The sequence below is a fragment of the Balearica regulorum genome, chromosome 2 (genome assembly GCF_011004875.1).
Source record: "Balearica regulorum gibbericeps isolate bBalReg1 chromosome 2, bBalReg1.pri, whole genome shotgun sequence".
Lineage (NCBI taxonomy): Eukaryota > Metazoa > Chordata > Aves > Gruiformes > Gruidae > Balearica > Balearica regulorum.
In genome coordinates, this window is record NC_046185.1 from 145,038,180 (window position 1) to 145,182,358 (window position 144,179).

The window sequence follows — 144,179 nt, forward strand, 5'->3', positions numbered from 1 at the left end:
GTTTGTTTTCCTGCATGATGATCATCCTAGAGTCATACTGTTACACATGAAAATAAAATTTTAAAAATGAATAATTCTGAATGTGAAATTCAGCCCTTCTGGCAATAGCATACGCTCTGCAATCACAGTTAAACTGCAATAAATTATCTTTTGTTGGGTTTTTTTTCCCTGAGATGTGTTCAACTCAAAACCTGACATTTCTAAACCCACAGTCCCTTTTCATCATCTTAAGAGGGGCAATAAACAAGTTCGATTAAAACCAAACTGAAAACAATACATCATGATTCAAGGAAAAGATTTTATTTTAGGGCTAACAAGTTGATAATAAATAAAGGAATATAATAATGTAATAACAGATGTTCTCATGCACTTAACACATACAATAACGCTGGCTTACACTGCTGTTTGGACAAATTGAGAAGAGGTATTTGGCAATATTGTAAGTTTGAACAGTTTAAAGATTAGAGAACAAGAAATTCTTTCTGCTGTTTTTTACATTTCTTTTATACAAATTCAAATAAATATTAATACATCTATTTTTCCTCAGTTTTTTCACTTTTAACATGCCCAATAACTAAGCCACAGTAATATACAACTGCTGAGAAAGAGTATTTATGAATTATACTTATTAATATTCCTAAAAATGTATCATATTTATGTCACATTGTGCAAGCTCTTTAGGTAAAATTAGATTTTAGGAAAAACTGCAGAAAATTTAAACTCATTAAAACATATCCAGTGCAAAGGCCAGTCTAGTCCACACATTATGGTACTGTAATGTAAGCCAATATAATTTAAATAATAAAACATGCCTATATGATTCAGAGAAAGCTGAATATGTTTTATGTTTTAAAGATCTGACATCTAATATGCAGATTCTGCAATATCAGACATTTTTCAAATCTTCATGAGATGGCAAAATAATGTTAAGACTTTATAAGTAGGTTTTGGTGTTTGTTTGTTTTTTTTTTTTTAGGATAACTCACATTAACAGTACTACAGTGGCCAAAAAAGACAAACTATTATAATAGAAATCAATCTGATTAAAAAATTAAATAGTCCAATTAACACTGAAAAAGTGTTTGTAATCATTATTTACAATTCATCAATGATACCAGTGTATAACTCCACACAGTCAAAGCATACCACTTTCCAAGCAAATACCAATTCCTGTATCCCCATTCAAGCATTCGACAGCAGGATGTCGCTTACGCGCAACACATCAGTTTAAAGAAGGAGATCGATCTGTGCTCCAGAGTAATTCTATATATGGCCATTTGGTTTGCAAGCAGCGTTTTACAGGAGTGTCGTCCGTCTGTAGCATTGGTTCTTCAAAACCCATAACGACTGCTGTGCCTTCTACATACATGACCTGTCAAAATAAATCCAATTATGTCAGCCTATGTTTGTTTCAAAACTCTAAGATGAGATTATTATTTTCACTGGCTTAGGAGAGGACTTGTTATGATACTGGTTTTTTTTTATTAACTACAAAAATAAAATCCATTAAGTTTTTTTATATATATATATTTAAATAAAATGAGGTATGAAATTTTAAAAACCTAATCTCTGAGACTCGAATGCCTGAAAATCCTGATCAGGCCATACTCATTTGACTGTTTACATCAATAGACAGGAAAGGTCAAAAGTGGGAAAAAAAAAAATCTAGGAAATGCAATGCAAAAACTCTGTGACAATAGATCTTCTACTACTGTCGCAGTTGCAAAATTTGATGTTGTTATTTTATAAGGGCAATGTTCCTTAGACTTAACTTTATGGAATTAATTTTCCATAAAATAGAACTTCTGTTGCAAATCAGCTCTATTCATAAAACGATACTTAAAATGCTACAGGCAGAATCCTCTGAAAATAAGAATGTTTAAATTTTCTTGATTATGTATATATATGTTCAATAGTAAAGACAAATGCATCTTTGAAAGCTTTTCCCTACATTTTGGGGTATGAAACTGCTGGAGACTTCACAGGGGTGATTTTAAGGACTTAACTCCAAGCTATTCAGGAGACTGAGTATATAGATTTTCTCAAAAAGTCTTCTTACTTGAAGTCATTTTTGTTCCCTGTGTCTATCAATGCCTTACCCTCTTCTAACCTAAATGCTAACTCAGGCACTAACTCAGAAGCAGTCATGGTGTGTCATGTATACCCCTCCTCCCATGAAAGCTGAAAATGAAACAGGTCGGTTTTGTCCCCCATTAAGTGGTTCCAAGAAATACAGGTTTTTGATGCAAGTCTCGACTACTAAAATACTCCACAAAAAATCCAAACATCTCAATTTAGATGTAGGGTTACTTATAGAAGTTGCAGTTTGTCTGTGTTACATCTCCATTGTCCTTTACAGTTCAGAACCCACTTCCCATGGATAAGCATGAGAAATGTCTATTTCAAATGCATAGCTTAAGAGATGTGGTCTAGCCAAACACCACACTACACTAGCTAAAATATGATCGGGAGCACAAAGCAGTTTCCAATTCCCAGTACACCATTGTTTCAAGTTCAAAGTATTTTGCCTGTAACTATAGTCAGTTTTGCATACTGATTGTTATTAGGGCTAGATTTATGTTTTTTAAATCTTACCTTTTCATTATAGTTGGATTGCTTCAGTCCATTGTAATGGTAAACAGTGAATGACTCTGAAACCCTGGAGTCCTAGTAGAAAGAAGACAGTTAATTTCCTGTGACGTACACATTGTGCCTTGCCAGTCTCTTCTCTTTACAACTAACCAGATGCATTTAAACCAGGAAGACTTGAGGAAAATGTAAAAAAGTACTATTTCTTTTAGGTGACATCATCTTGAAGATTTTGTTCATTTTACCTTTCTCATCAAAAATTAAAAAAAGATGTCGGTAAATTGATGGGTAATGCCTCCAAGAGCAAGCCATGATTTTCTGCGTTCATCTGGACACTTTCAGCTACAACTTCAGCACTGACCATGTAGAAACGGTCCTAACTTTTAAAGTCAGACACCTTACATAGTAGCCACATTCATGTGTATTAATGACTGTTTGGATGCTATGAAGTTAAATATTCACTAAGGACCAGATCTAATCTCCAACCCTCCATTTGAGAGCTAAAAAGTAATGTATGCCCATGCCTGCCTGCCTGCATGCTGACTGTGAAGACACCTGTTCAGGTGAGGCCCAACAGCAGATGTACTGCAGTTGTCAACCTTTATCATTCCAGGTGTTTAAATGCTTTAGTCCTAAAGGACTGAAAAGCTTTGCATTTCAGTGAATCGGGAAACCCAAATCAGGTGTAATATCATCTCTTTTATGCCTACTGGACCAGGCTCCCAACAAAAGCCTATCCCTTTTTTAAGGACATGGAGGTAGACTGGAATGAGAAAAAATCTGCTCAGGTTACAGTACAACCATCAGATTACAAAAAGCCCTCATTCATTTTTCCCTTCTTAAATGACTCAAACCCCTTATCTCTGTATGGGTCTCTCACAGCAACCCAGGCTATTCAGTGCAGGGAGCATGCTGAAAAGGAAGGTATGCAGTAACTCTACTGACAGAAGTTGCTTCAGAGACATAAATAAAATCAGGCTTTGCTGGGAAGGAAAGAGGATGCTTATACTTTTCCCTGAGGAAGGTACGCTCACCCTGAAGGAAAAGAAGTGCGGCTTTCCAGTTCCTGTCCCATGGATGTTAACAATTTTGTGCAGTAATTGTTGCAAAAAAAAAAAAAAAAAAAGGGGGGGGGGTTCAGGGGAATTCAGGAATGCCCCTCTCCAGGTGACTACCCTAAGCACTAGAGAGTCAGGCTTGCTCTCTCAGGCTGAATGATCTTTGAATATTTTTCTTCTAAGTCAACAGCTTTGAAAAGGAAAGCTGAGATCCCTTCCTGCTTTTGAGGTGGAATTTAGTACTTTCTAGGAGAGTAAGAATGGAGGTTTGAATATTCTCAGCAAAGAAGGAATTGAATCTGGATCTCCTGAGCAATAGCTACCTGTTCAAATATTGTATAAAGGGGAACATCAACAATTCCAACCATTACTGGCATCTGCTATTTCCTCACAGTATTTTAAAGACAGACATTCATCTTCATTTCTGCAGAATTTCACTTTCAGAAAGAATTCGGAACGAGGTGTCAGTATGAGTAAGGGCTTCTGCTATCTGATCCACAGGGCCAGATAGATTGGACAACATATCCGTGCCCTGATACTGAATGAATCCTAGTCCAAAATGTGCTGATTGTTCAGACTGTACCCTTAAGGCAGTAACGCTTCCCATGTTTTGTACCGGAGCCAGCAAAGGTTCAACAGCACAGACAAAACCAAGCAGTGAGGAATCACGTGCAGCAGGGAATTAGTACTTGACAGGCAGGTGTTGACTTGGGGGCTCCAACTTGACAGCAGGGAAAGAGTTCCTCCAGCAGCTCTCTACGTGACTAAGGCATGGATGTGGCCATGATTCTGCTATGCTCCCTTCTCCAGCTCCACCTGTGATGCCCTTCAGCCAGTGATGCCCTTCAGCAACAGGCAACAGAAGCAGCAGGCCCATACGATGGCTGTTTTCTCTTCCACCTACCTACGGCCCACGGTACTGGACAGTTTAGGCACAGACAATTATGGAGGATGTCCTTTGGCTTTCCGAACTTCGTTCTAAGCATCTGGGGCCCAAAATTAAGCACTGAAGTCTTCTAGATTTGCAAGTGTAATATAATTGCAAGAAATAATATTAAACTATGTTCAATGGTAAAGATATTTCCACTTCTGGATATACAAATGAAAGGAAGAAGAAACAGTTGGCAAATATGCAATGCAGATGTAATCCTGCAAATCTGGAGAAAATGAACACTCTAACTCCTTTTTCCTCTAGATGATGAATCATCTCTTAATGATGTATTCAGTCCCTACCATCTTTGGCAGCACAGTTCTAGTGTCTTCAGAATGACCAGATTGTTTCACTGTACAAAATACTACACCCCAACAGGGCTGCACAACCCATAACAGAGAGTCTTGCTGAAGGAATTTTAAAAATATTAGTTTCACATTTCCTTGGTTGTAAAAATTAAGCCATATAGTTTCAATGACATGTTAAGCCACAAAAGCTGCCAAAGAAGTAACTGCTCTCAGCCCTTCTCTTGCCTGACCAGCCTATCTTTCTGTCACTGGGGAAACCTTCTTTCTTTTGCCCATACAAGCTTTTGCACGGCCATGGAACAAGCCTCCATACACCTGCAAGAGAGCTCTCATGTGGACCAGTTCCCTGTTTTGGTTTCCCAAGTATCTGTTTAAAGAGGTTCCTGGTTGCAGGAGGGAGGCAGCATGAGGGCAGGAAAACATGACTCAGAGCAAAGGGAGAAGAGGGGAGCAGTGCTAGGTTAAGACTTGCCTCTCAGTGGTGGCGCTATCTTAATGAATATATGGAATAGATTGAGAGTTTGAAAATAATTTTCCATTACCCTGGCAGATACTGACTTCCACATATACTAAATTGTCAAAAATTTTACATTATTAGAGATATACATAAAAATAGTTTTATATGTGTTTGTAACCTTGTCCCATTTGCTAGCAATTACAGCAGACATTTGTAATATTGATAAAAACAGTATGGACATTTATTCTCAGAAAAACCAAACTCAGAGGAAGTTTCTGAGTAGGGAACCAGTTCAATTTCATATGCAAAATGATTATGTATTTCCTGAAGTTAATTTTAGAACTTGTCACTACACTGGAGTTTCCTTTGAGTGTAAGGCTGAGAAAATTATGGACACCTTACACAAAAAAGAAGTCTACAGTTTGTTGTGTAATACAAGAAGTTATTTGCTGGTTAGCTGTGTCAAATGAACGCACTACTTATTATTGAAAATAGCTCTGTGATATTGATGGAAGTGTTTAATGAATCTCACAGACAAGCAGAATAGACAATGCTCTACAGCAATAAAGCTATATTGATTACCTGCTCAGGGAAAAATTCTTGCAGAAAGGGACCCAGTAAAATGATGCCCAGTCCTTCTGGGTCTAATTTGGTCTTCATGAGGTTTACACTATGACAAAAACATTGAATATAAAAGTATGAGTATGACATTTTTATTCTTGCATGACTGTGCTACCACAGTACTGGCTGCCAAGTATAGCAATACTATTCTATTTTTAATCGTAAGTGACAACTGCACCAGAATGGCATGTAAGTTGCCAAAACACAGTTATTTTTAAATAAAAGTCATCTGTTATTTTAAATTAAATAAGTGATAATTCTGAAAGACCACCATATTTGGTAAAATAATTTGAAACTCATATAATCTAAAACTAGCCCAAAAGGCATTTTGCTGTCTTGTAAGCAGTCTTGAACCTAGACACATAAACCAGCCATCTTTTAAATACAGCTCCATAACTGTCAAACAACCTGTTTTTAACAGAGATTTGAAAAGCCTCCAAGATTTTCTAAGTACACTGAAATAAAATTAACAGATACATTTCTTGTTTACATCATGTACTTGATATATAAAAAGCCAAAAACAATAAATAATGAAAATATTAACAATAGTAATCTGAAAGCCTTACTGCATGAATATGGTATAATTTCAGGTCACTACAAATGAATGTTAATTATAACTTGATATTTCTATTTAAGCAATATATTTCTACAGGCATCAGATCGCTTAAACTTTTATTTGCATCTACCTATCCTTTTGCCTAAGTTACAAGTAGTACAGTATGCAAGAACATCCTCACTGGGTCAAAACAACAGAGCGTCTTGCCCAGTATCCTGTTTTTTGACACTGGTCAGTAGTGGATGCTTACGGCAGAGTACAACAGGGCAAACATACAGTGATATCCATAGTTTAACCTCCCCATTTCCAGCAGTCTGCTGCTCAAAGATATCTTCAGTGAGTGGCAGTATCTAAACCTCAAAGACTTACAGTTTTTCTTCCCATGCATGTGCCTAATTGGCTTTGAACTCATATACACCCCTGGTGTTTAATGAACTCCACTCAAAAAATTAAAATTTAACTATGGATTCTGGGAATAAGTATCTCCTCCTGGTTTGAACCTGTCACCTGATAATTCATTTTGATGACACCTCATTTTGGTATTGTGAGAAGCAATTAACAATCATTCCCTATTTATTATGAAACTCCTGATTTTAGAAACCTCTCTTACATGCCAGTGGTTGTCTTTTCCAGGTTGAACACTCCTAAACTAGTTCTTCCTTGTACTAATGCTGTTCTATACCTTCAATTAGCCTTATTGCCTTCCTGATACTTTTCTACAATGTTCTTTTTTAAGATGGAGTGAAACATCATGCATTTATACAATGGCCTAATTCCTAGAAATCCCACTCCGTGTGTCTGTCTATCACTGAGTATCAGTTTAAATCGAAGATCTCTTTCCTGAATGGTAGTATCTAGTTCACAGCCCAAATACGTTTATGTAAAATCAGGATTTTTTTATCCCACATGCAATCAATCTACACTTAACTGTATTGTGACTTTTCTGTTCACTATCTTCCAATAACTTCTGCTGCTCTTCCACATCATTTTTTAATATCTCAAATACTTCTGTATCAGTGGCAAACTGTCATATTAATCCCTACCTTCAAATCCTCATCAGTGCCATGACAAACTTCACAGACCTAATACAAATTACTATAAAATTCCTCTAATGAACTCCTTCCATTGAGAAAAAAAAATGAAAATTTTATCCTTTGATCAATTATTTATCTACAAGAAAACCTTCCTTCTTATCCTATGTTCACATACGAAACATTTACAGTGAATTTTCCCCAGACTGGCCTTCAAATCCTTTTCTAAGTACTGTTGCTCATTTGTCACCTTCTCATTCTGCTACTGTCTGGTACCAGGACAGTTAACAGTGGTATGTAACCTAAAATAGTTCAGCAATTTCATTCTGATGTTTCTTCACAATTTTGGTTTTTTTACTTACATTGACATTTCAGACTCTTAGTTACTCTGACCACCCATAAAAAGGCTTAAGTGTGGAAATCTCCCTGTCGTCTTCCCCAGTGAATACAAATATTTCCTACTGACTTTGAATACTTTTTAATATCGGGGATCATCTATCAGAACTTTTATCTAACTATCAGAACTATTTACATTTAACGTTCCATAAATGTAGAATCGTCCGTCCTTTTTTCATGTAGGCACTATCTTTTCCTTTCATAAGACACAGTCTTAGCTTCTCATAACTGCCTCTTTTACCACCTATGCCTTTAACCACCTTGGGCTCTTTTGTCAGGGGCCGTGGGCAGAAAGTGTCCTTCTAAGCTCTTTTTGATTACTGTTGCATATAAGCATTTTATCCTCTTGGCTACCACTTACGTGTCTTCATTTTTACATAGCTTCCTTTCTTGTTCCTAACATAGTACTAGTAGTAAATTATTTGGCTTCTTTTTGTTTCTGCCTCAATACACACAGAAAATGTCATGCAAATCTTAAGAGAGTGGCTCTGTTAAGGCCCTTGGAAGAGGAATTTTAAAATTCATAAAACTGAAGGTGATGTCCTATAAACTATGTTAATTTAATATGTAAAAGGAATTTTCATTAGTCAAGTGAATCTAGCACTGAGGATTTGCAAGATACTGGACTCTAATCCTTCTATTGCTCATTCTTACTGCTCTCAAAGTACAAAATCTAAGATATTTCAGTAGCTGTCTGAAACTTGCTCAAATTCTTGAAATGCTATAACAGAGTTCTAAGAATATCGTTTTTGTAAACAGAACCAAGGCAGGTTTAAGTAAAGATAATTTTGAAAATGCATTTAAAATTATGTAATAAAATTAAAGCAAGCTATATGCTCACTAATGAAATACAAGAACTGTTTAAAAATGCAGAGCCATAGTAAGTTTTTAAGTATGGGCAGTGTACAAAATAAAATCAATTAAGCAGGAGGGGAGATTTAATAAAATTTGATTGCTGTATGTTTCAATTGAGGCTTTTTCATTCAGCAAATAGCTAACACCGTTCTGTGTTGCTGATATTACAACAAAGCTACCAAAACAAGTGTGCCTACGTGCTTCAGTCGCCTCAGTGCGAAGTCTGGCATCCTAACTGAAGAAGTGATGAATGTTGGGGTGATGACACTGATGGCCTTTGTACTGCTATGGCTGACAAGTGTGTGGGGACAAAAGCCTCCAGCACTGGTCAAATAGACAGGATAAAATCCCTGAAACGAGCGAAACCTAGATTGACAGATGTACTCAAATCGGTGCTCTAAAGAGTATCAGATGTTTTTTAGAAACAAACGGACAAAATAAACAAGAGAGCTGGGTTCTCAGATGTATTTACTAAAAGACTAGAAAATTTTACTAAAATCACATGCAATGGCATTCAGGACTGGAATGGCTAATGCACCTTGTTAATGCACATCTTCTCTACAAAGTTTTTACCCCTCTATGATTCTTAAACTTCTAAGCAGGTCTGGCCATTATTCATCTTGAGATTCTGAGAAGCTTAAAGCCTTGGATTAGATGATCACAAAGAATTTCCATTTAGTTCTTGAACTAAAAAATGTTAATAGTACACTTGGAAGCAATGTCTTTAAATTTACTTAAAAACAAACAAACAAACTGTCCTGGCTTTGTCTGGAAACAAGCAAATAATAAAAAAAAAACAAAACAGAAAAGGCTGTATGGAATTTGAAACGTGTTATTTATACTTAATTAAATACATTAAATTAGACAGGACATCCACATTAAATAGACAGGACATCTAGAACCAAAACAGAGTAGGTCCTCAAGACAGTACTATTAGACGATGTTTTTACTGAAGAGGAGATGTTTCAAGACTGAATATTCCATGGTTTGATCAGGGCTTTTCAATATAGCAAGCCTTCTGACTGGCTCTTCGATGTGCTATGCACAATAAAATAGGCCAGGGCTATGCCACAAACACCCTGAAGGCCAAACAGCCAAATGGAAAAACTGTTAATGCAGAAAGAGGATTTTTGCAGATTTATTAAGGCAGCAGAACAAAAAGGCCAAACGAAAGCTTCTCAGTCCTATTAAACTAAGGCTTTTTTCTTTTCCTCCCTTTAAAAAAAAATCTTTTGTAGATTTCACAACTTACTGACATAATATGAATGCTAGCTTTTTTGTCTTGTATTTTCTTTGGTTTTAGTTTCCTGGGTGTCTTTTTATTTCAATTTTCACTCCTATTCTCCACAGAGAACAGCTCAGTAAACCTTGTTGTACTTTGTAACATTTGAAAGGACAGAAAATGGCATCAATCAAATTTCAGATGGCTGCGGTAAGGAAACTTGCAGTCTCCACAGCCATTCCACAGGAACAGCTGATTTAGACCCCAATAAACTAGACCATATGCTTAGGAAAGAGCAGAACCATCTTTTGGAGATGTAAAAAAAGTTCAAGCACATTGCTCTCCTTTCTGGGTTAAGCATTTAGTGGCAAAACACGGTAAGCTTTGACACCGAAGGTTAACTGCTGCCACTGAATATCAGTCCTGTCTGTCCACATAAGATCTAAAGTAAACTTTTTCATTTGATAGTCTTAACTCTTATGCTAGGAATCAAGGTGTCATTTATGGAGAGAAATAACAGTTATAAACACTACAAGGTACTGAGTGTTGGTGGAAACAAAAGTGTAACTGAAGCAGTTTCAGCTTCGAACTCTGTAGATAGATCCAGTGGTAACGCAATGCTAATCTGCCTCTCAATACCTTGATTGTTTGGCTCTTTTGTCACAGTTTCACCCTCGTTAACATACAGAAATATATTCATGACTATCTCCTCAATATATAGTAATGCAGTAGGTTTGAGGGGTTTTTTGGGGGGCTTCTAGTTATCACTACCAAAGTTAGAGACATTTTAATTTGAATTCCTCCCATTTAATTCAAAGCTGTCTTAAACACTTCAAAATAACATTCTGTGCCCAGAATGCAAGGTAGAAAAAATCCAGGAAAAAATTCTAAATCATATGTGGTTAATTGAATCCAGAAAAAACCCTAAATTATAATTAATATGTGGTTAATTGATACTTCTATAGTATTTAAATTTTATTATACTCACTATTCAGGATCTGAAACAAGGTCCAAAGCCTTCATTACATCTTCTAGCAGAGTGTCAGGTATAAAACCATTATCTGAAGAAGCAGCAAAACTTCTCATTAGGAAAAGAAACAAAATGCTCTCCAGGAGTACAAATTTTACTCAAAAATACAAATACTACATATCTTTATCTCTAAAATTTGCAAACAAATGGTGGGGTTCTAGAAGGAACATAGTTTTCAAACACTGCTCCCTGACTTTTAAAAAAAAAAAAAAAAAAAAAAAGAGGAGTGCAGTACAGAAACTGTGGGTTTATCATTCATACACTTAGAAGCTTAATACTTGTTGAGAATTCAATTTCTTTATAGCAATCTCCACTAGATATCTTGGGATAATAACTGTACATTTTTCCTTTTTGATTAGTTAAAATGATACCCGAATGTTAGACATCCTCTGTTTTCCAAAACATAGGAAATTTTTCTATGTATGCCACATACATTCAAGAACAAAATTTCATGAAGAATGCAATCATAGCGGATCAGTTATTTTATGAAAATGTAATACAAGAGAAATCAAATTATATTTAAGCTTAATGTTATTAACAAACAACATTACAAGGTTAAAAAGCTTCTGCTCTAAGAACTCTACTTCCTATCACACAACGTTGGACTCAACTTCCTTTACTACAGAATGCTCAGAAAATGTCTTCATGTCAGTTGTAGATTGACTACTCTATTGAAAATGTCTTAAGTAGTAAGTATTTCATTCCTCTCTTAATCAGCTCAGGTAGAAACAGCATATTGCCTGGCTATGGAAAGGACAACGGATTTGAAACTGCAGTATTTGGAACAAATTTTAGAAAATAATGGTCCTATTTTTGAAGAGATACTCTACACAATGCAGTATTCATTACTATTTGGATTTTGTCTCTACTGAATGAGTACTTTTCCATTAAAAAATCTTATTTCAGCAGGAAGTACAGGCCTTACCCTCAGGGTCATATGTCTGGAAAACCCTTCTGGCTTGTTCTGAAGGTGCTTCGGGAGCAACAAGGGCCATATCCTTAGAGGGAAAAAAAGAAAAAAAAAGGAAGAAAAAAAAAAGGAAAAGAAAGAAAAAAGAAACAAAGAAAAAAGAGAAAACTTTCAGAATATTCTTCATTCAGATACAGATGACTAAGGAAAAATTTAGCCATACAACACAGGTTTGGACCTTAAATAAATAAAAATTTAAATACAACAGAAGAAAAATTAAGGTAATCTGGCAATATTGCCGATAGCGACATAAAAAAAAATAATCAAGAAATATGTTAAAGATTACTCCACAAACTTCTGGACAAATTTTATGTAAGTCTTTTCATGCAGATGTTGCAGCACAAAAGCTAATTGGAGACTACATGTATTATGTGGAGATTCATAGCATCATTCTTTGTATGTGAAAACACACATACATGTACCAGTGAAATTTATTGTGTACCATGCATGCATTGAAACATATACAAATTATTTAGATAGAAAGCTGCAAGAGAATATTTTGAAGTCCATTTCATAGAGTAGCAGAACACAAGTTCGTTAGCTGCATGAAAAATATGATTTCAATAGTAGTTACTGTAATGCTTTTATTTATCTGTGACTTTTTAAATCTTAAACACAGTCACACTTTCCAAAACATATGCGGAGGCACATATCTATCTCCTACTGTAAAACCAGCAAAGAGCATAGCCCTCTGGTTTTATGTCAAAAAAAGTGAAATTGAGAAGCTGTTAAGGAGAAACGAAAGGTAGCACAAAGGGTAAGAAATGCACCTATTGAAGATGCCCTTTAGTTTAAAAAGATACAAAGACTTGATGTTCAAACAGAACATGAAACTCCAGAACACAGCTCCAAAATCTGCTCACTAGGAGTACTTAAAATCCTACAGCTCCTCTTGCAAATTTATGATCACCTATGTTGGTTTTCACATAGAAAGGAAAATGAAAAACTTGTTCAGAGGGAAACACTGCATTTGACAATATCACCTTTTTAGTTTTTCTTCCTGTCAAAGTGAAAATGTGATGTTACCTGCTATGCTATGAACAGTAAGCACAAACCCCAGAAATAGCACCATTGACAAACGCAGCAGGAATCTGAGTCTAGACGCAATGCAAATTTGCAGCAAAAAGCAGCTCCCCAACACGCTAAATCACTACTGTAGATGGGGATCTGGTGAATGACGTCTGCTGGAATTCTCCTAGTTCCTGAGACGTGATAGACTTATCAGGACTGAACTACAACTACTTGTGGCTCCAGCCTGCCGCCTCTCTTGCAGCACAAGTGCCACCTTTCACTGGGACTGGACTACAGAGCCCATCTTCAGGTGAGAAGCAGGCCAGCCTGCAGATAAACTCCCCTACTACGTGACTTCTCCATTATCCTGTACCTGAGAGCTCCAAGTGACAAAGCCAACAGAAGAAACTAATTTGTCCCTTTGTCCTTCTGGTCTCTTCTAGGGAGAACAACTTGTAAATCCCTTGCTTAATATACTGGAAATAGCCTAGATTTTTATATTAATTCAGTATCATAATAATGTAATTTTAAGGATCCATAAATAGACTGATTTTGAACAAAAAACATTATTTAATGAAAAATATTCTAGTGATTTTATAAATGAATAACTAGAACACTTACAGAAAATCAAGACTTTAACAGTGTAACTTCATGTTTATGTATGATCTAAACTTTTTAAAAGTACTTTGCAGATAAAGAGACCGTACTGCTTTAAAAACATCTACAGGTCAACACAATTAGTTTCATGATGCCAAACAATGTATGAAGTTGTGCAGTTGTTGAGTATATACTCTGTTATAATGGGTAATGCTTATGTGATTATATAAGGCACATACACACACTGTAAAATTTGAGAGTATGTGACCAACTCTTAAATAATTTGGAATACTCTAGAATTGGAAAAGTTTCATTTTGGGGGGGGGTCAGTATTACAACACATGCTAAGCAGGAGTAGATTTCACTATCACTGAATTACAGTAAAATATTGCAATTAGTTCTCGATTTAAAATACATGACGTCATAGTATATACAGCTTATTAACAAAATGATCAGTGATTTCAATATTCAAGATTTAACTCTAGAGAGGGGATGTTTTTATGGTAGGTTCTTATTAATGAATTAGCAGCTTATGGAACCAGTGTAACAAGGGAGAACTCTTAAAATTTGCATCGTATGGAAGGATATAACAAAACTAACTTCCAATTGCACAGACATATTAGTTTAAATGCAAATTACATAGTTCTACTTTGGTTTACGAGTATGCAGTTCTTTCAATAAAATCTTGATGCAATCCAAGAATAAAAACTATAATTTGTGTTGCACTCCCTCCCCACAAATTATATTTTTAACGTAGTACTTTCCAGTTTCATGTGACGCAAACCAAAATTTTAAAAATAAGTCTCCTGTAACTACCAACAAGGTGGTTTTTTTTTGATAGTCCAATTGCAAATAATGTGTATTTCTGTTGGTATTTTCATTTTCCAGGTCCTTAGTTATTTCAGTGCATGTGTATATGGGAAGAACTTAGGGACTAAGTCACTGAATGCATTACTCAATACTGAAAATTGTCCACATTTTTCAACTGAACTTTTAAATACAGTAAGGCCTGCCAATTATTACATAGTTACACTTTTTATTCATGAAATGTGATTTACTCATGCTCTAAAGCAAGTAATTTCAGGAGGAAACTTAGAAAATTATCTGCCCTGGAGAGATGACCAAAAAAACCACCCCTCATCTTCAAAATAATTCTAACTTTTCACTGATACTGTTGTCCTATAAATAGTTAAAAATTGTAAGATTTTAATCCTGTCTGTACAAATCCCATGCATCCTCTAACTTAGCACGTCATTCATTTCCAGTATCCAGAAAACTTTAAAAGTTCAACTAGTCCATATATTTGTATCTAGGGAAAAAAAAAGTAACATACCTCCTTCAGGCAGCAAAGCTGAAAACGTGACAAACATCTAACAAAAACATACTTCAGCTGCCCAAACTGGCATTTCATCATATGTGCCAAAATGTATCCCCCACCCCAGCCTTACAAATTGTATTTTGATGTATCCCATGCATTGAAAACTCCTTATAAGGGAATCCCATCAACAGTTAATTATAATAATTATTTCCAATACTAAGTACAACATGTCCCAAAAATGATGTTTCACCCGTTGGCTCTTGTGATACACAAACAAGTCATGTTATATTACTTTGAAAGGTTTTTCTCATCAGTAGTACCAGTTATTTTAAGATCCCATGTTTACCCTCAGAGGCAAAAAATACTCTTCATAATGAAAACATTCCGTAAGTTTTCATTCTACGAATCAAAAGCAGAACATAATGGCTAAGCTACACTGATACCCTGGCTACGAATTTTTACAAAGATCCCACCCTGAAAGACCAGTTGCCCTTGCAAATGAAATCTGTTCACATGTGGACTACTTTACAGTTCTACACTACTCCTGTTGAGTGATACACGGAAGAATTACGTACTGTAGTACTAACTTCCTTCTTAAAAATTTGTCTAAAGACAATACAGAAACACTGATAATTTATCAACTATTTAACTTGCCATAATTTACTCAGATCTGCAAGAATGAAGAGTATTTAATACACTCTTGTATTACAGAGAAAAGCGTGTATTTTTCCATGCTATAATCAGTGGCTTTCATGCCAACAGCTTCTCCAAAATGGTTTCCTAAGAAAACAAGGTTGATGAGATCTCTGAAACCAATTCCTATGTCTCTCGCTGACTTCTAAATCCATCGCCCAATTTCAATTTTATTTGAAATAAAAGGGAATGGAGTCTCACGACTGGTATTTGAAACTGGAAGCCAGGCACGGAGGAACCGTACAGGCTTGTGTGCCCACTGAGAGGGAGGCCAGAACCCTGCTGTGAATCGCTGTGTGACTTGTGACTGCACACCTGGCTCTTGTTGGGTGGACCACCGCAAGAGACAAGCGGTGGGTTACTACAGCAGGTATTTGCATGCGTGGGAGAGTGAAAAGAGTAAAAAAACATTTAAGAAAGGGTCTAGGAGACAAGCTGCTGGAAGACAGGCTTCAGATGGTCTACTCTTACATAACAGGCTTTGACTTAGAAGCACTTTGATATGTAGTTTTAAATCAATATGACATGAAGTAGTTGTACTGTTTCACTAACTACTCAGAGGACAAACCTTAGATTTCTTCAAATAACGTCACTTTATTAAGGTTCACATCAGTCTTGGGGGCTTCAGAGATGGTTAAACATTTGGTGAAGGTACAGACAGTTCTGACAGATGTTGGGCTGGGAGGTGGCAGGAAGAGAAGAAACCAGAAATCCAAAAATCATTTGGTAAAAGCATAGGTCCAATAAAGAGTAATGGGCTGACTCAGTGTATACTTTAGCTTATCTATTTACTCAACTGAAGTGGCTATTCGAAAATAATTGCAGTTGATGTGGAACAGATTGCCAGGTAAACCAAGATGAAATTTTGATCCACCTAGGAGGGTGGAAAAGAGTCTATTACACATTCTTATCATTTATGCTGGAGAGGAACATAAGTCCCCATCCAATGACAGCCATCCATAAAACAGTGTTGTGAAGATTTTTGAGTCTGAAGGGATCAGATAGTTTAATCACTGTTCCTGGTCCAGATGTGATGGTGGCAACTCTGGTCAACTTACTGAGGTCCTGAGTACAAAACTGCCTCAACCATGTCAAAACCACTGTTGCCCTGTTCTGTTTTACTCTGAGTGGGACTCAAGGGACAAGTTAAACTGGGTGAAACACAACATCTGTCTGTTCAACTATGGATGCCATGAGAAACACAACTAAGAAAGAAGTGGCAGTTTTTAACAGTATGGGAAGTAAAAAGATAAAACTCATTAATCCTGTGAGACTACCCAAGCAATACCTGATGCATGGTGTACAGGCAAAATATCATTCATTTAATCTCACTGTAGAGTTGGTTCAAAAGGCAATTTAATTTAAAATGTCAGTAAGGTTCTTTTGGAGATTATCTTTTGAAAGAGAAAAGACACTTCATACAATCCTACTGATGTACTATGTAACTGTACCATCATCATTTGGATGCACAGGTCTTTCATACATGACCCGAATGCATTTTCAAACTGGATAGTGCTCTAAAATAAGATGTGAAGCTTCAGTTCCTCCTGTGGCTGTCATCCATTTGCAATGAATCTCCAGGTATGTATGAACTCTATTCAATGTCAGTACCCTGTAGGACAGAGACACACAGGAGGTTTCTTCTTCAAATGGTAAAGGGATCCTGCTACCAAAGCCAGAACTGATGAAATACTCTTTACAGCCTGAGAAAAACCAACCCACTTAATTGAGGGAAAATAGACTGCATGCAGCTTTATTTGGAGGCAAGGAGCAGAAGTGTCACAAGTAGCACCACCTATACAAATGAGGTTATGTGTCCTAAAGTTGTCAGATACTGTTTTATTTGCAGAGACCAAAGAATAAATTTTAACATAGACTGGTATCAGTTCACAAGTAGGAAAGCTAACATCAGTACAAAAGTAAAAATAGGTTCAAAGTCTTGCAGTGATATAAAGTTTAGTTGTTGATTCTCATTGAGATTGAGATGATTAAACAGAACCTGGGCATTGTTTGAAATTAAATAACAGCTTTCTTGTAGGTCCTCCTAGGAGCCAATTATCAAATCACGGAAAGAGGAGAGTCCTTCAGATCTGAAATGGGAGGCCGTTATTACCATCATACAAAGAACTGAACAGCTATGGAAAGGCCACAGATGTTGTTTCCTCTTAGGCACCACTACATAGATGCTGAGATTGCTGAGGTTACTGGTTCTAAAAATACTCACCAACATATGATCTACTGCCAATGTAAGCAAACTGTTGTGAAGGGTCCTTGAAAAGGGACAGATGGAGAATTACACTGTGGCAACAAAGCAAAGCAAATCCTAGAGCCCTCACCTGTGAAGTCCATACTAAAGCATTTGATGTTACTTGACATAAACGGAGTTTGAAAGACTACCAGTTCTGCTCTGAACAGAGAGATGGCCAATGAAGACTAGTTCAAGACTCCCATGTGTGCTCAAAGACATCATCTGCACCAACAGTCTGGAAGGGCCACAGCCCATAGTTGTTGCAGTGATGGAACTATCCTCTACACATTGCTTACAATGCTCTTCTTGTGCTGGCTGGTGGAATATGAGATTCCTCTGTGGCATATTATCTTCTATGGGAGAAGGCATTAAAAAATGCCAAATAACTGGAAAATACCCACAGAACACTTGAAGGAGTAAAAATTTTCCCTCTTGAGAGCTGTACATGGAAGAAGTGAAGGAAAGGTCCTCAACTTAGCTGTCCACTATGAAAAAAGAGCTCTGCAGCCATGACTGTTTCCCCTTCAGAATGGCAGGTATCAAAGATCATATACTGTATCCTCCTCAGCCTTAATGAGGGGCTTTGCGTCTACCTGGGATTCAGAAGAAGCCAAAAGAAAATCCTTTCCTTGAATCAGAGAGGGAAAAGACACAAAAGGAAGCATGCCACCCCCAAGGTAGCACAGTTCTTATCACGGGTCAGAAAATAAAATACAGGTCTTGCAATTCAGAACGGCAAAAAATGACACAGTTTATCTGAAAGTGTTCATCAAGGGGTAGAGGTGGTGGTGGAAGAGAAACATTCATGGTAAGCAATTTCTTTCAACAAGGTGGTTGAAAGGAAGCAAACCGTCTCTAGTTGCAGTCTGCCTTGTGAGTAAGAGTGAAAGGATTGCATTTACTCTACAGTACCTGCAGTACCTTGCTGGTACTGCAAATGGAAGAGAGTTCTCAATAGGGCAGAATGAAAAGCTACACATGGACTACTTATTCAAATCCTTTTTCACCTTCACCCATACTACCCAGACAGAAAAGGGAGCCTACGTGATCCAAGGGTGAGGTGAGGCTGTGGAAGAAAAGCAAACACAAACCAAAGAGCAAGAATTAATAACAGAGAAATCTACAGTGAGCACCCTGTCAGCCTGTCCATCTGGAAAGCAGGGCTTTTAACATGCACTCAACTAAGTTATGGAAACCACAATATATGCTCCATTCCTGTGGATGGTTTTATGAGAGCCAACAACAAAAAAAAAAAAGCTACAGCATTGCAGTTTTTAAAAAATAAGAGAAACTATAGTGAATACATGTTTAACAGTTACATTGCCACGAATGGTGGTGGTTTAGTTCAAAAGATTACAAGGCGGCAACAATTCACTTGTTGACATGTAAAAAAATAGGAGCTTCTTCACCACATTCCCTGCTTTGAAGGGCAGATTACAAGAGATTACTGCAAAACAATAAAGATTAGGTATATAGTCTTTTTTTTTAATTCAGTTACTAACTTCTTTGGCTCATCATCACAGAACAAAGTCTATGTTTCGAAAGCAAAAATATATTACTGGAATTACAGACCAGGGGTCAGCAAATTTGAGTTTACTGGAACTCTTCTCTAATTACTAGATTATATATTACCCTCCAGTCACAAATTTAATCTGAAAGGGCAGATCTTCACCTTTTGTCTGCCATATTCAGACATCTGGTTTTTTTTGGAGGACAGAATACGGTGCTGTACAAATGCCAAACTTTATTCCTAAGAGGAACCAAACTGGAAGTGGGCAAATTCCATGGTTTGTGACTTCCAAAAACTTCACAATATAATTCACTCAAGATGAATGGTAGCTTCTATTATCATGTAACTTTTTTTTTTTTTACTTAAAAAAATAATCTTTATTAAATACTATTTCTATATCTAATACTATTTCAGTCTATAGACATGAAGTGTTTGCCATACAACCCATGGTGAGCATTAACATACAAACTAACTCTATTTGGCAATTGCAGTAAGGAGGTGGGAAATGAACAAGTATGACAGGAACATTTGATAGCAGAGTTTGAAGTCAGTGAAGATGTACTGCAGAAATTCAGATCTTCCTAAATACAGTTCTCACAGTACTGGAAGCTGCACTTAATGTTGGAAAGCAGCTTCAAGTGTTCAGTTTCCCACTTAAAGCATATAATTCTCCCTTGGGATGATGAAAACCCTCTGGTTTGCTTCAATCCAGAATGATGAAACGTTTTTGAAAATGGACCAGATTATTTTATAACTCAAATATGACAAAAATGTTTCTAAAGGACAACTGTTAGCCTGGTTAATTATTCTAACAGTAATGTCTTATGGTTTTACATGTGAAATGTATGAGCTCTATGAAGTAATTAAGCAAACAATATATTAATAACGCCATGTAGTCCACTGTTACTTTGTACTGTTCAGTAGTATTTTAGGGAATCTTTATACACGTGCTGATATATGGGAAAAATACTAAATATTCACAAACTTTACACATTTTCACATAGTATAAAACCAGTGTCGCCTTTTATATTCATATATGAATTGGGTATTTCAGGTAGCTCATTCCAGTAGTAGCAGAATAGAGCAATCAGCTTCTATGAAAAACAGTATGTTTATTCCTTCAATTAACACAAAACTTACGATGCTTTTCTCCTTAAAGCTGTGTTATACAGTAATGCCTATCTCACCTCACACCAATTACATACATAGTTTTCTTAACTATGCACAGGCAATCACTGAACTTTTCTCCTAAGTACATCCACACTGTTTCAGTATTTCCACACCAAAGTGTCTTCAACTTATTCAAGTCTTAGACTGGCAACTTTGGCACCCCTCTATGACACAAAGCAGTACAGGTATAAATGGATATGCATATAAAGATTCCCTAAACTATCAACCAGTAGACCAAAATGGCATTGGACTCCCTATAACACAAATAAAAATGAGAAAACACATATTAACATATTTCATACCATTCTTATGTAAAACAAACCACTAGTGGAAAAAATGCACTTAAATATTGAAATGAAGTTACTTGTTACTTCATTTTTAGAAATAAAAATATTACTTAGATAGCTAATCAAATGTGATTTCTGATGTTATATAAGGGGAGAAATAATAGAAAATGAAGATAATATCTAAATATCACTAAATGTGCTTCACCTCTGCTAGGAAGAGTTAAAAGCTTCCTCCACCATAAACAGCCTCCTTCCTCCCCCATTTTTTTGTATTTTTTTCCTCCTTCCACATTTAGACTTTCAATTCATTCACTCACATATCCTAACCTGAAAGTAGAGCTGCCTTATCAGAAGAGGTCAAAGATTTTATTCTGTACACAATGAAGCTGCTATCAGTATGAAAGGAGACAATAAAGGGATGAAAACTTCACTTTTGAATGCTTCTCAAAAAGTGAACAGAAATGGATTGCTAAGGGTATTTGTGATGTACTCGTACAGGATGAGATCAGATGTTGTATACGGATACACTGTTCCCAGGGATTCAACACCTGTCACATACATTCACAGGTTCTGTGGATCAAACAACAGCTAAAACCCAAACTGATTTCAGCCAGGTTCCTGCCATTTATAAAATCACCTAAAGTATCCTGGAAACATACAGATTCTACACACAAGTTTAGTCTGTCATGTTCACACACTTATTAGGCTGTTGGGGAGTTTTGCAAAAAGCAGAATTGGGCACAGAGTTTCAGAACAAGACTACAACCGTTACTGTTTTAAAGAATAATTTTATTACTGAAGCATATATTGTCAGTCTCGTTTAGTGTTTCTAGTTCCCTGCATCTATCCCAGTAGGGTTTGGGAACATGGGAATAAAGCAGGCTGAACAGAGAATAAAAAAGTGTTATCTTCCACTACCCAAGGATACATGGTGCCCTGCTCAGAAAGAACATCTGGTCTTCAGACATTTTTGGGGAAAAAAATGCAGAGAGACAGAAAATGGCCACAAAATAATTTCCTTGTTGTTTAGCTCAAGAAAACTTCACTTTAAAATATCTTTAATAGGCATTCAATAATGATATCTGAAACTCTCTATTTCATAAGCTCTGTAATACATTTATGACTTCAGGATATTTTTCTTTTTCAGGAAAAAAAAAATCCTAGAGGGAAGAAAGAATCTGAGGAATCAATGTAGAATGTGTATTTATAACAAGCTAGCACAGATTAACAGCCATTTATATAGATCCATTTTCTCAAACAGAAGACACGATGGGCATACCATCGGTTCATACACCAACTCTGGAACTGCTGTTCAGTCACGTAGTGAATACTAGATTTCAAATTGTAAGTCTCACTGAAAAATGGGTAAAATAATACTCCCAGTATCATTATCTGGTAAACAATTCTGCAGTTAGTAGGCTGAAATTAGAAGATAAAATAAAAAGGAAGGTGGCTTGTAGAGCACAGAATCGATGGTGCGAGCCTGGCACTATCACAGTTTATGATTTTTATCTATTACCTCACATAAGGATATACAGAATATGGGGAGGAGTTGTTCATTCTACTTACCTGTTGTGTCTCTTCATTGTGATACTACAAGCATACTAAATTCCATATTTTGGAAGACAGTAGGTTACATTTTGGGACTTGTAAAAAAATATCTGTGTGGAAATGACTCAATAAAATTTCTCTTTTAAAATTGCATTTCTGGAATGATTCCATGGAGATAATCCTTGACTATGAATATAATATTTGCTGTCCTAAATTGGTTTATTTACTGACCTGTATAGGTTTAGAAACTTTGACAGTCATGTATATATACTTGTTGAAAAAGCACGGGAACTAAACTCAGCTTTTTTTTTCCCCCTCCACGTGCCGAGGCTGCATCTTATGACTAGAACAGCATCTTTTACCTCTGCCTTATCTCTTTCTTAAATACATCGTCATGCCAAAGCCTGATGTGAACACTGGAGCATACCATTGCATTTATATACTTACTGGAAAGGAGTATTCTACTGCATGAAACTAACAGCCTCCTTTCCATTCTTCGCTTGCTGTCAGATTAACTATTAAGAAAGCTAATATTTACTTTCTAATTGTTTGCATACTATTCAATGACTTGTAAACCAGCAGGAAATGAAAGCGCACTAAATTTATCAAAGCCAAAGCTTTTGGGCTAAGACTTTAGAAGGTCTATAAGGGAATGACAGAGAAGTTTATGCCTCTCCCCTCCATCCCCTCACAAATACTGAAAGAACTACAAATTGATTAGGGTGTAATAATACCTGGTCCACTATCAAGAGTGCTCCAATAAAAAAGATAGTATTATTATTTTGGGGAAATATGAAAAATATCCAAATACATGCAGAAAGCTGCAGTGTAAAATCATTTTGAACACTAAAGACCCAAGGTATAAACACCCAAATGAGAACAGGGCTTCTGAAGCGGAGTTGTATTTTTCAGGCCAAGATCGACTGTGAGCTAAATATTAACGTATATGCAACATGGAAGCCATTAGACACCAGAAGGATTCTAAGTTGTGCTGTATAATATTCAGTAGCAATGATGCAACAGAAGGGAGGAGTCTGTAAATCAATTATGCAAAGACACTTATATAAACGGTACTTAATTTCAGAACATTACCAGCAGACTGGAATAGCTGCAAACATAACATGTGCCAAATGCAGAATCAAGACAGCAACTGGCAAATGTTAATGTACCAAGTGAGGTGGATATGCTTTGTGACCAGCAGGAGGAAAAAAAGACCAAAACCCACCAAACTAATGCAACATATGAGAGCACATTATATTAAAAAAGGTGTGCTTAAAAAACCTTCAGGTCAGTACTCATTGGATGGCTGTATCCCAATGCATTGCTACCTGAGCAATAGCATAAACAATACTTCACTATTTAACATAGCTGAAAACAGAACTAAAGTGATAATTTTGGCAGAATTGAGTAGCACTTCTACATGGAAAGGCCACGGCACCTAACTAGTGGAAGAAGCAAATGATGGAGGAAAAAGCCATCGGCATTTTGGTTTTTACTCGATTTGGAATTAGGAGTAATTTTTTTTAATGCAACATGTTTCTGTAAATATCAACTTGATTGATATTTAAAAACTGCAATACTATTTAAAACTATATCAATTTATTCACCATATTTTAATAATGAGCCAGGATGCCTATTCCTCCAAATTTGAAAAACATAATATCTACCCGTCATGTGATGACTCAGGCCCAATGTCTTCGCTATTGTATCAAATATAGCTGGAACCAACATTGGTTTCACACCTAAAAAGGATACAGAATGACACAGTGATGTTCTCAGCCTTTGTTTCTATGCAGTATGTTGACTTTCAGAATTTATTTGATATAGTGACTTATAAATTATAAAATTGCATTTAACAACGTCTTCGATGAACTTACTATTTGCAAGCCACTCTGCATATACTACCAAAAAGAAAGAAAAAACTAAAATGCATTTCTTTAAAAATCAGCCTTTCATTTGATAGGCTAATATACATACAAAGTAGGTGTTGCTCGTACCCTCCCTTCCTGAAACAGAAGGCTATAAATCCTTCTTGATGCTAATAAGTACTCTGATGTGGTAGGACCCAACCCATTACCTTCCAGTCCCCAATTTCAGTTTACATATGAAAGTCATTCATTGTAATATGAAGAAAAGGAAAAAATACTCCTTAGGACTGCTCTGCTTACAAATGGACAGTAAATGAACCACCATTTCTGTACTGCTTTGTGCATTTTTCACTACAGGTGCTTTACACATTCACCACTATGATCTATTCCACTAAAAATATAGCTAGCTAACTTTCAGAAACAATGTATCATTTAAATTATAGTCAAAATACTGTTTCATGGAGATGACTGCACATTAGTCTCTTCCACAGCCTACTGCTAATCTTTAAAAATCAAGACAAAAATGTTCCTTAACCAACTGAAATGCAAACTCAGCAAACGAAAAGTAAACAGAGCGTATGCTTTGAAAGGAACTAGGAAGTTGGAAAACTGAATAGATGACCACTGGAATCACTTTACTTTCCTAGTTGTATTTAAAATAGGCTTAAAATGATTAAGGAACACAATTTTTCTAAAAATGGTTAACGTGCCATTCATGGTCAATACTTAAGCATATGTACTTTGTAAGTTTTCCAATTCAGAAGTGCTCCTACAAAACATTAAATTGAGAGCTCAGCAGTTCATAGGAAATTCTTTCAGTTTTCCTTTATGGCTCTAGAAAAGGTTCTTTTCATTGTGCTGGCTTTCCTTCCTTCCTTCTTTCATCCCTCCTTCTTTCCTTCATTTCAAAGGGCATCTCATGCAACAAGTAGTGGTATTTTATTTTGAATTTTACATCTAAATTTTGCTGGCTCAAGAGTTCCTATTGGAACTGCCAGAACTACCCCTCTGCCCCATTTTACAAGTTTTCATCTAGGCTCGGAAACAGCGCACAAGCAGTCAGGACAAAGTTATTCTCTTATCTACCTCAGCACAAACCAGTATCAAAATGTGTAATGTTTCAGGAGAAAGAATTCAGTGACACAAAAATTGGAACAACTCAAACATAAAACACATGGAAAGTGATATCATCGAAGCAGCCCTACTCTCAACTACTTCATATATAAAAACTGAACCTCCCCCTCTGAAAGAAAACAGATGGATGAGAAGTCTTTTCCCAAAAGGAAGTAATTTGTTTATTTGCTTAGGGGCATATACAATTACATTTTATGGTCTGCATCAGCCAACCATGAACAATGTCCTTAAATGATCATTGTGAAAGCTTTATATAATAAGATGAATGTTAAAAATTTTCTAAAACTTTAAAGAACATATAAATATGATTAAATGTCTGAAATTAGTCAGAGAATTGGGGTAAACACAGTCAATACAATTCTTTAGGGATGGTATACCCCAAATAATAGGTTAGATTAACAGAGTCTTCTGTCTCTCAGTTCAATGACCACTACATTACAATTTCTATGTCTCAACTATACGAACAAATAATGCAAAACCTCATGACTGAGTTACCTCTTTATGATCTGCGTAGTACTACTCATTATTATGGGATGCACAGTTATCCTAAGTTAAAGCATAAATATAATTTATTTGGATATACATAGGTTACTTTTGTAGAGATCAGAGTTGTTAACACATACTAGTAACGGCTGAATTTTTACACAAGCATCTTTTCTTTCATGGCCACTGACATTCTCTGTTGGTGTTCTGAGATTAAATACGGTACCCAATAACACTCCCCCTTTTTCAGTTCCGGTAAACACCAATGACCCAAATTCAGGATCTCCTATAGCAGTGTCAGTGTTTGCTCAGGTGTCCCTCTGTTGAACTTTGATCAAAAAGATTGTTTAGGAAGAGAAGTGAATGTTCTTTCTTCTGAGACACAACACTATCAAGGATGCTGAAGAAAGGCCCTGAGAATATGCAGAACAGGTTACAGTGATCAAAGTTAGAAAAATAAAAAAATGTAATGCGAAACCATAAGTACAGTCCTAACACAGCAAAACAGGCACACTTTCCTTGAAAAGCAGTAATTTGTAACTTATTCAGATGTCTCAGCCAGGAGTTTCCTCTGCTTATCTGATTCTTCAAGTCTAGATATGCTACAATGCTGTAACTGAAAATGAATAGTTGACTCTATTGTGGCCTGTGTGCTCCAACACCTGGGAACAGACTAAGAGAATTTCTGAAAAACTTAAACAGCTCCAAAGCATCCCCACGGACAGTTTCAATCACCTGAAATCATCAGACAGACACTCATTCCATCCTGTCTGTTCACTTTTGAAGAATTCTGATTTCAAACCTCCAGGCCATGTGAGTTTGCATGGCAGCAGATAGTATTTAGAAAGCAGCTATTAACCCACTGTTGTTCTGACTATTGTTTGCACTGAAACATTTTCTTGTTCTATTTCATGTAACATTTCAACCTGTTGATATTTTATAGAGCGCCTTCCACCCTCTGACATTCCTAAAAGTTCTGAATAATCTCAGCTTGCCATAACTTCCTATGTGATGAGTATCATAAAAATAACCAAGAACCATACAGCATTCAACCCAGAGCATTGCAGCCTTACCCCTACATTAAGGAATTTAGAGTTGCCCCACTTCTCATGCTCTCTTTTCCCTACAATAAATAACTAATTAAAAAAAAGACTACAACTTTAAAGTTGATTTTTAGAGGACACTTACAATACTCTCTATTTACATTAGCACCATCTGATTGAGCATGCAGGGATACTTAAGCATGTCAGATGAAAGCTTCCTTGTTTATTTTTGCTGGACTGAAGCCATTTGAAAGTTTTCTTACTGAAAGGAAGGGAGGGCAGGGAGAGGCAGAAATGATGGCTGCTCGGATTTAGTTGCCTATGAAGAACCTACATACTCACTTCTTCAGGGAAAATCTACCTTGTTGCAAATGCAGAGTTCATGACCACTAGGAGTAATGGCCACCCTTATTTTTTCAGTAAATGTTAAATTTGGATTGCTGAGCATCAAGCAACTTTCTGGCCTTACACACACAGTGGTAATTGAAAGAAAGAAAATATGCTGGTACTAATTACAGTTCCTTGCTAACATTTGCCCCTCTTCCCAACTATTCACACAAGTTTTTTCAGCTCTATTATGATACACATAATTATCAGAGTTCTGAAGACCTAACTACTCAGGTGATACAAATGTTTGTATCTCCTTTCCAACGTCATTACATACTCATCTGCAGAATAAGCTGTAGTATTTTTGCTCAATACAGTGTACCTTAGAAATTAAAATATTGAAGATGTGAGGTGAAGCTTCATTTCAGATGTTACCAGATTCTATTTTCTTTCATTTAGAAAGAACACTTCCACTAAAGTGGGTGATAGTGGATCAAAACATTGTGATGAGTATTCTTGTGTTTCTATGTTTTGTATCGGACATTAACCACTGCATTTCAACTTGTGTCTGCATGGTTGCCTCCGAAATATCTAACTGTAAATAACTGGCTGGCAACAGGTCAGCTAAGTCCCAGGAAGAAAACCTACTGATATGCTCTTCAATAAAATGTGCTTCAATCAAAATTGCTGTTTTAAGGAAGAAATTATTTCTGAAGTAATTTCTTTCTACCACCAATTTCTTGTAGTAAAATGAGGCTAATAATATTTCGGTACATACCAAATGAGTTTTGACAATCAAGATGTGGAGATGAAGACCTTGTAGATAGAATAATATCTCTATTATTTCAGTAATGGGGGAAGCTGCTGACCCACTGGTAGACTTTCATTAAAACTAGGAATTGACTCAGCTGTCACTGTTCAAGGCTATTTGATGCAGAAGCAGTTACAAGAGAACTTAAGCCCAGTAACACACTTTAGTTCATTTTTTTAGTTTTCACTTTAAGCTGTGTGATCTTTACCCCAAAGATGCTGTCCTGCATTTTGCTCATTTATTAAAATCCACTGAAAATGTAGAAGTTTTAAAATGGCAGCTATGGACAGATTCATTTATTTTAGAAAGTATGACTAAAAAACATTTCTCTGAAAGTCACAGCTACAGCAGAATGGTCCACATTTAGAGTAATGCAAATATATTCTGGCAGACAGCAACAGATGTGTACAGTATTTAATTTAAAATGTTCTGAGATAGAAAAGAAGGTGGATGATCTTCCATTCCACAGTTAAGAAGACAATGTTTATTGCTGTACTCCACATCAAATGTAAAAATCTGAGTGGAGCAACTGAGTACTAAAGAACAGCAGCCAACTATCTTTGAGTAGGGTGGTATGCAGAATTTGAGTAAAATCCTTTGCTTGTTGAACCTTCATGCTGAAGAAAAGTCCCCGAGAGAGCAATGAAGATTCTGTCCCGTTCCCTAATTTCCCCACACTACTTGTCCATAGTGACACTAACCTAGGAAGGCTGCTTTTTCTAGGTTTCTAGGCCCAATTACTCAGCTAATGACAAAAATGGCTACTATTCAGCTTAATAATTGTCTAATGTTCTTCTAGTTAAACATAAGGGTTTAGGCTCTTGTAAATCATATGCAGCTTGAAAGAACCAAAGCTGTATTTGTTTTTTTCAAACTTAATCTGCACTGCTTTTGGCTCCACACTCCACTTTCATCTTTCCATTCTGAAGATTTCTTTCTCATGTAATCAAACTCATCACCAAGTTAGAAGTTATATTCTCAGTATCAAGCACCATCTAGACAACTACACACACTACTTTAACAACTTGCTGACTAACCATTGGCAATGAATTCAAGTTTCTTCCTGTAGTTTTTGGCACATAGCTTCAACTGATAAAATAATGGATTGCTCACACAATTCATATTTCAACTGTAGCTGACATCTCTGCTCCACCTGAAATCCTCACTAACCCTTACTCTAGAAAGGGTGAGGTCTGACATGCAAAGCACATATTCAAGGACTCTTGGAACTTTTACACACCTTCAGCTCCTACTTCTTTTCATCAAAAAAAAAAAAAAAAAATCTGGGAAATTCTTTGCCAAGCCCATGTTGCTTCCTGTGCCTGCCTTTTAGCTCCTATGACATTAATCACAAGCTGAAGCTTTCCACAGCCTAAGTAGAGTTCAGTGAAGAAAGAGGAACCAAGCTGTATTGGAGGCACCAGATATTGATGCTAGATGTTACTTTAAACCCAGTGCACAGCCCTCAATCCTAAAAGAAAGAGCATTAGAAATGGATTTCTACCTGAAAATGGTCACTGTAGACACAAGATATTAGAAGGTGTAACAACATTCTGGACAGGTATATCTGACTTATATTGTCAGATGTATGTAACAGAGTAATTATGTGTATTTGCATCAGACTGCTATCTATACGACAAGGTACTGACTTCCATGGTATAATTCAGAAAAATTGTGGATAAAATTTTGAAATTGAAGTAAAAAAAACTTTTCCAGGAAAGACTGTTTGGGGAGACAGTAAGGCAGAAAACAAACATCTAAAGAATGATTAGGATTTTTCTATTACCATGGAGCAAGGAAGAAAGAGCATTTATCAGACACAAGGAATTCAGGGAAGCTCTAGTATAGCATTTGCATCAGAATCTGCAAAAAATATTCAATGTGCAACACAGACAAATTAATTTAAAGGATTTTTTTAAATTTAAAAGTCAAGAAATACTGCTACCCATAAACTGCCAATGTATTGTGGCAGTTTGTTTGTTTTTGTAAGAAAAATCTCTTACTTTTTTGTGTCTTCTTTTTAAAGATTAGGCTAAAGATTTCCTTAAGAAAAGCTAAAGAAATTATGGTTTTAACTTTGTCATATGTTCTAGAATTGATTTTCAAGATTTATACCCCAAATATTCATTCATTTGTAAGATATTAAAGGAGAATTAATTCCTAGTAAGTACTAATAAATATACTAGTAAGTACCATTTACAGTTTCAATAAATATTTTAAATAAGAAACAAGTGTTCTCTAGAAATAGAAAAAAAAATGTAAGGAAAACAACTTATAATCTTCAACTAAAGAAATAGAAATTGTCTCCTCATAAAATTTGGTCTAAGATATTAAACTAAGAACTCATCTCAAAAGCATTTTATATGTTCCATAGATTCAAGTACGTATCTGATAGAATAAATATAAGGAATTATCATAACAATTCTGATATCTATTTTTAATCTAGAACAAAAAACTATGGTTATAGATTAAACATTGTGAAATTACTGCCAGGGAGATTAAACCACTAACAGGCACCCATACATAACAATTTCCTTTTTATGTCTCTCTTGCACTACAGAAATTTAAGACAGTACTTATCCCAATTACGGTGTTCTAAAGCATACCCTTCCCCCAGCATAATAAATTAAGCTAGAACCAAAAGACTTCACTAAAATTTATGAGATATTAAACCATTTGAACAACTCTGCCTTCAAGGGAAGGCTTAATTAATTTGATGAGTACATTTTTACATTAAAGCCACATGAAACTCACATTGTAGCAAGATCTGAACTTTAAATTTATGTGATGTTTATCTGCCTGAGGTTATCAAAAATCACATCTAACATACCTTGGCAAAAAAGACTGTGAGGTGTGTTTCACTGCCAAGTATCCAAATGGGAAATTTTGGAGATTTCAAATAGGAGCCAACCTAAAGAAGTACAACAAAATCAGAAACACAAAGCAAACCAAGAAAACTCATCTAGTTAGTGATCAAATTAATGATAATTCAGTTAGTGAAGTCCCAACTGCTCTGAAAACTAAAACATTCAATAAAATGACAAAACTGTGTAAAATACTTAGATTCTAATTTTGATCATTGATTCCTGTTTGACTTGGAAAACAACATAGCTTATCATAAGTCACTGAAAAGACATCAGTGAGAAAGTGGTATCAACAGTATTTCTTATTTCACCCTTGGAGATGTGCTTCAAACCCTGTGCATGAGTAAATACTGCTATGCTTAACAATACAATAGTTGGATGCTAAATGAGATAGAAGTCCACTTGACTTATTAGCTGGTTTTGGATGAATCAATTCAGAATTGACACTCATTTAACAAATGGACAGTTAGCTACAGTCAATACACCAATGTTCTGCAAACTACATAATCCTCTTTAACACTGAGCTAAGTTAAAGGAATTCAACAGAGATTGAAAAGGAAGCAAAGAACAACCAAAAAGCCTTTTGAAATTAAGAGTATTAATACTGTTTCAGAAGTGGTATTTGTAAAGCACAAGATTTCTCAAATACAAACCTTAAATCAAGAAATTCTGTGCCACAATAGGAAGAAACAATATGGACTATGTTGCACTTCAGTTACTTTCAGATGTTCACAGATGAATATATAAAGTAACTTTTAGGTCTTGAACATACTATATTCAGATACATTTCCTTAATAGTAGTTTTACCATTTTTACTTATGGCTATTTATTTTAAATGGAAAACAGTGGTAGCATAAAAAGTGAACAATACAGCTGCAACATTCACAATAGCAAGCCACTTTGGGACTTGACAGTTTTATAACTGTCTACATAAATCACATTAAACATTATTTTAGTAAAAACGTAAGCTTCTAACCAGCTATATTAAATTGGTGCAATAAAGTTCTAATTTAAATAGCATCAAACAACATTTATTCAATAAGATGAAATTAATAATTTTATTATATGTTTTAATATAGTATTATTCTCAATTTTAATTTGAAGTTGAACATACTTTGAAAGTTCTTCAATATCTCCTATTGTACACATATTTTAGTAATACTGTCAAAGCAGCCCGCAGCACCTTAATGAAAGAAAAATGTCAAATGATGCAGAAAACAGCTTACCTTACAATATCTCAGAGATTCCATCAATGTCAAAAACCCTACTGTTGCCTGTTTATGTATACCAAGAAGTTCTGTTCAAAACAAAATACAAAATTTATTCAAGAAAAATCTGCAAAGCCTCTTATGAGCCATTTTTTCTTACTTTCAAAATTGGTCAAGTAACAACAATTTCAAAAGTCATGCAGTTTTAGTAACAATGGCAAATCATCAAGGTATAGTCAAAAAACTACAAAGGTTTAATAATTTCCCTCTCTATAAAATAAGACGAGCCAAATGAGTGGTTTAAAAGTTTACTGTTGATAGTCTCTTTTCAAAAGTTGTTGAATTTCTCAGAGATGAAGTACTTGTAACTTACACCAGAATTATTCTCAAGAAAAACAGCTACCTTGAAGGGGAAAACCCCCGTATATATGCATATAAATATTTTTTCCTTGGGTTTTTTTTTTTTTGGGGAGTGGTGGTGGTGTGTTTTTTTTTTTTCCTTAAGAGTTCCCCGGCTATATTTATCTCAATCATTTTACATTCTGAATAATAAAATATAATTTTGCAAATAATAGTTTTGTTAGTAGCAAAGAAAGCATTCACTCAATTTGATTTTCTGTACTGAATTCCATTTAATGTATCATACAGCTCTCAAACACACACAGCAGTCAGGAATAGCTGAAATATTTATGTACTACTGATTGGAAGAGCACTTACAGAGCCTTATTAGAGGCTCTCAAAGAATGAGAAAGCATTTCAAAATTCAGACTTAGAAACTAGTTATAATCATAAGGATTTAAAGAAGCTCTGGGCTTACATCTACATCATCTCAACAGTGCAAGTACTGTCTACTTGAAACAGCTGTGCTAGGTCCCTAAATACTGTCTAAACAAAGAGCAGCACACACCTGATCCTGCAAATACACATGGGAACATACATCGTGATCAATTTAAAAAGATCCGTATTTCTTTTTTTCATTTTCTGTATTTGAAAGTTCCTTCTAAAACACTAATTCTCAACTACATTTTTAACATTGATCATTCAAATACAACAGCATAAAACTATGACGTCTTTATCCATGGGCTAAAGCCTCAGAACCATAGCAAGTGAAAGAAACTGTTCCAAATTTAAAAAATTTCTGGACTTCCACAAATCAACTCAGCATTTCATTGTAACTCAAAGCACTAAGCATGGTATGCCATGCTTCCTTCACCAACTTCAAGTTTACCTCCCTGAAATTTGCAACAATGCAGAACAGTTATAGTAACGGTTTAACTTTGTCCTCTACTGTTAAGCAAAAAAAACCCCAAAACCACACCCCCCCAAAAAAACCTCCAAAAAACTTAAAAACACTAGCTTGTTCACTACCTTTGTGTCCTGGAAGTGCAACTCCTTCCTTAGAGTTGTCAGCTGTACATATTAAAAGGGTCTCTTTGCAGTGCAGAATTCTTTCATCTGAAACTGTGTTTTCAAGGATTATCTTCAAACTTGCTTGGAATTAAAACATGCAGAGGTGCATAGATAATGCTTTGCAGAACCCCATTACCTCACTGACTTATAGCTGTGTTGCTATAAATTTACATATGCTGAGACAATTCATCCTTTCTTTGAGCTGAGGGCAAGAGACCTAGCCCAATTAAAAAAAATAGTGAAGGATCCTTCGAACTAGGGAATAGCTAGTGCTCAGAAATAGCACGTTTATATGTGCAACAAAGAGAAATGAATGGCAGAAGTAAGCAACAGGACATTAAAGAAATAATTTTAACACATCACACGTATTTGTTAAAAATCATTAACAAAAATCATGTAAAGTTCAGTCTGCTAAACAAAGGCTTCAGATTTAAGTGTTGATGCTTAGAACAGCAAAGTCATATATAAATAATATTTACTATTCAGAAAATGATTCAGAAAAAAAATAATCAGATTATTAACTATTTTGTTCCCTTGACAGATAATTAGATGAGAACTCTGACTGATAACTAGAGAGCGCTGGCATCCTGGCTATCACAGTAGCCACACAGTATGAATATCCTGAATAGCTAGTAGTCAAGCTGCATGATAGCGTATCTGAAAGCTATTAGGTTAACTTTAGCCTGCAGTCACTGGTCTACCCATGCCTCCAGCAGAGAAGACAGACACAAAAGCAAAAATCACTCTCAGATGACTTACACGGAAAAAACAGGAGACTAGCTGCCCTAAAACAAAGCTCATGCCTGTGAATATCCTCACACCACAGAAAGAAAAAACGCTCCTGGAAGAGATCTGATAACATCAAGGATCATCTAAGAAAATGAATATGTATGCCCCTTGTCAGAAAGTTAGTTTCTCCTTTTTTAAAAAGTACTTCTGCAAAGTACTCAAATTTCTAAAAAGAGAGAAAACGTTAGCCTTCAAAAGAAAGTGAGGCCCAAACTAGTGTTGGTTTTAAATTGTCATGGTATTGTTACCAACCGTATCTGAATATCGCCACCTAGTGACAACATGAAACACCACAAATTCTTGGCACTACTTGGAAAAAGCAATTACGGCATTATTTGTATTCATATTAACTTGTTACACTTCATGTAAGAATGACAGTCTTTAAAAAAGGAGTGGGGGGGAATCTACCTCCTCATATCTTCCTACTGTGGATAACCAGCAAGGGATTAGAATAAGAAGAAAGGTTTAAAGGGGAATATGTGGATAGCCAAAGAAGAGTGATCATTTCACTGGTATGTGTACCAGTGGTGGCCAAGAACAATTACAGTTAATAACTCCTACCCTATTTGGAAAATATGCAATACTCTGAGAGTCAGAGCTCTGAGTATAATCTGCAAACTACCTGGTAATTCCTCAAGTTTGTAAGTCAGTATGTTCTTTGTCACTGATAAAATTACTGACAGCAACTTTAAAATGGTTTTAAAATAATTTTAAAGATTTACTTATTAAAAATTGCTTATCTAAATAGCTGAACAAGAGGTAAAGTGGCTTTACATAACTTCTGAATAAAAATGTAAGGCAATGTCATTTTGAAAATTCAATTTAGTAAATGTGCTTGCTTATGATAATAGTATCACCTGTCTAGTATTTTTCCTGTCCCTGCATTGCAGCTGAACCTTCTCACTGTTGCTTCATTGCTGCCCCTGCAAATACGCCATGAACCACATCACATCCATTGCTCTCTGCTGCTCTTCAGCACATCCTCTCCCCCATACCCAGGGATACCATTCCTGCCCCTCAGTTTCAGAAGGTCACCTACTGATTACACCTAATCACAGAAGTACCTGAAATCTCCTTCCACTATGTTTACACACGGAAAAATCAAGCAGCACTGGCAATCAACTCTGTACAATACTAATGTCAAACCTTACAACTTGTCGTCTGATGAGAGGAATTTAAGGCAAGCAACCACTAACCAAACCAGAAAAACATACGTAAAGGTGACTTCAGAAAATAGTCACCAAACACATTCAGTTGTTGTTATTTTGACACCTACAACCCTTCTACATGAGAAACTCCTAGCATTGGCAGAAAGGAAGCTGAAGGCTATAGCCAGAGAGTCAAAATATAGGAGAAATGATTGAAGGAGAAAAGAAGAGATGACAAAAAGGATTGACAGATAAAGGAAATGTGACAACATATCCAAAATTTTGTCTTGCCTAAGAAGTTGTGAACAGTACAGGCTGTTCTTTGTCCTTCTTTTTGATAGACTACAGAAATCACTTTGTATAGATACTGATTATAGACATAATACAGTGAATAAGCTGGCTTTGACTGTAATTATCCCAAGGACTTAAAAAAAAAATGGGATCCCAACAGGAGTTCGGGCCAATTACTTGACTGGTGAGAAACTAACAGGACACACAACACCAGTTTCTTAAGATGTACTAATGATTATTTTCTTCTCCTCCTCTCCCCCCAAAAAGAGCCAGATGTTTCTATGGGAGTTTCAGTTCTGCATTTTCAGGGCAGAATTGACTGAGAACCTAAACACTGAATATTACTGCGTGCAAAGAAAGTTCAGTATTCTCAGAAAAGAAAAAAATTCCAACTTGGATGACTAATGAATAAGGTCTACCAGAAAGATAATGTGAAAGACAAATGAGGGAATGAACTGCAAAATTTCAAAAAAAGATGTATTAAATGGCAGAACAGCAAATTATCCTCAATGTAAAGGAAAGTTGCAAAAAACAATTCAGATTGATTGATCATAACCTAACAATTCAGATTGAGAAATCATGATCTAAAAAATCAAAAGGAGAAACTTAAAAATACTGAAGAGAACATATGGGTAAAACCAGGAAGGATAATTCAACAAATTTCAGGTAGAAAGGGATGGATAAGTGACAACAATGTTCCATACATGCAGCATGAATCAGGATAGGAATTGACTGATAAAACACAAAATAAAATGATACAGAGAAAACACAGGTATTCAAAGCTGTCTTTGCTTCAACTCACAAAAAGGTAAATGATGTCTTATACTGAAGAAGATTAACAATGAGATAATGTTGTCAGCTGTAAAAAGAACAAAATTGGCTAAAAACCTGTAAATATGTGTTCAAGCTTGCAGATCCTGATGAAATTCACTATATAACATGTAAATAGCTACACAAAGTAAGTCTCTGAACCATTAACGATTACCTTATGTATCAAAGATAAAGGAGCTGTCAGGAGACTAGAAAAGGGAAAGTAGGGTACTTACCCTAACAAAAACAACAAAAAAAGCTAGAGGAAAAACACAGGAGAAAGGATGATTTTAACCTCCAAAGGGTCTTGAGACAAATTAGTAATTAATTTGCACGCACTAGGAAGGACACAAAAAAAAAAAAAAAGCAGCCAGTATAGGCTCATCAATAATAGACTGCAATAATCCAATCTGAACGCCCTGATAAGAAGTCTACCAAACAGAAGAAGAGCTAGATACAATACCCAAATGACATTCTGATAAGTCTGATGCTGAAGTACAGCCTGTATAGAATCATAATCAAGTGAAAGTCTAAAAAGTCTCAAAGGGGATTATACTACTTGTTCATTGTCAAACCAGAGCATTTTGATTCAGGTCCTTTACGGATCTGTCTTGAACCTCAGTCCAAGTAAGTATTTTCAGCAATGACTTAGATGATGAAAAATCCTTGTAAAAAACATGCTGATGAACCTGAGATGGACTTTGTAGCAGTGGGAGAGAGGATGTGAACACTTTCAGAATTCAAAGTGTTCCAGCTTTCAGATCATCTTCTCTGTAAGACGAAATGCAAAAAACCGTAAAAGCCCCTAATCATCTCAAAGGCCCTCCACTGGACTCACTCCACTGTGCCTTTCCTGTACTGGGGAGCCCAAAACTGGACAGACCACTCCAGAAATGGTCCCACAAGCGCCAGACAAAGGCCATCGCTTCCCTCCACCTGCTGGCTATCATCCTCCTAATGTAGTCCAAGATGCAGCTGGCCTTCTTTGCCAGAAGAGCGCACTGATGACTCACGTGCACCTCACTGCCCACAAGGACCTTGGGTCCTTTTCTCCAAAGCTGCTTCCTAGCCAGCCAGCGCTGCCCTATGCAGTTGCAGGGGGTTATTCCATCCCAGATGCAGGACTTAGGTGACTTCTATGAGGTTTCTGCCAGTCCATTTCTCTAGCCTGATGTGCTGCTCTGAACAGTGGTCCTGTCTCTGGTGTATCGACCAACCTTCCCGACTTTCAGAGACTGCACTCCCTTCCATCATCCAGGTCATCAAGTACCTTATAATTTCAACCTGTACCTGACAATCCTGTATTCACTGATATTAACATCAGATATTTTGTGCATGTATGTTTTATTTCCTTTTGAGGTCTGCTTAAATCAAAGGACAGTAAACAAGGAGACTATCAAAACAGAAATAGAGCATATTCCAAATCTGTAGGTAAGCATCTCATAGTATGTAAAAATTATAAGGAAGCATAAACTAGAATCAACTTACTCATTCCTGAACATTCTCTGTCTCCATCCCACACATTAGAAACAGCATGCCCCGTCAACAGGAGGTTAATCAAACTTTGGCTATATAACAGAAAGAAATAGCCTATTAAAAGGGACATACAATTTATTTCTGAAAAAGTGGTTCTCGCTAACAAATGAAAAAAATATTCTATTACCTGGACAGCTAAGCAGACATCCTTTAACTATATTCCTTTAATTAGCATGTATTTGTAATTCAGTGACAATAATATGATCTCCACTCTTTCAACCAACTTGATATAAAAACATAGCCCTGAATTTGAGAATTATTCCCCTGAAAATTCAGCAGTAACAGAAATGTTTCCTCAGGACTGATGCACTAAATGGAGTAAGCAGTGAAGCAGACACACTATGTTGAGCGTTGCTTTTAGCTATTATAAAGTTATAATTGAATCTTTTTTGTAATGTCAATAATTTCCCAAAAGAGTATCAGTTACAGAAACATAAAAAAATTAGCCCACTAATCTATATTAAGTGGTAGCAACCATATTTTGCAGCTTACCTTCCATGACCATAAACAGGATCTATCAATGGCTCACTTGCATCTTCAATTTCATTTTTTATGTTTTCAATACCCTGCAGAAAAATTACAAACATTTTTGCTTTCTAAAGAAATGAACTGCAACATTTACAACAACAGAACGCAATAGTAAAACATTAGGAGGCTGATGTTTTTATATGAGTTGATATCTAAACACACTTCTCTATCTTGACAATAGATGCAAGGGATATACAAGGAATGATGTTTCTAAAATATGTAATTCTCCCAGATCAGAAAAGGAAGAAAGAAAAAAAACCAAACAAAAAACCGCCCCCAAAAAACCTGAGCTTTTCAAGTTTTTATGCTGGAAATGTATTGCAACATGAAGATACCACTTCATCCATTTATCTAGATTTGACTTAGTTACAGAAAAAGGGTTACATGATCAAGCTTTCTCTTAACAAAGAAACAAGACAAACACACACAAAAAATATCAAACAACCCACAAACCTTTGTCAGTATCACAGAATACAGAAAGAGCAGTACTCCAGATCTGTTTGTCCACACTGAATATTGATCCCAAACTGCATCCTTCAGTTCAGGGAAACTTTTGAATGCTCGTTTGCTAAAGACAAAAAAAAAAAAAAAATCAACAGAAAAGGAAAATGTATTCAGATGAAGCATTCGAACAGTGCCACAAACCACAAACAAGAACTACTAATACCTAACATGAAAATGTCCAAGTAAAAGCAGAGTAAAACTGGTGTTATATACAGAATGACACAGCAGCTGTTCTGGAGTTACTATAACTGCCATGGAGTCATAAGTATTTACCCACCAGAAGATAAAAATTCTGGAGCAATGTGCAAAAAATGAACATAGTTCTTATATGCAAACACTAACTGTAAAGTTATATACACTTGTGAATGAGTTGAGTGGCTTGAACCAGTAATTCGATAATACACTGTTGCATTATATAGTGTTCTGAAAAACACTCAGTCCATAAACAGTGAAGGAAAACAATACTTCCACTTAACCACATAAGACTATCTTTCAGGCTTTCAACGTAATTATTACATTTCCCGTGAGAATTTGATTTTGTTAGACTCTAGCTTCGGAAAATCAAAATGTTCAAAACCACGAGTGGTACATTAACAGTTGGGAAACTATCTGGTTGGGTAATAGGGTTGCTGACTGGATAAGGTAATACCAGGTGATCATATGTTTAAAAAGAAAAAAATGTAAAATAAAAGCAGAGGAAAGGAAGAGATCCATCAAGATTCCAGTGCAGTAATACACTTTCTATTTCTTGGGATATTTAGAGCTAAATCCTGCTCTTCAGAACACAAATATTAGTTTTAATCAAGTAATTCAAATTAGATTACACTCTCTGCGCTTATCTTACCCAAACTTAGGTATATTATTTTCTTTTTGATTTCTTGCACGCTTTTACTAAGTCTTGTTTAAAAAGAGAAGCAAACATCTGCAAAAATATATCCATAGATGGGTTTACTCTGGCTAACGCTTGAGATTTTTAAACTACCTTTCATTATGAATTGAGTATGCAAGGTATGCAAGGCAAAGTCAGTTCTGAAATCCATCACTCAGCTCGCTCTAAAGGCATATGCCAGAGTGTTTACTTCCAGTGAGAACGACTGAAAAAAACTGAAGTGGGTACCACGAGTCCAAAGACTGGGGGGGGACACGATGGGGGGGATGGGGAGGGGATGAGGTGGAAGAAGGAAGAGGGCAGAACATTAGTGTTTTGATCAGATAAGGTTACAGAAAAATTATATTCTCCTCTCCTTTCCTTATATGACAATAGGTTTAAAGAACAAACTATAATCACTACTGATATAATAAGCCACAGTTATTTAAGTTCTAATTACTAACATTTTCCATCTCAAGTGTTTTTTTAAATTCTGTTGCTCTTTATTTCCTCTTTGGGGATTTGTTTGTATAACAATTAGAACTGAAAATAAAAGGCTGTTACCTTTAAATGTAAACTCACTAGAACTGTAAGCTCTGTATTTACACCCCAAAAAGAGAACAATGTTTAAAGTATGAAACAAAAATCAGTCTTGTATATGAAACATTTTTATAGATGTTTCTCATTTTGTCTCAAGTCAGGAAAAATACTAGATGACTATTGTGTTCAGCTCTGGGGCCCTCAACATAAGGACATGGAGCTGTTGGAGCAAGTTCAGAGAAGGGCCACGAAGATGATCAGAGGGCTGGAGCACGTGTCCTATGAAGACAGGCTGAGACAGTTGGGGTTGTTCAGCCTGGAGAAAAGGCAGCTCCAGGGAGACCTTAGAGCACCTTCCAGTACCTGAAGGGGGCCTACAGGAAAGCTGGAGAGGGACTGGTTACAAGGGCATGTAGTGATGAGGGGTAATGGCATTAAGCTCAAAAAGGATAGATTTAGACTAGATATTAGGAAGAAATTCTTCACTGTGAGGGTGGTGAGGCACTGGAACAGGTTGCCCAGAGAAGTTGTGGATGCCCCATCCCTGGAACTGTTCAAGGCCAGGTGGGAGGGGGCTTTGGGCCACCTGCTCTAGTGGAGGGTGTCCCTGCCCGTAGCAGGGGGGGCGGGTTGGAACTAGATGAGTTTTGTGGTCCCTTCCAATCCAAACCATTGTATCATGATTTTTTTTATATATATATCTCTCACAAGTATTTCAGATAGAATCACCTGTGAAGACTGTATAAAAAATTGAGGATTAACATCTTTAACTTAAATGTGAATCTTAATTAGCTATGTTCATATACTTGAAATGCACAAGTTATTTGGCCAATTTTGCACATTATATTGCTCCAGTTTCATTTTAAAGCCTACTGCTTATGCTCAAAATAACATTCCATTTTAAATGGTAAAATGCAAAGAAAAAACACCAAAACCCCCATACCAAAACTTGAAATCCAAGCTTAACCTGATGTGTAACACAAAAAGTTCCTCAAAATACCCCTTTCAGGGCTGTGAATATTAGTGTAACTTCAAAATATTATATTTTAAATGTTCCAACATATTACTTACTGAATTAATGCATGAAATCGCTCAAAGCCAAGCTCTTCGACAGCCAAGGCAGCTATACACAAGAGACACTTTTCAGCACTACACATGGCAAAAAAATGACACAAGATACACACAGCAAGCTAGTATACTTTCAAGCTTTAATTATATTTTTAATTTTTAATCCTTCCTTGACATTTAAATTTAACTGATTAGTATAAACTAATTTACCACAACATTAAGATTCCACCATACAGATTAGTGAGAACATTTCTATTTGGACTAATGAATTTATTAAAAGCACAAAGCCACTGGAGTACGTAGACTTGAAAATATTTGTCAAATACTAAGCTGTTGATTTTGTACAAAACGTGGCTGTCACAAAGTCATCAAGCATATGCATAGTATAGATATAATTTTGCAGGTCAACAAGAAGTATTATTTCCTAGAAAAGCAAGCATGATTATTTGGATCATTTCATCAATGTAGGTAAGCTGTATTTTTTCTTCAAATATACATTTCCGATACTGAAATTTTGTTGGTTTTTCTCCCCTTTTAATGCTTAATTACAAACAAATGAGTAGAATTATTCTACACAGTGTTACACATCTTGTTTTTAAATAAATTATCATGGTTTTCTTTTAATAATGGATAAATAGCCTTTCAAATGTGTCATGTCCAAGACAGAAAAAAAATACAGCATTAGTGTCTTCCCAAGTTCAACACAGGCTTTATACCTTTGTTCCCCTCACAACATTTCCAAACCAAGGAGATGAAATGAACTTCTAAGATCAAATTTTCTTTTACTAACAGGAAGTTATACTCTCCAGTTGTGTAATTATCAAATTCTACAGGCATTCAAATATGAAGGCTGCAGCAGTCTTTAGTGCCCTCTATGGCCATAAGGACTTTATCTTCCTGCTAGTAGAATAATATACAAAATAGACAGATCTGCTTTCTGATAAAGGCCACTTAATGCTGAATATTTAAATAATGTCTGATCATCTAGCCACTGCATTTGACTGCATACAACTCATCAAAGCCTTGAAGCCGTTAGGGCTAACGCTACTGATCAATTCTTCCCACGAGAGTTCCAGAAAGGGCTTTTTATGCCCTTTCTGATTTTATTTTGAAAGATGCACTTGATTTGCCTGTGTGCAAATACAACTGATTCTCCAACAACAGAATACTTCCATTTTCTACTTCAGAAATCAGGCAGCAGTAGTCTTAAGTTTTTGTGTTTTGGAAAACTACAAGGAATTGCCAAAGTTAGGTTACCAATAGCAAAACTAGACTTAAGAAATTGTATTTTTAAGACATTTTAAAAAAATATTAAACAATGAATCTAAATTGCAGAAAATGCTACAGGAACTAACCCTGCTCCAAGAACACATTTTTGTAAGCCACAATTTAGAGGGACTAAATCATATAAAGCAGTCTTTGAACCTGGGAACTTGCACTACTACAGCCAACGCATGGCCAACAACGAGTCACTGGTATACACCACAAAAGCAGATGAAAAATGCTATTGCATTCAGTAAGTGTGCTCGAATCCACCTTTTGTTCACACAGCAGGGTGATAGGCAGTTTCATTCTGTTACTACAGAACAGAGTGAAATGGTAAGAGAACTGCTATTAGAAACAAAGGGAAAAAAGTAGAAATCCTAAAGAGAAGTATAGCTACAAATAACCCAAACAAGGCTAAATAAAGACAGGGCTTAGTGCAGAGGAAAAGAAGGAACAGCAATAGAACATGAGCCATATGAGAAATACAATTGTATAGAACCTCTTTAAAATGATACTCTATCATGCTGTGTCTAATCACACTTCCTGGCTTTATTATATATTCCCATATTCAATTCCCAAAAAGGAGTAGCCTGTCATGTGGAATTGTATCTGTAATGCTCCCCCATGCACACAACCCATCTCTTAAGTCCTACCAACTATGACAATGCCTGCTTCTATTTTTATAGATTACAGTCACCAAGCAAGAAATAAATTTATTCCTTTGCACTAGCAATAACAGAACTCTGCATTATTAACAATACCTTCTTCTCCACATCTTTGTCCCAAGCCTAACCAGGCAAGAAGCTGGTCTATAGTTAAATAGCAGGACAGAAAAGGAAAAAAACCGAACAACCAACAAACCAAACAAAACCCCCCCAACAAATATATCTTACACCAGGAAGTGTATTGCATCATACATATAAGGTAAAATACTGTTTGAACTGTAGAGTACATACAAGAGGTACATTCAGCGTCTAGCAGGGAATGTAGAATATAAACAATGAAAGAGATTAACGTTGCTCATGACAAAAGCAGTGTGTTCATGGTAAACGTATCCTGCTCGTCCTAAGCACATTCTGTGCTACTAAGGACAAGTCAGGCAGAACTTGTAGACTTGTACAGAAATATGAAAAATGTAGATATTTAATAGAATGGATTAGTTCATTAAGTGTTAGAGTAATTATTAATCAAGTGTGTGTTTAAAAAGACTTTCTGCTGAACATTTTCTACAGTTAAAAGTTCTTTAGAATAAGGCAATATATTAATAAACAGGATAGTAAAAGCCTATTGATAACTAGGCTCTGCTTCACTTTCTCTTCAAAGGAAACTTCATGCTCATGATATCAGCAAGAGTTTCAGAGCTAACTGGAAAATCCACAGAAATGAGGAATTTCAGAGTTACAACTGCCTTATTATCTTGCAAAGGAAGATTCTTTTTTCTTTTTAAAAAAAAAAAAGTTGTAGATACAACTTTCTATATAATAGTTTTTCTTAATTAAAAAAACCCTGCTCACGGAGCATTTGATAGAAGCAGATGAAGATGACTCATAACATAAAGAGCTCCAGCACTACTAATTGCTATAGCTAGCTGTGCACGTATAAATCTACTCGTACAATTCTTACTTTGTAGTTATGCCATAAACTGCTGAATAACATATTCCTTCCATCAAAAGATGGCACCTTTATAAGCATGTTCTCATGTGAAGAGTTTTTCATACTTCTTAAGGGACACATTGGGAACAAAAACTAAAAGAAAAAGAAGCTTATCTTTTAACATGTTAGGTATCTCCTACTAAAAAATTAATAAATACACATCTCAATGGTGCACAGATAAACTTTCCATGTCACTGGCTCCGCAGCAGTTAGATATGACTGGATGCCCCGTATTTTAGTACAACCGATGATGTTCACCAGATCCTTGATGTCAGTAACTAAATAAGGAATTGAGACATTTGCAAAAAGAAAGTAAATGAAAAATTGTAACCTACAAACAAATTCTGTTAATCTACTAGAAGGTGATTTAATTAAGCTGTTTTGGTACTGCATAGAATCAAAGAAAGATAAAAAGGCTACTTCTCCATAACAGGGGATCCAGAATATTCTAGAACAGAAAGTTTTGCAAAATTTCCTACAAAAGCTCTTCTGAAATAAGCAACAAGTGACAAGTTAAAAATATTCCTCCAGTGTTAGGAAGCATGTAGATTTTTCCAAATTAAAGACACATCAGGTCCCAATAAATTACTAAACACAATTGAAAAAGATTATGGAAATTGCTTAAATTCAAGAGAAACATGTATGTTAGAACTCCAGTGATAGCATAGTCCTTTCGACAAAAAAGGATCAATGCCTCTAATTACAACAGACAAAAATCTGTCTTTTGCTAATGGAATCACAAAGGTGAAAACCTCATCCATGTAATAATAAAAGGCAGTGGCCCCTCGAAAACAACGTAATACTTCACTAAGCGATGGGTAATTTAATATAGAAATACATCTTACAAGGCTGTTCCTCTTGACGACTAGATTCTGCAGGACTTTCAGAAATACTAGCAGTTTCTTCAGTTGTTTTTCCTCTTATCCATGTTGCCAGAGAGTACGACTCAGAATTATCAGAGCAAGCCATTTCCAAAATATCACATAATGTATTACAGAGAAGGTTCTTCTGTTCATCTTCTGAAAGACCAGAAACCTACATGAGTTCAATTGCTGCTAATCAGTATCTTATATAAGCTACTAGTATCTTTTTCATATATTAAAGTTACCTAAATAATTGAGTTTATTACTTTTATCTTATTAATTATTAATGTTAGTTGCTGTTTGACTATACTGGACCAAAGAATTATAAAGCTGTCTTCAGAAAAATGTGTTTTAATATGATTTCTAATCCATTCCCTTTCTAGTAATAGATTTCAATCAAATATTTATAAAACACAGAAGTACTGTAGACAAGCACAGACCTCACAAATGGGAGTTGAGATACATGTATACATACTGTATGCCTCATTAAACGGCATAGGAACATAGCTAAACAAAAACAAAGTGTAAAATATTTTAAATTCTTTGTACTAGGACATACTTTACAAAAAGGTTAAAATGGAAAAAATAAAGAGAAAAAAAAAAAGGTCTCAGTACCTGGACAGTCTCTCCAAGTAGACTTTTCGCTGGTAAAAAGCCTCTTCAAAAGGAATGCCTTTGTTATCAAAGCACAAAATAATATTAAAATACAACAATAATATTAAAAGACAACACCAACTTTTACATGATGTCACAAGCTCTGTACCAAAGCATTTTTGCATGTTACTAGAACGGTTTCAAGCTGGTTATCGTTCCGTAGGAGACCCCGAGCCTGCAATGTTTACTGATTTTTCCCATTCAAACTAACTACAAAGGTGGCCTCACACCTACGTTCAACATTACTGAGTTCGAACCTCAAGTACACTTCAAAAACAGACTGCATATTTACATAAACATCTCCAGACTCACAGGACTGCAGTAATGGAGGCAGAAATATTTTGCAATATAACTGATGAGTAGCACAAGACAACTCTAGTCACTCAGACAAACTCCTTTAGTAGTTAAAAATGCCACCTCTTTTAACCATTCCAAGTCATAATTCACAGATCAGATTTAAAAAAAAACCCTATGCATCTCCATATCTCTGCTTTGTTTTGCAACCCTAATGTTGCAATTAACAAAAAGTATGCTCTAAGTCACAGAGAAGGAACGATAAAAGAACAAAATTTGGGAAGCAGTGTCTTGGTCTTTCCAATTACTCTATTAGATCCTGTTTTACGTATTTGCAGCACCTTAAAAATAGCTGCTTCAACTTTCACTTCTTCCCTGACAGACTCACCCTGTTCTCCCATCACAGGTCTTTCACACACCTTTCTTAGTAATTCACAGCAGCAGTAGGCACTGCAAGATCTGTTTAATCCCTTCCTCCTTCCCTTGCTGGCACTCAGCTCACTTTTAAACATGCTTTAACTACTTAATTTCAAGGAGGTTGAACTACATGTAAGTCTGGAAAAACACTGCCTGTAAGAACAGTTGGTACAGTAAAGACTTGACACTGCCTTTAAGGAGCCAGTTGGTCTTATTCTTTACTCTCTCCACTCCTCCCAAATAAAAGACTTGGAATTCTAACATCAGAGACCAGACACTCTACATCTGTTTTTAAGACCACAGAACTAGGCAGAGCCATGTAACAGAGTGCAATTCATAATAAAATATATTACTATTGACTGTTCACAAGGTAAACAAGTAGTGGTCCTTCCTATGGTACAACTCTTTTGGTGGGATCAGTGTTTAGAGTATCTTGAGGAAACCCCAACAGAGGTTTCTGACTATCACACGACACACACCAGAGATGCAAATAATTCCACGATGTCAGTTGTCTGACCCAGATACCTTCCAGTTCACGATCAGATTAACTCTGCCACAGGACTTTAATATGTCTCTTATCACTGGACAAGGCCTCAACTCAGACCTAAACACACCTGCAGAATTTGATCTGTGTGTAAGAGGAGTCAAGAAAAAGTTACCAGAGGTAAGGTTACCAGAAAAAGTAAACTGGCTCATGACTCAATGTCTGCCTGTCTCTACAGGATGCTTCTAAAAGAATGAAAAGCAATCACAGATTAGACAAACTGCTCTAGCAGAACAGATCCAGCCTACAGGTCATATATCTACACAGCAGTCAGAATTGCCCTAGAAACAGCATTTCAAAGAGTATGCACATAGCCTACAAGATACAATAGAGTAAGAAACCAAAAACTCACAGTCATAGTTCATTGAGCCTATCTGAAGCGCAAGTGAAATCCTGAACAACTATCCAGAATATAATATATTCATCTGACATACTTCAATTATTCTGCTAACTAGGACTTGGAAAGTATAACATTTTGCCTTTTCTTACCTAGCAAACCTTGTTAGGTTTGAAAATCGATTACTTCAAATATTTCTAATACAGTTTGCGAAAGCAGCCATTGCGACAGATATTACCCTTCTCAAGGGCAGGGAATTTGAGAGATGAGAAAGGATTAGGATTACATTTATATTTCATCTTTTACCTCTCCCCTTTATCCTGCACTCCCCACTTTAACGTTACCTCTGCTTGGATCAACCTGTTGCACTTCCTCAAACAAATCCACTTCAGCAAAATTATAGCTCAAAATCAGCCCATCTCTGCCTTTTAACTGCATTTTTTGTCTCCTCCACACCATAATTATGAAATCAAAATACAACTGATCTGCAATATTTTTGATATTAATTTTAGTTCCATGTATATAGAGAAAAGAATAAATTTTGGGTTTACTGATTTTAAACCATTCCTATAATAAATCCATCTTACCTGTACAGGTGCAATCACTGCACAAGGGCCACCTTCAAATTGTTCTAATGCAGTTGATTCAGATTCACTAAAGACAAATCCTGTCAAATGAAAAAAGACTTTATTTAGTGAAATACGTAAACAAGCACATGTTTATGTATACTCCTTCCCTAACAGAAATGACACCTGATTTATTCACCTTTAAAGATTAGATAGGTTTCTAAGACTTTTTCTCCCCGACCATGCGACAGAAGAAAAAAAAGTCATGAATACAGGTGAGAGCACAGAAATTATTTATCTCAGCACTGAAATCATAACCACAAAGGGCCAACAGCTAGGGTTTTAAAAAAGCAAAAGGATTTTAACAGTAAAACTGTCACTAGGGCACATGTGGCTGGATATTTAAACTATAGTTTTTATTTTATTATGGTTTATTTCTTATAAATCAATTAAAATTTGTTCACAAGTGAGAATATTCTGTGTCACATACGTAAAAAAAAATCATCTTCAGACCTTCTCTGAACACATAATATATTTCTTTTCCCTACGAAGGGCACAGTACAGCTCCCATTGATCTCACTTTTGGCCTATCACTGCTTCCTATTAAGACTGAAATACACTGAGTAGCTCAAATATTCACTTGTAACCACTCAAGCAAGCCTCTTAATGGTGTTCTTTCACAGCAGATAGACTATATTTACTACAACGCAAGATCACTTATTTTCCCCCTCCATCTTTAAGGCATTTGTTTTTCAGAATTATCTTACAGTCACATAGTAGAGCAAATGCTAGAGCAATGACTGCAAAATTGTTTGTTACCACCTTACCCTTAAACTTGTCTTCAAGATACGGTGATTTCTAGCTTGCATTTCTCATAAATAAATGCATATACATATACCTTGATGAAGCTGACACATGGCAACTCACTCACAGTGAAAGGTATTTTGCATTATTAAGTGCTGATAAGATTATGCTGAAGTGACTGTAGTTCAATGTAATCTAGAAACCATGCAACCGTAGTCAGCAACTAACCAGCAAGCGCAAGTAAGTGGGGGCAGGGGCAATGGCGATACACATGCGTACTTTCTCAGCAGCGTCAGTCTCAGTGGAAAGAATATTCAATGTTTCTTTCCCACCGTTTCTCCCTTTCCCAATTCTGTAACACTACATGCTGCCATATCAGAAGCATCCCTAACCCCTGGATGTCAATTTGAACTGGGCAAATGCATCCCCCCACTGCAGACTTGCAGACTTCCACACTACTGCATGACAGGTACATCATCCCAAGCAGCACAAGAGGACTGCTGCATAATTTGTAGGCCATATTTCATCACAGAAATGACAGCTGTTCAACAATAATGGGAGAATTTTTTTTAAAATGGATCAATGTAGCCGCAGTTCTTTAAAAAAACAGGGTTTCCCCTTTATCTGACAGCAAGGGTCTAGGGTGTTTTTTAACTGAACATGCAGATGTGCATTACAAAGATGTATTTTATAAACAAAACCCAGATACACGTCACACCTACATACTTAGATCTGGCATCACCTAACATAGCAACAAAGTGCCATTAATCCATATTTCAAACAAAGTTTGCACTAGTGTCATTTCACTCCCCTGTTAACACGCCCTAATAAGAAATATCACCAGTTCTTTGAACTTTCTGAATTAGCTTGTGCAGGCTTATCATATTAAAAGGTAAGTCTTCCTCTACTTTGAAGCGCTATTGCATGCCATCTAAGCACACTGCAACAATAGGGGTTTTTTTAGTTGTTTTAATGATTTAGCCACTGCAGAAAAACAACATACTTGGATGTGATACCATTAAACCACTTCTAAGAAATCTTGAATTTGTTTCACATTCTTCGGGCTTCTTACAGAAAGCATGAACTGTCTCAGATTAATCCTACCCTATTTTTCAAAATTGCTTCCTAAAAATAAAGAAAACAGAGTGTGATCCACTGGAGTGAATACAAATTTGAGATAGACAATGCGAAATTGATACTACACAGAATTTGACAGAATACAACCACAGGAAAAAAACATGTAATATTTAAAAAACGACTTCATTTCTTTTTACGTACATGCTGCTTAATGCTTAATAAACATGAAGGTTTTAAAAGCTGTTAAGAAAAAAAAAATTCAGGGATTTTGGTCTTGCTCTCTTTTTTAAAACTTCTACAAAATTTGAAGTCAGCTCAGGTGAAATTTCAGAAACCAGCAGTCAGAAGTCCAGCTGGGTTCAATTCTACTTCAGCCTGCAATCGCATCTACTTGCCTTTTTTTGCCCTCCACAATAATCATGTTTTGGGTAATCTCTATAAGCACTCATCAATCCCACTCTCTTACGATTCGTAGGAATGGCCTGGCCACCCTTTAAGCTACCAACTAAGACTAGCAGCTTTGATCCAGACTAATTTCTACTTACTCTCACTCTTAAGCAGTCATATCTATCACACAGCTCTTTTCACTCAATAAAATTTCAAGAGCAAAATAGATGTGATGTAGCCAAAGAAATCTTTTTCTTTTTAATTAATCTGCGTGCCTTCTATCCATGAGTATAATTATCATCATTTACCTATAAGCAACATAAAATAGTACAATTATCATTCATCTTCCTTGTCATTTATAACCCTATTAAATGTTCCATTGAACCCATTTTTTCAACATCACTACTGCTCTACTGCTTTAACCTTTCTGTCATGGGAGGAGGTGGGGAAGAGTAGATCTAGATTCCTGTTGCTAATCAGTGTATTGCCCAATATTTTGAGTTATGGTGACTATGATATTCCCAAATCTGTCTATATCCTTTGTCCACTACTAATCACACAAAACAAAGTTTTATTATCCTTATTTCCCCTAAACTTAGCATTTACCAAGGCCCATGTTTCTTTTCTTACACCTAATTCTTAGCTCTTTTCCAGTTTGCCAAAATGAAGGTATGACTTAGTTACCTAGTCTTATCTTTCATCTAATACACCACATTATGGTCCAAAGCACTACAAAACCCATTAATTCCTCTATTATGACCACCCCACTGTTTTCCTGCATCTTTTTATTATTTGCCTATTTCTAAAAAATGTATTTTTTTAACATCCAAGACACTAGACATTGTCAACACTGTCACTTTGATCTTAAAGGTCTTTTCCAACCTAAACAATTCTGTGATTCTATGATTTTATAAAGGATGCTGTATACTTTCAGTGTTTTCACTCTGTCCAAGAACCAATTCTAGCTGAATTAAAGAAACAAGGGGAGCTGCTAAAGAGCATGCAACATTAACCCCATTAGAAAAAAACCCAACTTGCTCTCTCTCTGATCAAATTTAGCTACAAAGATGCTGCGCTATTCACTTTTTTGTCTTGTTCTTTGCTGAGCCAGCCTCTTGCCATGGAACTGTATTTCTTTTTCTCTTTCGGGATACAAGAACTGCCTGACAGAAACACTAGAATAATCCATTATTACCCAAGTACAAGGTTTACAACACCACTTAATGTTTCATCCTTTCTCTAGAGCTAAGTGTAGAATGATAGACACATTTTGGATATGGCTTCAATGTTTTCAAATTGTATTTTTATAGCAAAATGAAACTTTTGAAATTTTCTGTGGGTAAAAAAACCCAACAAACAGAACAACTTTTCCCCACACACAAAAAGAAAGGAGCATTTACTACAGCAATACCACAACAAAATTTCACTTAATGGGTTGTGGATAAAGAGCCAGGATGTCCTGGAAAGGTCTGAGTAAAGTATCCAAGTTACCTGGTAGGCTATCACTGAATTGGGCAACAAGCTACCAGAAAACAAGGTAAGATTCCAACATGTCTGTCTTTTTTCACACCTTTGTAAAAAAATCTCAAAAATCCAGCTCCATGAAACTTCTGAATTTTGACTGAAACTTCTGAATCTGTACTATGGTAAGAGCCTTCTACGTGAGCACTCCTCAAGACCTTTTATTATCTTTAAGCCTGTCAGCCTTATCCAGAGTAAGGAATGAACTCACTAGCACCGTGTACTTTCTTAAGGTAAGGACAATGTCTTTTCAGATATTCCTTTTTGGGCCCATGCAGCAGCAAAGAATTTTAGGGTTCACTAATTATTTAGACAATTGTGTTACAGGGCATTTCAAATTCTTACTGCTCCATGTGTACTCCAACTACATTAGCCACCACACCCACTAGCCAGAAAACACAATCTTCTTAACAACTTAACTCACATGTTCACACCCCGTTTTTTCACAGTGAATGGTATCTTCCATTCTCCTTTCAGTTTAACAGTGCTGAAAGGGCTCTTACACATAATGACACAGACAGTCCCTCAAAAAACTGTGTTTCTGCCCCAAAGCCTAACTTTTCATTCAGCAAGCTTCACAAGAGGTTTTGTGTTCTTCAGAACGAATTCATTATTTTCAGACAACTCTGCATTATGGAAGTACATGAAATGAACACTTAAATCTCATATATAATAGAAAGGGATTTGACAGTCTGTCTAAAACAGCAAGATGTGGTTATTTTGTCTGTAAAGACAGTATCACTATCCCAAAACCAACATGCCACTCCAAGGGAGGAAAGAAGAAAAAAGTCTACCAGTATAAAATTGAGAACAGAAATTCTTCCCTTAGAAGACTATTAGGCAGCTCTTAGCAGCGTGTCCCTGCTGCCTTTCCAAAAGCTACTGCTGTCTCACATTTAATAGTAGTATTGCTTGTGTTAGCAAGAAAGACCACTTCCTACTTGCAGAGTTAGCAGTATCTACTTAAACTGAAGCAACAACTTCTACTTAAATAGAAGCTCTAAGTTGGTAGTCATCAGTACTTTTTTGTTTGAAGACCTCAATATTTTTTCCACACTATGTGCAAATTCCTGGCAGCAGGTTTGGCTTCTAACTTCTTAGTTTTGACAGATGCCTTAATAGCACTCCACAGATCATGACTTGAACACCATTCACCAAGGTTTACTTTGCTAAGCATGACTGGTATCAGTAAAGCAGAAGCTTCAAAAGCAGTTCCACCAAAAGATTTGAAGAGGTGATACTCACGGCAGACAAGCAGCAACAAGTAGGCAGAGATGGGCCAATAGGTGTAACCGCTTCCTCCAGCTGTTTGCACAATCCACACTTGACTATACCCTAACTGTGAATATTAAATGAAAAATGCTTTTCTTTTCTTCCTGATTAACTGTTCACACTGAGTAATATGGATCTCAAAGAAATGGAAACCAGACAAATGCATGTATTCTATAAATCATAGTCATCAAAACATGAAAAAACCACCTACATAGATACTGATAACTATTTCTCTCCCATCACCCAAATGAATTAAACATTATTAAACTCAGAGGAACACTTTTCAAATTGCTACTTCTATTTAAGACTGTGAAAAATGGCAAGCATATTCCTTTTGGTCAAAATGTATCTGGTTGTCTGGTAAAAATATTATTTCCTAGTAACCCTGACTTGATCATGGTCTAACAATATTACAGCTCCGGTGACTTAAAAACAATACTATAGAATCTAGCTCCTCAACCAAGGAAGTAATAAAAGCCAATTTGGTGATGTTTAAACGTTCTAGACCAGAAACAGAGTTCCAGGCATGTAAAAAAAGGAAACCTGGAAAGAACAGGGGAGAAAGAAAAGGAAAATTGTCAGTCTACTCACCCAGCTCTCAACCTGGAAGCTAGAAGAGGATCCAGATAAAATAGACCTTTTTACATGGTACATTATACACACAAATGTGAACTATAGTATTAATACCTTCACGCTATGCTTTTGAAGTTAATAGTCATTTTGAAAAGACTGTCCCATATCTTTCTATCCAAAGACCAGTGAGAAACCAGCTTAGTTAATTCTGAAAGGATGCTGCACTCAAACCTGCCAGACATTCCTAGTTGTGTAGACCTGATGCTGCATGCCTTAGGGCTGATCTGAAGAGTGGCTTTATGAATGAAGTTTGTCTCTTGGATCCACAAAGAAAATCACTCCTAACATGGGCATGTTTCTTTAGGGTTTAGTCCTCCTCCCAACTCCTTCCCAAGTCATCATTATCTATGCCAGGAAACACTGAAATGTAGGCTGAGCCTTTGCACTACATTCCTCTGTGTCGACTTTGAGGATTCTGGGATTCACAAGGTTCAAACTGCAAATTCTGCTGCAATCATAAAGAAAAAAAATTCCATAAAAAAACCCAACACCCCCCCAACTGCAACAACAGCTTTGCAGCCAGAAATCAAAATAATATATTTAAATTGCCAATGCAGCAAACAGGGAATTACTGTCACTAACTTCAAACAACATATCCACGTTAGCTAGGTCAGCTCTGTTAACTGCCCGCAGATCAGACTGTCTTCAGTTTTGACCAAGCAAATACGATGGTTAACAAGTTTGGTGCATGACAAGGATTCCCGGAACACTGCTATCTTTACTGAGAAACTGACTGGTTCGAGTCTTACATTCCTCAATACCGTCCCTACTTTCTACTTTTCTTTCTAAATGTAAATTATAGTTCTTAACTTCCAAAGGGTTTGAGAAAGGATCAGACAACATTCAGAAAGTATCTGAAATAAATAGCAGTGTTGGCACTACTCTTGAAAAAAACCCACCAGTAAACCACAAAAAAACCTCAACACCAAACCAGTTGTTTAAACAAGCATCATTTATACTTCTTTGATATTTTCTGCACATATGATGTGAAACAAGGGTCTATCTTTTAAACTTCGAAGTCTTTGGAAATACTAAAGCTTGATTTTTATGTTTGAGGTTTTTTGAACCTTAATAAGTCAGTGTTGACAAGACTCCTTTGCAGTAGGTAAATGGTGCAGAACTTTTTTAACAAAATAGAAACTGAAAGTTGGGTAAATGTATTACGCTACTACACAACATAAGGGACTGAAACTGACTTTTCTGATTCCCAGCACAAGACCTCCAAACACCACACTAACTTATTGTCATGTGTTTTTACTACACAAAATTGATTATATTAAAGAGGATATAGAAAAGAGAACAGGTATACTGCACAGTGTAGTTACAGGACTTTCCCTAAAGACAGATAGGAAATAAGAGCTCCTTTCCAGGAGCCACCAAGAACACGGGGGGGCATTTTCCATCAATCTTTCACAGGATCACACGTTTGGAACATTACAACACACACTTCAATGAATTTTGAAACTGCTAAAATTTTCTATATAAACTATCTTGAAAATGTCAATTTCAGTAATCTAACATTACCAGTTAAAGAAATAATTAAGCTTTTTAACACCGACTCTTTTTTCTGACTTTGCAAAAACCTTGTACTGAAACAGCAACACTCTACCAAAACTTGAGAGATTTCAGAAAGTAATTATATTTCAATAAAATTAATCAATTCACTAGGAAAAGTAATGGCTTTACCAGACCTGCTGAAATTCTAGAACTTAAGAAGGAATTTGGCATTTTTTTCCCCAAATATTTCTCAGTGAATTATCTGAACGCAGATTAACCTAGGGAAAAAGATGTAAGAGTCTGGTAAATGCACTCTCTGTCATGCGACAGGGGAGAAGCTGTGCAGCTCTCACATCAACATCACACATGCATCTACTGAAACTATGCAGATGACAAAACTCATGTTAAAAAAAAAGAACAAGGAACAGGGAACAGAAGAACAAGGAACTGGGAACATCCTTTTGTTTCAGCCAACTTTGTCCTGAGACCTGAATGCATTAAAAAAAAATACATCTATAAATTCCACTATCAGGAATTAGAGGTGTGGGGAGGGATATTATGATCTTCATAACCATTACCAGAATTCTTCAAAGCCCACAGTAAGTTATAAAGAAGGGTATTATTCCCTTCTTTCAGCCAAGACTGCTACACAGACTGATTTCTTGCATATTGTTTTTATCGGTAAGTCTCTGTTCTACACCTTGCAACTGCAGTTTTGAAACAATACCAGAAAGTCTCCATCAAGAAGAAACTATGTGTAAGTTGCATAACTTAAATATGGAAAAAAAGATCTTACAAATACTCCAGGTTCCATGGTCACTGTTGCTTTATCTCTTGCCACATCCTAAAAACGGTATGCACCTGCTTCAATCGCCAAAGAACCACTTTTAAAAAAAATATCTCTGGGTCTCTGTCCCAAGCCTGTCCCCACTTTTGATAAGTCTATTTGTGACTCCCATGTTCTTTGGAAAAAAAAACGGGGGGGGGGGGGGGGGGCAACTTATGTTCACGTTTCCACAAGCTATGTAAAATAACGGTACAAGATGCTGCTGAAATATATTTAAGAAATAACTTCCTTCCCTAGGCTTTTAAGTTCCTTTGAAGATTTGTGGCAGAAGACGACCAAGCTGCAAAGAACTATTATTTAACAAATGAAACTGCTGCATCATTTTTCCCGTGGGCCACACGCTGAGTTGCCGGTGACACAGGAACACGAAAGCAAACAGCTGCCGCCGTCCCCGTCCGCAGATGCGCGGCGGGGCCCCTGCCCCCCGGAGCGGCGGTCCCTCCCCTCACAGACACACGGACACGGACAGACAGGCGCCGCGGAGCCTCGCGGGGGCGGCAGGGAGAGCTGTGGGTGTGTCCGGGCAGGTGGGCCGAGGACGGCGGGCCGGGGAAGAGCCCCCGGGGGAGAAGGCCGGGCAGGCACCGAGGCGGGGGAAAGGCCGGGCGGGGAGCGGGACCGGGGCACGGCGCACGCAGGTACCTTGCGCCCAGCGGCAGAAGATGGTGTCGGCCAGCCCGCGGGGCCCGGCCTTCTTGCCCCACACCAGGTGGACAAGCTCCTGACCCGCCTCGGACATGACGGGACGGCGGCGGCCCTGGGGCCGGGCGGGCGAGGCGTTTCCGGGCGGCGGAGGCGGCTGTGGCAGCCGCTGCCCCTGCGCAGGGGAGGGGCCGGGCGGCGCCGGGCCGGGCCGGGAGGGCGGGGCCAGGCGGAGCGCTGGCGCGCGGGGGGGCGGGGCCTCGCCGGCGCCTCGGGGAGCTGCGCATGCTTGGTGGCCTCTTTTCCGCCTCCCCAGCAGACCCTGGTGCTTCCGCGGGCGCCGGAAGCGGGGGGTAGGCGGGGGGTAGGCGAGGCGAGGCGCGGCGGTTTGGCGCTCGGGGGACGTGCTGTTCCGCAGCCGCGCGCTGACCGTTGCTCTTTAGGGAGACGTTGGCTGAGGGCGTAGCGGCGGCTGGCAGCGAGTGAGGAGCGCCGTGCCCCTTCGCTCCGCCCTGCCCCGCCGCGCTAGGCCGGGTGGTACCGAGGCCACAGCCTGACCGCTGGCTTCACTGTGTGTCTGTGTGTGTCGTATTTGGGGTGGTGGATAGATGGGCATAACAAGTGAGCCCAAACGGTAGCCCACATTGTCAGCCACTCGTGTGTGAGGCCGGTACCGTTGGCTAGCAGCAGCTCCCCTTAGTCTTGCTCACCCTTTGGGGTTTGGCCCTGCCTCTGCTTGCGCGGCTGTTTTGGGTTCTGCTCGGTATGGGCTGCGTCAGGCGTTTTGTTAAAAGTTGGGTGGAATGGAGCGGCATTAGCGAGGAGACAGTGACCTTAGAGAAGGTGGCCTTTTAAGTCTTCGTGTGAAGCAGACAGTAGGTGCTGTAAAGACTCCTAATGCCGCCCATGGGCTGGGTATATCGAGACATGGCAGGAATTCAGAATCATACCAGTATAAGTAGAGAGCTTCCTTTGTATATTTGTTGTACAGTGTCTTGTGCAAGCGGTAACCTAACATAGATAAAATGTAGTGCTTGCATATATACTTAAAATATTATTACTGTTTTGGCAATGGCTCTCTTACCTGGCAGTGCCTACATTCATACAGTAGTTTGAAATGAAAAATTAAGGGTAGCCATACAATTTTCTTAAACTATTTAGGAGTGGTGTTAGACTGACATCCCATGAACTTGGAAAGATTCAGATTTGGAAAATGTATGTGCTTTATCTAATTTAAGTAATGATTTTTTCCCAGTACAAATTCTAGACTGGTTATTTTTATGAAAGATAATTGGCATTATCTTTTTCCCCCTGAAATATGATTGCCATTCTAATGGGAATTCTTCATGGAAGTTTTGTGGTCAGTATTGTGCACAAGATTAACATAGACTTTATTAAACAAAATTCTTCAGAAGGGTGGTAACCATTACCACTGACAGAACTGGGTTAAGGATGTTTTCTTTGAAAAAAGTTTTTCAATCTAAGAGTTTTGTAGGTGAAACTGCATTGCATATGCCACTTGGGATTCTTCATGTGGAATACAGTTGGAATTGAGCTGTAATATTGTGCCCACCCACTTTATCTTCATCATACACTTACTACTACGCAGACTGAGCATATAGTGAGGCTATTGCATGTACAATCATTCTGAATTAAGTATGAAAATAGCCAATGTCAGGGTGTTTGTAAGCTTTCTGATGTGTCATAACCACAAATTGATCAGAAGATGGTGTGGTTGTACTTTATGATTTTTAAGCTTTTTCAAATACTTACACAATTAAGCATTTTCTGAATAATTACTGACAAGCTATCAATTTCCTTCAGTATTGATTAACTTTTTTATTGATTAACAAATGCTTTCTGGATTTGCAGAAGAAATGCTTATAATGGACAGGTTTTGATTTTTAGCACAAAGAATAACTCCAGCTGGAAAGAATTTAATTAGAATTAAAGGCATCATAACAACAAAATCATGTTCTGTGCATAGGGTAATAAAGGCCGTCATGTTCTTTAGTGTTTGTGCGTTTTGAATCAATTGTGCAGTAAAATGTGAATTTTCTTGTAGTGCTTTTGAGTTTAATACTTGGTATAGCAGGCTTCAAATTATAAACATTCCATGCGCAGGAGGAAAATCAGAATAGAATCATAGAATCCTTTAGGTTGGAAAAGACCTTTAAGATCATCAAGTCCAACCGTTAACCTAACACGGCCAAGTCCACCACTAAACCATGTCCCTAAGCACCACATCTAACGTCTTTTAAATACCTCCAGGGATTCTTTTAAATACCTCCAGGGATGGTGATTCAACTGCTTCCCTGTGCAGCCTGTTCCAATGATTGACAGCCCTTTTGATGCTGTGGGAAATGGTGTCAAAGGCTTTACTAAAGTCTAGCTAGAAACATTCACAGCCTTTCCCTCATCCACTATGCGGGTCACTTTGTCATAGAAGGAGATCAGGTTAGTCAAGCAGGACCTGCCTTTCGTAAACCCGTGCTGATGGGTCCTGATCACCTGGTTGTCCTGTACATGCTGCATGATGGTGCTCAAGATGGTCTTCTCCATAACCTTCCCCAGCACTGAGGACAGACTGACTGGGCTTGTTCTGAGGAAACAAACTTATGTTGTCATGGCTGCTGGGGGTGCAAGCCAAAAACCTGAGTTCAGTGAACAAGTGGAGAATTGAGAAGGCACTGTAGAACAAGTGGACCATGGCCACTGCTCTATGGAGGAGGAGTTGGATGGCTCCACCCAGAGGCACCAAAAGGCTGGAAAAGCTCCTTTGCGCATTGTAGAAGGGAAGTTAATTAGAGGGAGAGTGCCTTTTGATTTCATGGGTGCAAACAGGTATTGACACTGAAGCAGATGTAAGGAACAGCTGAGTCACAACCTTGGGAGTTGTGAGCCAAAAGAGATGCTGCAGTTTAATGCACTCTAAATAAACACAACAGGTTTACTTTCTCATTGTGGAGTGGAAGAATGCTTATCAGCCACACATCTGTGATTATAGATCTATAGGTGAGCTAGCAGCTAATACTCCTGTGAAGTCACAATACCAAGTTAAATTGAATCTATATTTCTAACCTGACTTAGAATGACAAATAGCCACATTTTGGTCTAGTAGCAGGTTTGTTGTGTAGCAGTGACAGTGAGGTTTTAGGCTAATGCCTTGTGTTGTGTAAAAATGTTTACACTTTTAAAATGTCTCGCCAGCTACTGACTGTCATATACCTCTGATACGGCTAATTTGAACAGAGATGAGAAAACGTCTTTGGAGTTACTCACTATACTGACAAAAGCAAAGACGGTAATGAGAGACACAAGATGTAAAGCATTTTGACCCATCTTGATTTGGTTGGCATACAGCACATGGAGTTCAATATAGACAAATAAAAATTAATGAATCTGAGAACAAGGGAGCAATTTTGGGCATATGTGCCAACCGGAACAATCTGCCGTGTGCTGGTTAGGAGAAGCATTAGGAAATTATTTTGGAAATACCACTGAAATCATTATCCTCACAAATAAAAATGGTAAAAGGCAAAACGTATAGTCAGCTGTAGCAAACAACACTCAATACGAGTGAATGAGATTGTGGATGTCATCAGTTATGACTTTTGATCTCTCACTGATCATATTTTTAAGTTCTGGGCATTCGTAAGCTAGTGATATGTTGCATATGCATGCCAAAGAATTGGATTGAAAAAATACGTGAATGTATGTAGGTAGTGGGTTGCAGTTAGTGAGGAGGAAACTAAAAAAGGGGGCTTAGGAGAAAAGCGTGTGAGAAAACTGGTATGTTGGAATTAGGAATGTACCAGGACTTCTGTTTTTTTCAGGTTGTTGGTTTTGCTCACTAAGGGAGAAACTAAGAGCTCAGTCGGGTCTAACATCAGGTTGACCTATGTTATAGGAAGGTCAGCTATGTACTTTGTTTCAGAAATAATGTAGGTGGATTGGAGTCTGAACTCTGAATGAAGAGTGTGGAAATCAGCACACTAATACATGGAACGAGTATTTTCTAAAACTATGAAACAATTGTATTCAAGTCTTGTTTCTGTGGACTCTGGGATGTACTAACATCAGTTTCCTGGAAGATAAACAAAACAGCAGATTTCTCTGCATATCAAGTCTTTACCTCCTTAAAATGTTTAAAGATATAGAAATCAAAAAAGATTAAAACTCACTGCTCTACAGCATTGCTTGGATATTCTGAGTAGTATGCATAGATTTAACTACTTTTTCAAATAGTTTCTATTAAATGCATAGGTTTTTCCTTTGTTTTTTTAATGTTGGACTGCCATCATGTGGTTGGTTTGGTGACTTGATGTGAACTTCTATAAATATCTGCAGGTTTTCTTTTTTCCTCTTAAATATGCACTGTTCACTATTTTTTTCTTTGTGAAATGCTGCTAATTCTGCAGGCTGGTTTGATGGTTTTGGTTATTCAGGGAAACATGGCAACTACCATTCTCTCCCTTCTAATCTCTAATCTAAACTCACTTGGTTTAGCTTGACTCAATTAATTTCAGTATGTAACATCTTAGAACAGTTCACCACTACACAGAAGGAGAAGGTAAAGAAAATAAAAATATACTCTATATGTGTGCAGCCCCTTTTGGTTTACTTATTGTATTTTTTAAGAATTAAGCCTATTCATTAAAGGTTTTAGATTAATTGAGAGCTTATAGAAGTGTTGACGGACTGCAATACGAGTTACAGACATTGTACATTATTGCCAGACAAATCTTAATAAAGTTCATCCACACTGAGATAGCTTTGTTTTACTTGTCTTCAAAAATGCATTGTCTGGCTTGGGAAAAACAAGTATATTAATAAATGACAAGCTACTTAGTGCATACAGCTCCAAAGGGAATCACACTGGTGGTGTGTAACTAAATTGTTCTGACATTATTGAAGAGGTAGAATTGAGTATTACAATTAAAGTTTTCTAGAGTTCCCTTTTCTATTTACTCCTTCCTTTTAATTATTTCAACCCTCCCGCCCAACAAAACAAAAATCACACCAGCAAGTCTATAAAGAAAAAGTGTTATTAAGAAGTTGAAACATTGTGGTGGGCAAGAAAAGGCCATTGAACCAAATCACAAAATCACAAAATCACAAAAGTGTTTAGTTGTCCAAACAATCTGTTTTTTGGATACTTAACTTCCTGCTGATGCAAACGTACCTGGACTTTGTTTATAGCACAACATGCCATGTTATATACCTATTTGCTATCGGGATGATATCTGAGGAGGAATTTTGATGTCAAAAATCATACTCGAAATTTCATTTGTGCACATATTTGTGTCTGGGGAATACTGAATGTCGCCGTTTTACAAAATGCGTTTTACGATATTCCCTCTGTTGCAGCAGAATTCAGCTCTGGACTGTGGGTAAGTGGCAAGAATGGGTGACAGCGATTCTTCCAACTTATTCTCAGTTAAGAGGTACATATAATCGTAGTAGCAGTGGTGACAAAGTGTGTGGGGGAGAGAGACACTGATCCCTGTTTTTTGCTTAGGTCAGCCAATGAGACACTATATGGAAGAGATAAGAACACAATGTCATACTCGTCTGCGCAATGTCCTCATCCTGAACTGGGGTAGCCCTGCAGGGTTTCTTGCCTGGTGAGGGAAAAGGCCCCACAATCCAGGGAATGGGCAGAGTAAGTTGCTTTCTGCCAGCAGGAAGATGGGGAGGGAAATTGGGGCACAAAAATGAAATTCTTCATGTGCCAAGGGACGTACTGTGACCCTGAGACTTGCATGGTTCGTATTTTCTCTCCTTAGGCCTCCTTATTTTGAGAGGAGCGTAAAACTTTTTACATTTTGACTTGGGCATCAGCACCAGATTCTCAGAGAAGGTAGACTCCAAGTCTAAGAAACAGAAAACTCTCTTATTTTCTCTTTTTAAATGATGAATTAGTGCTAGATTTGAAAAAGTTCTTAGAGGACTGACTCCTACTGAAATGATAGAAAAGAAAAAAATGGACAGTTTCTTGGTAGATATTTGCCCTCAGAATCTGTCGATGAGCCAAAACAAGCTACTGATTGTCCTGAGCGTGTTAACGTTTGGGATTGACATCCTTGTGGAATGGGAAGGAATTCCTGGAGTATCACAACTTTCCGTGATGTAACTTGTACAACAAGTTAAAAAAGAGTTCTTGCATATATACCATATATATAGTATCTTAATGCTACAGACAATAGTTTAGTTTTAGGTAAGCTGTTTAAAATTGCTGGAGCTATACCTCCCTCATTTGCAGAAATACTGATGAGTGAATACCCCTGTATTCACAGAACAAGCTACATCAGAACATAATGGTTCTACTCACTGTTGCATGTAATTTTTAAGTGTAAGTGTGGAAAAAAGTATGACAGAAAATGGACTATTTTAGAAACAGTCATTTATTCACTTTTTGCAAGTTACCATGGCATTTTCACATTGTTTAAAGACCAGAGTCTTTTTTTTTTCTTTTTTCCTTCCAAAGCATACTGAGATTTTCTATTATTTTCAGATAACATCATATTACAGAGACAGGTGAAATTTAAACATCCAGTATCCTTATATGGTCACTCAGTGTATGGCTCACAGCAAATGCCTTTGGATTATGAACTGCAATTTTTGGGGGAGAAAAAGAAAAAAAAAAAGCATGTAATTGGCAAGGAAAAGTCTGTAATTATTAAGACTATTAGGGATATAATTAAGACTGTCAAGTACCAACACAGTGATGCTACTATTATATCTCTGGCATTATTAGTTACAAATGTCTCAGACAAGCTTAGCGCGACATGAATGGGCTAATAACTTGCTGCACAGTCACTACCCTCTGGTTAATTGCAGAGTTTACTTAGCAGTGACAACCACAGAAGAAAAGATCAAAAGAGCTAGTAATGCAGTTAAATTTTTAAATGGTGTATAGACTCATCAATGTTAGTTGTGTGAACTACATTTCAAACTGAAAAGTTACATGAAACGAAAGACTGAATTGTTTGATTTCAGTAAAGCTGAATTGAAATATATTAATTGTATTGAAATGTTAGAATTAAATACACATAATTTAGTCAAAATTGGATGGGAAAGTTCCAATTTTGCAAAGGACTGGTTTCCTGCAGAAAATTCCATCGAAGTATTTAGACCAGCTTTACTTTTTATTTTGGAGAGATTGGGGAAAAGTTGATTTTACTGAGGAAGTTTTGTTTTGAAGCAGGTGATGTGTTGGAAGAATGCAGAATGAAGAAGTTGTTCAAATAGCTGGTAGAAGAAAATGAAGATACTCAGAAAGTGGTCTGTACTAAAGGGACAGGAACCTCAGTCTCCAAGTGTGGCAATCAAAACAATTTGCCCATTTTAGTGTCTTGCTCTCTAAATTCTTTTTATTACTTTCTCAGGTTTTCTGTTTCAAATTCCTCTTTTCTAAAAGCCTGACACAGTGGTTGGTATTCCTCCCTTTGTGTTCTCATCCTCTTTTCATCTGCAGTACTTATGTTTAATGACACTTGCCTTTTGTTTAATTTTCCATCCTTAACCATTGTTTTGTCTCCTTAAGTATTAATATAAATGTTATTGCTTTTTTATTCTTGGAAAGATCTATTTCTTCCTATATGACATCTTGTCCTTCAGATCTGTTATGAAAATTCATTATTTCATCTCTTTTCACAGAGGTAGCTGAAAATCCCATCTACTTTCATATTGATACCCTTTCCGCAAGAGTCTGTGAGTTCCTTGGGCCTGTGACACATTTGTTTCTGCAGTGCATTCTGCAAAATTATCACATACTTGCGACATTTTAAGAATACATAAGGAAGAATGCAAGGACAAGAGATTCACAGGGAGGAACCATGCTGGGAACAATGATTTGTGAACAATCAGACCACAGAGGAGATGGTGGGCAGTTCTGAGAAGAGCACCCATCAGATGAGAAACCTTAGGGAAAGGGAGGTCATGAGTCAGTTACTGTAACTTCAGAATTGATTTAACATGGGTCTTTTCTTTCATCAGATGTGATGCTTATTTGTTCTGAGATGAATTCCTACTTCCTCTTTACAGAATGTTGTCATCACACCAAAATAAATAATAGGATTTTATACATCATTATAGCTTATTGTATACATTATATATAGCTTATTGTATAGACCGTATATGTGTGAGTCACTCAAGCTCGATATTTTGAAGAATGCAGCCAGTGGTTGCTTCAAATCATTGAAATTAACTGGACTTTAACATATTTGAATAAAAATTCTTTGCCCACTAGAGGGTGTTGTAGTTCTTAGAATAGCTAGAATAATGCTACTTCGTTTAACTAAATACAGTGCAAAAAATCCTTGGCACAGTCCTGTGGTTAAGAAACTAAGGGTCAGGGAGCTTTGCTGATTTATAGCAGCAGAACATCTGCTTTGGAACACACAAAGTGAAGGATTTCAAATTTATGGTTTCCCACAGCAACCATGACTTGTCCCTGTTTTACATACTGTTGGCATTTTTACTGACAACTTGTATTCTTGAACATATAAACTACTTTATTCTTTTTTTATTTTAAATTTCTCAATGTACAAAATTATGCAGACAGTTTTGTTTGCTTCCCATTTTCTTAGTTTATTTATAACAAAATAATAAAGACTAATAAAATCTAGTACCCTTTCTCCTGTCATTTTAAATAGCAATTGATAGACATCGAAGCTTCAAGAGATGATTGTGATTTAGAACTGTCTAGATGAATTAGGAATGTATCCTCAATACCACATTCCCCTCTCAGTTAAAAACTGTGTAGATGAATAGGAGCATTTCCTCAATACTACTTTCCTCTGTTAGTTAAAACAAACTGTTCCTGGGATAAAATATTTTGAATAATTCATGGTCCTTATCGTAGGGACCATAACTGCAAGTACTAGAAAGGATTTTCTTTGAAATTTTGTCATTAGATGGAAAGAAGTAAGTTTCCCAGTTTTGTACCAATTCCGTTTTCTTGGGTTTTGTGAAACTATCAATTCCAGAAAGGTCTGAGTGTATTAAGAGGTAGGATTTTTTCTCTTCTTACTTCCCTTCTGCCCCTTTGAAATACACTAAATAGCTTTAGGTATCACATATTTTTAGAAAAAGTTTTTAGTGAGATCCTACCTTTGATTTGCTATGGAAGCTATCTGCATTTCAGCGTATACCTGTCCGTCAGGCTTTAATGATCTGCTCAGTCTTCTTGTTTGATTGTCTCTTTTGCCATTTTTACTGCCTTGTGTGCAGTTGCCCTGCAAGTCATATGCTCATTCTCCCCTGACTCTTTCCACAGCCTCGTGCTTTCATCCAGCATAGCTTCTTGACAATAATAATTCACCACCACAACCACCACCATCATCATCATTATATTTCCAGCACCGCGTGGCCACTGTAATCCTCCCAACGTATGTTAGGTATTACAGCTTAGTATGGCTGCTATGTGGTCCTCCACTCTTGGGTTTGTATCTGCTGTCCATCTTGAATGTCCAATACCTGGCAGACCTTGTTTTTAATACAGTGTAATAGAATCTAATACTCAGGAGATTTACATCCCTGAAGCCACATTTCTTCATTTGTATCCAGTGTGTTTTCTGTTGCTAAATCCATCTTTCAGAGGAGAAGAAACTAATGACTTGCAGTCATTCAGGCAGAAAGTTTATGTAACTGTGCTTACATTTTTTTCTCTAATTTGGACATGTAGTCAGAGCAATCGCAATTACAGTGACTGTGTGAAAGAACAGTAATTGCCTATGCAAATTAGGCACACAATGGAGAGCATTTTTTTCTGAAGATTTGTGCTTAAAATCATTTAGTCCTATTCATACAATTAAAGGTGATGACAGTCTTCCAGCAAAATTCAAAAGTATTCAATGATACACCACTTTTACCTATTTCTCAGCTGTAGATTCAACTGAATATATTTTATGCTCTTTGTCTCCTGCTCTGAACTGCTGCTCATGTTCGTTACTTTGTAGTGGTGGTTATATTTCAGTGTAGTGGCAACTAATGTATTTGCAATACATATACATCTATGTAATACATATATACATATACCTCTTCGAATGATATTTTGTGAAGTTTAAATTGCATTTATTTAGTGTAGTAAAAATATTCAATAAAGAACATTAAATAAAACACTTTAAAGAATATATTTAATCATGGCAAAACCCTGTTCTTCCAGTTAAATGGTTTCCACTATTTGATTGTTAATTACTGTAGATCTAAAACATTTGAAAGGATCGAATTGATCTTGAACTGTGAAATTCTGCTTATTCTGCCTCACAGCAAAGCAAAATTTTGCCAGACGTTTAAAATGTCATTACTGCAAAGCTGTCCAAAAATAGGGGAAAATTTAGCCCAGTTTTCTTTTAAAAATATATGAACTCCTGAAAAGTAAGGCTAAGAAGAAAACTGCTCATTCAGCACAACGCTGCTCTTAAGAAAAAATAATCAGCATATAAATCTAGAGTATTATGGCAACTCTCATCTTAAGATGGCTGGCTGTGGAAAACAGAGGAGACGACAGTCTGATATTCAAACATCTTGTTGAGTCACTAGAAACAGGTGAAGTTGAAATGCTTGTTATTAAATTGTATGAAACTGGAAGTGTCAGAGCCTGTTCTGCAATTTGACATATGGTACATCCTTGCGTAGTGTTCTACAAAACCTAGCATTACGTGACATGTATATGGATGAGTTTCAAAATCCATTCATCTCTCCTATCGCCTCACTATTTTCTGTTTTAAAAATAATCATAAGCAGTTAGCATTAGTATGCTTTCAGCGGCATCACCTATGTACAGAGAAATCCTAGGGCAGCTTCCTCCTCCTCTTTCTTTGGTAGCTTCATTCTGGAGCAGTGCAACCGAAAGCGAAACTCAAGAGCTTGTCAGGATCTGTGAATGTAAGTTTGTGCTACGATGAATCACATGATGACAGAGGCACATTTTTGGCTTGGCACCTTTTTCACATGACATTGAAAAGAAAAATCAATGTGCAGCTTAACACAAAAATTTCAACAAGTTTTGTCTCTTTCAGTGAAGAAAGCTGTTCATTTCAGGCAATTAGTGATGGGGATGTAGACCCTAAATCTTACACCTGTGAATTTCCAATGTTGTTGCATTTGCATGAGAAGTTGCTACACTGACAGAGCAAATGAAAATCCTGACTCCTTTTTTTGAATTTCAGAGGGCATCGTGTTTGCAATGAGAAGAACCTTTGGGGACAGAGAAGTTTCCTCACAAAACTTCAGAAGAAAATGCAAGGCCAGCAGGGAACTGGTTATGGCTCACCAGATTTCTGATTTTTATTTTTTTTCTAGTTTGTACCAGGTTCCTGTGTACACTGGCCACTCCTCATCTGTGATAAGCTTTCTTTAGGTTACCTGTATATCCTCTGTGCAATGTGGTCTGGGAGGAACATCTGCCTTCCATTCTGTGACGAGATGACTAGCTGACTGGATAAGGGGAGAGCAGTGGATATTGTATACCTTGAATTTAGCAAGGCCTTTAGCAGTCTACCTAGTGTTCTTAGAGCCAAACTGGTGAGCTATGGACTGGATAAACAGACAGTAAGGTGGGTGGAAAATTGTCTTAGCCATTGAGCTCCAAGGGTGATGATCACTGGTACAAAGCTCACCTGGAAGCTGGTTATGAGCAGCATGCCCAGGGATTGGCGCCAATCATGTTTGGCTTCAGTAACAGCTTGGATGGCTGGATAGAGTGCATCCTTCACAAGTTCGCAGATTATATGCATTGGGAAGGGTGCCACTGGAGGGCAGGGCTGCTGTTTGAGGGACTTTGTCAGGCTCCAGAACGGAGCTGTCAGGAACCTCATGAAATTCACCAAAGGCAAATGTAAAGTCCTGCATCTGGGATGGAATAACCCCCTGCAACTGCACAGGGCGGCACTGGCTGGCTAGGAAGCAGCTTTGGAGAAAAGGACCCAAGGTCTTTGAGGGCAGTGAGGTGCACGTGAGTCATCAGTGCGCTCTTCTGGCAAAGGCAGCCAGCTGCATCTTGGGCTACATTAGGAGGATGATAGCCAGCAGGTGGAGGGAAGTGATGGCTCTTTCCCTCTGTCTGGCACTTGTGAGACCACATCTCTAATGCAGTGTCTCATTTTGGGCTCCCTAGTACAGAAAAGGCATTGGCATAGTGGAGCAAGTCCATCAAAGGGCCATCGAGATGCTTAGGGAGCTGGAGCACATGATGTCCAAGGAGAGGCTGAGAGATGTGTTTGTTCCATCCTAAGAAGAGAACGCTAATGCAATGGGGGGGGATCTTAGTGCTGTCTATGACTACCTAAAACAGGAGGATGTTGAGAAGACAGAGCTAGACTCCTTAGAGGAGCACAGTGGAAGGACAAGAGGCTATGACCCAGAAGTTATAATGTAGTGCAAGGGGAAAACCTTTTGCCCTGAGAGTGGTCAAATGCTGGAACAGGTTGCCTGGATAGGTTGTGGAATTTCCATCCATGGAGGTACTCGACTGGCCACTGCCTTCAGCAGCTGGATCTAAATGGACCTACAGTGAGTAGGGAGTTAGTGTAAATGTTCTCCAGTGGTTCCTTCCAACCTAAATGATACTGTCTAAGGGATTCATTACATGATAGTCGTTAAATGTGTATGGGCTAATGCCAGCAAGAGAGATCAATCTATCTTTATTAATATTTTTAAAATAGAAGGTACAGGTCAATGGAGGTTAGTTTTGCAGGGGGCAACATAAAGATGAAAAAAATAAAATGAAAGAAGAAAAAATGAGTTATGAATTTTCATTTGTATAGTATGTTACTTGATTCTTAGAAGTGCATGAACAGTATTATATTTGTTCCACCTTCTCTATATCTTCTTGATATTTCAGTTGATATCTTCTTTTCTCTCATAAAAAATTCCTAGGAATTGCATTCACTTTCTTGTTGCAGATAATCACATCATGTAATTGCTTGCACACACCAGTGGTGATCCATCTGAAACCTAGACTTTTTGCTCCTCCCAGTCTAACTGGAGGGCTTTTCTGTAACTTCTGATTCCCAGGCTAATTGTATTTTATTATTATTATTATTATTATTATTATTATTATTATTATTATGGTTCTGTGTATTCCTACTGCTGAGAGACGTTTACTAGTATTTTTTGAAGACTCATCTTCAGCGGAGAGGTGGAGTCATTTTACTGAATCTAAACTGTCTTGAGTTAGCAACTGTGTACAGAGATACTATAAACTATATATCGAGTGCTTTGATTAAAAGCTTAGCAGTTTCCTACTTGAATTGAAGTCTCTTGGTGCCTTCCCACCCCATTACTAGCTAGAAAATTAACAGGCTTTGCAATTTCCTCCTCTGTGAGTCCAATATTTGAAAGCTTAAAAAAGAAAGGTTTGTATGTAGGTAGTAATCAGTTACGGCGTCATTTTTGTTCCCTCAGGCTAATGCTCCAGAGAGGAAAAGCACCCAGACAAAACCAGCGTGGAATGTGTACTCAAGACTAAAGTATGATTTTGGATAGGTTGACTGCTGCACATTGATAATTGATCTATTTCTAGCCTATCTTGGTTTTCTCTCTTATAATGCTTTTCCCCCCAAAGTTATATATTTCTTGTATCAAATAATTTTATTCAGAATTAAATGGTAGTTTAGAGACATTATAGCCTCACGATGGGATTAAATACACAGACAGTTCTGGGTGAAGACATATAAATCATAACAGTGTACTCCATCAACTTCCATTTTTATACCCATAAGATGAGGCATTAAGTACAGTTTTTACCTTGTAAAATGAAGAAAGGGAAACAAAAAGAATTTATTGCACCCAATAAACAAAAGGAAAGAAACGGAATAGAATTTAAGAAATAATGTGCTAACTCAAAACAATCCAGAGATGAATATTAAATATATATGCTATATATCTAAAGCCACTCAGTGTAATAAATAATATGGAAAAAACATTGTAAATCATAGGACCTAGTTTAGTTTCCACACATTGTGGTTTTATATAAGATCAACTAGGCCTTATAGGAAACTGCAGAACATTTTTTCACAATGCACTCCTTTGAAGTGAGTTTGCGTAGGTAAAGACTATGAAGTAATAATATGCCAAATGTTTCCCATGTTACCAGACGTTTCCGCTACCTTGCTGTTTGCCTATAGATCTTGCTATAGCTGAGCTTTTTGCTCTCTTTGAGCTTCTTGATAAGCATCGTCTGCAGGATTTTATTTCCCTGCTTGACTCAGTTTGGTATGTCAAAATTAATATTTTAGATTACTGAACAGAATTAGGATTCAGTGCAAAAATTTGTTATTGACTTGTTGGAAACCAGGTCAGGTCTGGAAGCATCATCTCCTGCAGCATGTTTTTAGAGTATTTTTCAAGTAAAATTTAAAACACATTTTAAAAGTATTTTCAATAAACACCTTTCTAGCTCTTTTGCTGGTAAGGTTTTTGTAAGCATGAAAAATACATTATCCACTTATATCTACCTGTGCATGGTAAAGAAATACAGTAGTGTCAACTAATCAGAATCTTAAGTCCAAAGAGGCCTGGAGTTGGATGGATTTTGAACAAATGGATTTGAAGTACATTTTTCTGTACTTAGAATCATAGAATGGTTTGGGTTGGAAGCGACCTCAAAGACCATCTATTTGCAACCCTCCTGCCATGGGCAGGGACACCCTCCACTAGACCAGGTGGCCCAAAGCCCCATCCAACCTGGCCTTGAACAATTCCAGGGATGGGGCATCCACAACTTCTCTGGGCGACCTGTTCCAGTGCCTCACCACCTTCATCATGAAGACTTTCTTCCTAATATCTAATCTAAATCAACCCTCCTTCAGCTTAAAGCCATTACCCCTTGTCCTTTCACTACATGCCATTGTAGAAAGTCCCTTTCCAGCTTTCATTTACGTTTGACTTGTCAACATAACTTTGTGTTACAGAGCATTTTTCAAGAACCGAAGTAAAACAGCTTTCACAGGGGAGTTTTTTTAATTAGGCACATGGGTCTTATATATTCATTTTTTGTAAGTAAGTCACTCAAACACCAGTAGTATTTCCGTAGATAGAAGAAGGGCTCTTTCCTATTTCAGAATGTGTTAGAAATGTTTTGATGTTGGATGCCAAGTACCTCATAGAAGTTGTCTCCAATGCTTGCTCAAATTTCTGTTAGTATGAAACTTGGCATGAATGCCAGTGACAGACCTTCAACCTTGTGTCAGCTTAAGGATCTGATACAGATTTGCCGGATGCTCTTCTAGCAGCTCACCTGGAACACTGAAGGCAATAGAAACTCTCCTTGGTATTTTGAAATGTAAATCCCTTTCCCAGTATCTCAGTACGGATGCCCAGTATCAAATGCTGTCTTCATCTGTGGAGACTTTGGATACAAATGCTTCCTCAAAATCATCAACAGTCGAACAATGGGAGAGAGATCTGCTTTATTTCGCATCTAAAGCTAACTGAGAAGCTTTACCGAAATATTCACCCACATCATATATTTAGCTCCGACTACAGTGTTCAAAAGCTTCTTCAAGCTGTACTGTTATGGTAGGCCTAAAAGGAAAAGCTTGGAGATCAGTCACTCAAGATACATAATCACCCTAAAGTGGTTAAAAACTAACTGCCAATATCTGGTTTCAAGCTGGAGAAAGAAGTAAGCTACACAGCACAAGCTTCTTTAGATAGTTGTATCCTGTATGTTTCTAATGCAAAAACTGATAAAGAGTATAAGGTGCACTGAAAAATACATTCCTCATTACACCCCGTTTTTCTAAGTTCCTTACTAGGGGTAAGAGAAACAGTCACATTACTGTGAAAGGGAAAAAATCTTTATTCTAATTAAAAGGTAGTGAAATTGTTTCATATTGAAGGACAGAATATAATTAAATTGGTCAAAGGAGACTGACTTCATCAAAGAAGAAAATAGCTGTAAGACTTAAGGTACCTTCAAAAGTGGGGAGAGAAATGCACAAAACCTGAAAACTTTATTAGCATCTTGTTAGGAGAAAAATAGGTTACTAGTGTAAAGGTAAACTAATTGTAAGTAAAGTAATAATAGTTATATACATGTATTCTGTGAACATTTTAAACTATATTATCTGTTCTAGAGGTCATGCTTTTTTTTGCATTTTGTCTCAACCTGGCGTAAGTGTGCTTTAAGGTTAACAAGGCATTCCTCACCCAAGGCTGTAAAGAATCTGTGAAGCAGGGCCATCTGACATCTTAACGAGTGCCCTAGATGCCCAGCACATCCTCTGCAGTGTCTAAAGTTTGTGGACTTGTTCCCTTTGTTCCCCCTGCAGTAAACAGACAGGGAGCAAGCACCACGAATGTCAAGCACCACGAACGTCAGGGGAAGCAGAAATCTTTTCCAGTGACTGTTGGTGACACTCAAAGGTCTCTGACATGTGATAAGGTACTGCTGTGCAAGCCGAAAGGTAAAGATCATAGGTGTCTCTCTTTATCGCTTTTGTTTAACTTGAATTCCTAAAGAAACAAAACATACACAATTATTCTTTTGGTCTGTCTGTACATCTTTCCTTCCAACTATCCAGAACAAACTTTTGAATCCTAGAAACTAATTTCAAACAGTATGGACAAGGTGCATCTGAGATCTTAAGGGTCATGAATTTTTGAGAAGTTTTGTGAAAATTGGTATTTGAATAGAGATTTCCTTCACTGAGGAAAAGACAAACAAAACTTAGATGTGTAAGAACATGTGGAACTGCTACATGTGCTGAAACAGAGTCTGGCTGGTCAGTCACCGTGTGTGTGATACCAGCCAGCCATCGCACCTTTTCCCAAACAGCTGGGAGAAAAGCAGGAGCTGTGGCAGGCAAGCTCTGTGAGGGAGGAGAAAAGGGCTCATCCATTCGCTTGTTCATGAACAAATATTTATGTTGTATAATTCTTATTATATGTCAATGTAAAATATTTATGATCACAGTTGAAAATATTGATAGAAACAGACTAATGGATTTATTCCTTGTTTTGTAATTAAGTTTAACTACTATATTGTAGTTATACATATATAACTTTTTAAAAATATGAAGTTCACAGTGAGGTCCTGGCCTAGTCAACTAAGCACTTCTAATAAAATAGAAAGACAATGGTGCTTTTATGTTGTTGACAGGTCATATGATGTCTTCCCAAGAAAGTCATATGATTTTTGGTCTGGAAAAATTTGATCTTTTTTTGTTTCTAATCACTGCAAACAATGACATTTGTTTCAAATATGACTACAATTCTCTCTCTGTTTTATATAAATATTATTTGAACAGAAACTTCTTAAATCAGGAGAAGGTACATGATTTCGTTCTGTCACTTGCAGTACTATAAACCATGTTATGTTATATTCTAGAACTTTGGTGGATATACAATACAGACTTTAGGGGCAGTTTGCAGAATGTATTTGTCTGGAATAAAGTTAAACTATGGAAAAGTTAGTGCAATCTGTTTATAAGTTTTCTTACTCTTGAAAAAAAAAACAACAAACAAACGAAGAAGAACAAAACCAAGATGTTCTGCTATTGCTATTAAAGTGATTAAGTAATTTACACTGCAGAGATCCATTTCCAAACTTAAGCCCTCAAACAAAACCATTGTTTTTCAACGCTGGGAGAGTACGTACAGCTCCTGGCTTCGTTCTATTTTGATGAAATGTGTCATTGATAAAAGAGAGTTCAAGCTTCCCTAAACCAATTAAAATGTTTTTGCCTCAGGTGGTAAATAAAAGCACATGATAGAACTAAAGCAGACTGGGAGAGTGGTAATCAGTACAGTAGTTCAGTATTGAACAATATTGAACACTGTAACAATAACACATAATAAATCATTTTGAAAGGTACATTGGATATTTTTTTTCCAAGGACAAATAAAGTATACTCAAAAGGATCAAAAGGACACCCTAGTTATTTTTATGTTCTATTTTAGAAATTATTGACAGTTCCTTTTTAAAGTAGCTTTAGCTTGCTCGACTGCAAAATATTTGTGACAATAGTTTTGAGTATGGGTCAGTTGGATGTAAATATGTTTTATTGAAAGCTTTTTTCTTGGAAACTTTCTGCGACTTTAATGTTTCAGTTTTAAGAGCAATATCTTGATTTTTATACGTTAAATAACTTGATTTTATAAATGTGAGATGTAGTCAACCCACTTATGTCATGCAAGCCAGTGACAGAGTTCAGCTTGTGTCATTGCTGTACTGTGTTTTCTTTTATACAGCTAATTCACTAAAAGAGAAATCATATGTATTAGGAGAAAATTTTACTAAATCCATGACAATATTCCTGGCAATTCCGGCAGACTCAGTATTTAACCCAGAAGGATCAATAGGAATCCAAACAGACTGTTCTCTCCATTTTTTCAGTAGGTTCCTATGTGAGGAGTCAGTTTATTCACCCAAGTCCATGAAAGATAACAGTTAACAAATAGAATGGCAAAGTATGCTGAAAACCAAATAGTGTATGTTTAGAATAGAAATTATTTAAGCAATGAGGCAAAGTAAAATTTACAGTATGACTTTTGTGTTCTGACCTTCTTGAAGCCAAACTTTTTTTTTTATGTTGATTAAATTACATTTTTATTTACATCACGTTCTCAAATATAGAACAGAATAGAATAGAATAATTTTATTTGGAAGAGACCAACAATGATCATCTAGTCCAACACTGATGGGCTTGGGGCATCAATCACCTCTCTAGGAAGCCTGTTCCAGTGGCTGACCACCCTCTCAGTAGAGAAATGTCCAGTCTAAACCTCCCCTGGTGCAGCTTTGAACTTCTAAAATTTTTGAAATTCTAAAATGTACAGGAAACATTATAAGCATCTTCCTGTGAAACTGCAGCTCTCTGGGGATATATGAGTTAATGAATGATTGGAATATTGTATGGTTTTACTCCCAACTTTTTGTGAACTACATTTTTTTCCCCTTTGACAAAGAGATTTTTGAGCTGAGTTACAGGTGCCAAGGAGGTAATCAAGGTCCCTATGATCAAAACTGAGTAACAGGAAATAAAGGCTACTGTATTTGTATAAAATGACCATTATTCATTACATGCCAGGTTCTAGCTATGCAGTGACATTATGCTTAACAAAGAGGTTCATGCTTTCTGCATCCTCTCAACCTAAGATGACCAAAAAAGAAAAATGAATAAGTATCAGGATCAATAGGAGTACTGGTTAATCTTTCCAGCTTCTGGAAGTTGAATAAAAACTCAATGGTTGCAATAATCATGCTGCATAATTATCAACTTCTGTTTACCAATCTCCATCTTTAATTTCAGTGGATAGTGTAAAGATGTGTTTAAAATGTTAAAGTGCTATTATTTGTGTTTGAAACCAGAGTTGATTTGAAAAGGAATATCAGATTTTTTTAAACAGAAGCATTTGGACAGCAATATTTTTAAGTAAAATATAAAATATCACGTAGCAGTCAATTCAAGCAATTTGTGGTCAGTTCAAGCATCATAGCTATTTGTGGTCGTGACCCAACAGGACCATCACTGGAAACATTAGGTAGTGGTGGCAGCTTAGCCCAGATGCAGTGAATGGAAGAGCTGGTGAATGTCACCAAGTAAAGGGTGAAAATAAAAGTGCTATTTTGGACTGGAGCAAGGTGAGAGCTGAGCTGTAGTTGCCACCCGTTTCTGCCTCCCATTACCATCTCCAGGAAAATCTATCATCAATGAGCATCCTGAAACTTGTCTTCTGTAGACTGTTCTGTACTGAAGCTTATATTTGGCCAGTCTCAAATAATTCATTTCCCATATGTTGAAGCAGCCAATAGATAAGACAATCCTAATACGTAAAAGATATATTACATAAGTTATTACATTATTAGAAGTTCAGTGTTTGCTCCTGAGAGATCACATTACTATGAATATGAAATCTAACATGTTATCTTGAATTATACCTAAACATTTAATTACATTCTTGTATTAAGAGAGAAAAGATTCATTGCAAGCTGACAACTGATGGTTTGAGCAGGCTGCCTCACTTGACATCAGAGATGTAATCAGCTGAAATTTTTAGTTTTATCCGTGAGTTTTTGACCACTACTATGTTACTTTTTTTTCCTGGAACCTATATTGGTTGAGGTAGGTAAAGTCCTATTGCTTTGTGACAGAGAACTAAATAGCATCATAAGTAAAATTATTACATAGACCTTAATAAGAATTCTTGAGTTATTTAATATTATTTAATGAAATTGTCAATTCAAACAATGTGATAATGGTGGTTTTGGTATCCTCTTCCTCAAGAGGTGAAAAATGGAATAGATGAGAAAAACTCACCCAAAAAGTATTTTATTGACAGAATTTAGTAGCGCTGGGCATTAGTGACTGTCTACCAAGTAGAAAACAAGCTACGCCTTATCACAAGCACCATTGATTACTCCTTAAAATGCTTTCCTGCCACGTCCAAGGATATCCTCCACAGCTCTCCGAGACTGTGTTTTGAAGTCAGATTGTATTGAGGTTTAATCTGGCCCAAATACTATCCATATGTGTCCATTCATGATAATGTCACTGTTGAGCTATAAACAGTGGTATACCCAGTATTTCTATTTAAGGAGAAGCTAGAATGGAATAAAAAACCCCCCTCTTTCCTATTGGAAAATTTCCCTTTAGGTGAAATGAATTTGTCATTTCTTTACTGTCAAAAATTTACCACAAAATGCCAGGCTCTCCAGGTCAAAATACAACTGGGATTCTGAAGGTAAATTCTGGAGGAGCACAGATTAGCTAAAAATTAGTTGACGTTGACATGGACCGAGTTACTGTGTCAGAGTACCCAGAGATCCTGTGGGAAATGCCTTAGATTTGGGTTAAGCTCTCAGTGGGCAGCAGTCTTCATCAGAAGGCAACACACATGCTGGAAATGGAAGTGGACGTGAGTTTGATTAGTTTTTGCTACTGCTTAGGAAATCTGAGACCAAATTTTCTCTTTCCCAAAGGGCATTCAAGGTCAAGGACAGTAAATATCCTTTAAGAAGGGAGTTTGAAGACATTCTTGGTGTAGCAATGTACTATGTGGGATACCCTGCTTCTATCATGTGTTAGTTGACCTCTCAAGATAAATATTTGCCTTCACAGGAAGAAAAAAAGCAGCAACAAAAATATAATACACAGCATTTGCAGCTTTAAAAAGTGCAAGATAATACCCTTTCTTTTCTTTATTTTTCAGTACCACTACTTGGGGACCTGAAAAAGAGATGAAAGTTTCAATTTTCTGTGCACTATATTAAAAAATACAGAAGGCAATCCTTGTCCCAGAGAGTTTGCCAGAAAATTGCTACGTGTCATGCAAAATGTGGCAAATTACAGCAAATGTGACAGAGCCAAGAAACAGTTAACTGAAAAAAATTTTGCATGAAGAAAACAGGCTTTTAAATTTATTGAGTGATATCTGTATTTTATCAGAAGACTTGGTACCTTCTGTATGTCCTTTCCCTATTGACAATGTTGAAATTGATCAAGTGATGAAAGAGAACCCCCAAATTAGAGAAAATAAAGGTCTTGTTCCATCATTCTTATTCTCCAGTGCTTTGTTTGGTCTCATTTGTGGGAACTCCATGACAGCAAAGCCATTACTGCCTTCCTGTGTCTATTCCAAACTCTTAAGAACATTAAGGGATTCCTTATATTGGTTCCATATTTTTTCCAGACTTTGAACATCAGACCAATATTCTTTGTTCTAGATTATCCTGAGAAACTGTTCTTTATATCTTCCAAATGTTTATGGTCACCCTTCACAGCTTCATGCAAGGTTTGATTTTTCAGTCCACTACTACTGGCCACCAAGCACGTGCAGTGTATCCCTTGTGGTCCTCTCCAATAACGCACGAGGAAAAAAACGTTCCTGTTTTCTGAGCAATTGCACAAATGTGCAATCCTAAAAAGACATAAAGCTTACATGAGACTTACTTTACTGTGCCATATTTAATGTACATTTCTTTCAGTAGCAGTCCTAGCTTTGTCACCAGTGCTCGCTTCAAGCCATTTGCTCTGTCACCTGCCTCCCCCGCTGCTGTGCCAATAGGTCTGGTAGTGGGGTTCCCGCTGGTAAGCCAGGTCAGGAAACTAATAAATGCTGCAATTTTAATATTTTTTTAAGGTTATTTTTAAGATGTCATCTGTCTGTATAGCACCAGCAGGTGATTTGCTATTATTTCAGACGCTATTCTGGTCTTCCATGAACCATTTTGCACAAAGTGGTTTCTTGCAGCTCACTCCAGCTGTATTTTGTTTACTAAAAACTGGAAAGATAAACAACTTGAATCTTAAAGATTCACAACTAAAGTGCCAAATATATGTACATATTAAAGATATTTAGTGTCTGTGATTTCCTTCAGTGCTTTGTAGTGTAGCTGTTCTTATTTAAGGATTATGGTCTTAATTGTGCTGTGTTTTCCATTTTTCTTTCTTCCCACTCATGCTCTCGGAAGACTGAAGAAATATCACTGCTCTTACCATAATATATACACTTGAGAAAACACTGAAAAGACATGTTTGTTAAGCACTCCAAGCAATAACCGAGCATTGATGTGTCTGCTTTCGCCATATGCTTCCTGATTTTGCATCAAAAAGTGGGAAACAATGTCAATCCCAAAGTGGTATTAAAAGTACACCCTAGTGAATCCACTCTGGGCAGATATCGAATGCCTAATCATAGCTCACTATCTCCAGACCTTGTTGCTCAGAGACCCATCCCATATAACAAAGTCTTAGATTCTTCCTCTTTGATCAAGCTCTCCAGCTACTTCAATATTTTGTTGTTCACTTGATTCTCGTGTTTTACAGAGCAGGACTTGGTACCCCCGAGCTCTGGGACAGGAACAGGGTGGCTTGCCACCATCTTTCTGTTTCTTCTTCTCTCTCTGTATATTGAAATCCCTAGCAGTTTTAGAGCAGCTCAGTCCTTTTGTGGGTTTGACTTCTGAAGAAACGTATTTCCAACCTGAAACATCTGAAACATTCTAATGCTTAGTAAAGAATGGAAAACTATAATACTGGCTTCATGCTACATGAAGTTTCACATGCTTGTGGAATCCCTCCACTGTAATCTTTACCAAAACCTGTTTAAGAGCAGTCCAGTTCTTCACTGCTTTATGTGGTGGTTATGGTGCTGACACCTTCACTGTTCCTGCTACTCCCCATCCTGATGCTGCATTTGTTTTTTGCACTGGCCAGGTCTACTTAGCTCCCTCTGACTGGACTGCTTACTTGGCACATAGGTGAAGAAGACTTACAAACAGTAGTGGAAAGAACAGTCCTAGATCTCTTTTTTGACTTGAGCAATTGGTCAATGAGATATTTCTTTTAGCAGAAGTTGTTGAGGGAGTCAGATGTCTCGATACCATCCTTTTTATGTGCAAAGAGTGCACAAAATGACAGGAATTATAAGCCTCTTTCAGATAGCACTTGGCATAACTCTTGCTGGGCTTTTTTCTTGGGCTATACTCCCAGTGTTGTTCAGGACATATTGTTGATTTATTGATTCTTTCTCTTCATGTCTTTGGTCTTTTTGACTCAAATGCACAAAATGGTATTGTGCAAAAATCCCTCCACCTGCGTAATTCATGTGCCTTCGTTTGTCTGTCATATGTGCTCGCTCCTAAGTTGACGCTTCACGTTATGTTGTTCCATGAAGCAGTTCAACGGCATCTTACAACTCTTCTTCTGCCTACTAAAAAAGCACTCAAGTGATCAAAGTGGAGCCTTTCCTATAAAAGATCTAAGTATGTATGCATGGTTGGTTTGATGAGTTTAAATGTTTTAGAGCAACCTAATTTTAACAGAAATATCTGATACAAAATTGATAAGGTGCTACAGTTGGAGAAAATATGAATTAATGCACAAATCATGTTATACAGGTAAAATAACGTAGTTTTTGTTTTTAAGTGAAAGACAGAATAAACAAAGGGAAAAGTCCTGTGCACTTAGGAGATCCTAGTGGATATTAATCCAGGCCTATTGAATGGAGAGACAAGACCATTGGAGTTAAGCGACCTAAAAAAAAATCTCACACACATGAGTTTGTAAGTAGAGTATTTTGCTCCTTGTATCTTGTCTTAGTCCAACTGAGAGGGGAATAGGTGAAAAATCAAGTTTATACAATTTGTCATCTACTAAACTAATTACTATATCATGTGGGTTCCAGGCCTTGCGATACAAACCTAATTTTGTTCATTTTGAGCATTTTGAAACCATGTGTCTTTGCCATCACCCCTAATAATTTTTGCTGTTTCTGTTTAGTTATGAATTATATTTTCCAACAATTCACCAGGAGCGTGTCCTTAAATGGCTGCATTGCTAAGTGCAAGGGAATGTATGCTTTGAAGCTTTTTTAATGTCATGCAAAAATAAGTATGTCACCTGGTATCCTGGGATAGAGTTAATTTTCTTCCTAGTAGCTGGTATAGTGCTGTGTTTTGGATTTAGGATGAAAATAATGTTGATAACACTGTATTTCAGTTGTTGCTAGGCAATGTTTATACCAAGTCAGGGACTTTCAGCTCCTTACACTGCCCTGCCATTGAGGAGGCTGGGAGGGCACAAGAAGCTGGGAGGGGGCACGATGAGGACAGCTGACCCAAACTGGCCAAAGGGATGTTCCGTACCATATGACGTCATGCTCAGTATACAACTTGGGGGAAGCTGGCCAGAGGCTGGGACCATGGCTTGGGAACTAGCTGGGCATTGATGGTCTGTGGGTGGTGAGCAATTGTGCTGTGCAGCACTTGTTTTGTATACTGTTCTATTATTATTGTTATTATTATTGTTGTTGTTGTTGTTATTCTCTTCCTTTTCTGTCATATTAAACTGTCTTTTTCTTAACTCACGAGCTTTACCTTTTTTTCTGACTCTCTTCCCCATCCCACTGCAGGGGGTGTGAGTGAACAGCTGTGGGGTTGTTTTAGCTCCTGTTGGGTTAAACCACAACACCTGGGAAAACATAACTACTCAAATATTGTTTCATGGTGGGTCTTTCTCCCTCAAGTCATACTCTCTTGAGAGAAATAACCTGAATTAACTCTGCAATGAAAGCTAATAGCCTACTTGAATAGAACCTGCGGCCCTTGAATTTTATTACAGAGCTTTTACTCCTAGACTTTTCTACCTCACTTTTTTCATAGAGTAATGTTATTTTTCAGGTGGAGGGGAATGAGAAGAAAAATGTTAAATAGTTAAGATGTTTTCTTTGTCCTCTTTTAATTCCATTCTCAACAGTACCAGGAAACAATAGGAGTATCATTCTGGCTTTAAGCAGTGATTTTTGACCTTAATCCAACTGTCACTGACATAAGAACAACTCTTTTATTTCTCTGTATGAAAAAATAATAATGAGCCTAGCACTGGACTCAAATATCACGTACAAGCTCAGTATATAGAAATGTGCAATAGTTTGAATACAAACAGTAGCAACAAAAACACCTAGAAGAAATGGGAGAAACGTGGCTATGCCATTCCCCAAAATTAACAGAAATTGACTTTTTTATTATCATCTACCAGGAATGCCAGGAGTATTAAATATCATGAGATTTTCGGAACAAAGAAAATAGATGAAATCATCACATATGTTTGGTAACAATAGTAACACAGAACTATGCTGTTTCCAATTAACAGCGGAGCGATACTGAAATATATTTCATTAATACACAGGTAAAGGGGCTTCACTGCTAATCAGAATAAATTGCAGCATTCAACACAGAGCTGCTACAGGTCTTTAAATTGCTTTTGCCTTGCTGTATGGATATAGTTGAACATAGCTTAATACATTTTTTACATGATGTAATTTTATCCAGCTCATACAATGTCAGGGTAATAATAATGATATTCTAATATTAATGCAAGCACAAGATATACATATTGATGAATAATGGTCATATGTTTTTGGATCTCCTTGCCAAGTCATATTAAAATGACAAATAATTGCCATTGCTTCAGAGAAATGGTACAGGCTCTGTAGTCAAAAAGCACATTAGGGACCCACAGCGTCCATTTGTTATCCTTTGTCAGGAAAACATGGTTCTTTAATGAAAGTGAATGAAAGGACACTGATTGAGGACAGTGACACTAAACCTCTTTCTCAACAGGAGCCATGACATGAGTATTAATAAGCAGATTGAAAGGTTAAGACTCAGCTTTGAAACTCTGGAAGCACAGTAGAATCTGAAATAACTCCCCCCTCATACTATGGGGAAAATCACAGAGTAAAATGCATTGTATAAGCCTTCTGGCCACAGGAGGATAGGGCGGATGGAAATTGGTTTCCAGACAATTCAGGCAAATGCCATTTAAAATCTTAACCAAAATATATTTTTGTTAAAGTCTTGCTTTTAATTCTCTGTCTTGATAAATGATCCCTTTCCTTCTCATTATCCCCTCCCTCTTTGCTCCCAGTACTATAAAAATGCTAACAAAATCAACTTGGGCATTTCCTGAGCATTAGTGAGAGCAGTTGGGAAAGCAAGGGCACAAAGGTGCAGCCCGAGTAAGTATAAACCAGTAACCTAGTGCGATGCGTTTACTAGGAATTCAGCATGTATGTTACTTGGGAGAATGAAGAAATATCTTAGTATAAGAAGATTGTTGAATGCATAATGCATTATGGCAATCACTTATTAATTACTGAGAACCTAGAGGAGCCAGTCAGGATCACAGAAGAGTCTGAAACACGCAGTCCCTGATCCCGCTGAGCTCTGTAGATACGTGCAGTCCCACTGGAGTCAGTGGAGCACGCAAGGGGGCAATGCAAACGTGTGTGTCTCTGCAGGATAGTGTCTGGAGCTGCTGTGTCTCTGTTGATAAGGTTTTGCCTCTCTGAAACTCTGTATGATGTGCACAAACTCTGTAAGATCACTATACCTGACCACCTTTGCAGATTTATGTTCTTTTTACAGTCCCACTTTTCTATGCACAGAAAATATCTTCCAGGAATTTGATGGCTTTAGTGTTATAGGAAGAAGCCCTGTAATACTGAAATATCATTTTCTCCATCCCAGTAGCAAAGCTGGGCAAAATGCCCAAAGTTTAGAGATGTCTGAATGCAGAGACTGGTTCTGTTCATCACAGAGATAACGTGAGCTGTGATGTTCACAATTAGATTGCAGTATATTCAGACCAGGTTAGAAGACTCTCACTGTATGTCTTGCCTCCCAAAGATCTGACAAAATAGCAACCATTGCACAGACTGAAGAAATGCATTTAAATACAGATTTAAATGTATTTAAGTGTTTGTAATAATTCCAAATGAATTTGAAATATTTGGCTTATCTTTAGGCAAGGCTAATAATGATGTGGGCTGAGTCTACACCAGAAAATTAAGAGAGTCTGGGACTATTTTATGATGCAGAAGCCAACAGCATGGCACAACCCATGTCCATATTATTAAAAGCTTTTAGTCTCCATGCATGCTGCCGATTGAGGCTATTTGCCAGCTTGTGGTTAGTCCTAAACTGTGCTTAGGAGCTGGCTGAGACAGCTAGTTGAAACAGGGCAAATTGTATCATGGACTTTCCTAATAATTGCATGATAGAGGCGTTCCATTGTTCACTGGTGCTGTTTTGTTTAGTGGTATATCTGTAGGTAACAGACTGGTAAACTGATGTCTTCAGTAAACAGTCATTAATCAATACAACTTGATGTTATTTTATATTCAGTGTAGGGAAACAGTGGAGATTTTAAGGATGAAATGGCCACAGAAAATAATCTGAGAGGTGACTGTGAGATGATTCAATTTAAATCAAATAGGAAGAAAATGTAAAAGTAATTTGCATTGATCTGATCAATGGAGAGCAATAGCAACGTTTTCTGTCAAGTAAGGGGCCACCATCTGTTGCAAGTAACAGTGGGGGGAAAAAAAGATTCAGGTGAATCTGACATACTGCAATTCAGTTTCCCTTTTATTTTGGGCACCTTAACTTGAAAGCCACAACAGAGTCAATATTAATTCTTAGGGCCGCAGGAGTATCATGCAGACACCACAGGGGACCCAGATCAAGTGCTATGCAGTTTGGACCTGGTTGACTCTCACTAGAAAAAAGACTGCGTGTCCCAGGCAGTGCGGGCATGAGTAATTCCGCACCATTTGTTGCTGTGTCCTCTGCTGTTACCTGTAGTAGGTGTCTTAAGCAATGTGGACGCAGCCTCGGTTGGTCAAAGGATAACTCTCAGATTGGTTGGATGCAGACTGTGAAAAGTAAGCAGTCTTAGGATATATCAGATGAAATGTTTCTAAGAGAGAAGAAAATGTGAATGCCATTTTATAAGGCCCTAGTGAGATCTCTTCTGGAGTACTGATAAGAAAAGCTGGAGAGAGGTTTTTTACAACAGCATGTAGTGACAGGACAAGGGGTAATGGGTTTAAGCTGAAGGAGAGTAGATTTAGACTAGATATTAGGAAGAAATTCTTCACTGTGAGGGTGGTGAGGGACTGGAACAGGTTGCCCAGAGAGGTTGTGGATGCCCCATCCCTGGAAGTGTTCAAGACCAGGTTGGATGGGGCTTTGGGCAACCTGGTCTAGTGGAGGGTGTCTCTGCCCATAGCAGGGGGGGTTGGAACTAGATGATCTTTAAGGTCCCTTCCAACCCAAACCATTCTATGATTCTATGAAAATTCTGCTCACTTATCTACCATAAAACTGAAATCAAGTAGAAACAATTGCAAAGAAAAGTTCCCTGGATGATCCAGGAACTGGAGACCACAACAGAGTTTTATTAGCCTTTCAAAAAGTAAGCTGGAAAAGGATGCGATTGGTTTAATTGCATCAGGAAGGTGAACACAAGGGATTGACAAGAATTACCTAAACTCAAGGGCATTGTTGACTCAAACCAAATGACTATAGATGAGTAAACATATGAATAAATAAATTTAGGCTAAAATCTAAAGAAAAATTGCAACCTGTAGGAGAGACAGCTTGTGAAAATCTTATCTGTGAGCTGTGGAGGCAATACAACTAGTATTTCAGATGGAGCTTGATGAATGTAAGAAACGAATATATATTGACTATATTGTTTAGGATACCATAGGGCTGATGGTCCAGAGATCTTTGCATGACTATCTATTTCATCTATCCTAAATATTGTAGAAATCTTGCTCATATAAAGCATTCCAGTGTTATAGTTTATTAACTGCTCTTTTAACCTGTAATAATTTAAATTATTTTCATTCTTGAAATGATTTATTATTTTTACATTGAACAAAGTACCTGTGTGATTTCAATATCTAGCTGTATTAAGTACAGGTTAAACTATAAATACCTGTACCTTAAATGAGAAACTGGACACATACATTCAGAGATGTCTATATGCATTGTGTATTTTCAGGTAAAAATTGTGTCATGCAATTTGAACTTTGCAAATTTTGAAAATGTAGCCCTTGGTACATGGGTTGTTTGAATGGAGTATCTGCTGCCTGAGGTTTTTTCAGGTTTTTCTTTTGTTATGCTTTATTTCTGATCTGCAGTGAGGCTTGTTCTGGCAATGACAGGAGGGACAAATTGTTCATAGATCTTGTGTGCCATTCCTGATACAGTATATTTTCAGTACTGTAGTTCTCATGTGCAATGTTAGAAGTAGTTGAATGAAGAGACAGAACGCCAATATCTTGGTAAATAATGGACTTATTTTTCTTGCTGATACTCTGATCTTTCTGGAGCTCCCTCCCAGAATCTGAGGCCCTAATAAGACTGGCGTCCACGATCCAGTAATGGGCTGGCGTTGTGACTAGCTGTATTTTTTCATTGAGGGAGTCAGTTTTGAGGAAATTTAAGAAATCTGAATGGAGGGTTTGAGGGTGGGTATACTGCACTGGAATTCACTGCAAAGCACTTTTTACATTATCTTACACTATAATACTAGTTACTTTTACAATTTTCCTTTAAAAAACAATAGTAATCTTTATGGCTGTGAGTTAAATATTGTGAGTCTTCAAACAGTCTATAGCAGTCACTAAGGACATTCACAACACTGATTTCATATCAGTTTTATATTTACAGGAATAATACGCATGCAAAATGTGTATTTAAATGTGTTTTAAAACTTATTGTTATAGCAAAGAGCATAAAAAATTAGTCATTGAAAGGGATTAGATAGAAATGTATCCATGATTCCTTGTTCATACCTGAAGGTTATAAAGGTTCATACCTGACGTATAAAGTATATAACCCTTTTACCTAGTTAAGCAGTCCATTAGGCTTTTAACCAATGTTTAACAACACCAACAGCTGCCTTTGTCCTTATATCCCTTCATGTATTCAGTGCCTGTTATTATATTTAATCTAAATAGCAGCCTCACTTGTGATAGTTGTATTCAGCCATTTATTATTCACAGCTTATTAGAGTGGGAGTTAAAGACAGATTGCTGTAGTTTTCCAGTTTTCATGGAGGTTAGGCAAAAATATTTCCTAGAGTAACCAACACACAGTCCCACTATGGGAGATGCCATCACCTTGTAAACTGGGTCTGGTAACCAGACAGCCCTCTTACTGCATTGCAGCTTGGGAAATTCTCTGTCAGCTGAAGAGATAACAGCATATGCATACCCATACACTGTTCATCATCTTGGCTATCATCTCCAATGATGACTGTAAAAGTTGGTTGCCCCAGAAAAGCAGGAGTAGAAAAAGCTATGGGCAGAGCCTGTTCTTGACTAAGCACTGCTAGCTTCCATGGAATTTTGTGGATGGGCAGTGCTTTGGCCCCAAGGCACCATCTTTATGAACTTTATAACAGATTGGTAATGTGTGTCTTCAGTAGAACTGTGTTACTCCTGCAGCAGAGAGCTAATGAACCTTTCTGTATGATTAGACTTGGAAATTTTCATTTTGTAAATAAGCAAAGAATTAATATTTCCAAAAACTATTTTGCCAATGTAATTTTAATGGCTTAATTTTTGCACTAACTAGACAATCTGGTTTAAAATTCATATAAAGGTAGATTTTTCATGCAAAAAATACAAATTGTCCAAGTCGAGACTCAATATATTTGAATACAGAATCATAATATTTTTCTAATCAGATTTTCTAATCAGATTAATCACATGAATTCATTAAAATATCATTTTGTTTCAGCTCTATTTATTGGAGAAGCCCAGTTCCACAGTTCCTGAGTAATGCCCAGCCCCTCAGAGAGATTAAGGTGTCTAAATAGCTTTGATGTTTTGCGAAAAAATGCCTTAGTTCAAATGTGCGAGGAACTGCACAGATTTCATTTTGCCCATGTTTACCTCCATCTGCTTTAATCTTGCCATATCTGAAGTGAGACTGCTTACGTATATAAAGTAAAGCCTAGATTATATTCTTCCCTGAATCAGGATCAGAATCTTCAATTTTTACTTGAAGTCAAATGCTTTCAGTGTCCCATCTCGTTGCTACCTAAGATACGGGTTTTTTTCCTTTGAAAAAAAGAAAAGAAAGAATATAAGCAAACACGAATATTCTTCATTGCCTTGAAATAATACAAATGCAAAAAACATTAATTTAAGTCTATAACCGGGACAAACCCAGCAATTTTTAGGTGGATTTTGAGTGGATGGAGAAGTCAGCAACTATCTCTACTTGCCAATGAAAAGGGAATCCCTTGAGCTTGTCTACAGAACCTGCTCCCGTACACACAGTCTTTGCTCCAAGTCACAGGGTGCTCTGCATGGGAAGATAATGAAAGTGCCGGCCAGGCTGGATGGAACTGAATAATTAAAGAAGCTTGTAATTTATGTTGCCATCAAATGCTGGAGGATATGGCCCTGCTGCAGGAAAAGAACTGGCTCTCATGTATCTGAGGCATTTTTCAGATGATACCGAGGCTGATTACTGGATGCATTACTAGGTTTTCTTGAAGGTATGTTAGTAGATTAGAGGTAGATCATGCAATAACTTCTATTATCTCACATTACCTATGCTTTGATTGAGCAGTTGTGTCACTGCTTGCATTGCTGCATTGTATTTCTCTAGCTGATATTTTTCTAGAATAAATGTATTTTAGAAGATGGAAGATTATAGTTGCTCTCTACATATACCATGCCTTTTTTTAGCTCCTTTCTCTTCATTTTATTCCCTTTATATATTTTCTTTCCCACTTTAATTTAATGGGAACCATACACAGAAGCCAGGCAGATAGATGTACTGAAACCCTGTTAGCATTTAATCTCTTTTTAGATAAATGCAAATATTGCTGTTGATGGTACTGGAGCCTTGTCCAGCAGTCATCTGAGGAACTTGCTCATCCATTTTTCACAGTGTGTCCATTACTATCAGTCGCTGAAGATTGTGATCCAGAATATTCGTTCTTGACGAAAACAATAGAATTAAGCCACAGGGCTTCAGAAAATTGCTTTCATATTCAAGCAGTGCTACACATATACAGACACCTTGTTGATGATTTTCCTGCCCTGAAGAAAATATATTGCTGCTGCCACAAACCTGTCTTTTGGCACTTTGTCACTTACAAGTGATGATAAAATTGCAACAAAGAGACTTCTTTTTAATCTCATAGGTCATCGTTTGTACTCTGGACAGTCCTCCCTTTGTCCTCTCATTTAGTTTAGATAAGGTGGAAAAATCCTTTTAATTGCCTCTAAAATTCTCTTAAAAATACAAAATCCAAAAAATCAGCCTCAATGCACCCTCAATTTTTTAACATGACAACTTTTTTCTTCATGTTTTTCATTTAGATCAAAAGCTTTGTGTGCATTTTAAATATATATATATTTAGGCAGCTGAATTGCAGGCAGCCTTTTTGATTCATAGATTCGCATCATACTGCAAACTTTAAGAGAGAAATTTAATACCTTTAATTTTGTGAGAACCCCAGAATCATGTCATAATTGTATTACTGAAATTCTGACCATTATTATATCCATTTGTTACTGCTAAACACTTAACATAATTTTTTTAATTCAATCATCTGGTCCAGCAATTCAAAGTTGCAGAAAACTTGTGACAGATATTTACCTGGCTACATTTTTTTTAATATTATTTCTATATTTGCTGAGAATTTTTTCTCATCTTTTTCAGCTTCTTCTTCAGATTTATACCTCAATGAAATCCCAAACCTGTCTGTGATCTAAAAAGTGTGCTGCCATGGGATTTTGATGCAGCAAATGCAGTATTTTGTCTCCTGTCTGCTGTCTTCCAGTCTGAGTCTTTCCCAGTTGGAGGTATGGAAAGAGCAAAGAAGAAAAAGAGGCTTAAAATCTCCTGAAAGGGGCAGCAGGAGAAGAAGGTACCCTTGCAGTATGTTTTCCTCTGTTCAAGTTGTACATCAGGCTTCTCTGCTCCCCTCCTGGACATCTGACAACCAGTATCCAGGAACAAGACTGGTAGGAATAAGGTGGAACCAAAACTGATGTCACGCTCTTCATGTGGGGTAAAAAAATGAAGGGATGCTATCAATGAAGGGATGCCATCAATACCTAGGACAGATTCTCTACCTTTTCTCTCTTATTTTGGTCCCCTTGATTACCGCCAAGCAGAGGCTGTGGAGGCATCACACGTTCCCTAGGACGAAGGAGGAGTCAGCTGCTGCTATCCCCTTTTCACACAAGGGCTTGAAGAGTGTGTCCAAGGAAGGAGAGAGGCAGACTCAGAAATTCAAAGTTTACGGATTTAAGTACAACCTCTGGAAGCCTAGGACATTCACAGTTCCTCCTATGAGAAAGCCAAGCATTAAGAAATACAGAAATGGTCACTTAGGTGCCAAAATAACCACTAAAGGCCAAACACTCTGTAAATGCCCAGGGGAAACAAGCCTCACCACTCAGGATGAAGGGATCCTTGTGTTCAAACCAGTCACTACTGAAGATAATAGGCAGATTACTCATTAACCTGTATTTGACCCCTACTAATAGAAATGTCCTGGGCCTCCTGCCAGTGTCACCTTCCCTAATCTCCTAAAGTCACTGCAGATTCACCAATATAAACTGGCAAAAGCAGAATTAGCCACAATGAGCATTCCTGCTTCTTTGTGGGACTCTTCACAATGTGGGCTGAACTTGAAGATAATGAACCAACGTTGTCTAGTTTAATTATACTGCTTGAAATCCTTCATAACAAATAAAGATGCATGCCTAAATAGCTCAGTTCAGAAAATTATTATTCCACTAGGTAAACTACCCTTTTAGAGTTACTAATTATTCTTTTTCATTCTTATATTTGCCTTATTAATTTTAATTTTCTAGTAGGTGTTTATAGAGGAAATAATACATCCAGACACCCTTTTTCTTGATCAGGATTTACACTATAGTAACCTTCAAAGCCAGTAGCTTCAAAAAGAAATGGTTTAGAATAGAAACAGATTTCTGTGATGTCCTGAATAACTGCAGTGCTTAAGAATACTAATGCGGAAGTGTCCAACCTAAGTTTCGCAGCCAAAGAAACAGCCTGTGGTGGCACACAATATTTTGCAGGAATTATTAGGCCTGAGATGTTTGGACTTAAGATATAAAAAGGAATTCCTCAAAAAAAAAAAGTGTAAATATTGTTGTTCAAAGAAATTTCTCAGTATAATATTGTATCACAAATAATTATATAAGTGATGGGATGTTACTTTTAAGACAAGTTTTCCCTCAAACTCTTTTATTACATGAGTCACCTCTTCCTGACCTTATGCTGATCACATAAGATTTTGCAAGGGTATCATAAAAATGTATGTGTTTCCATGTCAAAAATGAATTAAAAAGGCAAGAGCAAGAGGATTTCCTCAACTACAGACTATAAAATAGGAACAGAAAATTATGGGAAAAAAACCCACCAAGATGATGAAAAGCACGAGCAGTTTTAAGATTCTGATTGATGGAATTTTCTCAAAATTTTAGGAGGCTTTTGAAGTTTTAGTGCATTGCACAGCAACCACTGGTAGTTTCTGAATTCGTATTTTAAGGCTGTATTTATACCAGGCGCTCAATTCTGAACTTAGATACAAGCTATTTTACCTTTGCATATGTAATAAAATTAGTCACGCTATTCCTGTGCTCATACAAGGCTGCTCATGTGCCTGTGGCAAACTCTGATGGGGCTCTAATGTTCATCCCTGGTTATCCTGTCTCACACAGACCTGCTGTGCCCAAAAGGGACAATGCACAGCAGCAGTCCTGGTTCAAACTGTACCTTATACGCAAAGATTGAATTAACCTGTGCCCCAGTTAAAAAACTCCTCGATGAGACCCCGTATGACCAAATGCAGGAGGAGTTGTGCTGAACCAGCATAGGAAGCTAAAGCTGGAGCTTCATCTTGCGCTGCACTAGGAACAAGACACAACTGTCTCCAAGCGAGATAGCTGGGATAGATGTGAGCATACCATGAGAGTGGTAAAAGGTATAAGAGAGACAGGAATATTAACATAACTGTGTTCTGCCAAAAATTCCCCCTGGCTTATAAAACACATGTTTTAAATCAGCAGGTAATTCAGGATTTAGCAACAATTTTGCTAGCAATGTAATTGTTAATGTTTTTATTCAGTTTTATTTATTTCTGCAGCAATCCTCTAGTGTTTAATCATCTCTCTATATATTGTGGTTTGGTTTTTTGTTGGTTTTTTTTTTGTGTTGGGTTTTTTTGTTTGTTTTGTTTGGCGAAGCAAGGCTTCTGTATCATAGTCCTGAATCTGAGCACTTGGGATCCCTGCGGTAACCCTGGCAACCTCGTTAGCAGGGTGGGCTACAGCTCCAGCACCTCTTGCTGAACAAAGCGGAGTCCTTTTCCCCCCAGCCCGCAGTGCAGCAGCAGTGACCGGGTGCCTGAGCTGGGACGCATCACCGCTGCTGAAATGTCACCAGGGCTTTTGGTGCTGAGGCTGCAAGGCTGATGCCTGCATGCAGACATACATTTGGTTTTGCATGATTGCGTAGTCTCCCATTTTAAAAAATCTATTTAGATTAAGCCTATAATGTCATTTATGAGAGGGCGTTAAGGTGATACCACATAGTCCTTCATCAAGGTAGGTGGCAGAGCTGAGCTCAAATATGCTTTGTTGGCTTTTGAGATTTTGTCATTATTACTTATACTGGAAAATATAAGGCAAGCTCTTTTAAATTCTTTTTTTAATCTACTATTTCAGTAAACAATTTTGTGTTTGCTATAGACAAAAAGTTTTATTAAAAGAAGGTATTTTCTATCCTATTCTATAGGGTTCTCAAGCACTCATTCTGTTAGCATAATCCATAACCTATTAACATAATCTATATTACATTCTCCAGTATCATCTATTAAATTGTACATCCATCAGGACATGTGAAATTAGTATGCACCATACAAATCTTACCTGATTTTTTTTTTTACAGGTATTTCCCAAGACTCTTTCTTACCATTTCATATATGTACACTTGAAAACATTATTAGGAAGGAAATTTTGGACTGATAGGCATAAAATATGGGCTGTCCTTCTCTTGAAAGATGTTGACAGTTGCTGTGGCTTCAAGAGGGAGCACTCTACATGGTTAAAATTCCTTCAGAATGAACTACTGTAAATTTTTAAATCATGAATTCTCACTGCAGTCCTCTGGTTCAGGCAATCCTGCCAAGTGTTCCATGTCTTATTTCCAATATGTTTCCAGTTTATAGGTTGCTTCAGTTTTGTTGCTTTCCAGGGTGATAACTTTAGTATGTTCACATTTCTGAGAGCCAATATAGTTACCTTTTTTTTTTAGGTCTAATGTTTCTCGAAAGAATTCCTCCTAGAAGGTTCCAAAAGCAACTGAGCATTCAGAAGAATAAATGTTGTTTGCAGCATGTCTTAAACTTTTGAAACAGATCACTTTATTTCTGTGTATGTTAGTGATTAATTTTATCCTTCATTAAAATCCCAGGGGATAAAAGTTTGCTTTTAGAATCATAGAATGATTTTGGTTGGAAGGGACCTTAAAGATCATCTAGTTCCACCCCCCCGCCATGGGCAGGGACAGCCTCCACTAGATCAGGTTGCCCAAAGCCCCATCCAACCTGGCCTTGACCACTTCTGGGGATGGGGCCTCCACAACTTCTCTGGGCAACCTGTTCCAGTCAAGAATTTCTTCCTGATATCTAATCTAAATCGACCCTCCTTCAGCTTAAAGCCATTACCCCTTGTCCTACCACCACATGCCCTTGTAAACAGTCCCTCTCCAGCTTTCCTGTAGGCCCCTTCAGGTACTGGAAGGCTGCAATAAGGTCTCCCCAGAGCTTTCTTTTCTCTAGGAGAAGGTTGTTCAGCTCCCATCTTCTCAGGGGGCTGAACAATCCCAAGTCTCTCAACCTGACTTCATAGAAGAGGTGCTCCAGCCCTCTGATCATCTTCATGGTCCTCCTCTGGACTTGCTCCGACAGCTCCATGTCCTTCTTGTACTGGGGACCCCAGAGCTGCGGTACTGCAAGTGGGGTCTCACCAGAGCGGAGTAGAGGGGCAGGATCACCTCCCTCGACCTACTGCCTCTTTTGATGCAGCCCAGGACACGGTTGGCTTTCTGGGCTGCAAGCGCACACTGCCAGCTCATGCTGAGCTTCTCATCAATTAATACCCCCAAGTCTTTCTCCTCGGGGCTGCTTTCAATCCATTCCTCGCCCAGCCTATAGTCGTGCTTGAGATTGTGCCGACCCATGTGCAGGACCTTGCACTTGGCCTTGTTCAACTTCATGCGGTTCACATGGGCCCACCTCTCAAGCTTGTCAATGTCCCTCTGGATGGCATCCCTTCCCCCCAGCGTGTCGACCACACCACACAGCTTGGTGTCATTGGCAAGCTTGCTGAGGGTGCGCTCAGTCCCACTGTCCATGTCGCTGACAAAGATGTTAAACAGTGCCAGTCCCAACACTGACTCCTGAGGAACGCCACTCATCACTGGTCTCCACTTGGAGATCGAGCTTTTGACCACAACTCTTTGAGTGTGACCATTCAACCAATTCCTTATCCACTGTGTGGTCCCATGTGTCAAATCCATGTCTCTCCAATTTAGAGACCAGGATGTCATGCAGGACAGTGTCAAAAGCTTTGCCTAAGTCCAGGTAGATGACGTTAGTTGCTTTTCCCTTATCCACCAATGGTATAACCCTGTTCTAGGCGGCCACCAAATTTGTTGGGCATGATTAGCCCTTAGTGAAGCTATGTTGGGTGTCACCAATGACCTCCTTATTTTCCATGTGTCTTAGCATAGTTTCCAGGAGGATCTGCTCCATGATCTTTCTAGGCACGGAGCTGAGCCTGACCGGACTGTACTTCCCCAGGTCTTCCTTTTTTTCTTTTTAAAAAATGGGGGTTATGTTTCCCCTTTTCCAGTCAGTGGAAACTTCACCAGACTGCCACAGCTTTTGATGTATGATGGATAGTGGCTTAGCTACTTCCTCTGCCAGTTCCCTCATGACCCACAGATACATCTCATTATGCCCCATGGACTTGTGTGCCTTCAGGTTCCTTACATGGCCTCGAACCCGATCTTCTCCTACAGTGGGTGATTCTTCATTCTCCTAGTCCCTGCCTTTGCCTTCTGTGACTTGGGTGGTGTGGCTAGAGCACTTGCTGGTGAAGATTGAGGCAAAAAAGTCAGCCTTCTCCATATCCTGGGTAACCAGGTCTCCCATTTCCTTCCAGAGAGGGCCCACCTTTTCCCTAGTCTTCCTTTTATCACTAACATACCTATAGAAGCTTTTCTTGTTGCCCCTGACATCCCTGGCCAGATTTAATTTGATCAGGGCTTTAGCTTTCCTAACCTGCTCCCTGGCTGCTCAGACAATTTCTCTCTATTCCTCCCAGGCTACCTGCCCTTGCTTCCACTCTCTGTAAAGTTCCTTTTTGCATTTGAGTTTGTTCAGGAACTCCTTGTTCATCCATGCAGGCCTCCAGGTGTTTTTGCCTGACTCCCTCTTTGTTGGGATGCATCGCTCCTGAGCTTGGAGGAGGTGACCCTTGAATATTAACCAGCTTTCTTGGGTCCCTCTTCCCTCCCAGGCTTTGTCCCATGGTATTCTACCAAGCAGATCCCTGAAGAGGCCAAAGTCTGCTCTCCTGAAGTCCGAGGCAGTGCGCTTGCTGTGCACCCTCCTCACTGCCCTAAGGATCTTGAACTCCACCATTTTATGGTCACTGCAGCCAAGGCTGCCCTTGAGCTTCACGTCCCCTACCAGGCCCTCCTTGTTGGTGAGAACAAGGTCCAGCATGGCACCTCTCCTCATCGGCCCCTATATCACTTTGAGAAGGAAGTTATCATCAACGCATTCCAGGAACCTCCTGGATTGCTTATGCACTGCTGTGTTGTCCCTCCCAACAGATATTGGGGTGGTTGAGACCCCCCATGAGGACCAGGGCTTGTGAATGTGAGGCTGCTCCTATCTGTCTATAGAGGGCCTCATCTGCTCAGTCTTCCTGGTTGGATGGTCTGCAGCAGACCCCCACTATAATGTCCCCTGTCCCTGCCCTCCCTTTAATCCTGACCCATAAGCTCTTGGTCAGCTCCTCATCCATCCCCAAATGGAGCTCCATGCACTCCAGCTGGTCACAGCTGGTCATTGACATAGAGGGCGACACTCCTTCCTCCTCTCCCCTGCCTGTCCTTCCTAAAGACCCTGAATCCTTCCATTCCAACATGCCAGTCATAGGAGCCATCCCACCATGTCTCCATGGTGCCAGTAATATCACAGCCCTGCAGCTGTGTGCAAATCTCCAACTCTTCTTGTTTATTCCCCATGCTACGTGCGTTTGCAAGAGACATTTCAGTTGGGCCCCCGATGAAGCTGGCTGACTGGCTGGAGTGTGTGGAATTCCTTTGTGCTGCATTTCAGGTGCTCTCCCCCTGACCTGTGATCCTTCTCCCAGCTCTGGGCATTTATTGCGGGCACTGGCATCAAACTGGTAGGAGTGGGATGGACTGAGGCTCCCCTCCCCCAGCAACTTTAGTTTAAAACCCTCTTCATCAGCTTGGCAAGCCTATGACCAAAGATGCTCTTTTACTCTTCAAAATTCAGCATGTGAAATACATTGATTTATTGATATTTTAGCCAAGCCAAGAACTTGCTCAAGTATTGGGGCTTTCTGTGACAATTGAATTGAAATTGATTTATGACATGAGATTAATGAATAATTTCTTCTTGATCTGTTGTTGTGGATGGGAAAGGCTGAAGTGATAGACTGTTCAAATTTCTATGTTGTGCAAGCCTAGGATAAAACTGGAATGAAAAAGGGACAAGGATTAGGCTCAAGGTTATAGTTTGAATTAGAGTTGAGATTGGGACTAAGGCCTACTCCTTGATCCTCTGAGACCTTGTCTGTGTTGGTTTAAGAGCTAGGTGAGGGCTGCTGGTCGAGCAGTATCTATAGGGTTGTGGATAGTGTTAAGGTTTGCTATATTTGCTTTATGTTTGGATTCTGCTTATCTCTTACAGTGACAATGAGGGCTGCTACCCACAGGGTCTTACACTTTATGTGCTTGTTGGATATGGGTTTTTGTCATAACGTAACGTTAACGATAGTGTTGGATGTAGGTTAGTAATGGAAAGGAGTTGGAGCCTAGTTTATTTGGGCATGTGGAGTATGCAAGTCTGGCATGCTTCCTCGTTCTTGTAGATTTTTTACAATTTCTCACTAATTCATGCTGTACCAAGGGTCAGCAGGCTGCAGTTTAGGCTGCCTACGCTCCAGGCCAACTTGGAGACCATGCCACCGGTGGCCTTGAAGGGGCCCTTCCAGGAAGGTCTGAAAAGGAGCCTCAGCCATGGATCCCTCCCCAAGTTTATGATTAGGGGCGAGGCAGAAAAGACAGTGGATGGCTCATGGATGTGTTGGGCCATGTGAAGGCCAAATCTGATTGAGGCTAGGTGTGGATTTGGTTTTTACATGAAAGAGGACTTCAGTTTTGTGTGAACTGTTAGAAAAGTTGCTTGATATTGTTATTGATATTGATACTGCACATAGATCTAGTTAAGGACTGATGAGAAAATTGTGAAATGATTTCTATTGCTCCAAGATAGGTAACAGCAGCCAAGTAGAGTTAGTTCACATGAGGGCAGAGGTCCAGCACATGTTGATTTTATTACTCAGTACCTGGAGCTCCTCGTGTCTATAATAAACGCTCTTTTACAACTATAAAAATGACTGCTGAATAATTGTAAGCTGGGATGACTTCACTGGCTGACCTCTGGATTTGGCAAGATAGTTAAATAAACTGAGCGTTTCAGCCACTGTTCTGTTCTCTGTAATCCTTTTAGCCAGCCTTTGTCTTAATATTAACAATAATCCTTAATATTAGTTTAGACACCTCTCCCCTGGCCAAAATCAAACATAACTGTTTTTCCTCTTCGCATCCACTGTCATTCTATTTCTTCAGGTGTTAAGTTTCATACAGCAATAATAATAAAAAAGTCAGTTCCTGGTGTCTATGGCACTAATCAAACTCCAGCTTTAGAGCTAATAACAGCAAAAGGTAAAAATACTACTCTTCCTTTGGCCCAAGTCTTTTTCCCAAGTTCTTGTTCTTTCAGGATCATGTAGTAAAAGTAGTAATTTATCATCTACATTTTGTAAATCTAAATCAGAGCCCTTATGAGTGCTAATCATTATCCAGGCACAGTTAATGGGAACAGAAATATTAACCACTCATATGCCTCTTGTTCTACTGCAATTGATTTGAACATCAAGCCATAAAATTAGCATGTTTCTGTGACCCTGACCCCAACTCAGTCCTAACCCTGAACTTAAAAACAGTCTGGGACATTGTGGTGGGTTGACCCTGGCTGAGGGCCAGGTGCCCACCAGAGCCGCTCTATCACTCCCCTGTTTCATTAGACAGGGGAGAAAAAGCACAACAAAAAGCTTGTGGGTCGAGATAAGGACAGGGAGAGATCATTCACTAATTATCATGACGAGCAAAACAGACTGAACTTAGAGAGGAAATTAATCTAATTTATTACTAGGCAAAACAGAGTAGAGGAATGAGAAATAAAATCAACTCTCAAAACACCTCCCCCCACCCCTCCCATCTTCCAGGGCTCAACTTCACCCCCAGCTTCAACCTCCGCCCCCCTCCAGCGGCACAGGGGGACGGGGAGTGGGGGTTATAGTCAGTTCATCACACGCTGTTTTTGCTGCTTCTTCCTCCTCAGGGGGAGGACTCCTCTCATTGTTCCTCTGCTCCAGCATGGAGTCCCTCTCACGGGAGACAGTCCTTCACAAACTGCTCCAACGTGAGTCTCTCCCATGGGACCTTCAGGAGCAAACTGCTCCAGCGTGGGTCCCCCACGGGGTCACAAGTCCTGCCAGCAAACCTGCTCTGGCGTGGGCTCCTCTCTCCACAGGTCCACAGGTCCTGCCAGGAGCTCACTCCAGCGTGGGCTTCCCACGGGCCACAGCCTCCTTCAGGTGTCTCCACCTGCTCCAGAGTGGGGTCCTCCACGGGCTGCAGGTGGAATCTCTACACCCCCTCATCCTTCCTCCATGGGCTGCAGGGGGACAGCCTGCTTCACCATGGTCTTCACCACGGGCTGCAGGGGGATCTCTGCTCCTGTGCCTGGAGCACCTCCTCCCCCTCCTTCTGCACTGACCTGGGTGTCTGCAGAGTTTCTCACATCTTCTCACTCCTCTCTCCAGCTGCAAAAGCTCTGTCTGTTTTTCTCCTTAAATATGTTATGACAGAGGCGCTGATTGGCTTGGCCTTGGCCAGCGGCGGGTCCGTCTTGGAGCTGGCTGGCATTGGCTCTATCAGACACAGGGGAAGCTTCTAGCAGCTTCTCACAGAAGCCACCCCTGTAGCCCCACCCCCACAGTACCAAAACCTTGCCACGCAAACCCAACACAGGCATCTCCCCTGACACAAGCAAAAAACATAAATTGTTTTCCTCTGACCGTCAGCCTTCATCCTAGTTCTGTGCATCTGAAGCAGCACTTGTCTTCTTTTGAAATCATAGCTCCAACCCCAACACTAATTTTAGCAATTCCTCCTTTACTGTTAAAATACAATGCAGACCAAAGCAGTCTCTGCACCTTTAATGAACTCTCAGGCACTGACCATCATGCTTTAGTCAGATTACATTTAAAATACAGGGGTTTTTTTCTGTGTTTTATTCATTTATAGGCCCTACTTCTCAAATATTGTATAGTGAGAGGCTCAGATGGGGCTTTGCTTCACGTTATTCAAGAGCTCTGAATATACAAGTATTTATAACCAATGCGTACTTATGTGATCTTAGGTGATGTTACATACAGTACTACAACAGTCTTCCTAGAGACGACGATAGGATTACAGATAAATGTAATCAGGGAAAGTTTAAACTGTAAAACGCCTCACAGTTAGAAACTTCTGGAAACAAAACACTGACAGGGTAAAGCATAAAATAATAAACTCCAAATATTAATAACATTCTAGTATTATCAACTTCATAATGATGACACCTAATATTTGTATTGCAGTCTGAAGCTTGTAATGAGATGAGCTACCTGTGCGGACCATTGAGCTGACAATTAGTGGATATGTGGCTTCAATGGGATGTACATGGCTGCAGTTAGCTCTACACTCACCAGCTCCTTAGTGGTCTAACCAAAATGGCACAGAGATCAGGAAACCAAATACAGCAGAAGCCAGAACAGACAATCATTTATTAGATATGTTAAGTCACATGACTTTATTGACAGTAATATGGGAAAGTTTGGGCTAGATCATTTTGCATTTCACTGCTCTGCTGGGTTTTCTTTCTTTGCCAGGATTTGCAGCACGGGCTTTGCTCCAGGGTAAGTAGTCTAAGCTTGGCTCAAACATGCAGTTTTCCTACTCTTTCTTTTCCCTTGGATATTTAGCTTTTCAGGGAACCTTCAACTCTCACCATTTCAGTATGAGAATAGGAAAGTTCATCTGAATACTATTACTCCTGTAAAACTGTAGTATTACTGATTCCTACAGTAGGTTTAGTGTTTTCCTAACAGATGACAATCATTCCATCTTCAATCACTGGAGTATCAAGACATTTTAGTATTAAGAGAGAAACTCCCTGTAGTAGACTATTTGCAGAAAATTTCTTTATCTTCTTAAGAGTCTCTTGAAAATTTGGTGACAAGATTTGATAACAGATTATCACTCAGCACATAATATACAACCTGTAGCTTGCCAGTTTCTAAAAACACCAAAATGGGGAGATCCATTATACTAGTACATCACAAGGTCTTTCAAAACAACAGTGGAAAACACTGTTCCAGATATGTCCATTTTCTCATTGTAAAAACCTGCAGTCAACCATGGAAAAAAATGGCAGGAATCTTAGATCCTGTGCGTGTCAATGCGTAGGGAGTTCGTCATGAGGTGATACTTTTGGAACACAAACTGTGATATACAGTCATTGCTTTGAGATGTTAGAGAATAAGTTGGGAGGAAAAATATAAATATCCACTGTCTTGGAGTGCCAGAAGGCATGAAAAATCACCACCCAATAAATCTTGTTGGGTTAAAAAATGAGTTCGTGGCACCTCTAGGACTGAATACACAGGATTACCTGATTTATGGGAGTTATGAAGTTACATGGTGCCACTTGAGAAGCCCAAGGCAGGGAGCTGTGCAGGTGGAAGGATAAATAGTGATTATATTTGATTTTCAATACTGAGATAGAAAGGAAGAAAAAGTTCCATCAAGCCTCAATCACTCTTTGAGACCCTGTTCTGAAAAGATCTTTCTACCACATACAACGGCATTTGGGCAGTTTCCAGTACCACATCAGGGTGGTCCTCTACTGAAAAAAGAATAACAGCGAAAAACTAAATACTTAGCGGAGATGTGGATTTTCAAGCAGGGAAATTAGGGGGAGATTTTTCATCTGCAAGATTGGGATGTTTAGATCCTGATGAAAGCAGAGGAGAGTTCTCCAAACCCATGATCAGGTAGCTGAACAAGGGAAGAATTAGTTTTTGGATTTCAAATGTGTGTACATGTAATTGGTCAAGGACTCTCTCAGATTTGGCCAAATCCTGCTTGTATTACTCTTGAAAATAGTTCTAGTATCTAATTAATGGAATAATAGAGAAATAGTAGTCAATGCAAGTAAATTTATTATCAAAACTACTGTGCAAAAGAGTAAATACTACTCTTATTCCTGTTTGTTTATTGGGACCATTTCCTCACTGTCTTTAAGATGCCATTAGCATAAAGCAGCAAGTTCATCTGTTGGAGATGATTTAGATGTAGGTGCTGCTGCCTGGAGGCAGGGAATGGAACAGAGGACCTCTGAAGGTCTGGTTTTCAGTGGTTACTAGAGCACTGGAAGTACAGCTTGGTACAAAGCATATACAGCTGGTGAATCATAGAATCACAGAATCATAGAATGGTTTGGGTTGGAAGGGACCACAAAGATCATCTAGTTCCAACCCCGCTGCCATGGGCAGGGACACCCTCCACTAGACCACGTTGCCCAAAGCTTCATCCAGCCTGGTCTTAAACACTTCCAGGGATGGGGCCTCCACAACCTCTTTGGGCAACCTGTTCCAATGCCTCACCACTCTAACAGTAAAGAATTTCTTTCTAACATCTAATCTAAATCGACCCTCCTTCAGCTTAAACCCATTACCCCTTGTCCTGTCACTACACTCCCTGATAAACAGTCCCTCACCAGCTTTCCTGTAGGCCCCTTCAGGTACTGGTAAGCCGCAATTAGATCTCCCCAGAGCCTTCTTTTCTCCAGGCTGAACAATCCCAACTCTCTCAGCCTGTCCTCACAGGAGAGGTGCTCCAGCCCTCTGATCAGCTTCATGGTCCTCCTCTGGACTCGCTCCAACAGCTCCATGTCTCTCCTGTACTGGGGCCCCCAGAGCTGGACGCAGTACTGCAAGTGGGGTCTCACCAGAGCGGAGTAGAGGGGCAGGATCACCTCCCTCAACCTGCTGGTCACCCCTCTTTTGATGCAGCCCAGGACATGGTTGGCTTTCTGGGCTGCAAGCGCACAATGCCGGCTCATGTTGAGCTTCTCATCAATCAATACCCCCAAGTCCTTCTCCTCGGGGCTGCTTTCAATCCATTCCTCGCCCAGCCTATAGTCGTGCTTGGGATTGCGCCGACCCACATGCAGGACCTTGCACTTGGCCTTGTTCAACTTCATGCGGTTTGCACAGGCCCACCTCTCCAGCCTGTCAAGGTCCCTCTGGAATCATACTAATTGAGAGAAAAACTAAGGATTAGGGTTTATTTACTAGAAAAAACCAACAACATAGTCTTGTGCTTGAACTTAGGCACCTAAACAAAAAAGCTGGGTTGTAAGAGATGCTAAGAGCCTGAAGCTTTCCCTAACTCCAGTGGGAATGCTGGTAACTAAGCATTAAGGAAAAACCAAATCAGTTTTATTTGGACTCCTAGCTTTAGGTAACAGGATTTATTCTTTTCCTTTTTGCATTTTCCCACCTCCCAGAACTGAAGTTGTTTAAGAGCCTGTGATTGAAAATGTGAATAATTTAGGGAAAGCTAATGATAATACCTGTACTTCAGATTCTTTCTCATCAGTATGAACTTCTGGTTTCAATTGTCTGTGAAACTCCAGTTCTTTGTCAGACATAAATTGCAGATGCCATAATTTTCCTCAAGACTTTCTTTCTTTCTTTCCCTTCCTTCCTTCCTTCCTTCCTTCCTTCCTTCCTTCCTTCCTTCCTTCCTTCCTTCCTTCCTTCCTTCCTTCCTTCCTTCCTTCCTTCCTTCCTTCCTTCTTTCCTCCTTACTTCCTAACAAAAATATTTCACTTACTTCTGAGAACAATAATAGAAATAAGGAAATTGTTGCCCAAAATTCAAGAAGCTACTTCTGTTTTTTCACTGTAATCCTTCAGTAAGAACTTGAAATGTAAAGGTCTACCATGTGTCAACATGGGCCAGTTATTTTGAGCTATGCTTCCCAAAGAACAGTTAATTAAATCTTAACTTCACAAGATGATTTTTTTAGGACACCAACACCATCTTCTTTGAAAATTCTACCTTAATGGAGTGTGCTGATTGGCTGCACAACTCCTGTGCGCTGAGCAAATAACACACACACACCCCCCCCCACACACACACACACCCTCCCTCCTCCCAGCTGACTGACTGGCCTCATACTGTCCCGTGGTGTTGACACTGAGAAGGACTTACCCCGCAGTAGTTCCCTCCTGTGATGGGGCAACAGCTTGACAGCAAATGTAAGAATAAAAAATTCTTGAGAAGTGAGTGCTTCCACTGCAGTTACTTATGCAAAATGCAGATTAATGAAGTGAACTGAGGTTTGCAAAGAGTCTGGGCTGAACAGGCTGAGACTGACCAGAGCTAAGATGGGGAAAAGCCCATAGAAGCCGTGGGGCAGATGCAGAAGGATGTTTAACTTCACTGTCCTTTCTGAAGCTGAGTCCACATCTAGGAGAAAACCTTGTTTCAACACTTCATTGGCAGAATAACTTGTTCTCTTTTTTTTTCTTTTTTTTTTCTTCGTTTAATGTCCACGTAAGAGATCACAATTAATACATGAACTCAACCAGGAAAAATCTGGGCTCTGAATATAAAATTCTCCTCCTTGCTAAGGAACTATTTTGGGCCAGTCTGCTTCTCTGGCAGAACTCCCATTCTTCCAGGTTGCATTAAAAGAATGTGAATATGAAGAAATCACATAAAAAAGAAAATTAAAGTGAATATTGTAGTTGCAAAATGCAGAGCATACTTTATTATGCATTCTTTCACTGTGTTTTCACAATTTTATTCTAAAAAATTGCAGCTTATTCTGACTGTGGTATATGCTTAGATACATTTAGCTGGTTAGCTGCTGTATCGTTTTTTAAAACCAAGTATCTCAAACAGAATTAAATTTTCCTACTAAGCAGAATTAAATTTTCCTTTCAAAAGGAATTAATTTGCTTCAGTTCTCAAAAATACACCCCAGGAACCAGCCCTCAGTCAAAATAAAGCTTGATGAAAAATGGAAAATATCCATTATTCCTGCAATTTTATGATCGAATTTAGTACTAAACTTTATTAAGCAATGTTTCGCTTTTATAATTTAATAGACTAGAAACTTAGAAGTGTGCTGTACTTCCAGAAGTGGTTAGGAAATCTACTTGTGCATCTCATAAATAATTCTGGCAGATGAGAGCCAAAGTGCTGCTCTTCCTATGGGCACCTATGTATAATTGTGTAGTGGACTTCCACAGGAACAACATGGCATTATTGAAGATTTGTCTTGAAAGATTTATCTTACTCTGTTAAAAAAAGTCATTAGATTTATCTCTTTCAGTATCATAGGTCTTCATTGAGTCAAATAAACCATATTTTGTTTACCGCCCTGGAAAGATATAAATGCTAAATACTCTTTAACTTTATTTTATGAGAGTGAATATTATATTCCTCTTTCCAGTGACCTTTTATTGCCTTGTGAATAAAAAAATAATTTACCAGACAGAAATAACAGCCAGAGGAAGGTGGGATTTATGAGCATGCCAACTCCACTAAAACCAAAGGATAAACATAATAGTCATAGAATAAAAATGGTGAATTATCTAGCGTTCTATTCTCAAAACTTTAAAATAACTTTTCTTAGAAAATTAGAGCTTTACTCATGTCATCATTGCAGAAGTAATAGAGTACAAGTTCTGTTTCTTCCCTTTTTCTGTTTCTTGTATCCTAATGAATCAAAGAAAAAATAGATATATTCTATTTGTAAGAAAGAAGAATATGAAAGAATTGCCCATCCATTCTATAATATGTCATTAACTACATCAGCTGCAGAACATCTCTAAATTCTGAACATAACAGATTTTTATATTATCCTAGCATTATTAAATATTTCTTTGTGGCAAATAATTGCATGAAGTCTACAACATCAAGTTTCCATGCTGGGATCTGTTTGCTGATAGGATCTCTGATTTTGAAATGCAAACTGCTTTGAGAAATAACTGTAAAATGGAAACTTTGTTTTCCTGAGCTAGCTCTCAGAACTTTGTTTTACACTATACAGAAATATTATTTAGGTGGTATCATGCTAAATTCCTTACTGAAATCCAGAGAGACTAGTTCTACACTTTAAGAAACAGTTATCTTTTCAAAATATGTGGTTAGTCTAGTTCAATAAGCTCACTTTGCATTTTAACCCACTACCCATTTATAGTTAAATCTGATTTTTCTTTCATTTGGAATTCTCACTGAAATTGTGCACACGGACAGATCAGACTCACAGGTATATAGCTGGTTTTGTAATTTCAAACCTTCTCTCTTGTCTTAAATGTAAGAGGCTCAAAAGTATTAGTTAGATTATTTTTTCAGTCATACAATGCTGCACCTGCATTGACAGATCAGTACAAATGCTTGGCATTTATTTAATGTATTTGTTCTTGAAGACTTCTAGGATAGGAACCAGCTTGTTTTCCCTCCTTAGTTACATTTAGCACTTTGATTCTCTTTCCAACTGGTATTTAGTAGTTGCCAATTCTCTACCCCTCTCCAATTAAGCCTGTGGGATCCTTTGGAGAGGGAGAAGAGAGGGTGAAGGCAGAAAGGTGGGGGATAGCAAGGCATCCCTTTGCAAGGTGCCAGCGAACCCCTGCTCTCAGGAGCCTTCAGGTTAGAGATGGGACATGAGGGGGGAGAGCAAATGGAGGGGGAGAAAGTAACCCCTGCACATTTGAGGAAGAGAAATTCTTTCAGGGGAGTCAGAAGAACAAGAGAAAGTAGGGTAGGATCTGTCTACAGTAGATCAGGGCAGGGAGCAATGGTCTTTGCTAAATGGGGTTCAGGGTGACCTACGGTATAAGGATGAGCTCCCTCCCAGGGAGTGGAGGGTTGAAAGGGAAGCACGTAGCAAAGCGCTCTTTGTACCCTGCATGCTCCACTCAAGTTGCAGTCCCCAGGTTCCCATCTGTCTCCTGGGGGGATGCTTGGGACGAGGTACACAGGGTACAGGGACATCGTGTGCTACTTCAGTGGGTCAGGCAAGGAATTTTACCCTTTTTCTCAAATGTTTTTGTTTCATATTCATTTTATTTAAATTATGTTTCCTGGTTCATATTTCAGACACTTTTTCATATTACCATCAAACTAACGCTTACTGATGAAATTTCACAGTTGCATGTATTTCCTAAGCAACATGTTCTTCTGGAAAAAAACTTAACTCGTTCTTAGTTATCTCTAGTCTGAAGATGGTGCTCAGCCATAACTGACTGAGGAGATAAGCAAGCAAGGTTGCTGGAGTGAGTGGCTTTCATTCCTTAATACTTTCAAGGGACCTTGTAGAGACTCCCATTGTTATCTTCTTGGGGGAAGACTGAAGTGAAGGAGGAACTTTGCATATTACCTTTCTCAAAACCAGGGACGTGCATTTCTGAGCACTACACAGAATTTGCTAGCTCTTCAACTGCACAAAATAGCAAAGTCAAAAGCTGAAGTGAATTATGATTTGTCTTTTTGTTCATAAGACAAAATGAGTATTCTACTGCCCTAAGATTTCATAGATTTTTATGCTATATTAACAACAAAAATATTTGTGAAGAAAATGTCCATTTTGCACCTGTAATAGAATTTTCTTGCAGCAGCAGCAGCTGTGTCTGTTTCATGTAGATGACAGGCTGACAAATGGAAAGATTATTTCTGTTCCTTCTTTCATTTGAGAGTCATAAATCTGAAAAATGCCGAATAGATTTTTTTTGTGCATCTTATAAGATTTTATAGGAAGATCCAAGATGGCAGAGAGGGCACAGTTCCAGAATATAAATTAAGGTCTGTACTGGTACCACCAGCAGTCACTCAATGTGATTTGACAGTATCTTTGTCAAATCGATATACAATGCTTTGTTGAACTAGTGGAGTAAGTGGATATGTCTGAAAAAATAAACAATGTGTTGTCCATGCCATTGACATGAACGCTTATTTAAAAAGATTGTTTTGATTCAAAGTCAGTTTTCATATTTATACTATTGCAAATCCTGCGGAAGCAGTTGTGTCAGCCATCTGTATAACCTCACATTCCATAGAGATGCAGATCTATTCAGCTTTGTCTTGAGGTGTGTATATAGTGCTACCATATCGATAGTAAATACTAGGATAATTTCTATTCACCCGGCATAGGCAGAGACGAAGCTTTATCCTTTCTCAGTGGTGATACAAAGACCAAATAAACTGGATGTCAAGTTACTGGTCAGCTCAGGTGCTCTTTGACATGAGGCATTTCACTCTGTGGTGCTCCGGAGCCAATCAATTTTGGAGCAGTAATTACGCCATGGACCTACAGCTCCACAGGATTTTCTCCTTGGTTTTCAATGCAGCAGTTCCAATACCAGATTTTCCTCAGACACAGAGCTGCTAAATTTAAGAATATAGATCCCTCCATACATATCTGTGGCAATTCAAAGGCAGTGGATTAAGTTGCATTTGTGCTGGTTAGCAGCTAAAGCCAGGGAAAATGTCACCCTGGACCACACTGCAAAGCATCTTCAGGGGATGGTGGTGTCAGTAGAAACTGATCTCTCAGATCGCTGTCTCAATTAGATTGCAAAATCCTTACTAAGCCTTAAATGACATAGCTCATATGTAATATTATTTAGCTGTTCTGATGACTGCCTAAATTACTTGTTAATGATAAACCATTTTTATTCTATCCTTTTCTTCTTTTTATTTCTGTACTTATATACAAATGCAGATACTCTATTCAATTGAAATATTAAGATTATATAATGAGGGGGCACTTTAATGTCATCTTTTAGTACATGAAAGGTCATGTTACAATAAGGATTTATGGTTGTCTGGCTACTCTAAGAAAGTCCTTTTATTTGTAGTGTAAAAATGAAAACCAGGTGGTGGCAGGTTCTGTTCTTTAACTGTGTGATGACTTCTCCATCACTCTAAGCCCTTCTTATCTCTGGTAGTGTAACAGATACTAGTTGCTGCTTGAGCACGAGTGAGCTAAATTATTTTTTTTTTATGGAATAGATGGATGTAGCAAGACTGATAAGTCTTTCTCTATCACTGGCACTGCTTTCACAGAGCCAGGCATCTCCCCTTTCTATGTCAAATATCCTGAACCCTTTGCCTTTTCTTCATCTTTCTAGACAATGAAAATTGTCTTTTATAGGGGCTCTATATAAAGATTGACCTCTTGATACTGAGGCCTTTAGCAGAATCTGGGATTTGTGCTTATGTTTTGCACACAGAGCGAGCTACAGTGTGTTTGAAATTATAAAACTATAATTTTTAGTTTGAAATTATAAAACTATAAAGTACCTGTTCTAACTTGAATGTAGAAGGCCTGCTTTGATATAGCTCCCTGGTCTTCCTTAACAGCCTAAAGAGGAGAGGGCAAGCCTGTGCAAGTGGGCTGGTGTCTTCAAATGCGGCAAGTGGGAGGTACAAAGCTCCCCATGTGCCTCCCCTCTGCCTCCTCCTCCTGTGTTCAACATCCATCTCCAGATGGAGTGAAACGGGGAAGAAGCAGAGAGGTCGCTCTGTTCCTCCTCCATAGCGTGGCCGCCTTCGTAGGATGATTCAGGATATTATCCTTTTTCATGCATTCCACCCTCTGGCAAGCATCTTCCCCACGGAGGATGCCAGCAGCATTTCTACCTCCAGGAGGAAGGAGATAAAATTGTAAATAACATTTAAGAGTTAACTATTTTTGGCTATGTTGCATAGGCTGAAAGTCCTATTTTCTCCTTCAGGAATTTGTTTTGTGTGGTGGGACTGAGGCAAGTCAGGGAAAGAACGCAGAAGACATTTCTACAATTACAAGTGCCACAGACCAGAGATCAGCAGCATGGGTGAGATTCAAATATAATGAAAAATGGGAAATCACAAAGGGCAGAGTTACTGCCACAGTCATGGTGGCAGGACTCCCACAGGTGCTACAGCTTCTGTAACACTGAACAAACCTGTGCTGCAATTCGGAAGTGTCCCTCAGCATGATCACCACCCCTCTACTGGGCCGGCACCTTGCCAAACAGAGCTGTGACAACATCCTCCAAGCAAGGCAGCATCATTTTTACCCTGACCTAAAAGAGAAACATTTTTGTTCTGCTCTGTGGACAAATGTGCTGAGGAAAGGCAGCTATCTGGTTATGTACAGTCTCCTACAAGCTGGTGTCTCTCTGAAAAGACATTAGTGGGTTGTGGATGGGCTTTACCGCTGGTCCCAAGTTCTTCTCAGCCAAAGCATTTTGGGTCATGGCTGTTTATGGCTCTCATCTTTGCACGGTCCCAAATCTGGATACTTCATTGTTGTTTTTTTTTTAATAAATACATCTCTGCTGGCAAGCTCCCCACTCACAGGCTCCAGTTGCTCCTATATCTTCTCTCCACTTATGTCTAGCCTGCCAGGTAGTGATGCTGCACTGACGTCTGGGCTTGCACCACACTACCTCCTCTGTCCCTGGAAAAAAACCCAGGCACACAAACCAGTAAAGAACAGATTTGTTTGAACCTGATCTAAACTTCACGCTGTGTTTAATTTGTAGTCTAAACATAGCTTCTGAATTGCTCCTTGTGCTCCCAGAATCTTACTTAGGAAGGAAGAATATGGCAGACAATAAAGGATAAAAAGATCTTAGAAAGCTTTTACTCATTCATAATAATTTTTAAGAGACCACTTCACTCTACTTCTGTTTACAAAACAGTAAACAGCACTAAGGGATTTCCCTCCTCCACCAAGAGGGATAAAAAGAGAACAGGTCTTTTCTATTGGTGCCTCCTCTTGAGCCTGCAGGTTTGGTAGATAATGCTAAACAATTTAACTCTCTAATTTGATACAGCACAAAGTTTTGATCAGTAAATTATACCAGTGCAAAACATACACATGCAGCCCACATGAAATGCATTTAGTATCAGTTCAATATTTAAATGTCATGAATTGTAATTATAAATAGAAAATAATGGTAAAGCTATCCTAGTTCTAGTAGCTGTTCTACAAAATGATTCTTGACCCTGTGCTGTCTAGCACTTTCATTATTAATGATTATCTGGGAAAAAAAATCCTAGGAAAGTTTGTAAATATCCCCAAAATCATGAGAGAAAACAACAAACAAATTCAAACAGATACGTTCAATTCAGGTCCAAATGTCAAAGACTACTAAATTAAAATACACACCTCTAGAAACAAATTCTGAAAAGCATCTTGGGGTTTGGAGCAGATGATCTGCTGCTCAGTGCTGTGGCAAGAAGAGCTAATGTAGATAAACAGGATGATCTCAAGTAAGGAGATTATACTGGGGAATATCTTTTCACTGTCTCTTGTGATACGAAACCTGGAAGACAGGATAGGAAAACAGTGTAGCAAATTCAAAACAAACAAAAGGGATTCTTTTTTAAATGCTCCATGTTTAAACTGCTAAACTCATTGGCATACAATATTATGGATAGCAAAAATCTTATGCTAATGAGACAAGGTCTTCCACGGAACATTCTTGAGCACAGAGGTGTCTGTATTTGTCATAAAGCTGGAGGCTGATGAGGAATCTAGAAAATATCACTCACTTCTTTCCTTTTTTAAACTTTCCCCGAATCATCCACTACACATCACTGTCAAAGACAAGCTATTGATCTAGATAGACCTTGGGTCTGACCTAATACAGCTAGTCGTGTCTTGTTGCTACTACTGCTATATTTACCATCCTGATACACGATCAGTGATCTCATGTTGTGTCCAGTTCTGCTGTTCACATTCCAAGAAGGAAACTGAAAATTTGAAGACTGTAAGAATGGTTTAAAGTGTTAGGAATCAAGTCAAATACTAAGGGATCCTGTTCTGTGTCCCTTAACAAGGGCAGGGCTAAGGGGTAGTTTGCTCGTGGTCTGAAAGTATCTAACTGGGAAAGGCCAAACTCTTCAGCAGAAAAAAGGCATGCATGATGGTCAGATTCATCTGGATAAATACAGATGTCTGTATCTCAGCTGATCCATCTAGAAGCTCTGTGTGTCAATACAGATCTAAGCAATCCTCTCAGTGGATTGTAAAGCACAATTCATCTCAGTCTAAAGTAGATGTCTAAAACGGGTTAGATGAATCACTCCCTTAAAGTTTCTATTTGCTCCACTGTCTGTGAAAGGCACCTAGCGTGACTGGCACAGCTACAGACCTCTACTGAAGGTGCCCCAAGTTTGTTGAATCTGACTCCTAATGCCTATGAACTGATTAGTAGAGATTAGTAAGAATATAGTAGAGTACTGCTCAGTGTGATTAGTGATTGGAACACATTATGAAGGACTGAGTTGGCTCTTCTTTCAAAGGCTTTTTAAAAATTAAGGTTACACTTTATTTCCTAGAGAATATGCCCTAATTGAAATGCAGTCGTTGGCCTTGTGCCAGAGAACTCCTCTGCCCCATGTTGCACAGGAGGTCAGACTATCAAATCATAATGATTCCCCCTGGCCTTAAAAATCTGTGCCTTCAATCACTGCTAATGAATAGTGGCATGTTTTCAATTCCTTATTAAGTGGCCCTTGATCAATACAGATGTGCCATTTACCTGCAGGTTTTTTCCCACAATTGTTAGCTGCTGCTGTGTTCATTTCAAAGGATGTAATGTTACAAATCAGCTTATGAATCTCAGACATGCTGAAGTTTTCCATCAGTACCAAAGGGCAGATTTAGCAGTGCTTCAGAAGGTGGTAGACTTCCCCCCTTAGCCCAATGTTCCATGCTGGGCAGCCAGAAGTGAAGCCGCACTGTAGCGCAGCCCTTTCTATCAATATCATGGCAACATCCAGCACTGTGTAGCCAAATTTATCATTGCATCACTTATTTTGCAGTGAAAATAGCTGAATTTAAAGCTTGGAGTTTAATGAAAGTCTTTCCTGATTCAGTCTTTCCTGTCACTGGCAGGTTTATCTGTAGTATACGATGCTTTTATAACCGTCATTGTCAGACATAAAGAAAAGATAATGGTGTATGCATGGCTATGCCATGAGTGTGTTGCATGCTACCCTTGTTTTCATGAAGTATAATGGCAAGCAAACACATTAATTAAACTTAGTGTTCACGAATACAGTTTTATTTGGTATTGCTGCCATTTAGGATGACTAATCAGGACTTGCACACAGTAGCTGTGTTCTTGGGGCAGCTGGTATGAAATCACATTGTGAGTCAATACAACAACAACAAAACCACTTTTGACTGGTCTGAATACTTCCCCAACAAAAAAAAAAATTCTACTAATTTTGTCAAATTATGACATGCATAATTGTACCTGACACTCTCGATTATTATTGATGTTATTAGAAATCCTGCATGGTTAGCTTTTATTAAAGAGTTGATCAAGGATGGCATGGGGGAAAGGGGTGTTGAAGCATATTGTAAAACCAGAAAAATCTGTTTCTTTTGGGCTGAGGCGTGATCAGTATCACTGGTAATAATCACTGTCTCATCCCATTTGTTTTAATCTCACAAATAAACACGGCTGGGAAAGCTATACTTGAAAGGCTTAAATTCCTGGTTCCTAAAGCTGGATCTCCAGCTGCAGGTGCTCAGACCTCTCTAAGGTACTATCAGCAAGCCTGGTCATAAATCACAGAGACTTGCTGTTTACCACTATGACTGATCTCCAAAAACAGGATCAATGCAGCTCATTCCTGAAACTTGAAAACAAGTGTATATATAAAAGAAAGTGTCAAGAAAGACAATATTAAAAAGAAGGTCAAACTTTAATTCACCTTGGTTCCCAGAAACATTCCTTAAGGCCTCCTGATGAGAACAATTTCACAGCCTGTGTGGATTGCATTACACCTACCCTTAAATCGAGTCCTTTAAAGATAGTTACTGACTCATTTTTATTCTAAAAAAATCTTTACTGTGGTGACATCCCTCCTTATCAAATAAGGCAAATACAGATTAATTAAATGTAGTATTCAATGGTATTTTTGCTGCTAGGAGGCTCGCTCCAGGTTTTGCTCTGATTTCGGGTGATGGAGTGGCACCTTTTTGCACTGTTCCAGGAGAGGCTTGGAGAAAAGCAAGCGCTTTGAGGCAGTGATGCATAGAGCAGTCTATATTCTCCAGCACAGGGAACTGCCTTGTTATGGGGAGAAGGCAAAATCAAAGCTCCTGCCAATCTAATTCCTTTCTCCTTGCACAAAGTAAAGTCATTACTCTGCAAAGAAAGATCGCTCTCCCTCTCACAATCTGGTCTTTAACTCCAGCATACAGCACTGAGACACAGGAGGAATTCTCACAGCCTTTGGCATCTCTTTGCTGTGTGCCAGCTGAACCACAATTTGTTCCTTCCTGAATACATCCTGCAACTGAAGGAGCATACTGTGCTACCATCATAGTTGTATAAGATGAGATCAAAGATCTTTCCAGCCCAGTATCCTGTTTCTGAGAGTGGACAGCAGCAGATGTTCCGGGAAGAGTGTAAGTAAAAGGCAAACTACAATGACACTTTCCCAGTGAGTTCGCCCTGACTCCAAAGATTTGTGCCTCAGCTAGAGCCAAAATCTGCTCAACACTTTTCTCTATAAAACGTTTGCAACCAATACTGTATGCTGTTCTCCCTGGAGTTGATCCTCAAGGTAGCAATGCCACCGTAAATCCAAAGTATCTACCGTTCATCTGGTTGCATTACATTAACTTACTTTCTCCACTAGTTACAGCAGAATTGGGTTTTCTCCTGGCGTGTTGCCTCTTTTCCACTGGCACAGCTTGAAAGAGGAATCTCAATAAATGGTTAGGCAACCCCCCCTCTCTGACAGGACTCACCAACAGCATATTTGTATAATTTTGCTGACTTCCATGGAGCTGGGCTACATTTTCACGGGACTGTTTGTCATGTTTAAAAGTTGACCTAGAACAAAAGTTTTTGCACCTATTACAGTTTTAGAGTAGACCTATGCAGGCACGGCTGGGTAGATGGGCAAAGGAATCGTTCACACCGTGTTCTGGTGCCAACTCGAGCACTCAAGAAGCCTTCTGTAGCCAAGAGAAAGAAAAGGAATGTACCTCAGCTCTACAGTTATCCTAGAGATCAGCCTCCTCGTCTAGTTTCTAAATTTGGAGCTAAAATTCAGGCACATGAACACCCTCCCCATTACTCCAACATTTTCCATTTACAAATTTTGATTTAAAAATAAAACAAAGTGACTAGATCTCTGACAATCTGCGGTGGCCCAGCATCTTGCCCTGCAGCAGTTTCAACTCTGGCAACAACAACAGAACTTTTAGGAATAAAAACTCTGACTGATTTTCTAGTTAACTTAATTTATTGTAATTAGCTTTACTTAATTATACATACAGCTGTTCTGCACCCTCAACATAGCTCAGGGGACTGTTTAAACTGCTTAAGTCTAAATGTCATGTTTTAGCACAGTATAGAGCACAGTATTCTTCTCAGGATCTGGTGGGAGGGAAGGGCATCCAGCAGCCCATCTTTCTTTCCTTTCACTCTCTCCACACACTCTCAGCACATCCTCCTCCCCTGCTCCTTTTCTTCTCGGGCAAGGAATCTTCCTCTGCTAAACTTGACACTCGCTCAGCGCACCGAAGGGCTGCGGAGATCACCACCTTCGCCCCTCCCTGGGGCACGCACTTGCTGTCTCCAGTAAGTCTCACCCGGTCTAGCCAGAGGAGGAATACGCCTCAAAGACAATCTTAACCTTGACTTTTCTGCTGCCTTTACACCACTGGGATATAGAGGTGTTCTTTTTTCCTTATCAGAGCTAAACACTGGAAATATTTATGATATTGGATCCCATGTTACAAATCTCATAAGGAGACCTTCTTAAACATAAAGCTTCATAAGGACTTTTCCCACCCTGTTCACAAAGCATTCCTGTGCCCCTAAAACTGGATAATAGATTCTCTGTCTACATCACCTCAGTGCAAAAGGCAGTACAAATTCAGCAAATCAAGCACTTACTTACACAAATAATCACCTGGATTCTTCCACTAGGTTTGTATTATTAGAAGTAGGTAATGACAATATTTGAGATAGATTGGAATTTTAATCTGCTGTTCTATCGGATGAGACTATGCAAGGTCACCTTCACTGCGGTTCAGATACTCACATGCTCACACTCCATACACAGATAACTAGCACTGTCCAATTTTGATTGTATTGTCATTTCACTTAATTTATTTTAATTCTCTTCCCTTTATTAATCCAACAGAGTTTTGATATCCTTATCTTTACCAGGTCTTTCCTGTTTTGTCAAACTTTTGCAAGCAAGATGTAGAAAGTGCCAGAATGTCTTGGGGATAATTACTCTTCAACTAATTTGAAGCAGTAATGATGATATTCTAGATTTTTATGGAGCAAATGTTTTATGTTTTATTAATTGCACTTGTTCTTTCCTTTGGTATTTTTCCTGATGTCTAATAGCCTTTCAGGTTTACTGTCTAAACTACTCCTATGCTGCACATCTTGTACCCCAAAAGAATGCCTTTATGATAGCACTCTAAAGCCCAGATGCTGCCCTTTGGAGAAGGAAAGTATTTACAAAGAAAACTTTAGACAGAAGTGTGTGCACTACTTGCAACGGGGAACGTCTGACAGATTGTGCCCTTTCAGAAACCCGTGTCTCAACGTATGGATTCTTCTTGTCTAACACAGTCATGACTTGTACCACCATCCTAGTCAGGTACCTCAGAAAGTCTAACAGGTATAATCAACAAAAATCCCTATACCTTTTCTCCAGACACAACTGCCTCTTCCTTCTCTCTCTCCTTAACTTCCTCCCTCACTGCAAAGACCATGGGATTTTTGACTGAACAGTTGGGTAATTTTGGTTTGTGTTGGGAATGTTCCATCAAAGGTTTGAGGCAGGCAGGGTGATGTGGTGGTGAGCTGAGTAGCGTCCTGGAGACTGTCTTAGGGTAGCATAAGGATGGAACCCTGAGAGCTGCTATCTCCCCGGGAAGGAAGCTGCTTACCCCAAACTTCTGCAAATTCTTATGGGATCTTGCTGATAAGGACTGGGGAGCATATAAGGTGTAGGCACCTAAGTTTAACTATGAAATGACTAGACACTTTTGTAAAAATCATTGAATATATACTTAAAGACCACTTAAAACACCTGGGTCTGCTTTTCCAAACCTTCAAACCAATATTCAAAGGGGAACTTGTTGCTGAATAATCTACCTCTGTATCCTATTTTTTGTATAAATTGTCCCCATCCTCCACATATTGCAAGGTACAGAATACTGCGGTGGCCTTGGGTCTCACATCACTCCTGTAGCTCAGGGAAGAACCATTTAGGATATGGGAATGAAACACACAGTCTGTGCCTTCCATGTCATCCTTCAAGATGTTTGTGGCGGTGCAGGGACATGATGTCACACTTTGGATACACCTTTGACTATTTTCTCTCCTCAGTACTACTGGCTGGTGAGGCTGAGGACATCAAGCTATAGCTTCTTGGGTAGACTAAGGCATATTTTAAAGTGAAGGTCAAATTATTCTTTTCTAATGAAGTGTTGGTTATTTCTTGTATACCTTGCAGAAAAAAGCATAGCTCCGCACAACAGATGGAGGCCTGGCTGTCCTGCTGTGCCCCTCCGAGTCCCTGTTTCGCAAATGAATGAAACACAGAGGCAGATATATACCTGACCTCTGTTCAGGACATTTTCCTACTTATTTAGAGAGGCTAAGAGGATGCAGATCATACTTTTTTCCATGAGTTTGCTTGGTGTTTTTTCACAGACAGGGGTCCTGGAGTCAAGTAAAACCAGCCTTAGCTGCCAGAGGATTTGGTGGCACAGCAATGGTCAGTGGGGCTGTGTGACTCTTGTGGTGGGGGGCAGCTATAGTTGCAGACTTCTCACTTTTAGGGGCACCTTTGTGCAATTCCTTCTTTAAAAAGGTGTTGAAAATTGCTTTTTTTTCTTACCATTGAATGTGATTGTTTTCCCTGTCTGTCTTTGCTACCCAAAGTCAGAGCTTCGTGAAGCTAAAAGGGTGGCACGTGAAGTAGTGTTAAACCACAAAGAGCAGAGGAATTCGTCACTGAAAGTAAGAGCAACTCATTAGTGATGTACCAACTCACACTTGTAAATTTATATCTGACATTTGACTGTTACTTCATCCTCCTGGGCACCATTTCTGCATTTATTCACCATATTGCATCCTCTGATACTTAAAGATTAAGGCTCAAATTCACAAAGGGGCTGAGGTACAGGTGTTGGTACACTAGATGGTTACTATTGCCTAAGAAGTCAGGGTCCAGCAATGCAATTCCCAGAGAAAATTGTATATTAAACACTCTAGGATTAAATTCCTGATGCTGAATGTGTCTAGCTGGTTGGCAGGGAGTGATGCAGAAACCCAGAGAGAACTGCTTTGGCCTTTAGAGTCCAAGAGCCCTTCCCAACTTAGGTACACACAACTAAGTTATCCCTTGGATATATGCATCTATCTCAGTCTTTTCTCTGGAAAGATGGCAGCAGGGGAAGAAGAGGTGTGAGAGGTTGGCAGACTTGTTACCTGTAATGGCTCAGCGCACCTAAGCAGGCTGTGCAACACTTGAGCTAATTTTGTCATTTTTATTTCATGTTTAGCACCATGTGTCCCACATCTTTGTTGAGGATTCACAATGTCTCCAAAACTGAAAAAAGCCAACCCAAATAACACAATCCCCAATCCCCTAAAACCCCAATCTAAACAGTAAGGTACGCAGAAATACTCTTTGGTAAAAGATTTTCAGATTGGCTGTTATTCCAGGCAGAAGTGTGTTACCCTGAAACTGGAAAGAAAATATCCATATGATTTTGCTACACTCTTTTTGATCTTAAAGATGTAAATCTATATATTGACACCCTGTAACAATAAAAAAAAGAAATACATTTTAAAATACAAAGTAAGCAGATATTGGAGGAAAACTCCAGACCCAATGCACAAATATCTAGCAACTGTTTCCTTTTAATGGACTTTACAAAACCTGTTGGGCAAACACAATCCTAACTAAATAATGCTGATTGTACTTCTTCCCTAGAAGAAATAATTGAAAGGAATCAAATGATAAATGAAATGAATGGTGCCCCATCAAAGCAAATGGTGATAAATAGAAACACCTTGGTGTTGCTAACACTCACACTAATGTGAACTGGTCAGTATAATTTATAATTATTTTTTTTTACCTTTTGCAGGCTGGTTCTTTGTGCTAAATTTGATGTTAAAGTGATAAATTAGGAAGAGGAAGATTGTCTAATGAGCAGGTAGGCAGCAATATATCAAAACCCCCAAACAATTCTAGGCTGTTACCAATCTGTGGGGATTTCTTTTGTGTTCCTTTGAGGATAGAAAACTTACTTGGTCTGAAGATGCAGTCCAAAATATATAAATATTTTATGTTCCTTTCCATATATATGTATGATAGGAATACATATATGCATATAATCTTCAAATATGTGTAAAAGTCTGCAAGACTGGAAGGGACAATCTGTACACATATTCAGTGGAACAGTTTGCAGTTACTTGCCTATGCATGTTTAAACATGCAACTATACATCTACATTTCTGAAAGTGAAGCCCTTCATGTTGTGTGTAATATACAACCCACTAAAATCAATGGGGAAATGCTCATTGAATTCAATGAATATTTGATCAAATGCTTAATTTTCTTACTTTCAAGGTAGGATGCAGTTCCTCTAGGGAATATATTTAATCTCAGGCAAAGCACCCCTATAATTGTCTTCATTATTCTGTTCAAAAAGACTTAATGAATAAAGAGGAGAGACTCATTTTTTTGTCCTACAAAGATTCAAAAATCTTGAAAATTTAAACCATGCAAATATCAGAAATAAAAATGTTGAGAATTTTCATGAAGCAATAATGTAAATGAAATTGTTATTTCTATGGTTTCAAATATTTCATTTTGCTTCTGACTTCTGTGTTTTAAGTAACTTAAATGTCAGTATAGAATCATTTTGAACTGAAAACCCAGCATGTCCTTTTCTTAGAATAGTAACATTGGAAGTTTTGTGCCGTTTCTGTAAATATCCTTTTCTTTTTGTAAGCTAAAATACTCATCTTTTCCCATATTTTGGTTTAAACATTTTTCAGCAAGAAAGCTGTTTATCAAAAAAAAATCACTACTTATTCCGTTGCAAAATCTGCAGAGACCCCAAAACAGCAAAACGAGGAGCATTTACCCTTTTCTCCTCTTATTTATGGGTGAATATCCTTACAATGTCTCTAATCGTTAATAATGTATTGCATACAAATCTGGGCATAATTTTCTCTGCCAGAAAACACCCAGCAAAGACAACCTGATGAAGATGTTGGTTTGCCCCAGCACTTTGAGCTCAGTGTTTTGCTCACTATCAGAAAGGTCTGATCCAGAAGTTTGATATCTAGGATTTGTAATGGTCTATGAATATCTATATGAAAATCATTACAAAAAGAAAAAATTATTACTAATTAAACTCTGATTCCCTGTGCTAGTAATGTTGCTCTGAAACAAAGCCTGTCCTTGCTATGATCTTTTGATGTCGCATTTAGTTCTGCTGCTTTTCTTGATGGTAGTCCCATATTTTCCTGAATTTTGCTCTGTTTGGTTATCATGGGAGAACACAGTGGGTTGGTTTTTTTTTTTTTTCATTTTCAGTCTTCTCCTAGAGGACATGTATGCCAAACAAACTGTCCTCAAGCTAACTTCAAGGCTTTTCTTTGCCATCCCCTCAGCCTAGTGCAAGAGCACGATTTGCTAGTGCCAAAGAGCATTTCTGGCTGATAATACCCTGGCAGACAGCTGTGTAGGTAAACTTACGATAAAAACTTCAGAGAAATGGAAGATAACCTCCTGTGGCTGCAATGTACCTTCTTCTCACATTTCTCACAGACTAAAAATAGGCTTTTGTGTTTATCTACAATTTGTATTTTTTATTTTCTGTGAGTTTCCTATTAATAATGGACAATAAGCTAATTAAAAAAGTCTCTCTGTGTGCTTTGGCTCTCTTATAGCTGAGTTAGCAACTCTGGCTACATGCTGTGATGACTGGTAGAGCTGCAGGCCCTTATTGCCAAGGTCTGCAATCTATTTTTCCTTCACTGGCAACGAGCAGCTTTTTCTTCTTCTTTTAATTGAAAAAAATCCCTTTACCCATATTTTTTTAAAAAACTTGAGTTACCACATCCAAATTTCACCTTTACCTTCCAGCTCACATTTTGTGCTTCCCCTCAATTACAACTGAAGCTGAGAGCCTTGCAGGCCCTCTGGGAGCTTGAGAAATACTGCCATTTTATCCACAGAAGCTCGAGTCCCATACATTAAAGGTACTGTGTTTTACCTGCCTTCAAAATCAGCTACTTAAGTTCCCCTTGATATTTCCCATGGTCATACAGGAAATCCTTGGAGAGGCAGAGACCTAAACCTGAAGCACTTGGTATTACGTGATCTTGCGCGTGGTTGAGTGCAGCTTATTGTCTGGCCAGATGAGATCAGATCATCGTATAGATCAGCAACTCTTTTAAGACTTTTTGTGCTTTTGGGAAGAGAGGGACCAAGAACAAGGGCTTATTCATATCTGGAGGGGGGTGTGTACCCTGCACTTTGGATAGCATGAGGGAGCAGCCTACTACAAATCTAGGGCTGGGGAACATCCGTGAAGTGCCATCAGGGAGCATTTGCAGAGGTATTACTTACTGAATCATGCAGTAAGTAATAGATTGGATTTATTTACCTGGAGACAGTTTTCTTACATTTGCAGAGGTAGAGCTCGTGTCTGGAAACACACATTAATGTTCTAGCTGACCTGTAGTTTTCCATTGTAGTAAGAAAGTAGTAAGCTTTTTCATTTCTCAAGTACCATAAATTGGGTTTTGCCATTGGGATACTGCAGCATTAGATACAGTGGGTCTGAAGACTAAGTATTAAATGTTTTTCAGTGTCCGAGAGAAGTAATAGAATAGATAAGTGGTGCAGGAATGTATGTTAATCAGCCTCTCCTATTTCAGACATTTTCATCACACTAGCAGTTTGCTCTGTGTATTCACGTGGCTCTCATTAGGATTTCATGTCTTCAAGAATCCACACATGAAATGATTTCCTTTTCTCCAGCTGCACCAGAGCAAAAGTTTGTATTCAATTACTGCTAGAGTATTTGCCACTTAAAACTAAAGTGCTCTGTTTTGCTGAGTTGAGTCATCAGTAAAGGGTATGCAACATCCATCTTGTAACCAACTGTAGTCAGACCCTTTAATTAATGGCTTAGGATTCTGCTTTGTCTTTTAAAAGGATAAAATCTAATTGCGGTTCAGATTAGGCTGTCTAATGAACATGACCACAAAGCAATTGATCAAAACTAATAGGGGGAATAGTTATGCCTCCGTTAAATAAATCTCTTGTTTGTTTTGCATAAGTAACCTAAGGAAGCATTGTAAACATTATTGATGCATTATTTACTTCACTGGAATTTTAGCCAAATATACTGTGGTTCAAAGACAGAACCGCTAAGCCATATTTTCCTAGTACTAGCAATATTGCTTATTCATCTTCGATTTAGCACAATATTACAAAGATGCTGTTTTGAGAGTTTTTTTGACAAATCTAATTTTAATTTAGCTTTTAACCTTTTTGCAGGGGTATGCTATAGGTTTAACTTCACACATGAAGACAAAACAAACCCAAATTTTCTCCTATGGAATGTTTTATTTTTTTACTGAAAACAAGCCTTATGTCCCAATTAGGCAGAGTTGGAGATCAAAAGATAAACTTTCTATTTGTCAGCAGGTTCATGGTGTACTTGTAGGCAAGAATTAGGTCAGAGTATGAAATCCATGCTCCAAATATTTCACATTTACATGATATAACAAAGTATTTCCAAAGTCCTTTCTTCTCAATCTTTAGTTAGAGATAATTTCTATCACCCGAGCAAGGGTTTCAAGATAAATCCCTGTACAAAGATCATATAAGATTAACTTTTATAGTGCAATTATTCAGATACAAGACTGTCACATTTAGATATATTCAGATTTGTGAATAAAAGTCCAAACTCCTTTTGACATATTTTTTCTGTCATGAAGCAAATTTCTTAAATAGTGGCTCAGTAGCCAATTTTTTTCAAGTTTGTTATTTATGAGAATTTTTATTGGAAGGTCAGTTTAAGATAATCATAAAAAACCTTGAAATGAGAACAATTTCTTGAAATGTTATGGCAGAGATGTGACACATTCCTTAAGATTAAGGGAAAACTATAAAAAGAAAAAAAAAGAAGAAATAAGAAAGTTTATTAGACTAAATGTAGATGCCATGAGTTTCACAGCATCACAGAATGGTGGGAAGGCACCTCAGAAGATCATGTAGTCCAACCTCCTGCTCAGAGCAGGGCCAACTACAGCAGGTTTCTCAGGGCCATGTTCAGTCGGATTTTGACTGTCTCCAAGGATGGAGATGCCACAACCTCTCTGGGCACCCTGTGCCAGTGTTTGACCATCCACAGAGAAGTTTTTTCCTTATGTTTAAGCAGAATTTCTTGTATTTCAGTTTGTGCCCTTTGCCCCTTGTCCTGTCACTGAGCGCCACTGAGGACTGTGGCTCAGTCGTCTTAACTTCTTCTTCACTTCAAGTATTCAGACACATTAATAATATCTGCCCCCTCCAACCCTTCTCTTCTCCAGGCTGAACAGTCCCAGCTTCCTTAGCCTCTCCTCGTCTGTCAGATGCTCCAAGCTCTTCAACATTGCTGTGGCCCTTCTCTGGACTCTCTGCAGTACGTCCATATCTCTCTTGTACTGGGGAGCCCAGAACTGGACACAGCACTGCAGAGGGGTCTCACCAGGGCTGAGTAGAGAGCGTGGATCACCTCCCTTAACCTGCTGGCAATGCTCTTCCTGACACAGCCTTGGAGTCTCTGGGTATATTTTGCTTGACTTGCAATATCTGCAAAGCAAATATTAACATCTAATCTAGTTTCTCAAAGATGTTTTTGTAATCAATGGAGAGAAATGCATACATCCGTTAGAAGCAGGATGAATTGCATCCTAGAATTGTGTATTTTTTTATATTGATAGTAGAGGGAATTTAAATGACTAACTGATATTAGAAGTCAGGGCAAAATAAGAGACACTCCACCCTTAAAGCACAGCTTAGAATTTACAAAGCCAAATCCAAGAAGGGGATTTACTCTGCCTAAACTCTTGGCACCTATTTCCATCTAGCTCTATTTGGGAATAAAACTAAATTTCCTGAGGTCTCAATTTACTAAGGATTACTTTTGTTTGGAAACATGATCAGAGAAGCACTCATCTTTTATAGAAGAACCTGTTCACCAGAGCATGCACCCAGATGGTGGAAGAGCTGAAAGACAGGTCTTCCTCAGCCTGGAGAAGTTGAAACCTCTAGCCCCTACCAGCCAGGAAAATATTTAAACCACTACCTTATAACCTAGTTGGAGCAGAGTATCTTCCCATTTGATAAAGCCAAATGATAGTACAGAAAAGAGATGCAAGATTCACAAAGTCAGTTAGAGATCCTGACTTTCTAGCTTTTGCGTAGGCACGGACAGAAAGTTTGTTAAAAAAAAGAAAAAAAATATTTTATTGACATCTTGGCATACAACAGCACTTGCATAGTGAATCAGATCTCTCAAACATGACTGCCAGTTGCTGTCTGGTGGTGACAGGAGTCTTTGCTGCAGGAACTCTTGCAGCATTCTTTGGGTGGGTTGAGAGTCCCAGAGCTGCTGCTCTGCTCAGTTCTAATCTAGTTGGCTCATGGTCCTACGTGACCACTCAAGCACACGATTATCTTACCTACATGCAAAACAACTCTTAAATATCTTAACTACATACAAAAAAATGGGTTATGTGAACATTTCTGTAGCTGCAGGAACAATTGCTACTATTTCCAAGTGTCTATGAACATGTTGATCAGTTCTACAGCAGAAACAGCCTGGGCATCTCTAGGACACTCCAGGCAGGATGCTAATCAACACGTTTGAGCATACAAATTGTTGCCTGGGGAGAATCTCCAGAACTGCCTGAAATTCCCATCTGGAGAGTTTCTGGTGCAATCAGTCAAACACTTTGCTGTGGAGAAGCTACATCAAGCACCCATTTCAAACCAGTCCACTGTCTTAAAACAGCCTGTTATCTCACCAAGGCAAATGACTGTCTGCAGGGTTCTTGACTGTCCAGGGAATTAATGACTGAAGTGTGCACAGAAGCACAGCCCTAATACCCAGCTACACCACCATTATAACTACAGAACAAACTGGATTTTCATACTTGTAACTCGCTCATAACTTAAGTTCCACAGCTCTTGCCACGTTGCCCACTGATGAAAAGACTGTCTCACATCCTGTCCACACTAAATGCACTAGCCCATCCTTAGAGCAAGGAACATGGCCCAGAATTTCTTTTCCCAAGTCCGTGTCATTCCATTTTCCTCCCTGGGGCATACGTTTTCTGGAGCAGAGTGACTCACCCCAGTAGGAGCAACAGGGCAGTTCCCACTGTGCCTGCTTCACAGCTTGCTTTCAGGGCAGTCTCCTGCAAAGTACTATATCTAGATTTGAGCATTACTGAGTACCACAGAATCCAGATGTAAGACACATCCATTGGAAAGAACCTTCATTAGTCCGATTGCTTTAACAGAATTTTTTTCTTTAATTCCACGTTTCACAACCAGCTTTCCATCTTAATGTCTTCACCCATTTAGACAGAAATGTGTTGCTCTGAAATGCAGAAATTTCTGTGGGAATGCCAGAAATAGATACACAGCATAAAAGCTCCACATAGCTTACATCTATAGTCCCAACAATGAGATAAATCAATATATTTCTCAAAAATACTCCTATGGCAAAAAAGGCAGGTTTCCTTCTCATTCTGTGAATAAACTAATGTAGAAGTATTCTTTTTTAATTACATAAAAGCTGCAACGAAATTGCAAAGGAAGCCAGCAAAAGAAATGTAGAAATTAAGGTTTTAGTAAGAATTTCAAGGCTGTTCACTTTCAGAAATAACTATTTCAAAATATGAAACCAAATTAATTCATTAATGAGAGGGAAAAAAATATGTGAAAACATGAGACTCTGCTGTAATGAGGAGAAGATAAGAGAGGTGATATAGATTTTTTTTCATATAAATTTAAAATACAAGCTTAATTAAGATCACTGCAGAAAGCCAACCCATACAAAAGGAATCAGAAAGTAGCACATTTGCACACAAAAATGCTAGTCTCTAAAGTATGAGATCCCAAAATAAAAGCAATGAATCAGCATAATAAGAAATGAAGAGGTAACTGTCAAGATCCCCTCAACATATAAAAAATACAACTGTGGTGAAGAGATACTCTGACAAATTTGGATTTCCAGAAGAGATGTGTCTGTCACATTCAGTTTTGGTAAAGAAAATCCTAAAAGTGATAGTCATATGTGCAGGTTTTCGGTTGCCCATAAGAAGAGGAAGAGAGGAGACATAATTGCTTTTTTTCTCTTTTATTTACATCATCTTTCAGTAAGGCAGAAATTGCACTGAACAGATGTGGGAGATCCAGACTTTGCAGAATTAGCAAGGAAGCTGCATGAAAAGAAAAACATGAATCTGCCTTCTTTCTATAAACAGCTGAACATGCTTGAGATGACATGATGGGGAGCGAATGGTATGTTGTCCTAGAGGTACAGCCCTGCAGGAAAATGTATCAGTCAACAGAGAAGAGTTTTACTTTCTTTTAGTTGGAAAGACGTTTTCAACACTGGTTCTGGTTCTGGTCAGCAAAGCTTGACAAGCTCGACCCAAGCATTCAGGATGGTTCAGTACAGGCAGCATCTATTTGCCCATGGGCGCATGCAGTTGCTGTGATGCTGGGACATAGTGATTGTCTGAAACAGTCAATTAGATGCAGAGCTGATTAGGTCGGCTCTCTCCCTACCAAGGGCAATATTTTCACGCTTTTGTGAATACCTTCAAATACACCAGCTGGCTCCATTCTGACACAAATATACTGTGCATGGAGTTTAAAATTTTTGTCACTAGAAGAATGTGCCTCAGTGATCTGAGATGAGAATCAGGACTACTACCTTTAAGTACCCACATTTGAAATTGAACTTGCTTTCAGAGTCCCTTGCAGGAATGAGATGTGCTAGCATTCACAAATGGCCCAAGAGACAGATAACATATTAAATGAATAATTTCGAACTCAGTAGGTGGTATGTTTTAATTCAAACATGTCTTAAGCCTAAAATATTAAGCTTCCCACAATTAAAAAATGATTCACATGTTCCAAATAACATTCTAAACTTTACTTGCAAGAAAATTCCAGATATTTTTCAAGCTTTAATTATGCTTTATAACATTCTTGCAAAGTAGTCTGCAAATAAATACAAGAAATTTCCAAGTAATTTCACTGTCCAGTATAAAACAACATGGCATGATAGAGTTGCACAAGTGTCTAGGACAGGGGGGCTGGAGAAGATAAAATCAGTATAGAAGCATCCTTTGGGGATGAGAATTTCTCAAGTCAGAGGACTGTTCGAGTTGAGGAGGAGTCTGCCTGACAGATAATATATAGCTTTTCCCTCCCCAATTCCCAGCATCAAGAGGCATAATAAAAGAACTCTTATAAAACTTCATAACAGAGATGGGTCTGGCACTCTGCTAGCTAGTGAGGTCTCTCCAGGACACTACAGGAACATCAGTCTCTGACTAATAATTTGCTGCTGTGACATCTATGCACCTGGGAATGCATTGCTGAGTTTTCATAATTGTGAAATACATTCTTGTTTTGTATATGGATCAGCGTGCTCAACATAGCAACAATTCAGACTTTCAACACCCTATGATTCACTATTGCCTGCTATTTATTCCATCCCTATCTCATGCTAATAATTGTTGTAGATATTAAAAAAATACATTGTTGTATCTTTCAGTGAATGATCAATGTCAAACAAATCATTTTGCTGACAAAAAGTGATATTGCTTATATGAGGCTCTCAGATACCTGACGGTGGAGTAAGAAGAATAAGATTAGGATCTAACAGAGATTTGATCGCTGTCATCTCAACAACAAGATGTTGACAGCTAGAATAAATAACTTCTCAGGAGCAACTTGTTAAACTGGGTTAAAAGAGGATCTGTAATGATGTGGCCCGCTCTAATACCTCCTGCCAATCAGATTATATTTTATTACTCAGCTGAACTGTACAGCATGATTCAGTTTGTGCTAAACTGGAGGGGGTCACAAGATACAAACACTCATATTTTCTGAAACCATTTTGGCAGAAAATGTGGATAAGAACAAGAGCATGCTGGTGTCAGGAGAAAAGACAAAAGGCTTCATGAGAGTTATTTAGGGCTAGCGAAGTGCTGGTCTAAGACCAAGTGGCCCCACTTTGCCACCTAAAAAACGTCCTCTGTGCTTCTGTGGCACACATCAGGAAAACCTCTGAAACTATTTATACATCACCTCATACTACCATTGAATGTCCTCAAGAGTAAGGTATGGGGCACCATCAGCCACTTCAAGCAAGTAAAAGTCCTTTCTTAAAAACGAATGAATGGAAAGACTTGCAAGTACCAAATTCAAACCCGCTCAAATGGCCAACAAGAAATGGATAATGTTGGCCAGAAGAGGGTTGTAGAGCCAGAACAAGCATGGTAATTTCATAGCAATACTAGTGCAAGTGTCCTGAACATTACACCTACTTTTATAAATTGACAGAGCATATAGCTAAAAGGAGCTACTAGCTTTTATGCAATCTTTTAATATGCAGCACCCTCTGTAAAGATATATTTATACATTATAGTCAGTGCACCTTAGTTTTCTTGCGGGTAGCTGGATGAAAAGACATTCTGCAAGTGTTTTCTCCAGGTTTCAAATTACTGCATCGTTCTTCTCTGTGTTCTCTTTCAAACCAACTTAAAAGTATGTCGATATCAGTACTGAATGCAGACTTGCATGATTATCCTTACTGATACTAGGTTCAAAACCAAAATCAACACTCTCCCCTTAGTCAGTGTCACCTCTTTTAGAGGAGATATTTGCCCTTTCTGACTCAACATCTTTATGACTTTGGACCCCCCCCAAAAAAAGCCTGCAAGTTAAAGCTGGAGGAGAAGGTATCTTCTTCTTCCCCAGCAGCCTGGTGCTCAGACACATCCACTGGAAGCAAAAGATAAACTTCTGATCAATGTGCTAGGTTCAAATCCAATTTTTCAGTTTTTTAAGAAACTGCTCTTCTGACCATAGCCTAATCTGAAATGGTGGTTCTCTGAAGCTGTGCTGCTGCATTGCAAAAACCAGAGATTGGAAGGTGCAGAAGAGTACTTGGACACCACAGCCTGTCCCAGCATGGCAATCTACAGCCTTACCAAGAAGGCTTATGTTCCCATCTCTCCTTCAGCAGCTGTCTTTGTTCCACACACATGGCTGTGTATATTCTTTCATTGATTAAAATACCTGGCTGTCCTGTCTCACTGCTATTTACCATTCCATTGGCATTTGTGTCAACGCCAGTGTTTTTAGCAATGATGTTGTGTGTAATCATGGGTGAAATCATTAAGTAGTAAGTAAGCAATGATCCATGAGGAAGTTCTTGTAGAAGCACAACCCAGTCACCACTGCTAATAACCCATGCACAAGCATTTTAGGAGATCAATCCTTGAAGCTATTTAGTATGTGCTCCACTAGTAGAGTGCTATTTTAACCTTTTACATGGGAATGTTTCTTTTTTTCTCTGCATTTTTGGCTCTGTGGGCCCATCTGAAATATCCACCTGCTGAAAGAGCAGAAGGAAACTTAAAATCTGAGAGTAAGTCTGTATAGCTTGATAAGAATCCCACAAGTATCGTATGGAGCTGGTGGTGACTGTGTTGCTGAGGCAGATTAAAAAACACAGAACTTAATCTGATTTTTGCAACTACCATAAAGACAAATCTTTACCAAACTTGTTAGTTGCTGAGTCACATGAGTCAGACAATTCCTTTCAGTTGCATTTTATATCTTTCTTTCCATCATCTTAGCACATCTACGTCAGAGATGGTCTCATGCTCTCCGCAAAGTGCATCGCATGTTTGAAGCAAAATTACAAAATGAATGAAAAATACTTCTTGTGCTACCTTACTTGTTGTTTTGCTGCGGGTTGAAGAAAAGGGAGTGGCATAGTTTAATCAAAGTTTTTACCAAAACCAGCAAAGGGAGGCAAGATGAGAAATAAGGAACCAACTTCTCCAATACCTTTTGTTTCCCTCAGATCACAAAATGAGAAGCTGGATTAGGGAATGGATGAAGGATTTAAATGTTGAGAGGTAAGTACAGAAAGGATTTTCTCCTATAAACCCACATGCAATGCTTTTGAAATCTTTTTTTTTTTTTTTTCTTTAGCTTGGAAAAACAGCTGATTTATAGTTGAGCTTATCCCATATTAACAGGCACGCTGGCATTAACTTGGGGAAGAAAGACTGAGAATCCTCCTCTGTCTCAGGCAAGTTATTAAGATTCACAGTCAATCTTTGCAGGAAAGGAAAACAACTGTGAACAGCAGAGCTGAGTTTGCCAAAGGACTCTGGGCTGTGGTGGTGGCCTGGGGGCAGCACGTTCGGGGTGGACATGCTTGTCTGTCACCAGTCAGCATCCTGAGGGACTCCCAGGGAGCAAATTTAGGAGATGGAAAAAACCCACCCTGTTTATTTAGGGAGGCCATGCCAGAATAAAGCAATCAGCCCTCACTCTCCAGCTCCAGGGTTCTCTACAGAGCTGCCTAAACTTATTTTCTGTGATACCCCGCAGCTTTCCGGAGCTCCCAGTCCACCAGGGCTCAGATTGCAGCAGCTGCTCATAAACATGTGAAACCAACAGGAAAGGACAAGTAACTTCCAAGGACTTAACACTGAATTTCTAAAGGTTTGCACCTTGCTTTGATTTTCCCCATGAAAAGTCGGAGGGATACCCCTTTTCTGAGAAGGTTTTGGTCAAGTGCTCCTTGCAGAAGTGAAAGGTAATACAGAGTTGTGATAAGCCTGGGCAAAGCCAGAGTATTTTAAACTTTAGTGACCTTACACAGGTAATCTAGACTTTACTACAGTCTGGGTTTTGTAAAAAGTTTTCTTCTTTAATTTTAGAGTTAAACCCTCTAACCTATTTCTGTGAATAGCCAAACTCATTACCTTTTCTGGAGCTCAGATTTTTATCTTTCATTGCATTCACATTATATTTCAATAGAGAATTAAATTCATGGGAATTTATTAACAAATCAAATCTTTCTGCCTACTACTGAGACACTTGTGTACATGAAACCCAACTATAAATAGTACTTACACTCCTGTATTGAAAAAAGCCCCCCTTCCTGTGTTCATTGCTGTGCTCTTTCTCTGGCCCTTATCCTATAACCTGGGACAAGTTCCACACTTCTTTTACAGAGAATCAGCTGAGGAAACTTTGCCAAGGTCAAAGAGAAGGTATGCAACGTAGGAATTGCATAAAAACCCTCCAGAGCCAGGTTACTATTCAGGTTGTCCTTCCTTTCCATTGTCATATAAATCTAAACCGGGAGACATGGGTGCTCCCTAACCTGTGTCCCTGTGCACCCTCTACCCTTACCCAGGCAGTGCATTTAGTAGGAACCTCATACGAGCAGGAAAGGGGGGGAGTCACACCAAGCTTCAGTAAGCTCTCTGGCCTGGATGCCAGAGGAGTGGATCTGCAGGCCACAATTTGGAGCACACTTGCACAGCTGTGGAGACTTAGTACTGCATCTTAGAGATGTCAGGCTGTTATAGTTAATTGCTAATTTGCAAGTCACAGATGGGCTGCATTTCAATTAAGTATATTATCAAAGGTGCAAATTCCATGGCTATCCAGTAGCCTAGAGGAGGGGAATGATGACCAGATGAATTTTTCTTCATAATTTTTTTGTGGAAAGGCCTTGGGCTGTTTATGAGAACTCTCAGAATTATTTAGGCATTATATTGTTCTCATCTTGTTTGCTATTAGAAATGAAAATGTTTAATTAATCCACAAAGTGAATGTTGATCCACATGGAAACAGAGGAGAAGGATTGGAAGTGTCCTCCTTAATTATATAGTCTTGCTTGCTGCTGTCTCCGTCAGTCATATCATGTAATCCTTTTCATAAAATTATCTCATTTCATCTTAGAATGACTTAGAGGGTTTTTTTGTTCCTGCTGTTTCTGCAGGAAGGTGATTCAAGAACATATTTTTCTGATGGCAGGAGATCCAGCTAGTGTCCAGCCTAAGTTTATCCTCAGCTCAATATTTTTTTCATAGACTAATAATGTCTGTTAACTTAAACAGCTCTTTTTTTCCTGATTTCTTCCTTCCATGTAGCACCCATACACAGTGATCACATTCATAGAATCATAGAATGGTTTGGGTTGGAAGGGACCACAAAGATCATCTAGTTCCAACCCTGCTGCCATGGGCAGGGACACCCTCCACTAGACCACGTTGCCCAAAGCCTCATCCAGCCTGGTCTTAAACACTTCCAGGGATGGGGCCTCCACAACCTCTCTGGGCAACCTGTTCCAATGCCTCACCACTCTAACAGTAAAGAATTTCTTTCTAACATCTAATCTAAATCGACCCTCCTTCAGCTTAAACCCATTACCCCTTGTCCTGTCACTACACTCCCTGATAAACAGTCCCTCACCAGCTTTCCTGTAGGCCCCTTCAGGTACTGGTAAGCCGCAATTAGATCTCCCCCGAGCCTTCTTTTCTCCAGGCTGAACAATCCCAACTCTCTCAGCCTGTCCTCACAGGAGAGGTGCTCCAGCCCTCTGATCAGCTTTGTGGCCCTCCTCTGGACTCTCTCCAACAGCTCCATGTCTCTCCTGTACTGGGGCCCCCAGAGCTGGACGCAGTACTGCAGGTGGGGTCTCACCAGAGCGGAGTAGAGGGGCAGAATCACCTCCCTCGACCTACTGCCTCTTTTGATGCAGCCCAGGACATGGTTGGCTTTCTGGGCTGCAAGTGCACACTGCTGCCTCATGTTGAGCTTCTCCTCAATTAATACCCCCAAGCCCTTCTCCTCGGGGCTGCTTTCAATCCATTCCTCGCCCAGCCTATAGTCGTGCTTGGGATTGCGCCGACCCACATGCAGGACCTTGCACTTGGCCTTGTTGAACTTCATGTGGATCGCATGGGCCCACCTCTCCAGCCTGTCAAGGTCCCTCTGGATAGCATCCCTTCCCTCCAGCGTGTCGACCACACCACACAGCTTGGTGTCACTGGCAAACTTGCTGAGGGTGCGCTCGATCCCACTGTCCGTGTCGCCAGCAAAAATGTTGAACAGTGCCGGTCCCAGTACTGACCCCTGAGGAATGCCACTCGTCACCATTCTCCACTTGGACATTGAGCTGTTGATCACAACTCTTGAAGTGTGACCATCCAGCCAATTCCTTATCCACCAAGTGGTCCATCCATCAAATCCATGTTTCTCCAATTTAGAGACAAGGATGTTGTGTGGGACAGTGTCAAATTCCATCTCAGCCTGCACGTTGTGAGACTTTGCAAATCAAATGCTTCAGGTATCAGACTTTTACATCCTAGGTGTCTCCCCAGTGCCAGCCGGCTCTAAGACGGACCCGCCGCTGGCCAAGGCCAAGCCAATCAGCACTTCTGTGATAACATATTTAAGAAGGAATAAAAACAGTTAGAGAGAGCTTTTGCAGCCAGAGAGAGGAGTGAGAAGATGTAAGAAACTCTGCAGACACCAAGGTCAGTGCAGAAGGAGGGGGAGGAGGTGCTCCAGGCACAGGAGCAGAGATCCCCCTGCAGCCCGTGGTGAAGACCATGGTGAAGCAGGCTGTCCCCCTGCAGCCCATGGAGGAAGGATGAGGGGGTGGAAAGATTCCACCTGCAGCCCGTGGAGGACCCCACTCTGGAGCAGGTGGAGGCACCCGAAGGAGGCTGTGGCCCGTGGGAAGCCCGCGCTGGAGCGAGCTCCTGGCAGGACCTGTGGACCCGTGGAGGGAGGAGCCCACGCCAGGGCAGGTTTGCTGGCAGGACTTGTGACCCCGTGGGGGACCCACACTGGAGCAGTTTGCTCCTGAAGGTCTGCACCCCGTGGGAGAGACCACGCTGGAGCAGTTTGTGAAGGACTGTAGCCTGTGGGAGAGACTCACATTGGAGAAGTTTGTGAAGGACTTTCTCCCGTGAGAGGGACTCCCTGCTGGAGCAGGGAAACGATGAGAGGAGTCCTCCCCCTGAGGATGAAGAAGCAGCAGAAACACCGCGTGATGAACTGACCGTAACCACCACTCCCCATCCCCCTGTGCCACTGAGGGGGGCGGAGGTTGAAGCCGGGAGTGAAGTTGAGCCCTGGAAGATGGGAGGGGTGGGGGGAGGTGTTTTAAGAGTTGATTTTATTTCTCATTCCTCTACTCTGTTTTGCCTAGTAATAAATTAGATGAATTTCCTCTCTAAGTTCAGTCTGTTTTGCTCGTCATGATAATTAGTGAATGATCTCTCCCTGTCCTTATCTTGCCCCATAAGCTTTGTGTTGTACTTTTTCTCCCGTTTGGTGAATGAGGGAAGTGATAGAGCAGCTCTGGTGGGCACCTGGCCCTCAGCCAGGGTCGACCCACCACACTGCCATATGGTCAGTCATTGCTCCTGCACAGAAGTCACTGGCACCTGCCATACTGTTCCACATAATGTCTTGTCTTGCCTGGATGGACACTGGTGACTCCTTGATTCTCCTGAATACGTTTTAAGCCGTTCATCCCTTTTCCCCACACATCCCTCGCCACAGACACTTCTATGGAAGTTGTGATCATCTTCAATACCCACACCTTCTTCTTCCAAATGATTTCCAAATCCACTACACTTTCCACATTTTGCAAAACTGTTGTGTTTAACCTATCAGGCAGCTAAAACAACCACACAGCTGTTTGCTCAGTCAATCCCCCCACCACCAATGGGATGGGGAAAGAATTGAAAAGAAAAAAGTAAAACTTGTGGGTTGAGATAAAGACAGTTTAATAGGACAGAAAAGGAAGATAATAATAGTAATAGTAGTAGTAATAATAATAATAGAATATACAAACCAAGTGATGCGCAGCACAATTGCTCACCACCCGGAACCAATGCTCACCTAGTTCCCGAGCCGCGCCGCCTTCCGACCAACTCTGCCAGTTATATAATGAGCATGATGTCATATGGTATGGAATATCCCTCTGGCCAGTTAGGGTCAGCTGTCCTGGCCATGTCCCCTCCCATCTTCTTGGATGCCCCCCACCTTTTTGTTGGCCAGGCAGTAGGAAAAGCTGAAAAGTCCTTGACTGCTTGGCAACAACTAAAATACTAGTCTGTTATCAACATTATTCTCATTCTAAATCCAAAACACAGCACTATACCAGCTGCTAGGAAGAAAATTAACTCTATCCCTGCTGAAACCAGGACAAAAACTTAACTTCTGGCAAAACAAACAAACAAACAAAAAGTTTTAGTTTATACATCCTTGATTTTACCATTTATATTATTAATTTCATGACAGGTCTTAAACTCCAGTCTTCAAGGTCACCAAGACCCTCCCTGCCCTAACAATTCTTTTAAATTTCATGTCATCGGAGACTGTCATCAACATACTCTTGTTTTTCATGTCAGGGTCATTAAGAAAATATTAAGCAAGATCCATGCTGCAGATGATCCTAAAGATCCCTCCAGTATCATACTTCTTCCTTCATGATTCACTTTTGCAATCTATTTGGCTCATTTTCTATGTTCCTTAAAGTCCTGCTGTAATCAGCACTGCTCTGTACAATTGCTTCTGTGATGCTTTACTGAAGTTCAGATAGATAAGATTGTCTGCATGTCATTTGCATGGAAAAATAAGTTGTTGTGAGAAGATACTGGTTTATTCTGATGGTATCTACTTTTAGGATTTCAGGAAAAAAATTGGAATCTCATGCTGAATTTTATCCTATCTTTCTTCTACAGGACTGGAAACAGTGGTGCTCTGGATGGTGCATTTGTACAGCAAAGTGAGAGCCCTTCCACCACTGCCCACCACCCTTCCAAGTGTCTGCACCACCTGTATAACACCAGCCAGTGCTGCTGGGAGGGAAGACACAGGGCCCCTTAATTTCTCTCTCCTGGCCTCATAAATCCTCATTTGTTTACCTCGGAGTCTTTGGTAACACTGTCCTCACACTTTGTTCTCAAAACCTCCAGAAGTCCACTGTTCCGGGATGATCATGAATTGTAGCCGAGTTGCTGGGATTGCTTTTATTCTGCCCTCCCTTTCCTAAAATTAGATACTGTTCTCCAGTCCTCTGATATAATCCCTGATTTTATGAGCTTGACAAAAGTCTTTTTCTACAATTTATTTTTTCAAAATGTTGGAAAGGCTTTTAGTATATCTTTATTGAAAACCAAGGACTTGTATTCATGTATCTTTAGGCCATGCCCAGTCTATCTTTAATCATTCTCTTCTACTTTCAATGCATTGCAGCCAACTCCTTTTATTTTTTAATTATATGAATCCTTTATTGTTTTGGGGTTTTTTTTTTTCCCCTTTTTCTATGGCAGGTCTAACTCAGTTTCACTTTTTGCAGAGTCTCATTCTATTTCGATACTTTCCAACACCTTAGTTTTCTTTACTGATTGCTTCTTTCTTCTTTTGCTTATGGCCTTACTGCTTAGCCCTAGTATTTCCCTTCAGGTCTGCAGTTAGGACTGCAGCTGTTCTTTCCGAGCTTCTTACCTCAAGGCTGGTATATATGTTTTGTGTCTCTGAGATGCAGAGAAACCTGAACCCCCTATTACATGCCAATTCTGATGCTTTTCAGTTATTTTGACATCCTTAATTAGTTCCCTCAGTTAAAATAATTCCCTTTGAAATGCAGAATCTTTAATATAGACCTTTTTCATTATTGATACCATTAAACTGGGATGCCGGCTGTGAGATATCCCACTAAATGCTGTTTGCTTGGGAGGTAATATTAATTGGCTAAAGTCCACATGGGAGAGAAAAAGTAAGGCTAGTGTAGCATCCCGACTCTCCTCTGTCACTGCTCACCCCTGAATTCCCCTGTCCACTCCCACACAAGAGGCAGCAACTGTTTGATGTTTCTGTACCAGACATTCTGCATCTGTTAATGGTCTTCTTCCTCGCTTACCCTGTAGGAGCAAAGGTAAATCACAGTACAAATTTTTAAGAAACTGAGGCATTTAGAGGACAAGCAACTTGCTTCAGGGAAGAAATTCAGTCTACCCTGATGTTAGACATAGTCCAGATCTTCTGAGGCAAAAGCCCTGGCTGAACTACCCTCACCACCGTGCCTTGCACTTCAAATAAATGCATCCCTGAGAAGAACAAGTTCAAACTAATGTTAGACATGGATCACAAGCTGAGTGTCAAGGATGATCAAGCTCTGGAAAATGTGATATATGAGGCAAGAACAAATGAACAAGGATTGCCCAACCCAGATAACAAGGGAATAAATGATAACAGTCCTCAGCGCAATGGCAGTGAGGAAGGGAGAAATCTATGCAGGAGTAAATAGGAAAAGAAATAATGGACTTGAATTGCTGCAAGAAAGTTTTATAACATGTTAAAATATATATCTCATGTGTGTACATAAAAATGAATAAGAATAAATTGGCAAGGAAATCTGCAACACCTCCACTATTCGAGGTCTCTAAGAACAGATTAAACAGATTCAACTAGCCTTTCTCAAGTAGGGCATGGTAATTGCTGATTTTGCCTTGGGGATGATGAACAGACTGTATGAGTCCTGGGAAACCTTCCAGCCCTATGACCCTGTGGTAAAGACTGAGAGGTCTAGGAAAGGTCTGGTCTTTCTTGCACTTGCTCATCCATTCTTTCTCTAAAGACTCTCCACGAAGAAAGTATGTAAGTTACTGAAATAAATTCAGCTTTAACAAATGTAGCAGTCTAGTTCTTAAACTTGACATCTCCTGCTTTGATGAGAAAACATGGCTTGTTGAAAGCCAAAACAAAGTTGCAGGAGCAACTCCTTTTTGTGCATAGTGGCATAAATAGTTCTTTTTCACTATGTGTGGTACCAGCTGGAGCTCATTTCGTTTCCTAAAAACTATAGGATTTATTATCTTTATCTTGGCAGATTATCATTTTGATATTGCTACTTGCTTCCCCTCCCTCAGTATTATTCAGATGAAGGACAGGACTTTTTTTCTGATAAATTCCCCATCAGTGCCTCTATTCTTCCTCTCTCAATTCGTTTTCTGGGTAATTTTAGCTGGCCTTTCTAAAATGGCCTTCATTACTATTAATCTATGTCTTCTACAATATCTAATTACATACGGCTATCATACACATGAGTTTGTGTGAAAGCCTTTTATATTTAAACTCTATAACCCAACTCTATAATTAGAGCCAGCAGGTCGTTTTTTATCTCTGCCTGCCGTTAGTTGTACCGTTACCAGTTCACGACTTGCAGCAGTCGCCATGGCTGCTCCCTCTCTGGGCTGTGGGCTGCGGCGGCATGGGGCCAGGGATGTTCTGCCTGCGTCACCCCGCTCCCCCAGCCCCGCTCATCCTCTCCTTCTGATGGACAAGGAAATTGCAACTTGGCCTCCTCACAGCAAAACAAGGGGCAAAAAAAAAGGAGGACCAGAACAGATACTTTTTCTCCACAGGGCTCCCCATACTGTGGTACATCTCCCATTCAGAGCCTTTTCACTGTAATGTTTCATAAAAATATGACCATTTCTACATTTACACTTAGGGATGTAAAGAGATAGTAGTTTTGGGATGATAAAATGTTTTAATCTCAGGGCATTTTCTATAAAAGAATGGAAAATTACTTTTTGTGGAAAATGTTCACATCTTTCTTTCTTTCTCTCGTTCTCTCTCTCTTTCTCTCTTTTTCTCTCTTTTTCTCTCTTCTTCTCTTCTCCTCTCCTCTCCTCTCCTCTCCTCTCCTCTCCTCTCCTCTCCTCTCCTCTCCTCTCCTCTCCTCTCCTCTCCTCTCTTCTCTTCTCCTCACTTCTCCTCTCCTCTCCTCTCCTCTCCTCTCCTCTCCTCTCCTCTCCTCTCCTCTCCTCTCCTCTCCTCTTCTCTTCTCTTCTCTTCTCTTCAACACTATAGTTTACCTTTTTTTTTTTTCTTCAACTTGAACAAGTTGAAAAAATCAGTCATGGATGCACTGGTAAGCGGGTATCCTTTTAATACACAGAAGACAACATTTAGGGCAAAGAAACATTAATGATCTTACAACACACAAAACAGATGCTAAAGGGGATAAGTAATCAATTGTTCAGCATGGGGAAGGCTAAGATGACATTGGCTTAATTTGCAGCAAAGAAGATTTAGGTTAGATTTTAGGAAAACCTTGCTAATTAGAACAATAGAAAATTACTGTTAGAGACTACTCAGAGAGATGGCAGAATTCCCAATGGAAAGTTTTAAGAACATATTTCCAGAATGGCCTCAGTATGTTTAGTTCTGCCTCTTTATGGAAAGATAACTTCACCCAGCCTTGTGTTACTCTGAACTACCTTCCCTGTAGTATCAAGGAGAGAAAAGGGAACCTGAGAAAATCTTTCTCAAATTTTAGTTTCAGGTCAAACTGAAATTTGTCTTTTTTTTTTTTCTGATTAATAATTAAAATCTTGGAGAGTTTTTGTGAAAAACAGATGGCCTTATTTTTTTCAGAAGTTTTAATGGTGATTCTCTTTCAAAACCTCTAATTCTTTAATTTATTTCCAAGAGGAGAAAAAAAAAATATTAAAATTTCAGTGTGAGAGCCATTTTACCCAGGCAGTAAATGGAAGCGAACTTCTCTTTCTGGGTTTTACTGCCACGTGAGCCTGGGAATGTGCCACACATTTTGACGGATCAGCATGACAAAGTGCTTTTCTCTTAGTCCTAAGACTTCTACTGCAGGAAGAAAGTCTCTAGCAATTTGGATGTAGACGGCAGCATCTCTTCCAACTTGGCATCGCCTCAGCCAATTCAGAAGAGACGGTAAAATCCATCACAAGGAAAAGGCAATTAGTTGGCTACCTAAAACAAATGGAGAGCTACCTCCTTCACAGCTGGAGGCACATGCCGCCATTATTTTGGAGACAATGTCAGGTACTGTAGGGGGAGAGGTGAGGAAAATCAAACAAAATTAGATTGATTCATGATTTCTTCTACTCTCTGCAGGATAATTCCTGGGAATCATAAGCAGCCGCCCCAGAGTGCAGGTTTTCAGATGCTGCGTGTGTTGCAGCTTGGCACTTGGCGAGTGTATTCTTCCTCCCGGTGCCTGCTGACAGGGCTGGCCCTGCTACCATCTGGCTTGCGAAGTAATGAGACCAAATGAAAAGGAGCTTGAAGAAATTAACATTCTTTCCTTAATCTATTAATAACTGAAAAGTGTTGATTTTGGTGACAGCTAGATACTTTATTGTGAAGCAGATTGGTTAATTAGAAGCATCGTAATGAAGGTTATATTGGATATGTGTATCCCTTCAGAAACACACATAGTTTTAATAAGCAGAGTTTGGTTTTTCTCACAGACTTAAACAGTCGCGGAAAATGCTATGTGTGAAAAAGTCAACAAAATGAAAAAAAAAAAGACAATTTTCTCCTACTCTCTATTGTTGCTTTTTTACTATGCGAAAAATCTGTCTATTTTGAATACTGCTACCAGCTAGAAGTCATCAGCATATGAAAGGAGGCATCAGGCATGTGCAGATCTCTGCACCACTACCACTACATCTCATTTTCAGGGTCCTGAGGGCCATCTTCCCAGCCCAACTAAGCACACAAGTGGCCACCTTACTTAATAAGGAAAAACAGTGCCATTTACCCAACTTAACACCAGTCATGAGCATCTCATAGGTTCATTTGTGTGCTTCTGCTGCTGGCAGATACAAGAACCAGCCAACACACAGGCATTTCTTAATTGTATTTAAAGCAAGTTCATATGGATTCGAATCAGTTCAGATTAAGTCTATAGGATCTTTGGATAAATTGGAAGAAATAGAGGCTTTGCTTGATTTAATTAAATATATTTTAAGCTGATCTACAGCCACACTGGTACAATTTTGAATTTAGCCATCACCTTCTGGTAACTTGTTATTCTAGAAGTAGCTTGTTCGTATGTCAAGGCTTTCAGATTGAGGAGCTGGCTGTTAAAAATACCTTCCATTTTCCTGGCACAGTTATTAAGTGGTACAAGTTGATGCTTGTAAAACTGGTGGTTGTTATTTTAAATATCAGCCTTTAAGTAAATGTCTTCTCATTACCACTTTCCAAACGAGTAAGGTACCAAGAGTGTGGGCACAACTGAACAGTTCCAGCATCTCCTGTGGACCCCTGGTATTGCTGCCTCTGATATTTTCCTGCCCGCTCCATCTTTGCACACTGTGCACCAGTGTCAGCTGCTGGGATTTACTTATTAACCGTGCAAAAAGGCAGTTTTTCACACTTGATCCTTAAGTTTGTGCTCCTGTAGTAACTAAAATACCTTGTTAAGATCAAAGAACCAGGGGATGTTTTGGATGGCTGTAGCAGCCCCCACCAAACTCTGTGAGGCACCAGCAGTGTCTCCCAGAGGGTCAGCAGCCATCATCCCACGCTCATCACGCTCAGCCTGAGGACCTGGTTTGTCACCGTTCATCTCTGGCACAAAATAGGTCCAGCAGTACTAATCAGAGGAATATATTTGCACAGCCCCTGTTGCGAGCTCGGATTGGGTTCAAGCATATCTGAGCGGGGCAGTGGGTCCCAAAGAGGCAGCATGGGCCCAGGTCTGTCGAAGTCTGCTTCTCCACGGCGATGCCTTCACCCTTGTACCAGCACAGGCTGCATCACCCCTGGAAGGGGCCGGCCAGTCCCTGGCACACTGCCGCTGCCACTGGTGCACTGCAATAGCATCTTCCTGCTCAGCAAAAGCTTAGCGCTGGCTCTGTTAAACAGTAGTCTGTATTTAAGTAGGGGAAGCTTAGATTTTGATTACTAAGTTCAATCAGAGAACAACTTTGTGATTTTTGTGACATTTACCGCACAATCATCTGTTTCTTTTCCCAAATGGCTGTTTGCATCAGTAAGTTCAGATTTCTAAATAAGTTCAGATTCCTAAACACTGTTCAATTCAGGAGAGTAAAAAAGTGGTCTTCAGGTTTGTAACTGTAGGTCTGCTGACTTGTGCAAAATGGCTGTAGTTTTTCTTGGGGTTCTTCTTCCCCTCGCACAGGGCCACTGGCAGCTGAGTTGTACGGCCTCATGGCACAAGGGCTCCCTGCTGATATGAGGGGTCTCTTTTCCTGGGAACAGACAACAGAGTATATTTGTGCTATAGTAATGATATCAACGGGTAGGAAAAGGCAATGACAGTATCACCAGAATGACAGAAAAATATGTATTTCTCTTTCCCATCCTCTGAGTATCCCCATTTCATCCTCCACATCTCTCCAATTTCAGGGGGGAAATGTGAGGCCAGCACTATCAACCTGACGCATCTGAAGTTGGGCTCCTTTTAAAGTTTTTAGATACCTATATAAGAGTATTGGCCTGATTTCCAGGAAGGCTCAAACCTACTTAATTTTACCTGTGCACTCCTGGAAATTAGGTGTGTCATTTAGATATCTAAAAATGCATTTAGTTGTTTAATAATAATTTGTGTTTAAATACGTTGTCCCAGGAATATCTCACTTTTAGATAATAAGTATACTACTATTGCAATATCTGAATAAGAGCATCACAATTAAAACCCAGAGTATTTTATTCCAAGTGGAGAAGGCGTTCAGGGATGTACCAGGGGGTACACTATCTGGAAGAGAAAAGCAGATTTTGAGAGAGCATATGCGGAAGTGGGCAGTTGAACTGTTTGGCAGAACAAAACTAGAGACAAAAGACCTGAAATTTTGCATGTATTTTATTACTGTTCAGGAGATATTACAGCTCCACCAGTGACCTCTGAAGAATACTTCTTGTCTGTAGGTGATATTTAATTTCTATATTTGAAAAGAAAACTTTATTTTTTAACAGAAGGGGGTGAGAAGTTGAGGAAATGGAACCAGAGAACGCAGCAAGTGCTGATGAAAAGAAAAGCAGGAAAACGCAACCAGTTTACAACTCTACCCTGGCTTTCTTTGTGTACTATGGTCTCCAGGAGATGTAGTGTTGCCAGAAAAGGTCTGTGGGAGGAATCATCCATTTCCAACCTTCTTTTTTTTTCCCCCAGAGCTATAGTTAAAATACTATAAAACTGCCATTTGTTTTGGAGAGTTTTGCCTGATCTGCTTCTGGTTGTCTTTTAAACCATGACTTACACCACTGGTATCTTTGTAGATATTCCTTGCGGTTTAGAGGAGGGTGAAAACTAAGCGAAGCCCACCATAGGATCTCAGAGCATAGTTCCAGAGCTCTTAACTCTCTGCTTTGGACGTAATACGTAATCCTGCAAGTGATACTCAAGGGAATAGTGCTACTGACAACAGGCATCTAAGTTTAGCACCAGATTTGAAGACTGGCACACAGTCAATAACATAGTCCAAAACTGCTGCCCAGCACTCCTACAATAATAACAGCCGCAGCTGAAGACTATCGCGCATCCACCAGACGTTCTACACTAACGTGCCTGGGAGGTGTTCCTGCAATAGTCTTGATAGTCAGTGAAGAAGCAGAGAGACAAAAAAACCCAACAAACCAGCTTACAGATATAAAATATTTTGAGACTCCATTCAAGCTATTATAGCTGTGCTAAAACTGGCCTTGAAAATTTTAGACATGCTACTCATGGGCATGAAAAAACATTGTATCACATACTAAATCGAGTATTGTTGATGCATTCACAAATAGCCCTGAAACATTAGATAATTTAATGCAAAAAAAAAAAAAAAATAGTGAACACTGTTAAAGAATTACATGCAGTGCCATCTGTTGGCTCTTTTGTTCTCCTTCCATATAAGCTTTGCACATCCATTGAAGGTTACCGTTACTGTCTGAGTTGCATAAACCCTGTGTGAGTAAACAGAAATTATTTATTTTGTGAATTTCCAAGTTCAGAACTTGTGAACTGCAGTGTATAGCCTTGTCACTGATTGAGCTGTTTTATAAAGCATTTCATTAATCTTACTTCATTGTGTAAGTTATTAATTTTAAAGGATTTGTTGCTATGTGTTTTCATAGTTCAATAAAAAATGAACAAGTTGAAGTGGAAAAGGATATAGAGCAGAAGGCCTGTGCCTTTAGGGACTGACACCAGTTATTAGACACATATCTTAAGGAATCTGAAATTCCTCCTGGCAGGTGTATCATAAACAGGGAGCTGCAACTTATGCTCTGATGGTGCTGAACTACTTGGCTATTATAATTAAACTTACATGACAAAATACCTCCTGCTGTTCCCCTCTCCTTCTGGAAAGGCTAGCGGTTTTCTTCAAACAATTATGACAGTATTTCTAACACCTCTGCATTAGTTTTCAGGATATAAAAAGTCACATGTTCCTTTACACAGCCAGACTGCAAATCTAGCAGAGGGGGAAGGGAGCACAGGAACAGGGAAC

The 144,179-nt window shown here is 38.7% G+C and overlaps 1 protein-coding gene and 1 long non-coding RNA gene across 13 annotated transcripts; one reads left to right on the forward strand and one right to left on the reverse strand.

Moving 5' to 3' along the window:
- Positions 1–284: 284 nt before the first annotated feature.
- On the reverse strand, positions 285–57,131 carry MINDY3 (MINDY lysine 48 deubiquitinase 3). 7 transcript variants are annotated; one of them, XM_075746276.1, is made up of 16 exons: positions 56,914–57,131; positions 53,268–53,361; positions 48,255–48,334; positions 46,037–46,094; positions 45,404–45,577; positions 41,643–41,694; positions 39,113–39,227; positions 38,624–38,697; positions 38,084–38,163; positions 32,166–32,236; positions 30,906–30,986; positions 11,980–12,052; positions 11,013–11,085; positions 5,926–6,013; positions 2,596–2,667; positions 285–1,372 (listed from the first exon to the last, which is right to left on the reverse strand). In XM_075746276.1, exons 5-16 carry the CDS (start codon positions 45,525–45,527, stop codon positions 1,223–1,225), a joined length of 1,053 nt encoding a protein of 350 aa, XP_075602391.1. In that variant the 5' UTR covers positions 45,528–45,577; positions 46,037–46,094; positions 48,255–48,334; positions 53,268–53,361; positions 56,914–57,131; the 3' UTR covers positions 285–1,222. The 7 variants fall into 7 exon arrangements, with proteins under 7 accessions (XP_075602391.1, XP_075602387.1, XP_075602386.1 ...); XM_075746272.1 differs by lacking the exon at positions 56,914–57,131 and adding an exon at positions 56,221–56,253; XM_075746271.1 differs by lacking the exon at positions 56,914–57,131 and adding an exon at positions 53,886–54,584.
- On the forward strand, positions 13,181–90,255 carry LOC142600590 (uncharacterized). Of its 6 annotated transcripts, XR_012834160.1 has the most exons (6): positions 13,181–13,345; positions 56,509–56,909; positions 62,284–62,360; positions 64,576–64,861; positions 88,309–88,733; positions 89,909–90,255. It is a non-coding gene; the product is annotated as an uncharacterized LOC142600590 (long non-coding RNA). The 6 variants fall into 6 exon arrangements; XR_012834159.1 differs by lacking the exons at positions 88,309–88,733; positions 89,909–90,255 and adding an exon at positions 62,435–62,578 and having other exon boundaries at positions 64,576–67,037; XR_012834158.1 differs by lacking the exons at positions 88,309–88,733; positions 89,909–90,255 and having other exon boundaries at positions 62,284–62,578; positions 64,576–67,037.
- Positions 90,256–144,179: the final 53,924 nt, after the last annotated feature.

Excerpts from the sequence above, each read along its gene's own strand:
- MINDY3 (XM_075746271.1), bottom strand. The coding sequence starts at position 53,948 with ATGTACCATGTAAAAAGGTCTATTTTATCTGGATCCTCTTCTAGCTTC. Across the intron at positions 6,014-11,012 it reads CTTGTTTCAGATCCTGAATA|TGTAAACCTCATGAAGACCA; the intron begins GTGAGTATAATA and ends TTTTTGTCATAG. Across the intron at positions 2,668-5,925 it reads AAGAATTTTTCCCTGAGCAG|GACTCCAGGGTTTCAGAGTC; the intron begins GTAATCAATATA and ends TCTTTCTACTAG.